The sequence below is a fragment of the Scyliorhinus torazame genome, chromosome 5, assembly GCF_047496885.1.
Source record: "Scyliorhinus torazame isolate Kashiwa2021f chromosome 5, sScyTor2.1, whole genome shotgun sequence".
NCBI classification, from domain to species: domain Eukaryota; kingdom Metazoa; phylum Chordata; class Chondrichthyes; order Carcharhiniformes; family Scyliorhinidae; genus Scyliorhinus; species Scyliorhinus torazame.
Genome location: NC_092711.1, coordinates 163,931,163 through 164,075,341, shown reverse-complemented (window position 1 = coordinate 164,075,341; position 144,179 = coordinate 163,931,163). Strand labels below are relative to the sequence as shown.

Genomic DNA, 144,179 nt, shown 5'->3' with positions numbered 1-144,179 from the left:
TCCTCACCCCCAAAGAACCTGCTCATCCTTGTCCTGGTCATGTGTGCCCTGTGCAGCACCTTAAACTGTATGAGGCTGAGCCTCGCGCATGAAGAGGAAGAGTTAACCCCCCCCCCCCCCAGGGCATCTGTCCACGTCCCCTCTTCGATCTCCTTTCCCAACTCCTCCTCCCACTTAGCTTTCAACTCCACCACCGAGGCCTCCTCCTCCTCCTGCATCACCTGGTCGGTTTCCGAGATCTTCCCCACTCCCAGCCCCCCCCCTCAAGAGCACCATGTCCTGTACTGTGTGTGGCAGTAGCCGTGGGAATTCCCCCACCTGCCATCTGGCAAACACCCGTACCTGAACGTGTTCCCCGGGGGAAGCCCGTACTTCTCCTCCAGCTCACCCAAGCTCGCGAACTTCCCGTCCACAAACAGGTCCCCCAATTTTCGTATGCCTGCCCTGTGCAACCCCGAAAACCCTCCACCTGTTCTTCCTGGGGCGAACCGGTGGTTCCCCCGTAATGGGGTCCACGCCGAGGCCCTAACTTCCCCCCATGCCGCCTCCACTGCCCCCAAATTTTGAGGGCCGCCGCCACCACCGGGCTCGTGGTATACCTCCTTGGAGGGAGCGGCAGTGGCGCCATTGCCAGCGCCCCTAGACTCGTACCCACACAGGACGCCGTCTCCAGCCTCTTCCATGCAGCCCCCTCCCCTCCATCACCCACTTGCGCACCATTGTCGCATTGGCGGCCCAGTAGTACACAACTGACAATTCTAGTTGTCACAGAAAATCCTTCTTCCTCTCAAACTATAAATGTCTGACCCCCACCCATGCTCTCCTCACTATTGATATAAACACTAATTTATCCTTCTGTCCTCCTGCTTTTCCCCAAGTCTCCTCCCGTGAAGATGCTGACTCTCGGGTTCAGTTTCACTCTCACCTATTGCCCTCCCCAGGTGCTAAGGGCGAACATCACAATCAATTCCCATGACTACCAACATGTACTTTGTGTCAGAGTGAGGTCACTGCCCCTCCTCCACTTTTCATCCCAGTCCCACGAGTTTGGACAGTGTAGGCCGTAGCTCCCACAATCCCCCGCGCTGGGGAAACCGCTCTATCCGCCGCATGGGCAGGTGATCAGGTACTGCGCATGTCCAAGGGTGAGGGAAAGCTGCACATGTGTGGAGGAAAGCCCGCCCCTGACCTTCCTGCTGAGGTGTTGACCAATGGGAAAGTGGGAGGACCGGAAGGACTCTGGTCCTCCAGTCAATCAGAAGGCAGACGTTGTGTTAATGAAGATTGACCATGTCATAGACTGAAACCTCTTCCTGTCTCCAACATCTGTGAGTAAAACACTTTGTTTTCTCCCCCTTTCCATTTCTTTTCTCATTCTGACCTTCAATTGGTCACTTGCAGCAACTGAAGGGAAAGGAAGTGAATCCAGGGAGGGTGCAGACTCTGGAAAGGTTGGCCCAGGTCTCTCTCTCTCTCAAAGACATTGACATCCTTTGCTCCCTCAGCTTGACACATTTATTTGTTTGGCTAAAAGGGTGGTTTCTTTCCTAATGTTAACAATTAAAAGGGTTGGTTTCCCCAGAGTTCTCCCTGTGTCTATGCGGGTTTCCTGCAGGTGCTCCGGTTTCCTCCCACAAGTCCCGAAAGACGTATGTCTGGTAATTTGGACATTCTGAATTTTCCTTCTGTGTACCCGAACAACATGGTAGCATAGTGGTTGGCACATTTGCTTCACAGCTCCAGGGTCCCAGGTTCGATTCCCGGCTTGGGTCACTGTCTGTGCGGAGTCTGCACGTTCTCCCCGTGTATGCATGGGTTTTCTCCGGGTGCTCCGGTTTCCTCCCACAGTCCAAAGATGTGCAAGTTAGGTGGATTGGTAATGCTAAATTGTCCTTAGTGTCCAAAATTGCCCTTAGTGTTGGGTGGGGTTACTGGGTTATGGGGCTAGGGTGGAGGTGTGGCCTTGGGTAGGGTGCTCTTTCCAAGAGCCGGTGCAGACTCGATGGGCCGAATGGCCTCCTTCTGCACTGTAAATTCTATAACAGGCGCCGGAATGTGGCGACTCAGGGCTTTTCACAATAATTTCTTTGCAGTGTTAATGTAAGCCTACTTGTGACAATAAAGATTATTATTATTATTATTATTAGAGTTGGCTAAAATTTAAAGGAACAGTAAATAAATGTCGGACAGAGATATGTCTAGTGTTTTTACATGGTACAGATTAGATATATTATTATGAAAACAAATTACTGTGGATGCTGGAATCTTAAACAAAAGCAGAAAATACTGGACAATCTCAGAAGGTCTGACAGCATCTGTGGAGAGAAAAGGGAACTAATGTTTCGAGTCTGGATGACGCTTTGTGACAGTTAGAGAGAACTGGGAATGGGGTCAGATTTGTACTGTAGTGGGGGAGGGGTGGAATGGAGCGGTGGGGCTGGATAGGGGCCAGCAATAGGTGGAGATACAGACAAAGATGTCGAGAACAGAAGATAAAAGGAATGCAAATGGTGGTAATTAAGGCTAAGAAGGGTGCTGATAGTGGAACATAAAAAGGTTAGATTGTGTGAATGGCAGAATAAAGGTGAGCAGTGTGTAAAGGGCAACTTGAAATAGTTGGAATGGGGGGAAGGGAGGAGAATAATGGGGAGGGAAAAAACGATCAATGGAAGAAATGAAAATAAATTGATAGATAAAAATGGGGTAAAGGTGGTGGAGAGTCTGAGGTTGTTGAACTCCATGTTAAGTCCAGAAGGGTGTAACATGCCTAATCGGAAGATGAGGTGCTGTTCCTCCAGTTTGCGCTGGGCTTCACCTGAACATTGCAGCAGGCCAAGGACGGACATGTGGACTGAGAGCAGGGCGGTGAGTTGAAATGGCAAGCGGCAGGAAGGTCTGGGAACTGCTTGCGGATGGACCGGAGGTGTTCTGCAAAGCCTGGAAAAATATATTCATTTTGCTTCGGTTTGCACCCCTCTATCACCTCCACATGGTCTGTCTCCAACACTTCCCTTTCCTTCCTTGACCTTTCTATTTCACTTTCTGAGATAGACTGTGCACTAATATCCATTACAAACCTACCGACTCCCACAGCTACGTCGACTCCAGCACTTCACATCCCACATCCTGTAAGGGCTCCATCCCATTCTCTCAGTACCTTCACCTCCGTCGCATCTGTTCCGATGATGCCACTTTCCAAAACGGTGCTGCTGACATGTCTTCATTCTTCCTTAACCGTGGCTTCCCACCCACTGTGGTCGACGGGGCTCTCAACCGTGTCCGACACATCTCCCACACCTCTGCCCTCCCCCTCACTCCTCTCTCCCAGAACCAGGATAGAATTCCCACTGTCCTCTGTAGCCACTTATAATGGCCAACTCCCAAATCAAAATGGCGAATGGCAGAGGCTGATGGGAATGTCAGCCAACAAGACACAAACGAGCAGCTGCAGGTTGGCTGTGTATTTACCTCTGGAAAGGCCAGACAAGATCGATACCAGCAACCATCAGCATAACAAAACACCAGCCACCTGCATACTAATGAGCAATCCCCGGGAACAATAAGCAACACTTAGACACACAAAGCAAAACCAGACTCTTTGGCGCCAGCAGGAGCCTACACAAAAGGAGGTGAACGACCACCTGAAGACCGCCCATCGATCAGGGAACCGCTCCAGCATTGGAGAAAATCGAACCAAGCGATTGGGACAAAGTCCAATCACTTGGGACCAGGTACAGGGTCCACCCCGAAAGGCAGGAAGCCCCTGAGGACTATAAGAATTGAGCCCCAAGTTCAAGTCTCTCTCTTCTCCACCGCTTCTCCAGCTCTTCACTCTTCAGCAGCTGGTCGAAACTGTAAGTCTTAATTCAACGCTCGCTACGAGATAGGCGCTCCTAGCTACCAATCTGTATCAACTTCAAATCCCGCAGGCTCAGAACCCGAACGAAAGGCCATTTGTTTCCCTGACCTGGTGGGCCAGTTCCAAGTTAAGTATTGGCCTGTTAGTTTTAGAAGTAGCTTAAACATAGAATTTATGCATGAGTAGTGATTACTGTGTATAATGACTGTGCTTTGATTTAAATCTTACTAATCGGTGTATTGGATTATTGATCATTACTCGGACTTGAACCACGTGGCGGTATCATAAAGATACCTGGCGACTCAGGAGCAAAGGTAATAAAACAGAGCAATTGAACTAAGGCAAAATTAGCAACATTATTTGGCGACTTCCTGATGGGACCCGATCTAGAAGTGGAAAACCACTCCGAGAGAACCCAAGAATTTGAATTAGAGATCCAATTGGAAACAGAAAACCACAAGTGTTCAAGCAGTTCTGATCAATACTCATAATTCGGAAGTATGTGTATGCATGCGTAACTAACAGGGCGATAAGTTAAAACTGATAGATTTTTTGTTGAAACAAAACTGTCGGAAGTTTGTATATCGGAAAGTAGCGAAAGCCGTACCCGTATTTACAGTACCGCCTTAATACCCCTGTCCCAAATTTGAAGAGCAGCATTCGGATTAATACCCCTGTCCCAAATTTGAAGAGCAGCATTTGGATAGGAAAGATGGCAATGCAGGCAATGCAACGCCTCATGAACCCAGAGGAATTTGCGGTCGCAGCGACCAGCAGCAGTAGAGTGGGACAATGTCCCATTTGGGAGGAAGAGATCAGGAAAATCTCAAAGGGAAAGGATGGCCCCTTTGGAATGAATTCTGTGACAACGAGGAATCAGGTCCCGGGAGTATAGGACATTCTTGGTGGAAGAACCTGAGTGAGATCCACAAAAGGAGCTTAGGGAAAGCTCGCAAGCCGATGGCAATTGTGTCCTGCTTGGCACAATTGCGAGGCACAGAGGAGGTTGTTAGGACGCTCCGGAAATAAGTTGAGGGCATACATCGAATGAGTAAGGTCGATGTAAGCAAAGTAGAAAAGGAGAATTTAGAATTGAGAAGGAAGTTGGCAGCAAAAGATGGAGAGGTGGAGGATGCCAATCGGGCACACCAGTCTTGTCTGGCGCACTTAAGCAGCTTCCAGTCTCAATATCAAAACGCCTATCAGGACACGCAACGTGCAGTCCTGGTACGTGAAGAAACAGAAAAGCAGGCAGAAGCGTCGCAGAGACATTGCAGCGATCTAAAGGCAGCATTAAGAGCACTCCATGCTGCCACCACAGAACAAAGACAAAGCACGCTTGATCACGCAAAGTGCCGGAAGCAGATTGCAGAGCTGCAATCGCTGCTTTCAGTTCAGAATGACTTCCAGGAAACCTTTGGAGCGAAATTAGATCAGGAAGACGGCCCTGATTGGGAAGAATTGAATGAAACAGCACAGAGATATGTTCAGGGTACATGTGCGCATGGAAAGCCACAAAAGAGGAAAGCGCCTCAACCCCCCACAGAGCAGATAGTTCAGGCTCCAATGAACCCAGTCACCACCCACCGCACAGCCACATCGGATGATGTGGAATTTCTATACTCCACCCCCTTAACAGTGACCCAATTACGGGACGCATGCAATAAGATCAAACCGTTCCTCCCCACCTCAGACCGCCACCATTTCTTTGCCACAGTTAAGCATCAGGCGACCATGTACGGCCTGGATGAGCGAGAGCATGTCAAGCTCACAGTTTTAAGTTTAGACCCTTCAGTAGCAGCAGCCTTTCCCGACCCTCAGAATGTAGGCGGAGGCACCCTTGCAGAAATGCATACCGCAATCCTGGATGCGATCGGGTATAACCGGGGTGACCCCGTAGACGGCCTCAACAAATGTAGGCAAAAGAAATCCGAGCACCCCACAGCGTTCGCTGGACGCCTGTGGATTCACTTTTGCAGCAGTCTTTGGAGACTTAGACCGCGCCCATTTGTCCCCAGACAACATGGCCAAATGGACCCGCGCCCTTATCTCCCATGCCACAGAAACAGGACAGAAAGCTTGCACGAGTTATGATCCCTCAGAGGAGGCCCATAACGAGAAGTGGGTAGTGAAGAGATTGTCCCGCGCTTGGGAGCAATCTGTTCAAAGTAAACCCGCAGTTAAGAATAGCGTGGAAAAGCAGGCCGGCACAGATATGCAGGCAGTAAACACCCACCAGAACCCCGCATGGGTGAATGAGGGAAAGAACAGCCCCCCACCCAAGTCACAGGAGTGTTACAACTGTGAACAGTTGGGACACTTCGCAAGAGAGTGCAATGCCCCTAAAAAGCCACAGAGAGCCCAGCAGACGGGCACTCTGAGTAAGAAAAAGACAGAGTCCATTCATAGCGTTAGCGCCCGTTCAGATCCGACAGTCCTGACCGGAACGGACTGACGGCGTTCGGGCTCCCCCAGTTGGGTCTGCGACACCCTTGGGATAGGTCAGGATGACTGGTAGTTTCAGCGAAAATTCGGGGACAGCCCATCGAGTTTCTCTGGGACACAGGAGGGTCCCGCACCACAATAAATTCCTCCACCATGTTTCAAAAGACACGTGGCCCACGACAGCCATTATCACCCTCAGCGGCTTTACAGGCCACTCACAGCAGGGACACATCACAGCTCCTGTACCCATTCAAATCGGCAACATCACCACCAAGCACCCCGTGGTTTTAGTTGACCTGCCCCACACAGCAGAACACATTCTGGGAATCGATTTCATGAATTCCCATAATCTTTCATTTGATCCAGTCAACCAGTGTGTCTGGAAGATGGCAAAATCTGCAAGAGCCCCCGCAACACTCAACATAGGAGAGTACGCGAACAAAATTAGCGCAGTAGGTGAATTTTGGTTCAACCTGACCACGCTTGGTACAGACAAGCAGGTTAGGGCAGTTCTGCAAAAGAACAGGGCAGCATTCGCGACCCACAAGCACGACTGTGGACGGATGACTGGCTCCGTACAAATACCAGGACCTGACCCTAGACCCCCAAAACAATACGGATTTCCCCAAGAGGCAGAGGGAGAAATCTCCAAGGTAATAGAAAGCTTTTTAGAGCAGGGCGTACTTAGATCAGTAGCCTCCACTAATAATGCCCCGATTTGGCCAGTGAGAAAGCCCAATGGATCATGGCGACTAACCATCGATTACCGGGAACGCAACAAAGTCACCCCCGCAGCAGCCCCCACAGTAGCAACAAGTCCCGAGACTATGCTCAAGCAGGGACTCCATTCCCGATTCTTTACGGTTTTGGATGTCAGTAATGGATCCTGGTCCATTCCATTGGCAAAGGCGTGCCAGTACAAATTTGCCTTCACTTTTAAAAATCAGCAGTACACGTGGACATGCCTGCCACAAGGATTCCACAACTCCCCCTCCATTTTCCACCGACAGCTGGCAAATGGTTTAGCCAAATTCTCTCGCCCCGAATGTCTCGTTCAGTACGTAGACGACCTACTACTGCAGACAGACACCAAGGAAGAGCACATTGAGCTTCTGTCCGAACTCCTGGAACTATTACACTCAATCGGTTGTAAAGTCAACCCCAAAAAGGCCCAGATTTTGGAAGAAAAAGTGATATATTTGGGAACAATTATCACACACGGTAAACGCGAGTCGAGCATAAAAGGATTGACTCGATTGCTAAATTGCCCCTTCCCCAGAACTTTTCAGCTCTCCGGTCGTTTTTAGGACTGGTTGGCTACTGCTGAAACCACATTGACGGATTCGCCAGCAAGGCAGCGCCCCTCTCAGACCTCCTAAAGAAGGGAGCCCCCTGGGAATGGCTTCCGCAGCATACGGATGCTGTGGATTCTTTAAAACAGGCACTCATAGCAGCCCCCGCACTACAAGTTCCAGACCTGCTTTCCCCTTACGCTATAGAGGTAGCAACCACAGACCGCACCCTTTCGGCCGTGCTCCTCCAGGAACGGCACGACCAGTTAAGGCCCGTAGCTTACGCCTCCAGAATTTTAGATGCTGTGGAGCAGGGATTTTCAGCCTGTGAGAGGCACCTGTTCGCAGTATTTTGGGCAGTGCAGTATTTTTCATATATTACCGGACTGAACCCCATTACAATTCTCACCGAACACGCCCCCACCCAACTTTTACTGGACGGACGACTCAAGGACGGTATAGTAAGCCAGATCAGAGCAGCTAGATGGACCCTTCTCTTGCAGGGACGGGACATCACTGTTAAAAGGACAAAGACGCACACCTTTTTAGCCGACAATTACAATACCCCGGAACCCCCCATGACTGTGAGATTATCTCTCCACACCACAACACAGGCCCCTTTATCGCTAAAACACCCCCCAGAAAGATAGGTAGTTCAACCCAGAGCCCCCAGCACACAGACACGTGTGAGCCCATAAAGATCTATGTGGATGGATCTTCCACAGTCTTGGATGGGAAGCGCATAACAGGTTGCGGTATGTATGTCGAGGACGCGCCCTCAAGGAAATATCAATAAAACTACCAGGCCACGTAGGCGCGCAGGCAGCAGAACTTGCGGCCATTGCATATATAGTGGATCACCCAGATTCCTTCCCCAGCCCAGCAGACATATACTCAGACAGCCTCTATGTCTGCAACAGCCTCACGGAATTCCTGCCCCTGTGGAAAGCAAGAGGATTTCTTTCCGCAGATGGAAACCCCCTCCCCTCAGCCCCATTGCTCCGTCACATCTTGGAGAGAGCCCAGAACAGGATTTTTGGGATAGTCAAGGTTCGTAGCCCCCCCCCCCCCCCCCCCTGGAAATGTGAAAGCCAACGCACTGGCTAAGGCAGGTTCCAGGCATGGATATATTTGGAGCCCCCCCCCCCCCCCGAAAGCGCACCAGTGAGTGCAGTTCAGGTCTCACAGATAAAGATTGAGGATCTAGTGGAGGCCCAGAAGCAGGACAGCAATCTCAGGGCGATTGTAAAAGGAAAATATCCAGCTCCCTATGAGAGGTTCAAAAATGCACTGACCACACATGACGGTGTGGTGTTAAAAGACACCCTTTATGTGGTTCCTGAACAGGTCAGGAATCAACTGATTTGTTTGTTCCATGACGGTCATGGACATCAGGGAATCGATCCCACTACAGCCCATCTCAAGCAGCTTTGTTGGTGGCCGAATTTAAAGGATGATGTAAATCACTACATCGAGAATTGTCTTATCTGCGCCCAGAGTAATCCGGACAGATGTGCCAAAAAGGCTCAACTCAGCCACACCCGACCCGTTAATGGCCCCTGGACTAACCTCCAGATTGATTTTATAGGACCATTGCCCCCTTGCAGGAATGGCTATAAATATGTACATGTGGTCATAGACAGATTTACGAAATGGGTGGAACCATTCCCAGCCCGCACAAACACTGCAAAAACCACAGCTAAGATTTTGACCCACTACATCTTTACAAGATGGGGACTCCCCCGCAGCATTGAATCCGACCAAGGCTCCCATTTTACGGGACGTGTCATGCAGAACGTCCTCACGATATTTGGCATCACCCAAAAATTCCACATAGCATACCACCCACAGTCGAGTGGTATCGTGGAGTGCATGAATCGGACCCTAAAATCCACCCTCAAAAAAATGGTCCAGCAATACAACACCACTTGGGACTCAGTCCTCCCTTTTGCGCTGATGTTTTTGCATAATACAATTTCTACTTCCACAGGTTACACCCTACACACCCTCATGACCGGATGCCCCATGAAAGGCACAGAATATTTATTAGGTTTAGACTTGACCAGCCCCGAAGTGACGGCCCTCACACACAAGAAAGCAGTACAGCAATTAGTTGAAAATGTTAAAACGGCTCAGCTAGCAGCCACAGTAAAATTGGGCACCAGAAAGAAACAGAGCAAGGCTTGTTTCGACAAGACAGTGCATGCGACTGAGTACAGTATAGGACAGCAAGTTATGCTCTCTGTATATAACCCCAGCACATTCCTGTCACCAAAATACTCTGGTCCGTAGTCCATTGCGGACAAAGTGAGCCCTTCCGTTTACAAAATAAAGTACCCCAACGGTAAGACTGCGTGGTTCCATATAAACCAGCTGAAGGCATATGGAACACAGTCTAACCCCGCACACCATGTCATGCTCGACGCAGCACACCACACCCCGCCCACAGCCAACATAACCCTACCATCCCCCAACACGTCCAGCCCGGCCACGGACTCAACGTTGACTCCACCCCCGAAATATACACTCCGCCCCGGAACGCCCACCGACTGCTGCAGCAGAGACAGCGAATGTGACTCGGACGATAGCCACAGCACGCCTCCCTACTATCCCCATGCAACAGGACCCACACCCAGCGATTCCGACTACGATCTGAGTGATCCCTTCATGATCACTTTCCTAAACAAACCCCACCACCGACCACTGAACCACACTGACGACCCCGATTCTGTCCCCACACAACTAGACACCAACTATTGGCACCGAGATAACTCGTTCCGACTCGTCCGCAACGACGAGAGCGACCCCACCTCACACCATGCAGCCCTTTCAGCCCTAATCCACTCCAGAGTTTGGCACCCGGGAGAAGAGGACGACCTTGGGTCTGACTCCCAAACCGAGAACCCCTTTGCGACCCTGTTCGCAGCTGAGAACTGAGGTGTCCAGATGATGTTTAAAAGGAACCACTTGGGAGAAGTGGTGTCCTTTCTGATGGAACCTGCCACATGTTTTATGTTGTTTGTAAGTTTGTTACATGTTGTTTGTCAGACAGGAAAAAAAAATTCTCGGTCCTACGCCTTTTCAGCCGAAACCTCTGAGGACTTCCCCACAGAGACTCACTATTGCCAGACACTAGTTCAGCGGAACTAGCTTGTCTGCTGAGACTTGTCAAGGTACAATACGCCCGTTCATAACTGCCCTTCTGGTTCGAAGGATAGAACCACTACGGCAGCCCCACCACGATGACTACATTTTTGCCCATTCTTGTCGGTTGCTCAGGCAGTGGAGAAACGGCTTGAGACCCGCCCTGCCTGGAAACCCCCCGCTGGTCAACTACGCTCAGGTAGGAGAGATACGGCATTGGTAGCCATCCTACCCGGGGACTCCATCCAAATCGTACCCGTCGCGGCCCATACGCACCTCATTTTGGCACTTTCAATTCAAAAAGTTTTGGTTTGTTTCCGGTAACCCTTAGGTTGCCAACCACATGCTATTTACATCCTGAAACATTTGGATGGTAAATTGCACAGTCTGTGAGACGGCTCGCACTGGTTCATTATTTGGAAGTGTGTCCTGTCCTAAAATTCGATTTTTGGGGGGAGAAAAAAAATGAGAGAGTCACACATAGTGACCAATTATAAAGGGAGTAATTGGCACTAAAGGACAGACAGACTATCGTACGAGATGTTGAACCAAGATAGTTACAGACACTATGCTTGTTTCCACAGAACCCCAAAAGCTCCAGAACCGGAGAAGAAAAGAAAAGGAAAGAGAAGAGCCATGGGGACTTCCTTCACATGGATCATCATCTTTATGGACATTTGGTTGCGCGTGAATGCGAACCCCATGACTTCAAGCCCCCCCCGCCATTAATGTTTCGCTTCCCCGCAGTACCCAGAGCCCAGTCACCAGCGACACCACATCATCTTGGTGTGCCAGGTTTATAACCTGGTACTCCCTGTCCTATGTACTAGAAACCTTACTGGTATTAGCGATACTCTGCTGCCTCGTGCAGACTATGCGCCTAAGCAAATGGAGAAGGAGAGCCTACCGCGCTCGAATATAGGATCAGATCCCCTATTTTAGGATACGACCAGAACCCCGACCCCCGCGATCTATAATAAAGAGCATTCACTTGTGTTTTATTGTAAATAAAGAAATGTAAAGAACTGTTCATGAGCAAATTGTACGATCCTGAGCTTGACTGCCAAGCCAGGAAAACTGTGTATAAACTGCTATGATTTTGTTGTATGGTTGAGGAAGTTAGGATAATGAAATGTTTAAGTGAGTGTAGTGTATTAAGAACAGTTAGAGGTTCCCAGTTTATTGTTTTGTAATACATGTCCCTGTTTGACATAGCGCCCTTAGAATTGTCAGATAAAAGTTTTTTGCATAGCTATGGTCAATGCAGAGGCCATGAAGGAAGTGCCCCCCCCCCCCCCCCCCCCCCCAGGTCAGGGAATGGAAAGCAACATAGTTATGTGATCCTTCACGCTTCGCGTTAGGATCACGAGGGAATGTAGGCACTTTAAATGGCCGACTCCCGATTCAAAATAGCGAACGGCAAAGGCTAATGGGAAAGTCAGCCAACAAGACAAAAATGAGCAGCTGCAGGTTGGCTGTGTATTTACCTCTGGAAAGGCCAGACAAGATCGATACCAGCAACCATCAGCATAACAAAACAACAGCCATCTGCATACTAATGAGCAATCCCCGGGAACAATAACCAACATTTAGACACGCAAAGCAAAACCAGACTCTTCGGCGCCAGCAGAAGCCTACACAAAAGGAGGTGAATGACCACCTGAAGACCGCCCATCGATCAGGGAACCGCTCCAGCATTGGAGAAAATCAAACAAAGCGATTGGGACAAAGTCTAATCACTTGGGACCAGGTACAGGGTCCGCCCCGAAAGGCGGGAAGCCCCCGAGGCCTATAAGAATTGAGCCCCAAGTTCAAGTCTCTCTCTTCTCCACCACTTCTCCAGCTCTTCACTCTTCAGCAGCTGGTCGAAACTGTAAGTCTTACTTCAACGCTCGCTACGAGATAGGCGCTCCTAGCTACCAATCTGTATCAACTTCGAATCCCGCAGGCTCAGAACCCGAACGAAAGGCCATTTGTTTCCCTGACCTGGTGGGCCAGTTCCAAGTTAAGTATAGGCCTGTTAGTTGTAGAAGTAGCTTAAACATAGAATTTGTGCATGAGTAGCGATTACTGTGTATAATGACTGTGCTTTGATATAAATCTTACTAATCGGTGTATTGGATTATTGATCATTACTCGGACTTGAACCACGTGGCGGTATCAGAAAGATACCTGGCGACTCAAGAGCAAAGGTAATAAAACAGAGCAATTGAACTAAGGCAAAATTAGCACCACCTCACTTTTCACCCCGCCAGCCTCCGCATTGAAGAAATCATCCTCCGCCAGTTCTGCCAACTCCAGCGTGATTCCACCACCAAACACAGCTTCCCCTCTTCCCCCGTCAGCATTTGGAATTCTCCACCCCAGAGGACTGTGGAACCTCAGTCGTCAAGTACTTTCAAGACCGAGATTGCTAACGTTTCAAGGGAGTGAAGTTATCGAGGGATATGGGGGATAGTGTTGGAAAATGGTGCTGAGGTAGATCGGCCAATGCTCTCATTGAATGGTTGAGCAGGTTCGAATGGCCAACTGCAGCTCCAATTTGTTATGGTCCCTGTGTCCAGGACAGGAAGCAGTGAGCAGGGATCTGTCAATCAGCCTGAATCAGCACCTTCAGGAGAATTGGGAGGTTGAATATTAGATACAGTGAATGGAGGGAGAGTGTGTGGGATGGAGATTTACAGATGTTGCAGAATGCAAGAGAAAAGAAAGTTCCAGAGAAACTAGAATTGTTTGTTCTGAATTTCTATCCTGTACTTAGTAATGCCTTTTGTAAATTGTTTTAACAGGAGATTCGAAGAGGACAAATTACAGACAGAAACCTAATACATGTCGTCTGGATCTGACAGTCCCTCAATTCCTTGGGACCTGAATATCATTGGCCTTCGAATCTAAAGGAAAAATGTTTGCCTCATCTGTCAACTGCAAAAGATTTTAAACATCATTGAAACATTTTTTTAAGATAAAGATAGATAGTTTTTTGAAGAATAAAGGGATTAAGGGTTATGCTGTTCGGGCAGGAAAGTGGAGCTGAGTCCACCAAAGATCAGCCATGATCTCATTGAATGGTGGAGCAGGCTCCAGGGGCCAGATGGCCGACTACTGCTCCTAGTTCTTATGTTCTTATCATTGAGACTGGAAAAGCACCGAGACACACACACCCGAGTGAGAGTGTTCCAGAGCACTGACTGTGGAAAGAGCTTTAACCAGTTACACAGCCTGAAAAAACATCACACCATTCACAGCGGGGAGAGACTGTACACGTGTTCTGTGTGTGGACGAAGTCTCAACTGATTGGCCGAACTGGACAGACACGAGGAGACCCAAAACATGGAGAAACCATGGACATGTGAGGACTGTGGGAAGGGATTCACAGCACCGTCTGTGCTGGAAATTCATCGACGCAGTCACACTGGGGAAAGGCCATTCACCTGCTCTCAGTGTGGAAAAGGATTCACTCAATTCTCTGACCTGCAGAGACACCAGCGAGTTCACACTGGGGAGAGGCCGTTCACCTGCTCTCAGTGTGGGAAGGGATTCACTCAGTTATCCCACTTGCGGAGCCACCAGCGAGTTCACACTGGGGAGAGGTCATTCACCTGCTCTCAGTGTGGGAATGGATTCAAACATTCATCCGCCCTGCAGAAACATCTGCAAGTTCACACTGGGGAGAGGCCGTTCATCTGCTCTCGGTGTGGGAAGGGATTCACTCAGTTATCCATCCTGCAGACACACCAGCGAGTTCACACTGGGGAGAGGCCGTTCACCTGCTCTCAGTGTGGGAAGGGATTCACTCAGTTATCCCACCTGCGGAGCCACCAGCAAGTTCACACTGGGGAGAGGCCGTTCATCTGCTCTCAGTGTGGGAAGGGATTCACTCAGTTATCCAGCCTGCGGACACACCAGAGAGTTCACACTGGGGAGAGGCCGTTCACCTGCTCTGAGTAGGTGAGATATTCAGTGATCCATCCCAACTATGGAAACACCGCCGAGTTCTCACTGGGGAGAGGCCGTTCATCTGCTCTCAGTGTGGGAGAGGTTTTGTGTTTCATCGCACATGCTCACACACCAAGTTCACAAATGATTACAGGGGTTGGATTCCGCTGTTCTGCTCTCAATTGCATCCAGGACTACATTTTGTTAATTCTGTCAGTTGATCAATAGGGATGGGTGGAGGGTTACTTCCTGCTGGACTGGTTGGTCTCACAAATTTGTCTTCAGTGGACTGATGATCATTGAGCCATGTTGTGAATTCCTGGCTTCAACTTTCACGAGGATCACAGAGCGAAAGGGTGTTTGGTGGTGTAGCCATCTGGGATGGCCACTTACAAAGAAACATGGACATTTGCAAAGCCTCAAGGGAAATATGGCCAATGTAAGATTCAGGCAGGCTCAGAGCCTAAATATATATTTGTAAGCAGAACCAGACAGGATCGAAACCCCCAGCCGATTTGCATGCTAATGACTCATTTCCCTAAGACAAAGGAACTGGTACTCGGGTATCCGATACAATTCCAGACACATCGGTGCCACTCCCTTTACTCAGGAAGCATAAACAGCCAAGGTCAATGACCGCTCAGGACCCGCCCAGCCATCAAAGCACCCGCCCCTTTATTGGCTCAGATCGAAAGCAGTGATCGAGGACTGCCGGATTATTGAGTCTAAACCTAAGGACCACCCAAAAGAGCGTGAAACCTCCCAAGGATAAAGAGAGACACTGCCATGTGTTCGGTCTCTTTTGGACCTGACGCTTTGGCAATGTCTGACTCCATCTGCAGCACCACGACCAGAAGCACGGTCAAGTTCAACACTCGCTACCAGATGAATGAGCCTAGCTGAACCACAGTTCCTTTTCCAGACCCAGCAGATCCAGATTCGAACAAAGGCCACTGTTCCTCTGACCTAAGCCGGGTGCCAGAAGTTAAGTACAGGTTGTCATAGTGATAGGTGTAATTTAGCTCTTAGTTTTTATGTTGCATGTGTAAGTTAATCTTGTGTATAAATAAAGTATTATTGTTCTTGAACTAACTAACTGGTTGTTTGGGGCTTTGATCGATATCCGGTTGAACCTTGTGGCGGTATCATTTGATGCCTGGCGACTCTGAAAGCATTTCCTATTCATATCGAGATTAAGAAGGGCAACCTTATTAGCTGCCATATTTACAGCAAGTAAATACAGCATCAGTGGTTGGAAGATATTTAGTTCCCATTTCTGTTTGGAACCTCTGAAAGCATGCCACGTTGCCATGAAGATGGGCTATGGTGGTTACATGGTTCCTTTGTTTAATTATCCACGTGTTTTTCACAAAGGAAACTGGCGAGGTTTGAAAGACAAGTTGTCTGTGGTAGATTGGGACATTTCAACAATAGGTATGACAATAGACAGGCAATCCACTAACTTTTAAGGTATTATTACATGTTGGCTTCAAATGTACTCTCCTTTAAGGAACAAACAGCCACAGGAAAAGTGATGCAACTGTGGCTAACGAGAAAATTTAAGGATTCCATTAGATCAAACGAAGAGGCTTAAAAGAGGCCAAAATAGCCATACGCCTGTGGATTGGGAATTGATTTTAAATTCAGCAAATGAGGACCAAGAAACTGATAAAGAGAATATGGGATCAAACTGGCGAGAAACATAAAAAACGACTGGAAACGCTCCAATAGGAATGTGAAAAGGAAAAGATTAGCAAAGACCAATGTGGGTCCATTCCAGACAGAGACAGGAGAGTTTATAATGGGGAATAAGGAAATGACAGAGAAACTAAACAATGTGTGTCTGTCTTCACGGAGGAAGATACAGAAATCGTCCCAAAAACACGAGAACACCAAGGGGACTAGTGAGCAAGAGGAACTGGGTGTGGTCAGTTAATCCTTGTTCCACTTGTCTTCTTCAATATTCTCTTGGCTGCCTGGGAGTGGCAGTGGTCACTTGATCGACTAGGGCAGGAGTAACTGTGTTTATTGGGTCGGGCGGAGGTTCTGATGGGTGGTGGAGTGAGTTTCCCTCCCTGTGTTGTCCCCTATGGAGGCCCCTGGTCTGCTCCTCCTCTGGTCCTCCACAGCCTGGTATGGCAACTGCTCGGGGCAAGACCATTAGAAACTACAGAGAGTCGTGAACACAGCCCAGTCCATCACGCGAACCCGCCTCCCATCCATTGACTCTGTCTACACCTCCCGCTGCCTTGGGAAAGCGGGCAGCATAATCAAAGACCTCTCCCACCCGGGTTATTCTCTCTTCCAACCTCTTCTATCGGGCAGTGAGATACAAAAGTCTGAGAACACGCACTGACAGATAAAAAACAGCTTCTTCCCCACTGTCACCAGACTCCTGAATAACTCTCTTATGGACTGAACTGATCTCTTCACACACCTTCTCCACTGAGTAGTACTGCGCTCCGTATGCTTCACCCGATGTCTGTGTCTATGTATTTACATTGTGTATTTATCTATGTCCTATGTTTTTTTCATGTATGGAACGATTTGTATGGACTGTACGCAGAACAATACTTTTCACTGTACCTCGGTGCACGTAACAATAAAACAAATCAATCAAATCATCAATCAATCCTCTCGGTATAGGTTCCACTGGGAGGTAGTAACCTGTGGGTTGGAGGGTTTGAGTTGTGGATCATTGATGTGTGAGCCCTCATTGGGTCTGAGGGTGAGGCTGAGGGGGGGGATAGGCACCCTGCTCCAAGTGGGATTATATAGTGACTTCCTGAATGCCCTCCTTGTTGAAGCAGGGTCTCCCGTGGGGAGACAGTGTTTTGACGCCAATGAGGCTACGCAGCTCTGCCCCGAGTATCCTTTTTGTGACGGTGCACGGTGCAATGTTCTTTGATTGGGCAGATGTTGAATCTTTATATTGTCGTGTGAATAAAGAACATTAGACTTTGTTTCATAAACATAGTTATTTATTACTAACACTACACTAACTAATTACTAAAATGTCTAAGATTAATACAGTTGGAAATAATGGTCTAACACTAACTTACACTAAGATACTACAGAGCTACTCTAATATGTGACTGCTGCAAACTCCTTACCAACACCTCCTGGAACATATGGTGTGTCCGGGTCATGTGTCTGCATACTCACACCACCTGATGGTCGGATGTTGGAACTACAACAGTTATACATATATTATTATTTACGTACAGATAATATAGATGACAATCTACTTATCACATATGGTGCTGGTTCTTGTCTGGCATCCTTTGGCCAATCCTGGTGTTCCTCTCTTTTGGAGTTACTTTTCCTTGAGGAGGTAGCGTGCTGATGTAGGCCCCGATTTGGTATATTGTATCTCGGGGGTTTCCTTTGCCGTGAGCGGGGATTGAGGATCGCACCCCTCCCGAGGTGCCGAGTTGTTGGGTGTCTTGACGAATTTTCCTCTCCTTGTGGGTGGAATCTCCTTGGTGGAGGACGGTGAATCTTCTTGTGTGCGCTGCCCTCGGGTGTGGTGAGAGAGGAGTGAGGTTGGGTGAGTCCTGCACAGTGTGGCTATCCTTGCTTTCCTGACTCCTGTGTACGAGGGTGTACAGGGCCGGGCCAGGTCTTGTACTGTGGTCACTTTCCTGTTGCCCTCTTTTGCTTGGGAGGTTCCTTCTTGGCCGGGGTGTCCTGAGAGGCTGAGTGAGGTTTCAAATGAGCTTGTTGTGAGGGGCGTACGTCAGGGGTCCGTGTGCTCAGGGCTGTATCTTGGTCCCTGTTATCCTGAGATCCTCTGCTTTTGGTAGTACTTTTTAAAAATCCTGTTATTGTTAATCTCTTGGAAGCTGCAGCGATTAGAATTTGAACCAATTGTGTGAATATTTGCTGGTCTTCTCTGTGTACTCTGTGTAATTGTGAGAGTTTGGCTCAAGAGGAATAGAGCTTGATGGGAAATGGAATGTCAAATAGAGCTTGGTGTAAACTGGAGCTTTGTGACTGTGTACGTGACTTTCGAGATGAATCACTTCTGCTTTTGCACTAGACAGTTTGCAATAACAGGATGCAGTTGGGAATGGGTTCCTCATTCTAAAGATAATTATAATTTAGCTGAGAGCAACAGAATGTCACAAGTGAGGCCTCCCAATTTTGGGAACCAAAGGGGCTGTCCCTGATGCTGTATATAACCTGCTGTATAATGTTTGAAGACTGACTGAGTGCTGTAGCTGTTACTGATATAGCATCTTGGTCCCGGCAGTGAAATAAGGTATACGTTGAAGTGACTTGGTGTTCGATTGATCATTTCATCCGGACTGACAATAGCGAATCCTCATTTGGTGGCAGCGGTGGGATCTCAAGAAGCCTCGCCGGAGACAGACGGCGTAACTGACTGATCATGCCTGGACGCCGAGGAGGAATTGGGCCCCCAAATGTGAGTACCCTTATTACCACTTTGGTTTCCCCCTCCGCTGTACCGAGCGCAACCAGGTCCTGCTGTCTGTTTCTGAAGAGACTCTTAGGAGATCCAGGTTAGTCCGGCGAACCTGTTACAGGAAGGCTTGGAGTCCCGTAAGAGGTTAGAGTCCTCTTCGAATTCTGGGTTGGAAACCCGTGCGCGAGGGTAGGAGACCCTCGGCCCAAAAGAGATACGTAGGGAATGATGATCCTTCTGGTTGCTTGATACCTTCGCGATAAAAGGTTGGCATTAAAACAAATGATTGTCAACCCGTGTCTTGACTTGTTCGACACTCCGGGTTGACTATTGGCTACAGCGGAGAATGGATAACTCCGTCTAAGTTATAGTACTTCTCACCAGGTGCGGATGACGCCTTAAGCTTCACAATAAACAGGGTTTGACCGTTGCGTGCCCTGTCGGAACACTCAAACAATTTGACTAAGCCTCCTGATTGGGTAACGGGGCAGGATAACCCTGTTTAAATTCTTGATTGAATAAGTGATTTAGGATCGCTATCAAAATTAAGTAGGTAACCACAAGGATAGGAGACAATGGGTAATACCCTGGATAGTACCTCTGATAGTGGAAGCGCGCTTCAGGTTCTTTGCGAGCAGTATCCGGAACATTCCAAACAATTACGACAGCTCTCCGGAGAATTACATAAGATCTTAGGAAAAGGACAATGGCCCCTCGGAGGACCAAAGGATTTACCCACTGTTCTCGAGGCACAACAACTTATTTGGCAGCATAACCGTAGTTCCAAGGCAAAAAAAATTGATTGTCCTATGGCGAGAGTACTGCCAAAAATTAAAAGACGCGTCTCTGCTGGCAAGCGAATGCTCTAAAATTGGGAATAGAGTTGATGGAGGGTGGGATTGTTAAGACCGCTGAGGTCTTAAAGAAGGAGTGTGCCCACAAGAAACGGGCCCGATCTCCTAGGTCTAAACCACCACAACCCAATCCGTGCGGACAAATGGCCGGCCTTGCCTTAACCGAGGGAGACGACGAGAGCGATTTAGAAAATTGGCCAGTGGGAAGGAGGCAGCCGACTGCACCCCTGCCTCAGCCATCGCCTCCACCATACTATGCCCCTGTGGCAATGGGACCGGTCCCTGTCTCGATTGTTCCTGTTGCCGTAATACCGGTCCCCGTTCCACAGTCCCCGCCCATGGCCCCCGTAACAATGGCAGGCCTTAATGCTCCCTAAACAAATAGCCGTGATAAAATGCGCAGCCCACACAACTGGTAAAGGTTTGGTGGACGTGGGCAACCGGCAGGCGGACCACCAAGCCAAAGAGGCCTCTTGACTAAAAGACGTGGTGGTGCCCAAAATGATGAGTCAGACTAAAAACTGGAAAAGTCAGTCTCCCTCTGAAAATTCAATGCCGACCATCACTGACGTCATTCAATTACAGGAGGACGCTCCTGCTTGTGTAAAACGATTGTGGGAAGAATTGGGATGTTGTTATGATCCTGTAAACAAATTGTGGGTCACCCCGGAAGGGCAAACCTGTATGCCCGACGCATTAGCAGCCTGGGTCACTGAGTGTGTTCACTTTGCAACTCATTGTGGTGCACGTGCAACAGGTGACTTGCTGCTCAAAACATGGTGGCATCCGAGACTGCAAGGTATAGCGCAAAATATTAGCAGCCGTTGCCTGGTATGCCAGCAGTATAACCCTGGAAAAGCAATACCCTGTGAAATGGGTAAAACCCCGCTACCAGAAGGTCCCTTTGAGACCCTCCAGATGGACTACATTGAGTTGGAAAGATGTCAATGTTATAAGCATGTGTTAGTCATCGTTGATGTATTTAGTAAATGGATAGAGGCCTACCCCACCGTGGACAACAAAGCCACCACGGTGGTGAAGGTCTTGATGCGGGAAATTGTTCCCAGGTTTGGGATCCCGTATCGGCTAAGTTCAGACAATGGCCCCCATTTTGTGGGACAGATTAACAAAGAATTTTGTGCTCAGCTGGGCATAAAACAACAGTTGCACTGTGCATATAGGCCACAAGCAGCAGGAATGGTAGAGCGCGCCAACCAGACATTGAAAACCAAACTAGCCAAATTACAGGCTGAGACAGGTGCTACTTGGCTCAAGCTATTGCCCATTGCCCTTTTCAAATTCGCGCTACACCAGCTGGAAAAACTCGATTAAGCCCTGCTGAGATATTGTACGGAAGGCCTTTTCACACTCCCTGGGGTCAAGACAAGCCAAAAGATGTAAACTTTCACCACATGACCACGGAAATGGCCAATTACGTTAAAACTCTGACAAAGGTTTTAAAAGGTCTCCACTCGTGGGTCTGAGCGGCCCGTGGGGAAGTACCCCCCCTTGCCAGTACTGTCACTATTAACCGCGGCGAGTACGTTATGATCCGGAACTGGGTTCGGAAAGGGCTGGAGCCATGATGGGAGGGACCGTTTCAGGTTCTCCTGACCACCCCCACGGCCGTGAAAGTGGAAGGCCGGAATGCTTGGATTCATATTCATCATTGTAAGAGTGTAAAAATGTCGTAGGAATTAAAACTCTTTGTCTTAAGTTCTAGGGGAACGATAAAGTTGAACTACAGTCATGAATATCGTTCTTGTCGCCCTGACCTTGGTTGGCCTCATAATCCTGAAAGGGGAAACTAGACGAAAAGTCTGTGAGCCCCAGAGGAGGAGCCCTCACCATCTTTGCCAAGGGGACACCCTGCATTGTGCCAGTCGGGTCCTGCAAAGGAGATCATGGGCCATGATGCCCGTTGATCGATGTTCGGCTCAGTTCCTGCGCCAGGGTCAAAACTGGCCCTTGGATACGACACATCACCTATCCTGCGACCAACATGCCTGCAAATGAGATTATGAATGCAGGCACAAAGACAGAACAATGCCGTTACAATGTGAAATGAAATGAAAATGAAATGAAATGAAAATCGCTTATTGTCACAAGTAGGCTTCAAATGAAGTTACTGTGAAACGCCCCTAGTCGCCACATTCCGGCGCCTGTTCAGGAAGGCTGGTACGGGAATTGAACCGTGCTGCTGGCCTGCCTTGGTCTGCTTTCAAAGCCAGCGATTTAGCCCTGTGCTAAACCAGCCCCTAAATCAGTGACTTGCAGAAGCAACCATCCCGGGCTAAACGAGAATTGCATGTGAACACTTATTTGTATATGTCATATGTGTACGCAAAGGATATGAATGTTTCTGGTTGCTGGGTATGTACACATATCCCGACCCATGCTAAGGGAGGGATCCCCTCAGACTTGTTCCCCTTCACCTGTCAGAAACCGTAGAATGGTATATTTACCAGAATGGTACTCGTCAATCCCCGAGGACAATAAGAATCGCAACTGTGGTAAGACACCCAGACGGCGGGGCAGCTTCTAGTTTATCGTTTCTCCCCATATCCCCAAGACCTTGGAAAGAGGGGGGCTATCCAATGAATACCTTTGAGATGTGGTACCAACCAAGTTATGACCGATCCCACCAGCCTCCGTTTCTTACCCTCACTAATACCACCAACATGGGAAGACCACTGGGAATAATATGTTTAGTAAGGAATGTGGTTAAAGGGATATTCGTAGATGCGAGTCAATGTGAGCACAGATTTGTAGTGGCCAACATATCCAAGGTCTATCCCGTATATACGTCTCCTCAGTTTTATGGGTGTACACTGGACGTCCCATACGCTAACGGGACAGGTACCTTCAAGTACTCCCTGATGGCTGAAGGGTTTGACGTGGACAAACTCACTTCATACAATGGGACGTACTTTATTTGTTGCCACAAGGCATATCCCTGGCTGCCAGAGAATTGGACGGGATCCTGTTATCTGGGGTATGTAGTCCCCTTTATACACCACCTCGCCAATTTAGGCAACCATTACCAAATGATGAAGTGAGAAAAGAGAGCAATAACTGAAACGCAGCGATACTTTGGGATCCTGCTTCCCCCTATCGGGGTAGCTCTTGCAATAAAGGAAATAAGGAAGATAGCAAAAATCCTGGAAGAGGTAGCAAACGACACCACTGAAGCATTGACTGAGATAAATAATGAAATGGTGGCAATAAGAACCGTAGCCCTACAAAACCGAATGGCCCTCGATTACCTCCTTGAAAACAAAGGTGGGACATGTGCCGTGATCGGTTAGGAATGTTGCACTTACATCCCCGATAGTTCGGAGAACATCACCCACCTCGTGGATTATATCCGCAAAAAGGTTAAGAAACTGCATGAAAAATCAAGAGATGGGTGGTTAGATTGGTTGTTTGACGGATCATGGGGGTCTTACCTGGTGCATGGATTAATAATCCTGGTAGTTGTAATACTTGTAATAATCATGCTTAGCTTCCTAATGAAATGCTTGTGTAAAAGTGTCGGTGCAGCAGTAATTTCCCAACAGTTAGTACAGCAACATGAAGTGAGCCTCGAATAGCTAATGGATGTGAAAAAAGGTGCAGAGGTACGTAGGAAAATGATAGAAGTGCAGATAGAATGGGAGAGAATGAGACAAGTGGCTATGGATTAGAAGAAGTTATCATGAAATGATAAAAGGGGGGAATGAGAGTTTGGCTCAAGAGGAATAGAGCTTGATGGGAAATGGAATGTCAAATAGAGCTTGGTGTTGACTGGAGCTTTGTAACTGTGTACGTGACTTTCGAGATGAATCACTTCTGCTTTTGCACTAGAGAGTTTGCAATAACAGGATGCAGTTGGGAAAGAGTTGGGAAAGGTTCCTGCAAAGGTATAGACAGGTCTTGTACCCAAGAAGGGGAGATATGGATGTGTTATTGATGCCTCTGGTATGACTGGAGCTGGGGGAGATGTGTTCTGACACCCGCCTGAACCTGGCACGGTGATCTTATCCTGGATTCTGGTGGGCGATGCGAGCACTCGCTACGTGGGAAGGTGTGCACCGTTTCACCATGTTTTCATGGCATTTTTCTTCTTCTCCCTTGTTCTCCAGGATATCCATTGGTACACACGGTTGCACCAAGCTTAATGATTATACTGATCCATCTGTATTGTCGTCCTCCTGTCCTCTCCTGTACTTCTGTACTGCTGAGACATTTCTGCTGTGCTGCACCAATCCTGAGCTTTTGTTGGATATTAGCGAAGACTAAGGCAGTATTAGGATTATTGAAAGACTTGACGGAGTTGTCGGATTCAATTTTCAGGGTCACAGGATAAAGTGACATAATTTACTGTAAGGTGAGATGGGAGCCAGGTCCCACCTCACCTTACCCGTCTCCAAGACCCTCTGGTGATCTTTCAAGTTGTGGAAGGGAATGATTACAGGCCTGGGATGAAAACTATCCCTCGGCCTCAAAGACAGAATCCGATGCCCTTTCTAATTTGAAACGCCAAGGCTTCACATCCCGCTTGAGAAAACGTGGCAGCCGGTCCTCGAAGAACCGAACGGGGGCCTTACCCTCCACACCTTCTGGCAGGCCGACGACTCGGATGTTCTTTCTCTGACCCTCGGTTCTCCAAGTTCTCCAGGAGTCCACCACGCCACTCAGCCAGTTTTCCAAGGATTGAATTCTTGCCTCCGCCAAGGCTCAATGTTCAGGATTCTCTCCTCCGGATCATTGAGCCTCTTCATGGTGTTTTACAGCTCGGCCTCATGAGCTCACAGATATTGAGTCAGCTCACTCTGCCTCTGGTCAATAACACGGATAATGTCGCTGACATAGATCGACCAATGATCCCACAGAATAAACGAGCAGGCTCGATGGGCCCAATAGCCAACTGCAGCTCCTATTTGTAATGGTCTCTGTGATCAGGACAGGAAGCAGTGAGCATGGATCTGTCAATCAGCCTGAATCAGCACCTTCAGGAGAATTGGGAGGGTGAATATTAGATACAGCAGAGTGAGAATGGAGGGAGTGTGTGGGATGGAGATTTACAGCGTTTGGGGAATGAGTGGAAAGAATGTTCCAGAGGAACTAGAATTGTCTGTTCTGAATTTCTATCCTGTACTGACAGTGATGTATTTTGTAAATTGTTTTTACAGGATATTAGAAGAGGAGGAATTACAGACCGAAATCTCAAACTTCACATCTCAATCTAACTGAGTCTTTCAATTCCTTGGAACTGAGTATCACCGGACTTTGAATCTAGAAGGAGAAATGTTTGTCTTTTCTGTCAGCTTCAAAACATTTTAAACATCAGTGTGACTGGAAAAGCACCGAGACACACACACCCGAGTGAGAGTGTTCCAGAGCACTGACTGTGGAAAGAGCTTTAACCAGTTACACAGCCTGAAAAAACATCACACCATTCACAGCGGACAGAGACCGTACACGTGTTCTGTGTTAGAACGAGGCTTCAACTGATCGTCAAACCTGGAGAGACACGAGGACACCCAAACAAAAATGGAGAAACCGTGGAAATGTGGGGACTGTGGGAAGGGATTCAGAGTCCCATCTCAGCTGGATGTTCATCGACGCAGCCACACTGGGGAGAGGCCGTTCACCTGCTCTGTGTGTAGGAAGGGATTCACTCAATTATGCACCCTGCAGACACACCAGCGAGTTCACACTGGGGAGAGGCCGTTCACCTGCTCTGTGTGTGGGAAGGGATTCACTGTGTTATGCACCCTGCAGACACACCAGCGAGTTCACACTGGGGAGAGGCCGTTCACCTGCTCTGTGTGTGGGAAGGGATTCACTCAATTATACACCCTGCAGACACACCAGCGAGTTCACACTGGGGAGAGGCCGTTCAGCTGCTCTCAGTGTGAGAAGGAATTTGCTCAGTTATCCAACCTGAGGAAACATCTGCGAGTTCACACTGGGGCAAGGCCGTTCACCTGCTCTCAGTGTGGGAAGGGATTTGCTCAGTTATCCAACCTGCGGAAACATAAGCGAGTTCACACTGGGGAGAGGCCGTTCAGCTGCTCTCAGTGTGCGAAGGAATTTGCTCAGTTATCCAACCTGCGGACACATCAGCGAGTTCACACTGGGGAGAAGCCGTTCAGCTGCTCTCAGTGTGAGAAGGAATTCACTCAGTTATCCAGCCTGCAGTCACACCAGCGAGTTCACGCTGAGTAGAGACCGTTCACCTGCTCCCAGTCTGGGAAGGGAATCCATGATTCATGGCGCCTGCTGAGACACCAAGTTCACAAGTGATTACAAGGGGTTGGATTTTGCTGTTATTGTTTCTGCTTCAATTACATCCAGGACGGCATTTTGTTCATTCTGACAGTTCATCAATGGGGAAGGTCGGAGGGTTTTGTTCTGCTGGACTGGCGGTAAATGAGCAATACTGTACACAGTGCTCCAGATGTGGTCTCACCAATGTCCTGTATAACTGAAGCATAACCTCCCGACTTTTGTATTCAATTCCCCCACAATAAACAATAACATTCTATTAGCTTTCCTAATTACTTGCTGTACCTGTATACTCGCCTTTTGTGATTCATGCTCTTGGACAACCAGATCCCTCTGAGTCTCAGAACCATGTGAGCTCTCCTGTGTTTCTAACAGACCCACATATTCAACCAATACATCACATATCTCTGCCTTCCTAGCTTTAGCTGGCACCTCTAATTTCATTCACCTGCCAATTTACCAGCTTGCCGTTTTGAAACCCTTTTCAAGAAACCAAAGACAGGTCATCCGCCTGAAAAAACTCTCAGCAGCCTCCAGAGCCGTCCTTATACCACTACAAACCTGGTGTGACTTTTTAATTTATACTGTAACCCAATCATCGCCCTCTGCCATTCCAAAGATCAGGGACCTGAGCCCCCAAGTTATATTGCAACCCCCGGCCTGGTGTGTGGCCAGTTCTCGCCCCGGAGGACTTCCGGTGGTGGCAAGAAGGAGTAAGTCGCACATTTGGTGGCTCCCGCTCTGGTCGGACTTTTGGACCTTTTCCCCCTATTTTTTAACGGAGTTGAATTGTAGAACGGATGTTAGTGGCAATTCTCTACTGAATTCCCATTTCGGTGCATGGAGAAAAGGACTAGAAGTGTTCGTAAGGGCAGAATCAAAAAGACAGAGAAGACTTGGGCTGAAGCTGCAACAGGAGACAACATGGCGGAGGGGCGAACCTCTGGCTTGTCGACCCAGCAGTCTGTGGAGCAGCTGATGCAAGTCATTCAGGAGGGCTTTGCGACACAGAAACGGGATTGCTTGGACCCAATAAAAGCATCGATTGAGTGGGTGGAGCTCAGATTGGACACCCAGGATCGGGCGATCCAGAAGGTGGAGAAGGCGCTGGCTGAGCAGGAGAAGCATCAAACTGCGGTGGAACTGGAGGTGGGGATGCTGAGGGACCAGCAAAAGAAGCTTCTGGAGAAGGTGGAGGACCTAGAGAATAGGTCCCGCTGGCAGAACCTAAGAATTGTCGGGCTCCCGGAGGGGTCCGAAGGAACGGCGCTGGGGCATACGTCGCAGGCATGTTTGAGAAGCTGCTGGGGGATGGGGCATTCTCCCGGCCCTTGGAGGTGGATAGGGCTCACAGAGCACTCGCGAGCAAGCCGCGGATGGGAGGCCCCCCCCAAAGGTTATGGTGGTGAGATTCCACAGATACTCAGATAAGGAGCGTATTCTGCAGTGGGCCAAGCAGATACGGAGCTGTAAATCGGACAATAGCATCCTGCGGGTTTACCAAGACCTGAGAGTGGAGGAGGGCAGGCTTCAATCAGATCAGGGCAATCCTTTTCAAGAAAAAGGTGAAGTTTGGACTGTTATACCCAGTCCGTCTCTGGGTCACGCATGAGGATCAACACTTTTACTTCGAGTCACCTGAGGACGCGTTGGACTTTCCAAGAAAGAAAGGGCTGGCGAAGGACTGAGAACTTTTGAACTTGGCTGCAATGTTCATGTTTTTGTTTCTCTGTTTTTGTAAAAAGTTTCTCGTTCTCCGTTTTATGGAAGATGGGTTTGAGGTGCCGTTTGCATTGATTTGGAACCAGGAGTAGAGCTGAGTGAGTTAAGGTTTTCATTTGCACTGTTGGGGGATGGAGGTGTGCTTGTTTTGATCTTGGTGTTTTTTCTGTTGGGCAATTATGTGGGGATTGTTTGATGCTGGAGTTTGTTTGTATGGGCGGGGGGTGGGGGGGGGGGGGGCGGGGGGGGGGAAGGAGAGAGAACAATAGGTGGAAGACTATCTGCCGCTGGGGATGGGGGCCACCAAGCTACCAAGCTAGCTGGGTAGGGCTGGCTCTCGGAAGTGCAGTGGGGGGTGTGCATATGTTTGGTTTAGGAAAGGGGTTGGGTTACAGGGTGTTGTTGCTGGGGAGGGGGGGGGGGTGGTGAATGTTCTGCTGACGAGGGAGGGACTTGGGCTGAGGGACAGAGAGGAGATCGGGGGCTGCCTGGGGGCGGACCGGTGGAGGCGCGGAACACGGGCTGGAGGTGGGCCTAAAAAAGCGGATGGCTGAGCAGCGGAGGGGGTGGGGTGGGGGGGGGTGCAAATGAGCCCCCCAACTAGGCTGATCACCTGGAATGTTCGAGAGTTAAATGGGCCAGTTAGAAGGGCACGTGTGCTCGCGCAATTTAGGAGATTGAAGGTGGACGTGATAATGTTGCAGGAGACGCACCTTAAGGTAACGGACCAGGTTAGATTGGGGAAAGGCTGGGTCAGCCAGGTGTTTCACTCGGGACTAGATTGAAAGACTAGAGGGGTCGCGATCCTGATCAATAAGCGGGTGGTGTTTGAGGCAGGTAGAACAGTCTCGGACGTGGGAGGTCGGTACATGATGGTCAGTGGGAAGCTAGAGGGGATGTAGGTGGTATTAGTAAATGTGTATGTGCCAAATTGGGACAATGTGGAGTTTATTAGGAGGATGCTGGGAAAGATACCGGACCTGGACTCGCACAGGTTGGTCATGGGAGGGGACTTCAATACAGTTATGGACCCTGGCTTAGACCGGTCAAGCTCAAAAACGGGCAGGGTGCCAGCAATGGCAAAGGAACTAAGTGGGTTCATGGAGCTGATGGGCAGGGTGGATCCATGGAGATTTAGACAGCCGAGGGTGAAGGAGTTCTCCTTCTACTCATACGTGCATAAAGTGTATTCCCGGATTGATTTCTTTATTTTGAGCAGGGTCTTTCTGGCTGGGGCAGTGGACACGGGGTATTTGGCGATTACAATCTCAGACCATGCACCGTACTGGGTTGACCTGCAGGTTAGCAAAGACAGTAACCAGCGCCCGCACTGGAAGTTAGATGTGGGACTTTTGGCGGATGAAGGGGTCAGCGAGCGGCTGAGGAAATGCATTCAGAACTACTTGCTGGTCAATGACACGGGGGAAACTTCGGCAGAGGTGGTTTGGGAAGCACTGAAGGCGGTGGTAAGGGGGGAGCTGATCTCGATCCGGGCTCATAGGGAGAAGCTTGAGAGGGCAGAGATGGACAGACTGGTAAAGGAGATACTACAGATTGATAAGAGGTATGCGGAGACCCCAGAGGCAGGGCTATTCAGGGAACGACGGAGGTTGCAGGCGGGGTTTAGTTTGCTGACCACAGGGAGGGCGGTGGAGCAGCTGAGAAAGGCGAGGGGGGCGATTTATGAACATGGGGCGAAGGCCAGTAGAATGCTCGCACAGCGGTTTAGGAAGAGGGAGGCAGCTAGGGAAATAGGGAAAGTAAAGGACGGAGATGGGAACCTGGTTGGTGATTCGGTAGGGGTGAATAAGGCGTTCAGAGATTTTTACAGCAGGCTTTACAGATCGGAAACCCCTGAGGGGCCAGAGGGGATGAGGCGCTTCTTGGAGGGGCTGAATTTCCCAATGGTGGAAGTGGAGCGGGTAGAAGGGCTGGGGGCCCCAATTGGGCTGGAAGAGATAGTGGACGGCTTGAAGGCCATGCAGGCGGGTAAGGTCCCGGGTCCAGACGGGTACCCAGCAGAGTTCGATAAAATGTTCTCAGGGATATTGGAGCCAGTGTTGTTACGGATGTTCAAAGAGGCAAGGGAGAGAGGGGTGCTGCGCCCGACGATGTCACAGGCAATGATTTCGCTGATTCTTAAGCGGGACAAGAACCCGGAGCTGTGTGGGTCTGACAGGCTGATCTCCCTGCTGAATGTGGATGCCAAGTTACTGACCAAAATCTTGTCCTCCAGGATTGAGGATTGTGTTCCGGACGTTATTGGGGAGGACCAGAAGGGGTTTGTTAAGGATAAGCAGTTGGTGGCCAATGTAAGAAGGCTGTTAAATGTGATCATGATGTCCCCGGAAGGTAGGGAGGTTGAGGTAGTGGTCGCAATGGATGCAGAAAAGGCTTTTCATGCGGTAGAATGGGATTATCTGCGGGAGCTACTGGGACGGGTTTCGCTCTATGTGGATGATCTTTGATACGTTTCTGACCCAGTAGAGGGCTTGAAGGAAATCATGAAGATTTTCGGGGAATTCGGCCGGTTTTCAGGGTGTAAGCTAAACATCCAACAGAGGGCAGTAGAGCGGTGCTGCTGATTGACTGTTGCAAGGGAAATTTGCATACCTCCATTGTGGTCACCCTAACTTGAAGGTGGTTTGTGGAGGAGCTGTTGTCAAGTGACATTTAAACCCGAAACACTTCTTCAGTGTTTCCCTCCCTACCTCCTCCTCTAATCAAAAAAAACCAACCGCTGTAAAGATCAAGAGGAAGGCACGAGGGCAGGTAGAAGTAGAAAGAAGTTGAACCGTGACATCACAGCCTGCAGGTAAGGGATTGGCTGGTGACTGGTAAGTAGTTTTTCTTTTCTTTTCCCTCAGGTGTTATCGTGCAGGGCGCAGAGGTTGCTGAGTGAGTGCTTGCTGAGAAGGGGAGTGAATAACAGGTAAGCTCTTTCTTTCGTTTTCTTTTTTTAATCTAGATAGGATGGCAGGGAAGGCAGTTCAATGTTCCTCCTGCAGAATGTTTGAGGTGAGGGACGCCGACAGTGTCCCTGCTGATTTCATCTGTGGGAAGTGCACCCATCTCCAGCTCCTCAGAAACCGCGTTAGGGAACTGGAGCTGGATGAACTTCGGATCATTCGGGAGGCAGAGGTGGTCATAGATAGAGGCTTCAGGGATGTAGTTACTCCGAAGAATAAAGATAGATGGGTGACGGTGAGAGGGGCTGGGAGGAAGCAGTCAGTACAGGGATCCCCTGTGGTCGTTCCCCTTAGTAACAAGTATACTGCTTCAGAAACAGGAAAGAAGAGGTCACCCTCGTAGGGGTTTTCTATAGGCCTCCGAAAAGTTCCAGAGGTGTAGACGAAAGGATTGCAAAGATGATTCTGGATAGGAGCGAAAGCAACAGGGTAGTTGTTATGGGGGACTTTAACTTTCCAAATATTGACTGGAAACGCTATAGTTCGAGTACTTCAGATGGGTCCTTTTTTGTCCAATGTGTGCAGGAGGGTTTCCTGACACAGTATGTAGATAGGTCTACGAGAGGCGAGGCCGTATTGGGTTTGGTACTGGGTAATGAACCAGGACAGTTGTTAGATTTGGAGGTAGGTGAGCACTTTGGTGATAGTGACCACAATTCGATTACGTTTACTTTAATGATGGAAAGGGATAGGTATATACCGCAGGGCAAGAGTTATATCTGGGGGAAAGGCAATTATGATGCGATGAGGCAAGACTTGGGATGCATCGGATGGAGAGGAAAACTGCAGGGGATGGGCACAATGGAAATGTGGAACTTGTTCAAGGAACAGCTGCTGCGTGTCCTTGATAAGTATGTACCTGTCAGGCAGGGAGGAAGTGGTCGAGCAAGGGAACCGTGGTTTACTAAGGCAGTCGAAACACTTGTCAAGAGGAAGAAGGAGGCTTATGTAAAGATGAAACATGAAGGTTCAGTTAGGGTGCTCGAGAGTTACAAGTTAGCTAGGAAGGACCTCAAGAGAGAGCTAAGAAGAGCCAGGAGGGGACATGAGACGTCTTTGGCAGGTAGGATCAAGGATAACCCTAAAGCTTTCTATAGATATGTCAGGAATTAAAGAATGACGAGGGTAAGAGTAGGGCCAGTCAAGGACAGCAGTGGGAAGTTGTGCTTGGAGTCAGAGGAGATAGGAGAGGTGCTAAATGAATATTTTTCGTCCGTATTCACACAGGAAAAAGACAATGTTGTCGAGTAGAATACTGAGATTCAGGCTACTAGACTAGAAGGGCTTGAGGTTCATGAGAAGGAGGTGTTAACAATTCTGGAAAGTGTGAAAATAGTTACGTCCCCTGGGCCGGATGGGATTTATCCTAGGATTCTCTGGGAAGCTAGGGAGGAGATTGCTGAGCCAATGGCTTTGATCTTTAAGTCATCTTTGTCTACAGGAATAGTGCCTGAAGACTGGAGGATAGCAAATGTTGTCCCCATGTTCAAGAAGGGGAGTAGAGTAACCCCGGTAACTATAGACCAGTGAGCCTTACTTCTGTTGTGGGCAAAATCCTGGAAGGTTTATAAGAGATAGGGTGTATAATCATCTGGAAAGGAATAATTTGATTAGACATAGTCAACACGGTTTTGTGAAGGGTAGGTCGTGCCTCACAAACCTTATTGCGTTCTTTGAGAAGGTGACCAAACAGGTGGATGAGGGTAAAGCAGTTGATGTGGTGTATATGGATTTCAGTAAAGCGTTTGATAAGGTTCCCCGCGGTAGGCTACTGCAGAAAATACGGAAGCATGGGATTTAGTTTGGATCAGAAATTGGCTAGCTGGAAGAAGACTGGAAGAGATTTACCAGAATGTTGCCTGGTATGGAAGGAAGATCTTATGAGGAAAAGCTGAGGAACTTGAGGCTGTTTTCGTTAGAGAGAAGAAGGTTAAGAGGTGAATTAATTGAGGCATACAAGATGATCAGAGGATTGGATAGGGTGGACAGTGAGAGCCTTTTTCCTCGGATGGTGATGTCTAGCATGAGGGGACATAGCTTTAAATTGAGGGGAGATAGATATAAGACAGATGTCAGAGGTAGGATCTTTACTCAGAGATTAGTAAGGGCGTGGAATGCCCTGCCTGCAACAGTAGTGGACTCGCCAACACTAAGGGCATTCAAATGGTCATTGGATAGACGATAAGGGAATAGTGTAGGTGGGCTTTAGAGTGGTTTCACAGGTCGGCGCAACATCGAGGGGCGAAGGGTCTGTATTGCGCTGTAATGTATGTTCTATGAATAAGACTGAGATGTTTGTGGTTCAGGCGCGGGGACAGGAGGGGCAACTGGGGGAGCTGCCGTTCAGGTAGGTAGGGAGTAGTTTTAGGTACCTGGGCATCCAAGTGGGACAGGAATGGGACCGGCTGCATAACTTGAATCTGGCCCGGCTAGTGGACCAAAGGAAGGACTATTTTCGGAGATGGGAGGCGCTCCCGTTGTCTCTGGTCGGGAGGGTGCAAACGGTGAAAATGACGGTCCTCCCGAGGTTCCTATTTGTATTTCAATGTCTCCCCATTTTTATTCCGCGTTCCTTTTTTAAGCGGGTCAACACGGTGATCTCGGACTTCATCTGGGCGGGCAAGACTCCGCGGGTAAGGAAGGTAATGCTCGAGCGGAGCCAGGGAGAGGGTGGGCTGGCGCTGCCATATTTTAGCAATTATTACTGGGCAGCTAACATAGCCATGATCAGGAAGTGGGTGGTGGGGGAGGGGTCGGCGTGGGTGCGTAAGGAGGCGGCTTCTTGTAAGAGCACCAGTCTGCGTCTCTGCCATTCCCGCTGGCACGGTACTCCACGAGTCCAGTGGTGGTGGCGGCCCTGAGAGTTTGGGGCCAGTGGACGTGGCATGTGGGAGCATCGGTCTGGGCCCCAATTTGTGCTAACCACCGGTTTGCCCCGGGGAGTATGGATGGGGTGTTCCGGGTATGGCGGAGAGCGGGGATTGAGAGGATGGGGAATGTGTTCATAGAGGGGAGTTTCCTGAGTATGAGGGTGCTGGAGGAAAAGTTTGGGCTGGCGAGGGGAAACAAATTCAGGTATCTGTAGGTGCGGGACTTCCTTCATAAACAGGTGTCAACCTTTCCGCTCCTACCGCGGAGAGGGATTCAGGACAGGGTAATTTCCAGAGGGTGGGTAGGGAAGGGGAGCGTTTCAGACATCTATAAGGAGCTTATGGGGTCGGAGGAGATGCAGACCGACGAGCTGAAGCGTAAGTGGGAGGAGGAGCTGGGAGGTGAGATAGAGGATGGTTTATGGGCAGACGCGTTTAGAGTCAACACGTCTGCCACATGTGCCAGGCTCAGCCTGATACAATTTAAGGTTGTGCACCGGGCTCACATGACAGTGGCCCGGATGATCAGATTCTTTTAGGTGGAGGATAGGTGCACCATGTCCACATGTTTTAGACATGTCCAAAGCTTCGGGGATTCTGGCAGGGGTTTGTGAACGTCATGTCCACGGTGTTAAAAACACAGGTGGCGCTAGGTCCAGAGGTGGTGATTTTCGGGTTGTCGGAAGTTCCGGGAATCCAGGAGGAGAGAGAGGCGGATGTTCTGGCCTTTGCTTCCCTGGTAGCCCGGAGACGGATACTTTTGGCATGAGGGGGACCCAGAGCCCCTGAAGTCGGAGACCTGGTTATTGGACATGGCTAGCTTTCTCTGTATGGAGAAAATTAAGTTTGCCTTGAGAGGTTCACTGTTAGGTTTCACTGGGAGGTGGCAACCGTTCGTCGACCTCCTTGCGGAAAATTAAATGTCAGCAGACGGGGGGAGGGGGGGAGAGTAGGTTAAGTTAGACTCAGGGGTCAATGAGGGTGAGACCTGTACAAAAGGTAAACGGTTTTTGCACGATGTTTATGGTTTCATGTATCTTTTCTATTTTGTTGTTTCTACACCAAGAATACCTCAATAAAATGTTTATTAAAAAATAAAATTATTGCTGGACCATTCAAGAGAGATGTTAGGAAGAACTTCTTTACTCAAAGAGTTGTAGAAGTTTGGAACTCTCTCCCACAAACTGCAGTTGAAGTTAGATCAGTTGTTCATTTTAAATGAGATAGTTAGATTTTTGTAAATCAAAGGTATGAAGGAATATGGGCCAAATGCAGGTATATGGAGTTGGGTCACAGATAAGCCATGATCTAATTGAATAGCGGGACAGGTTCCAGGGGCTGAATGGCCTGCTCCAGTTCCTATGTTCCGAAAAGTTGTAAATCTCCATCCCACACACTCTCCCTCCATTCGCTCTCTGCTGTATTTAATATAAACCTCCCAATTTTCCTGAAGGTGCTGATTCAGGCTGTTTGACAGATCCACGCTCACTGCTTTATAATAATAATCTTTATTGTCACAAGTAGGCTTACATTACCATTGTGGAAAAACCCTGCGTCGCCACATTCTGTCGCCTGTTCGGGTACACAGAGGGAAAATTCAGAATGTCCAAATCACTGAGGGGCTGGTTTAGCACAGGGCTAAAGCGCTGGCTTGTAAAACAGAACAAGGCCAGCAGTGCGGGTTCAATTCCCATACCAGCCTCTCCGAACAGGTGCTGGAATGTGGCGACTAGGGGCTTTTCACAGTAACTTCATTTGAAGCCGATTTGTGACAATAAGCGATTTTCATTTCATTTTTCATTTCACGATCAGCACGTCTTTCGGGACTTGTGGGAGGAAACCCACGCAGACACAGGGAGAACGTGCAGACTGCACAGACGGTGACCCAAGCCGGGAATCAAACCTGGGATCCTGGAGCTGTGAAGCAACAGTGCTAATCACTGTGCTTTCATGCGTTTTAACACAGAATAAATAGGAGCTGCATTAGGCCCATCAAGCCTGCTCAACCATTCGATGAGATAATTGGCCCCTCTACCTCAGCACCAGTTTCCCCAGTATTGTAACCCTACAGGAGGCCAAGGAATCTGCAACCTCCGATTCCCTCAGGCCTCACCCGAGTACAATCTACCTGGATGAGGTGGGCAGAGCGACCCCCTTAACCCAGGGACATAAACACCTCGGCCCAAGTGTGGGTCGGAGACAGGAGACCCTTCAGGCGACCGCCGGGCCAAGCACATTGGAACCAACCAGGGGCTCGGTCCAAAAGCCTGGTCCCACTGTCTGTGCGGCATCTGCACGTTCTCCCCGTGTCAAGCTGAGGGAGCAAAGGATGTCAATGTCTTTCAGAGAGAGAGAGAGATCTGGGCCAAGCTTTCCAGAGTCTGCACCCTCCCTGGATTCACCTCCTTTCCCTTCAGTTGCTGCAAGTGACCAATTGAAGGTCAGAATGAGAAAAGAAATGGAAAGGGGGACAAAAGAAAGTGTTTTACTCCCAGATGTTGGAGACAGGAGGAATGTTCAGTCTGTGTGAAGCTCAATAGCATTTACACAAAGCCCGCGTGCTGATTAGCTGGAGGACCAGCGACCTTCCGGTCCTCCAACTCTTCACATTGGCCATTACGTCACAGGAGGGGGGGCTCCACCGCACATGCGCAGTCCCGGGCCGGGGGAGGGGAAGGTCACTGACTGGGGTTGTCCTCCCGTCAGACCCGCAGCACCTACCGGCGACACCGAGCAGTGAGTCCCGAGGCTCTCGGCAGCTTGACCAGGCTGCACGGAAAGAGCTGAAGCGGCTCCCTGTCGGAAGGGAAGCCGCGCACCTCCCGCCAGACACCCGCAAATGTCAATATTTTTATACTTTTCACCATTTTTCAAACAATGAAAGCAGCAGAAAAACTGGCGGGAAATGGGCCCCGAGAACAAGAGATATTGCCGCAGAAATACAACCAGACATTGGGAATTCATTCAGAACAGGATATCTGAGGGAGCACAGCCTCCAGGTGAAATGTCAGCAATTCAACACCCAGTCAACATGTTCACATAGTGAGTGGGGAAAGAGGGTTAGATTCTATAAAAACAGGAGGATAACAATGCAGGTCACACACCCCAAAGTATTGGCAAACTGACTAACAACATAGTCAACTTGAAATGGATAAATTGAATTCGCTCATGGAAAGCCCAGGAGGAGCAAGCCAATGAAATTGAAACATCTGAATTTGAGGTTGGGATCTCGTACGTTACAGAATGTGGGTGGGGGGGGGGTTTAAAAAACATAAGACCGAATCAGCGCACATGGCGGCACGGTCGCCCTGGTTAGCGCTTTGCTTCACAGCTCCAGGGTCCCATGTCAAGGGATATCCAGGGTTGGATAAGGAATTAAAGGTGAGTCTTATCACAGATACCGAGGACTCAAAGCAGAAGTCCTAGAGGAACAGATAAAGTGCAAAGGATTACTTAAGAAAGGAATTAGGAGAGCAAAGAGGGAGCATGGAAAAGCACTGTCAGGTAAAATACAGGAAAATCCAACAATGTTTTATAAGTGTATTTGGAGCAGCAGGTTGACCAGGGTAAGAGTAGGGACCAATGTGGCAATGTGTGTATGAAAGTGGAAGACACAGGTGAGGTGTTAAATGAGCACTTTGTTCACTATGGCGAAGGATGATATAGGTATAGAAATCATAGAGGCACATTGTGATTTGCTTGAACAACTTAACATTGAGAGGGAGAAGGTATGAACAGTTTTACCAGGTCTGAAAGTGAATAAATCCCCAGGGCCAGGTGAGATGTATCCCAGGCTGCTGTGGGAGGCAAGGAAGAAGATTGCAGAGGCTCTGAGAATTTTCAAATCTTCTCTGGTCACAGGAGAGGTGTCCGAGGACTGGGAGACAGCTAATGTGGTGACATTATTCAAGAAGGCAAGTAGGGACAAACCAGGAAATTACAAGCCAGTGAGTCTATCTTCACTGCCAGGGAAACTACTGCAATACATTCTGAGGGACAGAATTAATCTCCACTTGGAGAGGCAAAGATTAAACAAGGGAGAGCATGTCTTACAAATTTGATTGAATCTTTTGAAGAGGTGACGAGGTTTGTCGATGTGGTTGATGTAGTCTACATGGACTTTAGTAAGGCTTTTGACAAACTCTCACATGGGAGGCTGATGCAGAAGGTAAGAGCTCAGGGGATTCAGGGCAATTTGGCAAACTGGATCCAAAACTGGCTTAGTGGTCGGAGGCAGAGGGTGATGTTTGAAAGTTGTTTTTGTGCCTGGAAGCCTGTGTCCAGCGGTGTTCTGCAGGGATCAGTGCTGGGTCACTTGTTGTTTGTTGTATACATTAATGATCTGGATGTGAACGTAGGAGGTATGATTAGTAAGTTCACAGATGACACAAAAAATGGTGTGGTAAATAGTAAGGAACAAGGCCTTAGATTACAGGACAATATAGATGGGCTGGTTAGATGGGCAGAAGAGGGGGCAGCAGGATGGTGCAGTGGTTAGCACTGCCACCTCCCGGCGCCGAGGGCACAGGTTCAATCCCGGCCCGGGTCACTGTTGGTGTGGAGTTTACACATTCTCCCCATGTCTGCTTGGGTCTCACCCCCACAACCCAAAAGATGTGCAGGGTAGGTGGATTGGCCACGCTAAATCGCCCCCTAATTGGAAAAAAGTAATTGGATGCTCAAAATTTATTTGAAAAAAAGATGGGCAGAAGAGTGACAAATGGAATTTAAACAAGAAAAGTGTGATGTTGTGCATTTTGGTAGGACTAACGAGGCAAAGGAATATACAATGAATGGTCGGACCCTATGAAGTACAGAAGAGCAAAGTGACTTGGTGTGCATATCCACAGATCTCTGAAGGCAGCAGGGCAGGTGGATAAGCTGGTTAAGAAGGCCAATGGGATTCTTGCCTTTATTAACAGAGGCATTGAATATCAGAGCAGGGAGGTTATGCTGGAGCTGTATAAAATGCTGGTTTAAACCCCAGCTGGTCAATAACTAGGGGCACAGATTTAAAGAAATGGGCAGGACGTTTAGAGGAGATGTGAGGAAAAGCTTTTCCCCCAGAGGTTTGTTGAAATCTGGAACTCACTGCCTGAAAGGGTGGGAGAGGTGGGAACCCTCCCTATCCACCCGGATTCCTCCCTAACTACTGCATCCCACAGCGTGGTGGCTGGGATGTCCTCCATATCGTTCTACTCGACATAGCAGCTGTAACCCACTCACTCACCCCCTCATCCGCCAATAGCCCCACATCCAACCTCCACTGCAACTGTTGCCCCTCCCCCATCCTCAAATCCACCCAATGCAGCGCGTGGTCGAAAAACACAATGGCCGAGTACTCCGAGTCGGGATCCTCTCTAACACCCACCTCACAAAGGCCACAGTGTCCCAAATTCGGGGCATAAACATTCACCATGACCATTGGCATTCCCTCCAGCTTCCCACTGACCATCCCAGAGCTACCCCCACCCTCCGGATCGGCCACAATGCACCCCCACCTCAAAAGCCACTCTCTTATTAACCAACACTGCCACCCCTCGTCTTCGTGTCTAACCCCGAGTGGAACCCCTGCCCCACCCATTCGTCTGATCCCCAAACTTCAGCTGCATCTGCTGCAAGAGCACAACGTCCGCCTTCAGGTTCCTCCAATGACCAAAAACACGCGATCGTTTAACCGGCCCATTCAACCCTCGCATGTTCCACATGACCAGCCTGGTCAGGGAGGGGGGCCCCGCTCCCTTCCCCTGCCGATCAGCCAGATCCCCTTTTAAGCCAGCCCCCAGCATGCACCCCTCCAGGCCCGCCCTTGGATGTTCACCGTCATCTCTCCCTTTACCACACCAACCACACCCACGTCAGCACCTCCCCCGCTTTCGCACTCTCACAACCAAACAAAGAACTAACCCAATATCTCCCCCCCCCCCCCCCCCAATGCCTTCCATCCAGCAACCCCCCACTTCACTCCCATTAACTAGCCTGCCCAGCTCGCATGGCGGTCCCTGCCCAAGGCCTCTGACTTCTTCTCACCCTTCCAGTCCACCCCTTCCCCCAACCCTGCCAACCAGCAACAAACAAAGAGAAACAAAAGGCACACTCCCCATCACCGCTCGGGGAATAACCCAGAGATTATAACCCTTGGGACCTGTTCTTTAATTTTGTTCCTAGTTCCTGATATTCCCAAACAGATCCTCTTTCCGAGTCTTGCTGATGTTGTTTGTCCCAATTTGGACCACAACACCTGGATCCTCCCCCTCCCTCTCCAATATCCTTTCAAGCCGGTTTGAGATGCCCTTCACCCTGGCACCAGGCAGGCAACATACCATGTGGGACTCTCGGTCCTTATTCCAAAGGATGTTATCAGTTCCCCTAATTATAGAATCCCCGACAACTACCACTTCCATCGCCCCCCCCCCCCCTTCCACTTGAATGGCCTCCTGTACCAGGGTGCAGTGGTCAGCTAGCTCATCCTTCCTACAGTCACTGCTCCGATACCCTGCCCCTCCGAGTCCGCTCCCTGGAGACTTGGCCGCGAATCCCCGAGGTACGGTTGTTATACTTACTGCTCCAATACTCCATTCCTCCTTGGAGACGAGGTATTGGGGAATAGGTATTGGAGACGTGGTATTGGGGAATGAGAGAGGAAAGAATGTTATTCTGAAACTAGAATTGTTTGTTCTGAATTTCTATCCGATACTGAGTTGACTTTGTAAACTCCTTTTAAGGATATTACAAGAGGAGGAATTACAGACAGAAATCTCAATCGTCACTTCTCGATCTGAAAGAGCCACTTGATTTGTTAGGATCTGAATATCATCGACCTTTGAATCCAGAAGAATTAATGTTTACCCGATCTGTCGCCATCGAATCATTTAAACCATCAGTGTGACTGGAAAAGCACCGAGACACACACACCCGAGTGAGTGTGTTCCAGAGCACTAACTGTGGAAAGAGCTTTAACTAGTTACAGAGCCTGAAAAAACATTGTACCATTCACAGCGGGGAGAGACCATACACGTGTTCTGTGTGTGGACGAGGCTTCAACTGATTGTCCAACCTGGAGAGACACGAGGAGACCCAAAACATGGAGAAACCGTGGAAATGTGGAGATTGTGGGAAGGGATTCAGAGTCCCATCTCAGCTGGAAGCTCATCGGCGCAGTCACACTGGGGAGAGGCCATTCACCTGCTCTGTGTGTGAGAAGGGATTCAGTCGGTTATCTGACCTGAGGAAACATCAGCAAATTCACACTGGGGAGAGGCCGTTCACCTGTTCTCAGTGTGGGAAAGGATTCAGTAGGTTATCTGACCTGCGGATACATCAGCGAGTTCACACTGGGGAGAGGCCGTTCAACTGCTGTCAGTGTGGGAAGGGATTCAGTCGGTTATATGCCCTGCGGGTACATCAGCGAGTTCACACTGGGGAGAGGCCGTTCACCTGCACTCAGTGTGGGAAGGGATTCACTCAAATCTCCAGTCTGATGTCACACCAGCGAATTCACACTGGGGAGAAGCTGTTCATCTGCTTACAGTGTGGGAAGAGATTTAGACAGTTATCCAGCCTGAAGTCACATCAGCGAGGTCACACTGGGGAGAGGCTATTCACCTGTTCTCAGTGTGGGAAAGGATTTGCTCGGTTAGCCCACCTGCAGACACACCAGCGAGTTCACACTGGGGAGAAGCCATTCAGCTGCTCCCAGTGTGGGACGCGATTCCCTCATTTATCTAGTCTGAAGACACACCATCGAGATCACACTGGGGAGAGACCATTCACCTGCTCTCAGTGTGGGAAGGGATTCACTCGGTTATCTAACCTGAAGACACACCAGCGGGTTCATACTGGGGAGAAGCCGTTCACCTGCTCCCAGTGCGAGAAGGGATTCAGTGATTCATCCACCCTGCGGAAACACCAGCGAGTTCACACTGGGGAGAGGCCGTTCACCTGCTCTCGGTGTGGGAAGGGATTCACTCAGTCATCCAACCTGCAGTGTCACCAGCGAATTCATACTGGGTAGAGGCCATTCACCTCCTCTCAATGTGGGAAGGGAAAGCATGATTCATTGCATCTGTTGAGACACCAATAAATTGACCAGTGATTACAGGAGTTGGATTCTGCTGTTATTGTTTCTGCTCTCAGTTACATCCAGGACTGCATTTCATTCATTCTGTCAGTTGCTCAATCGGGAGGGTCGGAGGGTTTCATTCTGCTGGACTGGCCGGTCTCACGACTTTGTCTCCAGTGGGCTGATGCTCTTTGAGCCTTGTTGCGAACACCTGGTTTCAAATTTCATCAGGATCACAGAGTAAAAGGATGTTTTGCAAGAGAAGTTATTCAGCTTGCATTCCTGTTTGGATCCCCCAAAACAATGCCACATTGCCATGAAGATGGGCCGTGATGGTTACATGGGTTTTTTTTTTGTTTAATTTATCTGAGTGTTGCTCACAGAAGAACGCCATCAGGGTATGAGGGGCAAGTTGTCTGAGGTGGACTGGGAAACTGATGGGAGACATAGAATAGCCAATATTTAAGGAATGATTACATATTTACCAGGGTCTCTCTCTCTCTCTAGTTTTTTGTGGTATACAGAAGAAGGATCAGTGTGTACGTACAGACACGGTTGTTCTTTCTCTCGCATTATTCACGGTGGTTGTGGTTTCCTGGTTTTCGTTCCCCACTGTTTATTTTTGTTCCGGCTGTTGCCCCAGCGCACCCCCCCCTTTCTCTTTTCCTGCCCCCCCCCTTGTTTCTCATGCTTCTTTTGTTGGGCGTGGTTGGGTTCCATGTCTCCTGCCCCCCTCTCATTCCCTATCCCAACCCCCCCTTCCTTACTGTGTCATGACTGCCTTCTCCTGTTCTTTGTCTTCTAAGCTGTTGGCTAACAGGTCTCGGAACAGTCGGGTGAATGGCTCCCACATTTTGTCGAAGCCCTCTTCCCACCTCGGATGGCAAACTTAATTTTTTACATTTGGAGAGATTCCGATAGGTCGGACAGCCAGTCTGCAGCTTTGGGTGGTGCTGCTGACCGCCAGCCGAGCAGGATTCTCCGGCGAGCGATTAGAGAGGCAAAGGAAAGGGCGACCGCCCTCCTCCCCATGAAGAGATCTGGCTGTTCTGATACCCCGAAGACTGCCACTTTCGGGCATGGCTCCACCCTCATCCCCACCACTTTGGACATTGCCTCGAAGAAGGCTGTCCAATACCCAGCAAGTCTGGGGCAAGACCAGAACATGTGGCCGTGGTTGGCTGGGCCTCCTTGGCACCGTTCACATCTATACTCCACCTCCGGGAAGAAGCTGCTCATTTGGGTTCTGGTTAAGTGGTCTCTGTGTAAAACCATTAGCTGCATTTGGCTTAGTCTTGCGCATGTGGAGGTGGAGTTGACCCTGTGCAGTGCTTCGCACCAGAGTCCCCACCCTATTTCAAACCACAAGTCCTCCTCCCACTTGTGCCGTCTCATCCAGTTGGATGTTGGCCCCCATTAGCAGTCGCCCGTACATGTCACCACAGTTCCCTTTCCCTCAGCTGTCTGTGTCCAGCAGGTCCTCCAGCAGTGACTGTCGTGGTGGTCGTGGATACGTCCATGTTTCCCTTCATAGGAAGTTTTTCAGTTGGAGGTACCTAAGTTCATTACCACCTGTCAGCTGGAATCTTTCAGTCAGTTCTTCGAGCGTTGTTAGCCTGTTGTTGGTGTAAAAGTCCTTAACTGTCAGTGTCTCCCCGTCCTGTCCCCACCTTTTGAAGGAAGAGTCCATGGTCGCCGGTGCGATCCTGTGGTTGTTGCAGATGGGGCTTTATCGAACATCTCAGTTACCCTGAAATGCTGTCGCGGTTGGTTCCATCACTGGAGAGTTGCTGCCACTGGGCTAGTTGAGTATTTATTAGGTGGGGATGGGAGTGCCGCAGTGGCTCAGGCCCAGAGGGAGGTCCCTCTGTAGGAATCCTCCATGAGCACCTATTCAGCTTCTGGCTCCTTTATCCACCCCTTTACCCTCTCTGCGGTTTCTGCCCAGTGGTAATATTGCAGGTTTGGGAGGGCTAGGCCCCCCCATGGATCTCGTTCTCTCTTTGGGATCCTTGTGTTCTTCCCGCCTCACACAAACACCATAATCAGTTTGTCCAGTGAGTGGAAAAAGGCCTTGGGGATGTAAATTGGGATGGATCTAAGCAGGAAGAGGAACCTGGGCAGTACGTTCATTTTGATCGTCTGGACATTATCATCCCCCCCCCCCCCCCCCCCCCACCCCCACCCCCCGCCCGCCAGGGTGAGTGGGAATGTGTTCCATCTCTGCAGGTCCTCCACCAGGCTGGTCAGGTCCCACTTGTGCATCCCAGTCCAGTGATGAGCGATTTGGATCCCCAGGTAGTGGAATTTGTGCCGGGCCTGTTTAAACTGCAGCCACTCCAGCTCTGCTCCTCCCCCTTCCGTGTTCAACGGGAAGATCCCGCTTTTGCTCAGGTTAAGTTTGTCGCCCAAAAAGATTCCAAACTCTTTCAAAAGCACCATTATTCCTCCCATGCTGCTTCGCGGGTCCGAGATGTAGAGGAGGTCATCTGCATAGAGTGAGACTCTGTGCTCTGTGTCTCCTCTCCGGAGCCCTTTCCAGTTCTTTGCTGTCCTAAGCGCGATCGCTAATGGCTCGATCGTTCATGCAAACGGCAGCGGGGACAATGGGCATTCCTGCCTTGTGCCTCTGTACAGTTGGAAATACTTAGAGCTGCTGGTGTTTATCCGAACGCTCGCCGTGGGAGCGTTGCACAGGAGTTTCACCCAGGCGGTGAATCCTGTTCTAAGCCCGAACCGCTCCAGTAACTCGATGAGGTACTTCCATTCGACTGTGTCAAAGGCCTTTTCTGTGTCCAGGGAGATGTTCACCTCAGGTTTTCTCTCCCCAGATGGTGTCATGATCACATTCAGCAGGTGCCTGATGTTCGAGTTCGCTGCTTACCCTTAACAAAGCCCCTCTGGTCTTCTGATACACCTCTGGTAGGCAGTTCTGCAGCCTTTAGGCTGGGATCTTGGCCAGTAATTTTGTGTCTACATTTAGCAGCGAGATGGATCTGTAGGAACTGCATTCTTTTGGGTCTTTGTCTTTCTTGGGTATCAGCGAGATTGAGGCTGGTGCTGGTGTAGGCGGCAGGGTGCCCCTTGCCAGTGAATCTGTGAACATCTCCGGCTGCTGCAGGGCCAGAGCTGTCGCAAATCTTTTGTAGAAGTCCGCCGGGAAACCGTCCGGTCCCGGTGTCTTCCCCGCCTCCATGGAGCTAATATTCTCATGATCTCTCCCAGTTCTAACGGTGCTTCCAGGCCCCGTCTCCTATCCTGCCCCACAATGGGCACGTCCAGTCCATCGAGGAACTGCTTCATCCTCAAGTCACCTGCTGGGGACTCGGAGGTGTACAGGCCCCAGTAGAAGGTCTCGAATGCCTTGTTGACCTTTACCGACTCCGCTACTAATTTGCCTCCGCTGTCCCTAATCTGGGCTATTTCCCTCATTGCTGCCGCTTTCTCAGCTGGTGAGCCAGCAGGCGGCTGGCCTTCTCCGTGTTCATACAGGGTCCCCTGTGCACTGCTTTCCTCGTGGAGATCAGGTCAAAGACCATCCGTAGCTTTTTCCTCTCTGCCAGGAGCTCTACAATCAGGGCCCCGGAGTATCGCCGGTCTACCTCCAGTTTGGAGGCGACTAGCTGTTGCCTAGCCACCCCTATTTCTTCATTTGTTGTAAGCTATAATTTCGCCCCTGACCACAGCCTCCACATTCTGATTATTAGTCATATATTTGCCGATGGCCTGTGAAATGTTTTTGCAGAAAGCCTTATTGGCCAGGAGGGCCATGTCCAACCTCCTTGGGGGAGGTGGTCGGAGATTAGCAGGAATGGTAGGTCTGTCCCACCCAGCCCTTCCTTACCCACAGTCAGTCCTTCTCCCTCAGGTGTGTCCCTTGGAGGAAGACTATGTCGGCTTTCAAACTTTTCACATGGGCGAAGACTCTGGATTTTTCCACTGGGCCATTGAATCCTCTGACGTTCCAGGTGATTGTCCTGGTGGGGGGTTTCTCTCCCCCCGTTACTGCGGGATCAATACTTACCTGGTGGATGCGCCCTGCAGTCCGGGGTTTCCCTTTGTTTGGGGGTCGTTCAAGATGGCCGCGGTCACTGTTCTCCCCATGAGGTCGGGCCCCTGCGCTCCGGGGTTTCCCTTTGTCCAGGGGACACCGAACATGGCCGCCAACTGTGAGTTCTCCACGTGGGTGAGCCCCTGAACTCTGGGGTTTCCCTTTGTTCAGGGACCCTCCAAAGTGGTTGCTTGCAGAGCCATTTTGTTCCAAGTCCCCACGTGTGACCTAATGTAGCCGGTCTAATGCCCTAAATCTTTACCTGTCTCTCCCTTGTGGTTACTTCCCCTGATTGTCCTCCAATTCACGATGTCTGGCCCCCCCTCACCAGGCGCTTTCCCCCTTGCAGGAGACGCACCACAGACTCTTTCCTGCACGCTTCCCGGTGCTAACTACCTCTTTAGTGTGGCCCCCTTTCCCGTGGTGAGTTATGCATCCTCTGTCGCCCGATCCCTGGGCTCCCTGTCCGCCATTCCCCACAGCTTCTCTCTGCTGCCCTCGTTCATGCCCCCCTCTCTTTCCTCCTTGGTCCCTAGAACGAGGCAGTACTCTCCCGCACCACGTGGCCGATGTGGTGATGGTTCACAGTTGGCTGTACAGAATGTAACAAATAAACACTAAGCATTAAGAGTGTCTTTCTATGGGCTCTCCATCGCTGTCCCTGCTGTCGCTTCTCCAGTCCATTCTCCGCGACGAACTTGTCCGCGTCCGCAGGGACCGTGAAGAAGTCTTTCTGCCTTGGGACGTGACCCAGAGCTTGGCTGGGTCCAGCATCCCAAACCTCACACTGTTTTTGTACAATGCGGCCTTTACTGTGTTAAATTCAGCCCGACACTTGGCCAGGTCAGCCCCAATGTCCTGATAAATCCAAATCCGGTGGCCTTCCCAGCTGCAGTTTGTGGACTGCCTGGCCCAGCGCAGGATTCTTTCCCAGTCCTGGTACCGGTGCATCTTGCCGATTATCGCCCTAGGCTGTTCCCCGATTTTGGGCTTTGGTCGGTGCGACCGGTGCACTGTGTTGATTTCTGGTGGGTTGGGGAAGCTGTCCCTTCCCAGCAGGTTACCCAGCAATTGGGCCACAAAGTCTGTGGGGTTCCTACCTTCAATCCCCTCCGGAAGGCCCACGATTCGTAGGTTTTGCCACCCGTTCTTCTGGTCCTTGATTTCCCCTTTTAAATTCCCCAGAGTCGCGACCAACCTTACCACCTCCTTTTCCAGGGCAATGATCCGGTCGCCCTGATCTGATGCAGCCCTTTCCAGCTCCTTGATATTTCCCCCTGGACTTCCAGGTGCCTTTCCGCCTTGTCCAGGTCCACCTGCATGGTCGCCATCGCTTTGGCAACCATACTCTTCACCACAGCTTGGATGTCCAGTTTAGTTTCCTCCCAATGTTGTCTCATTTCTGTTGAGAGAAACATCCTCCACCCATCCCCTGGTGTGTGGAGTGGGGGGGGGCTTCTCGTGTGGCAGGCCGGTCCCTCTCGCTCTGGCGAAGCCTGCGTTTCACTGCCTCGTGTGTCAGCCGGTTCGGTCGTTTGCTTGTCCAGGCTTTTTCCACTCCTGGTTTCCACTTGTCCTCTGGATTGGCTGCTGTTTGGTATTATTCTCTCTCTGCCGTGTTGTGGAACTGGTGTGGGGGTGTTTTTTGGTGTTCGCATTTTTCGGTCAAAAAGAGCCTATTTTTCAGGTTCGTGGGAGGAGAGCCACCTGATGTGGGACTTCTCAGCACATCCCCATCACTGGAAGTCCAGCTCTCTCTCTCTCTCTCTCTCTCTCTCTCTCTCTCTCAAAGGGGAGAGCAGCCCACAGGCCTCTCAGACTCTGGTGACTTTCACTTCACATTTATACAACAAATATAGATTCCTTTAAGAAACAAAAATCCAACAGGAAAAGTGAGGAAACCGTGGCTAACATTTGATCAAAGGAAGAGGCTCATAATGTGGCCAATATAGTAGCAGGTCTGAGAATTGGGAACTTGTTTTGGAATTCAGCAAAGGAGGACCAAGAAACTGATCATGGAAAATAGAATATGAGAGCAAACTGGGGAGAACTGGAAAAGCTCCTAAAGGAATGTGAAAAGGAAACGATTAGCAAAGACCAATGTGGGTCTATTCCAGGCAGAGACAGGAGAGTTTATAATGGGTATAGGGACTCTTATTTTTCTCTTTGAATAAGAATCGGTAGTCCAGTTGGTGGAGGTGTCAGAAATACGACTTTGTTGTTAGTGACTCATTGGTATATTCTTGAATAAGAGGCTTTGTCCTTCTGTCCATGAACAGCAGCTAAACTGTATGTTTTTTTTACACCATCATTGCTCTCATTACCCATCACATAGATTCCACTTTTAATTCCCTCCCGCTTTGTTCCACTATCGCCCATCCTGTTCTTGGCTCTTCATTCACTCCGCCGGATCCCATCGAGAAACAGGGTCCCAATGGCCTCCTTTAATTGCTCTTCTCCTACCCTACTCACTTCCTCAATTCCAATCTTTTCCCCCTCTCCTTACCTTTTCTCCCCTTTGCTTCCCCCCTACATCTGTCACACTTTACCCTCTGATTTTAGTTTCTCTGCTGTTTGGCCTTTCACATCTTTTATTCTCGCTGGGGACTGCCATTAGCACTCTTTTCCCTTGGTTTCTGTGGCTATGACTCATCTTTCATTCCCTCACCCCACAGTATAAATATCTCCCACTTTCTAAGCCTTTTAGCTTTGACAAAGGGTAATCTGAAACATTTGAAACGTTCGCTCTTTTTTCTCCCTACAGATGCTGCCAGACCTGCTGAGATTTTCCAGCATTTTCTCTTTTGGTTTCAGATTCCAGCATCTGCAGTAATTTGCTTTTAATACTCTTAAGATTTCTGCCATTTACTGCATATTTCCCATCTGTATTTGACCTTCCAAAATGCATTACCTCACATTTGTCCGGATTAAACTCCATCTGCCATCTCTCCGCCCAAGTCTCCAACCAATCTATATCCTGCTGTATTCTCTGATGGTCCTCATCGCTATCCGCAATTCCACCAACCTTTGTGTCATCCGTAAACTTACCATCAAACCAGTTACATTTTCCTCCAAATCATTTATATCTATTACAACGGTCCCAGCACTGATCCCTGCGGAACGCCATGGCCCTCCATTCAGAAAAGCACCCTTCCACAGCTACCTTCTGTCTTCTATGACCGAGCCAGTTCTGTATCTATCTTGCTAGCTCACCTCTGATCCTGTGCAACTTCACCTTCTATACCAATCTGCCATGAGGGACCTTGTCAAAGGCCTTACTGAAGTCCATGTAGACAACATCCACTGCCCTACAGTCATCAATCATCTCCGTCACTTCCTCAAAAAACTCAATCAATTTACTGAGACACGACCTCCCCTTCACAAAACAATATTGCCTCTCACTAATACATCCACTCATTTCCAAGTGGGAGTAAATCCTGTCTCAAAGAATCCTCTCCAATAATCCTGCCACTGACATAAGGCTCACTGGCCTTTAAATACCTGGATTATTCTTGCTGCCCTTCTTAAACCAAGGGACAACATTGGCTATTCTCCAATCCTCTGGGACCTCTCCTGTAGCCAGTGAGGATACAAAGATTTCTCTCAAGGCCCCGGCAATTTCCTCCCTTGCCTCTCTCAGTATTCTGGGGTATATCCCAACAGGCCCTGGGGACTTGTCTACCTTAATGTCTTTCAAGACCCCCAATACCTTCTTTTTGATCTCAACATGACCCAAACTATTTACACACCCTTCCCCAGACTCATCATCCACCAAGCCCTTCTATGGTGAATACTGACACAAAGTACTCATTTAATACCTTACCCATTTCCTCTAGCTCCACGTATAGATTCCCACCCCTGTCCCTGAGTGGGCCAACCTCTCCCTGGCTACCCTCTTGCTCTTTATATATGTATAAAAAGCCTTGGGATTTTCCTTAATCCTGCTGGCGAATGACTTTTTGTGACCCTCTTTAGCCCTCCTGACTCCTTGCTTAAGTTTCTTTCTATTTTCCTTGTATTCCACGCTTGCTTTGTGTGTTCCCAGCCTCCTACCTTTGACAAATGCTTCCTTTCTCTTTTTGACTAGGCTCACAATATCTCTCGTTATCCAAGGTTCCCAAAACTTTCCATACTCATCCTTCCTCCTTTCCAGGAACATGCCGGTCCTGAATTCCTATCACCTTACACTTGAAAGCCTCCCAAAAGCCAGATGTTGATTTGCCCTCAAACACCTGCCCCCATCTAAATCCTTCAGTACCTGCCTAATGTTGTGGGAATTAGCCTTCCCCCAATTTAGCACATTCACCTGAAGACTACACTTATCTTTATACATCAGTACCTTCAAGCTTACTGAATTGTGGTCACTGTTCCCAAACTGCTCCCCTACTGAAACGTCGATCAGCTGGCTGGGCTCACTCCCAAATACCAGGTCCAGTACGCCCCCTTCCCTAGCTGGACTATCAACATACTGTTTCAAACATTGGTGCTCCTTACAAACTCTGCCTCATCCATGCCCCCAGCACTAAGTAAGTCCCAGTCAATATAAGGGAAGTTAAAATCACCCACAACAACCCTGCTACTTTTACACCTTGCCAAAATCTGTTGACATATCTGTTCCTCTCTCTCCCGCTGGCTGTTGGGAGGCCTATACTAAACCCCCAACATTGTGAAGCCACCATTCCTATTCCTGAGCTCGATCCATATTGTCTCGTTGTATGAGCCCTCTGAGGTGTCCTCCCGCAATACGGCTCTGATATTCTCCTTATGCAGTAGTGCAACTCCCCCACCTCTTTTACATCCCTCTATATCCCGCCTGAAATCCTGCCAATCCTGTTTTTCCCTTAACCAAGTCTCTGTAATGGCAATAACATCATAGTTCCAAGTACTAATCCAAGCTCTAAGTTCATCTGCTTTACCTGTTACTCTTCTTGCATTGAAACAAATGCACTTCAGTCCACCAGACCCGCTTTGATCAGCAACCACACCCTGCCTGCTCTGCCTCTGATTCTCTTCCCTGGTACAAAGCAATCAGTCTCTCACATCTCACCTCTTGATTCTTAGTACATTGAGGTGCCTGGCAGGGGTCTATACAATACATTTCTATACAGTCCCCTCTAACTTTATATTTCACAATAGAGCGATAGGGGTTGTTGGGGGCACTGTATTTTCTGCTCCGTCATTTTAAAATACACTGTCATCTTGCCTGGGAGGAAGGGTCCTCTGTCCCAGCTTTCCCTATTACCTGTAATTCCCTTGATCCTGGGTTCCCCAACTGATATAGGGCCGAGGTATTTCAGAACTGCAGGTAATTGGTAAAAGCTGCCCCGCAGGACGTATAAAGTCCCATTGGTACATACATCCTGGGTCTCGTCATAATAAAAACCTATACCGCTCCTTCCCCTTATGTCTCTTATTGCAATTATAGTGGCCCAACGCACCCACGTGACATTAGTATACATGTGATCATTGGTTTTCGTGTCAGTGATGTCCGGCTCCTTCTGTGTCCATGGTGAGGAGGTCGATGTCAGTGGTTGAAACCAGATATGGGATGGGGCCCCAAAGCGCGCTAGCAATACAATTCTGGAGGTATAAAGAGACGCCTTCCGGTTCTCAGTTAGTATTATATCATTTGTATCATTTCCAATCCTCCTCTTCTTTGTCCTTTTGGTTCCGTTGTCCCATAACCTGGGCTGCACTCGTGGCCCACTTACAAATCCAGATGATTCCTTTCACAAATGCAGCGGCTGCAAAAGCCACGTCTACCCCCAGTTCCGTGGGTTCGTTGACCTATCGGAGGGTCTCTCAATGTTTGTGATTATGGGACTAATTGGGGTATGATTTTTAACTGTCTCCAGTGGGTTTTTCATCTATTAGGACACGTTTGTCCAGTGACTATTAATTCATAGGGTTCCTCCCATCAAACCCCTAGTCCCTTTTTACCTGTCATGTCTTTGACTATTACCCTGTCCCCTGGCATGGGTAGTTTAGGGGTTTCCTCTCCAGTCAGTTTGGTCCAGTCTCTATGCTGTTGCTGTGTGATTACTTGACCTTTCAGGACCAGCAGGCGGTCTACCAGATCTTTCATACATTGGAGCACAGTTCCTGTGTTTATCTGAAGTTCCACCCCTCCGGTTATCACCTCCTCCAGGAGGTGCATTGCTCTTCCTGTCATTAACTCAAAAGGGGTTAATCCTGTTCCCCGGGCTGGGGTGGCTCTTTGACACAACAATATTGCGGGCAAGGCCCGTACCCAATTATTCCCTTCCTTCAGCATGGCTTTGGCTAGGCTGTTTTTTAAGCTTCTGTTCATCCGCTCTACCATTCCCGAACTCTGAGGATGGTCTGGGATGTGGAATCTCTGCTCGATTTCCAAAACTTTACAGGCCTCCTCCATGGCTTTTCCCGTGAAGTGGGTCCCTTGGTCAGAATCCAGTTGGAGGGGCACCCTCCCACCTTGGTATTATTTTGTTAGCCAATATCAAAGCCATGGTGCCAGCGGTGGCGTCCTTATACAGGAATGCTTCCACCCACCGGTGAATTGACGTAGAACCAGCAAACAATATGTTTTACCCTGTATTCCAGGCAAGGGTCCAGGAAAATCTAGTTGCAGGTTTTCCCAGGGTCGTTTGGGCCGGGGCTGACTTTCCATTTTGATCGTGCAGGGACGGCCTGGTTCCACCAGGGTGCACTATATTCATCGTTGGCAGTATTTGGCCACATCCCTGACCATGAAGTGTGTGATCAACCCCACATACTTCCTTGCTCCATCCAGATAAGGAAAGTGAGTTATATTCATAGACTCTATCTCACTGTGTTTTCCACCAGAACCATTGACCTGCACATCTTCTATTTGTTTATTCCATTCATGGGATGTGGGCATCGCTGGCTGGGCCGCTTTTGTTGCCCATCCCTAATTGCCCTTGAACTGAGGGGCTGCAGCTAAGAGTCAACTGCATTGCTGTGGGTCTGAAGTCTCAAGTAGGCCAGACCAGGTCAGCATGGCAGATTTCCTTCTCTAAGACATCAGTGAACCAGATGGGTTTTTACAACAATCGGCAATGCTTTCATGGTCATCAACTTAAATTCCAAATTTTTTGAGACTTCAAATTTCACCATCTGCTGAACCTGAATTCCTATTGCATTACCCTGGGTCTCTGGATTATTAGTCCGGCTTTTGATTTCCCAGATGTGTCTTGTGAGAGATGAAGTCATTCTAGCCGATAAGCATGAGCTGTTATCAAGTTATATTTTGTTTTCCGTAAGTCCTGTACTTTCCCACTAACTTGCAGATAAAACAGCCTGGCCAGCTGCAACTGGACTGTGTATAAATGTGTGTTATTGTAACTGCTCCTTCAGATACTTTGGTTCACTGAAGCATTCCCCTGCGTGCTTGTAATAAAGATTCCCAAACTTCTTTAAAAAAGATTTAGAGTAGCTGATTGTGGTGGGGGGGGGGGGGGGGCGACTGGAACCTGGTGCAGGAGCCAAGGTTGGACAGATCACGGCCGCGCTCGCTGGTCCCATCAGGGGGGGGCGAAGGCGCTGGCTGGGCTAATGGTGGAAATGGGAGGGGTGGTTCCTTGGAGGTTCCTGCACCCAAGGGAACGGGAGTATTCGTTTTTCTCAGCGGTCCGTAAGGTATACTCGCGGATCAACTTTTTTGTGGTGGGGAAGGCTTTGCTGGCTGGAGTCAAGGAGTCGGAATACTCTGCAATTGCAGTGTCAGATCACGCTCCACATTGGGTGGATATGGTGCTAGAGAAGGGGGCAGCGCAGAGACCCGGGTGGAAACTGGATGTGGGGCTTTTGGGGAACCAAGTATTCTGTGAGAAAATTGAAAACGTAATTAAGGAATATGTAGGTTTCAATTGTACGGGTGAGGTGTCGAAGGCAGTCGTCTGGGAGGCTCCAAAGGCGGTGGTGAGAGGTGAGGTAATTTTGTTTGAGGCTAGGGTGGATAAGGAAGAGAGGTTGGAGCGGCAGAGGGTAATAGATGAGATGTTGGAGGTAGATAGGAGGTATGCAGAGGATGGGGACCCGGCGAAGCTGGAAAAGAGGAAGGAACTACAGGCGAGCTTCGACCGACTGTCCACCAGGAAGGCGGTGCGCCAACTGAGACGAGCAAGGGGTGCAGTTTATGAACATGGAGATAAGGCGTATGTTAGCAGGTCAGCTCCGGAGGGAGGCAGCGGCAAGGGAAATTCTTCAGGTGAAGGATAGAGCAGGGAAGTTGGTGGTGGCCCCAGTGCTGATTAACAAGGTTTTTGAGGAGTTTTATGAGAGGTTGTACAAGTCAGAGCCACTCGGAGGAGACCGTGAGATGCAGGAATTTCTTGATGGTTGGAGTACCCGAGGCTAGGGGAGGGGGACAGGGCTACATTAGAAGGAGCAATAGTGGAGCAGGAGATAAAGGATGCGATTGGGAGGATGCGGTCGGGGAAGGTGGCAGGGCCGGATGGGTTTCCGGTGGAATATTATAAAAAATTTAAAGATAGGTTGGCACCCCTGATGATGGGGATGTTTGAGGAGGCGATAGGGAAGGGGGTGTTGCCGCAAACCTTGGGGCAGGCATCGATTTCCCTGTTACTAAAGAAAGATAAGGATCCGACGGAGTGTGGGTCGTATCGGCCCATATCACTTCTGAATGTGGACGTAAAAGTGTTGGCGAAGGTACTGGCGGGTAGGCTGGAGGAGTGCCTTCCGAAGGTAATAGGGGAGGATCAGACGGGGTTCGTGAAAGGGAGGCAGCTGTTTTCGAACATTAGGAGGGTTTTGAACGTTGTTATGGCACTGGTGGAAAGAAAGGAAACAGAGGTAGTTGTGGCATTGGATGCCGAGAAGGCGTTTGATCGGGTAGAATGGGGGTACCTGATGGCAGTGCTGGAGCGGTTTGGGATTGGACCCAGGTTTGTGAACTGGGTAAAGCTATTATATAAGGATCCAAAGGCGAGTGTCCGCACAAATAATATCAGTTTGAGATATTTCTCTCTCCACCGTGGGACGAGACAGGGATGTCCTATGTCCCCCCCTGCTGTTTGCACTTGCGATTGAGCCGCTGGCCATCGCATTGAGAAGTTCGGGAGCATGGAAAGGAATAGTGCGGGTGGGGGTGGGGTGGGGGATAGAGCATAGGGTGTCCTTATATGCCGATGACTTGCTGCTGTATGTGTCGGAGCCGAGTGCGTCGATAGGAGGAATATTGGAGCTACTGCGGGTATTTGGGTCTTTCTCGGGGTACAAGTTGAACCTGGACAAGAGTGAGTACTTTGTGGTGTCTCGGCCGGGGGTGGGGGCAGGGGTGGGGGGGTTGCCATTCCGTAGAGCAGGGACTCATTTTAGGTATCTGGGGGTGCAGGTTGCCCGGGAGTGGGGGAGGCTTCGCAGGTACAACATCACTAGTTTGGTGAGGAGAGTGAAAGCCGATCTGGCAAGGTGGGATGGCCTTCCTCTGTCACTGGCAGGTCGGGTACAGGCGATTAAAATGAATGTGTTGCCGCGATTCCTGTTTATTTTTCAATGCCTACCGATTTTCCTGCCAAAGTCTTTTTTCAGGGAGATTGAGGGAGGGATTACCTCATTCATATGGGGAGGGAAGGTGGCCAGAGTGAGAAAGGTGCTGCTACAGAGGGGAAGGCAGGCAGGGGGTTTGGGTCTCCCGAACTTGTTGTACTACTACTGGGCGGCGAATGTGGAGAAAGTGCGGAGCTGGGTCAGAGGGGTGGATTCTCAGTGGGTCAGAATGGAGGAGAGTTTGTGCAGGGGGTCGGGGCTGAAGGCACTTGCAACAGCGCCGCTCCCAATAGATCCTGGGAAATATTCAGGGAGTCCGGTAATAATAGCTTCATTGAAAATCTGGAGGCAGTTTCGCCAACACTTCGGGTTGGGTTTAGGGTCAAGGGAAATGCCGATTCGGGGGAACCACAGATTTGAGCCAGGGAGGTGGGATGGAAGTTTTCAGAAATGGGAAGAGAAGGGGATTAAGACGCTAAAAGATTTGTTTCTTCGGGATCGATTTGCAGGATTGAGGGAGCTGGAAGCGAAGTATGGGCTAGAGCAGGGAGAAGTGTTTAGGTACATGCAGGTTCGGGATTTTGCCAGGAAGGAGATACAGAGCTTCCCAGAGGAACCGGCCTCCACATTGCTGGAGGAGGTGTTGACGACAAGGGGACTGGAGAAGGGGGCAGTGTCAGCGGTGTACGGAGCTATTCTGGAAGAGGATAAGGCACCACTGGAAGGGATCAAAGCAAAGTGGGAGGAAGAGCTGGGAGAGGTTATAGAGGAGGGGGCCTGGTGTGAGGTGCTCCGGAGAGTGAATGCCTCCACCTCGTGTGAGGTTGGGGCTGATACTGCTGAAGGTGGTATATAGAGCACACCTCACGAGGGCGAGGATGAGCTGATTTTTTGAAGGAGTAGAGGATGTGTGTGAGCGTTGCGGGGGGGGGGGGGGGGGGGGGGGGGGCGCGAATCACGTTCATATGTTTTGGTCCTGTCCAAAGCTAGGGGAGTACTGGAAGGAGGTGTTTAGGGTAATTTCCAAGGTGGTGCGTGTGAAACTGGACCCGGGTCCCCAGGAGGCCATATTCGGGGTGTCGGACCAGCCAGGGTTGGAAACGGGAGAGGAGGCAGATATCATAGCCTTCGCCTCGTTGATCGCCCGAAGGCGGATCCTGCTGGGATGGAGAGCAGCCTCTCCACCCAGTGCCCTGGCGTGGCGGGGGGGACCTGTTGGAATACTTGACCCTTGAGAAGGTTAAGTTCGAACTGAGGGGAAACTCGGAGGGGTTCTACAAGTCATGGGGACTATTTATTATGCACTTTCAAGAACTGGATAACATCGAACATTAGTTGGGGTGGGGGAAGGGGGGCTGTGTAGATTAAGGGTGACTATGGGTAATCCCTGATTCCTTTGTGTCATTTGTTTATGTAAACATGTGGGCTGAGGTTTGGGGGTTGGTGGGCGGATGGGATCGTTGTTATTATGGGGATTGACATATCTTGTTGATTATTGTTTATTGTTGATGGGTATAAATGTGGGAGAAAATGTGAAAAAGGAGGAGAATTTAAAAAAAAAAAAATTTTTTTAAAGAAAAGATTTAGAGTGCCCAATTCATTTTTTCCAGTTAAGGGGCAATTTAGCGTGGCCAATCCACCTACCCTGCACATCTTTGGGTTGTGGGGGAGAAACCCACGCAAACTTGGGAAGAATGTGCAAACTCCACACGGACAGTGACCCAGAGCCGTATCGAACCTGGGACCTCGACGCCGTGAGGCAGCAGTGCTAATCACTGCGCCACCGTGCTGCCCAAGATTCCCAAACTTTAACCAACTCTGGACCCCGAGTGACATTTGTCCCACAACAATCTGGTGCCAGGAACAGGATCCACTGACGGCTCTGATTAAAGGAAAGCCCCCGTGGACAGCAGATACCGGGGTGAGTTTTATACCACCCGGATTTAGTTCAGTCTGACTGACCACTGGGGCCTCCTGGAATCTCAGGGATCTGCTCTGGTTTGTTTCTTTGGCGTCCATTTGATGTAATTTCAATGACTGGAACATTCCAGACAGAGAATTGTTGGTTTTATACCAAGGATGTGTTTGGGGGCGATGTTGAAGTCCCCGTGATCGAGAGGGTTTTGTTGCTGCTGACAAATTAAGGCTTAAAGCTATATGGGAGGCTAACCAGAAAGAGTTAGGCAGGTGGAGAGAGTTTGGCGTGTTCAGAGATCCCAAGTAAGGGGTCATTTAGCATTATTGCCTCGATGGATCTGCACAGAAAAGCTCCAAATTGTGTGATCAATGCAGGAATTTCAGAAATATTGTGTTATATATATTTGGTGCATTAAGGGTTAAAAGTCTTGGTTAGTGTGTGACTGCTGTAGTCATGTTTATAAAAATCCTGGTTTGTAAAGCAGCTCGGCATTTTTGAGAGAGGTGCAATTAAGGCATCGTAAAATCTTGGGAAATGTACTTTTTTATATAAAGAAGGTTCTCTGGTGAATAAATAATTGGATAAATTGTGTTTAAACTTGAATAATCAGGTCTTGATATCCGGGAAGTGGCATAAGGGTATTGTAACTAATGGGAGGTGTGAGGGTACCAGATATCTAGCAGGCCAGCAGTGTTTTCGTTTTTTGGCTGGAAAGTGAGCTGAGAAACATTTTCTGAAGAATACAGCCAGCAATTGTGCATTATTCTGACTGTACTCCAGTTTCTTCAAAAGATCTCGATCCAATATTAAGCAAGTATGCTTGGTCTGCTAACTGTATTTAAACGTGGATTTTGACCAGAGATGGGTTTGTTTGAGTTCAGATAAAGATAGCAGTTAAGGGTTATTTTTTCATTGTATTGTTAAGCATTGTTTAATGGGTAATTGTAAGCTATTTTCTTTGTGATGCAAAAATTAGTAATAGTGTGTTCGTAATAAAGTTTGTTTTAATATCGCTACGTGTGTGTGAAATCAATCACGCCTGGAGCGAAGTATCCTTTCCTCGCAGTCTTACAAATTGAATAAAATATTGGGGTTTCTGTCCGGTATCCCAGCAACTGTTGTGGTCTGGTCCAGGATCATAATACCGAATGGAACTTATCAGGCCAAGACTAGGTTAGCGGCTCAGGGATTTGAAGAAACCCTTCGGAGATAAAGAGGTCAGAGTGGACTCGCCCACAGCGGAAAAGGTCATTTAAATGTTTTATCATTCCTTTTAACAACTTTTTCTTGTGAATGTAAATCAATAGATTAAAAAGCTCCTTTTCTGCCAAGGATCACCTCCAGAGGGCAGTTTTTTGTAACTTCCTAAGATCTTCCTCCGAAGATCAGAGGCTGAATGCCCTTGACTGCTGAAGTGTTCCCCGACTGGAAGGGAACATTCCTGCCTGGCGATTGTCGTATGATGTCCGTTCATCTGTTGTTGCAGCGTCAGCATGGTCTCGGCGATGTACCACGCTTCGGGACATTCTTTCCTGCAGCGTATGAGGTAGACAACGTTGGCTGAGTTGCATGGTGGGTGGTGTTCTAACGTGTAATAATGGTACCCATGTTGATGATCTGGCCAAGCAGGAATGTTCACTTCCAGTCGGGGAACATTTCAGCACTCAAGGGCATTCAGCCTCTGATCTTCGGATAAGCATTCTCCAAGGCAGCCTTCAGGACGCGCGACAACGCAGAATCGCCAAGTAGAAACATATAGCCAAGTCCCGCACACGTGTACAGCCTCAACCGGGACCTTGGATTTGTGTTGCATTACATTCACCCCCCACTCTCTGGCCTGGGCTTGCGAAATCCTACCAACTGTCCTGGCTTGAGACAATTCACACCTCTTTAACCTGTGATTATCCCTCTCTCCAGTTGCTCAGTCTGGACCTGTAAACTTAATTACCTGCAAAGACTCGCATTCAAAGTATTGGCTTGCATCTTTGACTTTGTCTATGTATATGTTTCTGGAACCCACCTCTTCATTCACCTGAGGAAGGAGCAGTGCTCCGAAAGCTAGTGATTCGAAACAAACCTGTTGGACTTTAACCTGGTGTTCTAAGACTTCTTACTGTGCTCACCCCAGTCCAATGCCGGCATCTCCACATCATAAGAAGGTGCCAGATGTAGAATGAAGACTTTGGAAGTTAAATAAGTTTGTCTCTGTTTTGAACAATGTTTCAGAGTGTATGGCACTTCTCAGTTAGATCAGTTTTGTTCAAGTTGGATTGTCTCCACCTGAAGGCAGGAGCTGCCGTGCTTTATTGGTACCATGGCAGGAAACTCTCGGGCATCTTTATAATGCATGTTGATGACTGCCTATGTGATGGTGCTAGTGAGTTCCAAAACAATGTTACTGACAGCAGCAGAACAACATTTAAGATTTGGAGTCGGGCTTCTGGGACCTTGAAGTAAATTGGATTGGAAATCGGGCAGTGTGTGGTCTGACATCACTTTACATCAACAATCTCCCGGAGACAGTATGAACCCTGTCACAGTCAATGGGGCCGGGGCCTCACAGAAAGATGAAGATGTTTCCAAAGCTGGGACTGAGCAGCTGCAAAGTTGAATTGACAAATTGGATTGGTTGGGAACACAGACAAGGCTGGATACAAGTGTTGATGTCTTCGAGCTGAGTTCTGTAATGAAACGTCCAAAGGTCGAGGACATTTAACGGGCGAACAGAACATTAAAAAATACAAGGTGGTTGGGTGAGCTGAAGAATATAAAATGGATTGTTTTTCGTGATGCCTTTCACTGGCAGGAGCCTGTCTCAGTGTCTGGACACTGAGTGATGTTTAAACATCTCTTTTAGCAGAACAGACAAACATTTCTCCTTCTAAATTCAAAGGCCATGATATTCAGCTCCCATGAAGTGGCTGACAGTCTGGTCTTGGCCTAATGTTTGACTTGCGATTTCTGACTGTAAATCCTCCCCTTCTAATATTCTGGAAAAGGAGTTTACAAAGGTTATCACTGACAGTATAGGATAGAAATTCAGAACAGATCATTCTAGCTTCTCTGGAACATTGTTTCCTCTCTCATTCCCCAAAAGGTGTAAATCTCCGTCCCGCACATCTCTCCATTCTCATGTTATTAGTTAGTAATTTCCTGCTTCTGGACTGTAGTAGAAAGATTCAACAACGCTCGTTAAGGCAAAATAACAAGGCTTTATTTACGAAGACTGCATGCAGTAATGGCTGAAACATGAGGTCAGAGAGCAGTTTGTACCACTGCTGATTCCTTCCCAAGTCCACGCTTTCACAGAGAATCAGCTCAGTATTTATACATTATCAAGGGTGCGTGACTACAGCTTAGTCAGGAATTCAATCTGAAGTAGAAACGGAAGCAATGTCATAAACCTGCTGATCTTCTCGGACTCTTTGTCTCATCCCTCATACCATTATCTTGTCCTTTGATAGAACATTAAAAGGTCGGCGAAGACTCATTCATTCCTTATCTTGTCTTATTCATACCGCCCTAGGTTATGACGGGTTAGCCTTATCAGAAATACCAGAGGTCAGGCATTTTGGATTAGCTAGATTAGCATTCCTTACAAAGGGCTCTGGTACATTGAAGTGGCTAGGTCAGCTTTTCTTACATTGTACTGAATAGTTGACCAGTTTTCCCATCATGCCATTACTTAATTCGTACAACATCACATTCCCTCCTTTTGTCATATCATGACAACTAGTTAAATAGGGATTTCCATGACTCGATTGAAAATGCATTTACACAAGCAACCAAGCAATCCTATCCCTAGTAGCATTAGTAGTAGTAGCATGAAGGCCTTAAAGATCCAATCAAATAATCCATAACCCAACCATCCTAGCCAACCCGGCGGGTTATAGTCATGAAATTCACTGCCAATCTCTTGAATTTGATCAGTTTGTCTCTTAATATGGTCGGCCAGGTTAGTGATATTTTCAGAGCCATCTGGAATATAAGTACAGCACTCCTGACCGACAATAGCGCACGTTCCTTCCTGCGAGGCTAACAGATAATCCAAAGCCAGTCGATTTTGTAATGCCACGGTCCAGACAGCCACCAGCTCAGCTGAGACCTCGGCCAGTGCCTGTCCAGTTTCCCAGGCTTCTGCTGCCGTTATGTTCGCCAGTTGTTCCAATGCTGTGGCCATGTGGATCAGTTTGTTGGCTGCCTTGCCCATTCCATACAATGGAAAGGCCATCATAAAGAACTGTTCCATTTTAGTGATAGTCCTTTTGGCTCGCGAGGGGGAGTGCTTAAGGGAGGGTAGGTGACGCATTTGGGGTACGACATATCCCAGAAAGCAGGATCCTGTCCAATCAGTAGGGAGCCACGGATATGCTTTAGTGCCGCATATTAAATATGTTCCATTATAGGCCGTAAAATCATCAGCTAACGTCATCCAGGGGATTGGGGAGGTTTGGCCTCATGAGCTGTTAGAGGTTATATTCCATACCCTGGACCAATCACAGTTAAACATGCCCTTGTTGGATATGCCTGGTACCGGTCCTTGCCAGTCAACTGTAAGGCTGCACCTACTTTGCCCCATCAACTTTCCTTTCCCTGATTTATTAAAACACATGGAACCTTGAACATTATTTGAGTGGATGGTGAGGGAGGGTGGAGTCCAGGCATGATTATAAGCGGGCTGATATGAAGCCGAAAATTTAGTCATGTCATAGCCAGCAGATCTCCATATTTCCATATCTCCCCTGGTCCCTTTTTGATTTTGTCGTAAAATCCATTCAACTGTCTCTGCGATATGGAAAGGGGATGGATTGGAGAGGTATTCCTTCCCTCGAATGGACGGGGATGTGGGTACAAACCCAACACTTGCTTACATTCAATTTTTCAGCATAAAGATATGACATATATAAATAGGTATTGGAATGCAGTTCCCGGGTAGTTCGTTTTTTTTTTACTACCGAGTGGCTAAATAGTCCAGAGAGTCCAAAAATTATAATGAAGATCTTCATCCTGTGTTCACGTCTGGGTTGGAGACTATCTCCTTGCAATCGGATAGATGTATCCAACTTGAACGTCCTTCAAGCTTGACAGAAGTCGGTGTAGTCAGTAGTACTAGGAAAGGTCCGCTCCAGCGTTGTCCTAGTTTCTTTCTGTCCCAATTCTTTACCAATATGTAGTCTCCGGCTTCGACCACTGGATATCGAGGGACGGCTGTCCCTGCTGGCACTGGGAGATGTGCCTGTTTCACCTGTGAGTGGAAAAACTTCAGAGCTTCAAATAGTTCTGCATCTGTTCCCCCATCACATGGAGGTCTATTCCCCCATCACATGGAGGTCTATTCCCTCCAGGGGTTTTTCATGGGCATCCCAGGGAGTCCTCATTGGCCGACCATAGACTATCTCTGCAGCTGACAGTCCGGTCCGCGAATGTGGAGTCACTCGCATGTGAAACAGTGCCAAGGATAATACCTTTAGCCAATTTAACCCAGTTTCTTCAGTTAATTTAGATAATTTTTCTTTTAAAGTCCCGTTGGCTCTTTCCACAATTCCTGCTGCCTGCGGGTGATACGCGCAGTGCAGTTGCTGTTTAATTACGAGTGCTTTGAGTACCGTCACCTGCTAGTTTCCTCCGTCAGGGATGAGGGGTCGTAGCAACGATCCGAGAAAGAGAGACCAAGGTGAATCTTACCCTGTGCCGGAGTCCGTCTCTTCCCTCCGGGTCGTGGCTCGATCACTTCTTCAGTTCCCCACGGTATTCACTCAGGATATTCGTAGCTGCTCGCTTGCGCCAAATGTTATTAGTTAGTAATGTCCTGCTTCTGGACTGTAGTAGACAGATTCAACAACGCTCGTTAAGGCAAAATAACAAGGCTTTATTTACAAAAAGACTGCATGCAGTAATGGCTGAAACTTGAGGTCAGAGAGCAGTTAGTACCACTGCTGATTCCTTCCCAAGTCCACGCTTTCAGAGAATCACCTCGGTATTTACACATTATCAAGATTGCATGACTACAGCTTAGTCAGGAATTCAACCTAAAGTAGAAACGGAAGCAATGTCATAAACCTGCTGACCTGTTGATCTTCTCGGACTCTTTGTCTCATCCTCATACCATTATCTTGTCCTTTGATAGAACATTAAAAGGTTGGAGAAGACTCATCCATTCCTTATCTTGTCTTATTCATACCGCCCTGGGTTATGACGGGTTAGCCTTATCAGAAATTCCAGAGGTCAGGCATTTTGGAATAGCTAAATTAGCATTCCTTACAAAGGGCTCTGGTACATTGAAGTGGCTAGGTCAGCTTTTCTTACATTGTACTGAATAGTTGACCAGTTTTCCCATTATGCCATTACTTAATTCGTACAACATCACACTCACTCTGCTGTATCTAGTATTCACCCTCCCAGTTATTCTGAAGGTGCTGATTCAGGCTGATTGACAGATCCATGCTCACTGCTTCCTGTCCTGGTTTGAATTGGATTGGATTGGATTTGTTTATTGTCACGTGTACCGAGGTACAGTGAAAAGTATTTTTCTGCGAGCTGCTCAACAGATCATTAAGTACATGAGAAGAAAAGGGAATAAAAGAAAATACATAATAGGGCAGCACAACATGTATCCTGGACAGAGAAACCTGAAAATCTTCCTGCAGACTGCTAGTCTAAATACATATAGATATCTGTATATTTATTGAGCGAAAGATACGTTTAATAGTCACAGTTACTTGAACAGAGATACAAGGATGATGTGAGGAAGAGCTTTATTCAACAGTGAGTAGTCATGACCGGGAACTCGCTGCCTACGAGGATGATAGAAGTGGAGACAATCAACAATTTCCAAATTTAAATTCTTGGACTTTTGAAGGAAATAAACTTACAGGAGAACGGGGATAGAGAGGGGGATGGGACAGACTGGATTGTTCTACAGAGAGTCTGGACTCGAGTTATTGAATGGACTCCCCCTGTGCTGTAAGGACTCTATGACTGGAGATATATAACGTAGCTACAGTACTATATTACAAGAGTAGAAATAGTAAAAATTTACTTCATTACAGAATCTTGAATAACATATGTTATACCACAGTATTAAACATTTAATCTCTATTATACAATAGCACTCAAAATATTTCTGTCCTATGTTAGTTTATAGTCCCCATAAATGTCAGCCAACTCCTGGGAAACCGCTGCTTTATTTGTGGACATTAGGAAAAAGACCGTCCTTTTACCCAAATAAATGTGTCGAGAGGGCGTGAAGGATGTCAGAATGGGCGGCACGTTAGCACCGTGTTTAGCACTGATGCTTCACAGCTCCAGGGTCCCAGGTTTGATTCCAGGCTTGGGTCACTGGCTGTGTGGAGTCTGCACATTCTCTCCACGTCTGCGTGGGTTTCCTCCGGGCGCTCCGGTTTCCTCCCACAGTCCAAAGATGTGCAGGTTAGGTGGATTGGCCGTGCTAAATTGCCCTTAGCATCCAAAAAGGTTAGGTGGGGTTACTGGGATGGGGTGGAGGTGTGGGCTTCAGTAAGGTGCTCTTTCCAAGGGTTGATTAGACTTGATGAGCTGAATGGCCGCCTTCCGCACTGTAAATTCTATAAATGAACACGGTTGATCCTGGATGTGATTAACAGCAACACCGACAGCAGAATCTGACCCCGTGTAATCATCTGTGAACTCTTTGGTGTGACTGCTGGTGGGATAACTGAGAGAATCCCTTCCCACACACAGAGCAGGTGAATGGCCTCTCCTTGGTGTGAACTCGCTGGTGCCTCTGCAGGTTTGATGAATGAGTGAATCCCTTGCCACAGTCAGAGCAGGTGAACGGTCTCTCCCCAGTGTGAACCCGCTGGTGTGTCATGAAGTGGATTGAATGGTTGAAGCCCTTCCCACACACACTGCAGGTGAACGGTCTTTCCCCGGTGTGAACTGTCTGGTGCGTCTGCAGGGTTGATAATCGAGTGAATCCCTTCCCACACACAGAGCAGGTGAATGGCCTCTCCCCAGTGTGAATCCGCTGGTGTTGCAGCAGGCTGGATGACTGAATAAAATTTTTCCCACACACAGAGCATCTGAACGGCTTCTCACCTGTGTGACGTCGCTGATGAATCAGCAGGGTAGATGACTGAGTGAATCTCTTCCCACATTGAGAGCAGTTGAATGGTCTCTCCCCAGTGTGAATTCGCTGGTGTGCCCGCAGATCTGGTGACTGAGTAAATTGCTTCCCACACTCAGTGCAGGTGAATGGCTTCTCCCCTGTGTGAACTCGCTGATGTCTCTGCAGATTGGGTAAGTGAGAGAATCCCTTCCCACACACAGTGCAGGTGAACGGCCTCTCCCCAGTGTGAACTCGCTGGTGTGTCTGCAGATTGAGTAACTGAATGAATTCCTTCCCACACTCAGAGCAGGTGAATGGCCTCTCCCCAGTGTGAACTCGCTGGTGTCTCTGCAGATGGGATAACTGAGTGAAGCCCTTCCCACACTCCGTGCACGTGAATGGCCTCTCCCCAGTGTGAACTCGCTGGTGCGTCTGCAGATTGGGTAACTGAGTGAATCCCTTCCCACACTCCGTGCAGGTGAATGGCCTCTCCCCGGTGTGAACTCGCTGGTGTGTCTGGAGTTTGAATGAATCACTGAATCCCTTCCCACATTCAGTGCAGGTGAAGGGCATTTCCCCGGTCTGTCCATGTTGATCAGTTTCCACTTCAGACAGGCATCCAAATTTATTCCCAAAATTCCCGTGTTCCCACAGATTCTGCATGATAAAGGTGTCCCTTGTGTGTCCCCAGATTCAACAGTATGTTGAAAATTCACTTACATAGAACACAGGTACGGTCTCTCCCCACTGTAAATGGTGCAATGTTTTTTCAGGCTGTGTAACTGTGTAACAACAGTCTGTGCTGTGGAACACTCTCACTCGCTGTGTGTGTGTTTTCCAGTCACGCAGATGATTAAAATCTTTTGAAGCCGTCAGAACAGAGAAACGTTTTCTCCTTCTAAATTTAAAAGCTGATGATATTCTGATCTCAGCGAATGGAGCGACTCCACCAGATCTTGATGTGACGTTTGGTTTGAGATTTCAGTATGTAGATCCTAACCTTCTGATATCCTGTAAAAGGTGTTTACAAAAGACATCACTGTCAGCCCAGGACAGAAATTCAGAACAGACAATTCTAGTTTCTCTGGAACATTCTTTCCTCTCTCATTCCCCAAAAGCTGTAAATCTCCATCCCACACACTCTCCCTCCATTCCCACTCTGCTGTATCTAATATTCACCCTCCCAATTCTCCTGAGGGGCTGATTCATGAGGGATCCAGGCTCACTGCTTCTTGTTGAAGAGGTGAAAATCTTCATCCAAGCGTCTATTGATTCGATAAAGGGGGGGGGTCTAATAATAATCTTTATTAGTGTCACAAGTTGGCTTACATTAACACTGCAATGGCATTGCTGTGAAAATCAACCAGTCGCCACACTCCGGCGCCAGTTCGGGTACATCGAGGGAGAATTTAGAATGTCCAATTCACATAACAAGCGCGTGTTTTGGGAATTATGGGAGGAAACCGAGGCAACCAGAGGAAACCCACGCAGACACTGGGAGAACTTGCAAACTCTGCACAGTGACCCAAGCTGGGAATTGAACCCGGGCCCTAGCACTGTGAAGCAACAGTGCTAACCACTGTGCTACCGTGCCACCCTGAGGAAGGGTTTAATTTTGGTAGCGAGTGGTTAAGAGTTTTCTGCCTATGATGGAGGTGGAAGTGGAGACGAATATTGATTTTAAAATAAAATTGGACCAGTATTTGAAGGAAATTAACTTGCAGGGGAACGAGCAAATAGAGGGGGGATGGAACTGACTAGTTTGTTGTAAAGAGAGTCGATATGGACTCGAGTTACTGAATGGATTTCTTCTGTGCTGTAATGACTCCATGACTGGAAATATATAACATAGCTACAGCACTATATTATACAACTAGAAATAATAAGAAATGTACTTTATTGCAGAACTATAAATAGTATATCTATTATGTACCATATAACACTAAACATATCTCTGGCCTATATTAATTTATTGTCCCCTTAAATGTCAGCCATCTCCTGGGGAAAGCAGCCCTTTAATTGTGAACATTAGGAAAGAGACCATCCTTTTAGCCAGACAAATAAATGTGTCAAGCTGAGGGAGCAAAGGATGTCAATGTCTTTAATGGAGAGAGAGACCTGGGCCAAGCTTTGCAGAGTCTGCACCCTCCCTGGATTCACTTCCTTTCCCTTCAGTTGCTGCAAGTGACCAATTGAAGGTGAGAATGAGAAAAGAAATGGAAAGGGGGAAGCATTGATTTCCTCCTAGATGTTGTACAGAGGAGAAAGTTTTAGATCTTTTAGTTTGTTAACAATTCTACAATACAACAGGACAACGCTGAATACAGAACAATCAGCAAGAAAACAAGGCCAGCGACTCCCCAGCGGTAGCCCCACATCAGTGGAAACGTGTGTGGGGTAAATCATGGGTGTGGAAGCAGTACATGCATGTCAGCAAGAGCAGGCGTGTGTGAAGGAGTATCTGAGTGAATGCTGCATGTGCCGGTCTGTGAGAGTGTGTGGGAGAGAATGAGCAGCACCGACCATCAGGAAAGGACACACCGACACCGAGAGAGACCCCTCCCCTCCCCGGAGGGGCACAGTTCAGCCCCAAAAGGCGGTTCCATTGCCCAAGAGACCAAGGCAGAGGACAGGGTAAACACACAAAACACAATAGTCACGATGCAAAAACACATCAGCTGCACCAAAGACAAAAAGCTCTAAACAATCAATAAAACGAAGCCGCCAGCAGCCGAGCCCGCGCGTGCGCACTCTCCCCCCCCCCCCCCCCCCGCCCCCCCCCCCCGCACATTCTTCCACATCCGCGGAAAGGCCCCAAACACATCTCCGGGTTCCAGTGCGCGTGCCCGGCGCGCGGGCACCGGATCCCCGCCCCCACCAATTGTTCCCTCTCCCGCCACACCTCCTCGAGACAAGGTTTCCAGGCAACCGGCTCCGGCCAGAGCGAGAAGCCGCTCGGTGATCACACTCTCGGCCCGGGACTGCGCATGTCCAAGGGAGCGGGGAGACTGCGCGTGTGCGGGGTAGAGCCCGCCTCCTGACCTTCCAGCTGACATATTGACCAATGGGTCGAATTGGAGGACCGGAAGGACTTTGTCCACCAGCCAATCAGAGCGCGTGTTTGTGTGAATGACGATTGAGCTTTGCACGGACTGAAATCGACTCTTGTCTGCAACATCTGTGAGTAAAACACTTTCTTTTCTCCCCCTTTCCATTTATTTTCTCGTTCTGACCTTCAGTTGGTCACTTGCAGCAACTGAAGGGAAAGGAAGTGAATCCAGGGAGGTTGCAGACTCTGCAAAGCTTGGCCCAGGTCTCGCTCTCCCTTAAAGACATTGACACCCTTTGCTCCCTCAGCTTGACACATTTATTTGTTTGGCTAAAAGGATCGTCTCTTTCCCAATGTTCACAATTAAAGGGCTGGTTTCCCCAGGAGATGGCTGACATTTAGGGGACACTAAAAATATCAGACAGAGATATGTCGAGTGTTGTTATATGGTACAGATTAGACATATTATTTATGGTTCTGTAATAAAGCACATTGATTATTATTTCAAGCTTGTAATCTAGTACAGTAGCTATGTTATATATTTACAGTCATCTTTTTCCTCAGAAGGTTGTTAGTCTCTGGATTTCTCTTTCACAGGGCCCAGTGGAGTCTGGGGTCATTGAATATATTTGAGGATGAGTTGGACAGATTTATATTTGATGAGGGAGTCAAGGATTATGGGGAACCGGCAGGAACATGGGGAGAAAGCTGAGATGAGTCTCAGTCATCAGGTATTTTCAAGACAAAGGTTGATGGGTTTCTAGATATTGAATATATCAAGGGATATGGGGGAATAGTGTGGGAAAATGGTGCTGATGTAGATCACCCAATGATATGATTGAATGGTCGAGCAGGCTGGATGGGCCATAAGCTTACTCTTTATTATGATCTCTGTGTCCAGGACAGGAAGCAATGATCATGGGTCTGTCAATCAGCCTGAAACAGCACTTTCAAGAGAATTGGGAGGGTGAATATTAGATGCAGCAGTGTGAGAATAGAGGGAGAGTGTGTGGGATGGAGATTTACAGCTTTTGGGGAATGAGCGAGGAAAGAATATTCCATGGAAAATAGAATTATCTGTTCTGAATTTCTCCCTGTTAAGACAGGTGATATTTTTTGAAAATTGTTTTTATAGGATATTAGAAGAGGAGAAATTACAGATAAATCTCAAACATCACGTCTAGATCTGACAGAGTCACTTGGATTCCTTGGGACCTGAATATTATCGGCTTTTGAATCTACACAGAACAATGTTTGTCTGTTCTGGCTGCTTCAGAAGATTTTGAACATTTGTGTGACTGGAAAAGCACCGAGACACATACACCCAAGTGAGCGTGTTCGAGAGCAGTGACTGTGGGATGACCTTTAACCAGTTACACAGCCTGATAGAATATTGCAACATTCACGGTGAGGAGAGACCGTGCTTGTGTTCTGTGTGGACGGGCTTCAACTAATTGTTTGACCTGGAGAGACACGAGAAGACGATGAACATGGAAAAACTGTGGAAATGTTGGGATTGTGGGAAGGGATACAGATACCCATCTACGCTGGAAATTCATCGACGCATTCACACTGGGGAGAGGCCGTTCACCTGCTCTGTGTGTGGGAAGGGATTCACTTGCTTATCCCAGCTGCAGAGACACCAGCGAGCTCACACTGGGGAGATGCCATTCACCTGTTCTCAGTGTGGGAAGAGATTCAGTCATTCATCCACCCTGCGGGCACACCAGCGAATTCACACTGAGGAATGGCCGTTCACCTGCTCTCAGTGTGGGAAGGGATTCGCTCAGTTATCTAACCTCAATTCACACCAGCGAGTTCACACTGGGGAGAGGCCATTCACCTGCAATCAGTGTGGGAAGAGATTCACTGAGTTATCCAGCCTGAAGTCACACCAGCGAGTTCACACTGGGGAGAGGCCATTCACCTGCTCTGAGTGTGGGAAGGGATTTACTCAATTATCGACCCTGCAGACACACAAGCGAGTTCACACTGGGGAGAGGCCATTCACCTGCTTTCAGTGTGGGAAGGGATTCACTCATTTATCCAACCTGAAGTCACACTATCGAGTTCACACTGGGGAGAAGCCATTCACCTGCGCTCAGTGTGAGAAGGTATTTACTCATTTATCCAGCCTGAAGTCACACCAACAACTTCACACTGGTGAGAGGCCATTCACCTGCTCTGTGTGTGAAGATGTTCAAGGAGTTATCCAACCTATTGGTCCACCAGTGAGTTCACACCAGGGAGAGGCCATTCACCTACTCTGATAAGGGAAAGGCATTCAATGATCCATCCCGCCTACGGAGACATCAGTGAGTTCACACTGGGAAGAGGCCATTCACCTGCTTTCACATGAGGGAGAAAGGAATAGAAGGATATGCTGATGGGGGAGATGAAGAAGGGTGGGCAGAGCCTCATGTGGAGCATAAATACTGACAGATACCAATTGAGCCGACTGGCCTGACCCTGTGCTGTAGACTCAATGGAACAGAGACAAATGTATTTATTTTAGATCTACCTGTAGTGGGAGGAAAAACACCATAAAGTAAATGTCCTTCAGCAGCTTTTAAGAATATAGGACATACAGTGCAGAAGGAGGCCATTCGACCCATCGAGTCTGCACCGACCCACTTAAGCCCTCACATCCACCCTATCCCCATAACCCAATAACCCCTCCTAACCTTTTTTGGTCACTAAGGGCAATTTATCATGGCCAATCCACCTAACCGGCACATCTTTGGACTGTGGGAGGAAACCGGAGCACCCGGAGGAAACCGACACGCAGACACGGGGAGAACGTGCCGACTCCACACAGACAGTGACCCAGCAGGGAATTAAACTAGGGACCCTGGTGCTGTGAAGCCACAGTGCTAATCACTTGTACTTTGTGGATCATTTCAGTGGAAATGTGCTCTCCCAGGCTCAAAGAGCATCAGCCCACTGGAAGCAGTCGTGAGATTGGCCAGAATATACCCATTGTATAGAACCTTGGTTAGACCGCAGCTGGAGTACTGTGTGCAGTTTTACTCCCCTTACCTTAGAAAAGGTATTATTGCCACAGAGGGAGTGCAATAAAGGTTCACCAGACTTGTATCTAGCTTCCCCTTCAATGTATTCACGTTGTTTACCTCAACCACTCGCTGTGGTGGCGAGTTCCACATTCTCACCACTCGCTGGGTAAAGAGGTTTCTCAGCAAATCCCTATTGGATTATTGAACCCCTTTCTCATCTTAAAGACTTCCATCGGGTCACCCTTCAGTCTTCTCTTTTCTAGAGAAAAGCAGCCCCAGCCTTTCCTGTGGGTTAATGTTCTCAGTTCTGATATTATTCCTGGGCAGCACGGTACCACAGTGGTTAGCACTGCTGCCTCTCAGCACCAGCGACCCAGGAGGTTCAATTCCGGCCTTGGATAACTGTCCGTGTGAGTTTTCACTTTCTCCCTGTATCTGTGTGGCGGATGTGCAGGTTAGGTGGATTGGCCATGCTAAATTCCTCCTTAGCGTCCAAAGATGTTTAGGTTGACGGGTTATTGGGATGGGACAAGTGAGTGTGCTTGGGTGGTGTACTCTTTCAGCGGGCTGGTACATAATGTGAGGGGCTGAATGGCCTCCTGCACTATAGGGATTCTATAAATCTTAGTTGCACCTTCTCCAGTGCCTCTATTTCCTTTTTCCAAATGGAGATCACAAATGTTGACAGTGCTCCCAGTGTAGTCTAACCGTTGTCTAAACAAGTTGAACATAACCTCCCTGTTTTTCAATTCTATCCCTCTCGAATGGAACCCTCTGTATGGGCCCCACAGTTTAGGAAAGATGTGAAGTTCTCAGAGAGGGTGCAGAGGAGGTTTATGAGAATGTCACCAGGGATGAAGGACTTCAGTTAGTTGGAGAGACTGGAGCAGCTGAATTTGTTCTTTTTCAGACATAGTCATTAGTACCCAGAAGGAGGACATTCAGCCCATCGAATGATATGGGAAATAAAGTGTGAATGTGATTAAAGTAAGTTATATTCATGAAAGCTCTCTGTCTCTCTCACACACTTTTCCCCACCAGATCCATTGGCCTACACATCTGTTGTTTCATTCATGGGATGTGGGCATTGCTGGCTGGGCTGCATTTGTTGCCCGTCCCTAATTGCCCTTGAACTGAGTGGCTGCAGTTAAGAGGCAGCCACATTGCTGTGGGTCTGAAGTCACAAATAGGCCAGACCACGTCAGCATGGCAGATTTCCTTCTCCAAAGGACATCAGTGAACCAGATTTTTTTTCCAACCATCAACAATTCCTTCATGGTCATCAATGACTTTAATTCCAGATATAAATGAATGCAAAATTCACCATCTGCCGAACCTGGATCCCTATTGTATTCCCGTGGGTCCTTAGATTATTAGTCTAGCTATTGTTTTCCTAGATCTGTTTTGTGAGAGATGAATATAGATCACTATAGCCGATAATTCTGAGCTGTTTTCGAGTTGTTTCCTTGACATCCTGTACTTTCCCACTAATTTGCAGAAACAACAGCCTGACCAGCAGCAACTGTACTGTGTATAAACGTGTGTTATTGCAACTACTCCTTGAGATGCTTCGGTTCGCCGAAGCATTCCCTGCATGTTTGTAATAAAGATTCCCAAACTTTTACCAACTCTGGACTCCGAGTGACATTTGTCCCACAACAACCTGGTGTCAGGAACAGGATCCACTGACGGATCCTGATTTAACAGTAAGAATTCTTACAACACCAGAGTAAAGTCCAACGGTTTGGTTTGAATCGCAAAACAAACCTGTTGGACTTTAACCTGGTGTTGTAAGACTTCCTGCTGTGCCCACCACAGTCCAATGCCGGCATCTCCACATCATGGCTCTGATTAAAGGAAGGTCCCCGTGGACAGCAGACACTGGGGTGTTGTTTGTTTTATACCACCCGTGTTTAGTTCAGTCTGACTGACAACTGGGGCCTCCTCGGAACCTCAGGGATCTGCTTCTGGTCTGTTTCTGTGACATCCACTCGATGTAATTTCAATAACTGTAACATTTCAGACAGGAATTGTCGGTTTTACACCAAGGATATGTTTGGGGGCGATGCTGAAGTCCCCGTAACCGAGAGGGTTTTGTAGCTGCCAAAATATGAGGGGATAAAGCCGTAAGGGAGGTGAAAAAAAAAGAGTTAGGCAGTTGGACAGAGTTTGGCATGTGTTCCGAGGTCCCAGATAGGGGTCAGCCAGCATCATCACATCGATGGATCTGCACAGAAAAGCTCCAATCAGGCGGAACTTACAAGTCCATGGTGAGGTTAGTGTCTCGGGGATTTGAAGGACCCTTGGAAGATAAAGAGGTCAGAGTGGACTCCCCCACAGCAGGAAAGGTAATTTTGAAATTCCTTTGGTCCTCTTCACAACATTTTCTCGGGAATATAATTCAAGAAACATAAAAGCTGCGTTTGTGCTGGGGGTCACCTCCCGAGGGCAGTGTTTCTGCAACCTCCTAAGAAGGTGCCAGATGTAGAAGGAAGACTTTGGAAGTTAAATAAGTTTGTCTATTTTTTCAGAGTATATGGTACTTTTCATTTGGATCAGTTTTGTTCAAGTCGGGTTGTCTCCACCAGAAGGCAGAAGCTGCCGTGCTTTATTGGTAACATGGTAGGAAACTCTCGGGCATCTTTATGATGCATGTTGATGACTGTCTATGTGGTGGTACGAGTGAGTTCCAAAACAATGATACTGACAGGATCTGAACAACATTTAAGGTTGGAATCAGGCTTCTGGGACCTTTAAATAAATTGGATTGGAAAGCGAGCAGTGTGGGTCTGATGTGACTTTACATCAACAATTTCACAGAGACAGTATGAACCCTGTCACAGTCAATGGGGCTGGGGTCTCAGAGAAAGTGGAACATAGGAATTGGGCAGCAGTAGTCAATTCAGCCCTTCGACCCTGTTCTGCCATTCAATCAGATCTTGGCTGATCTCTTCCTGATCTAAAATCTACCTCCCCACATGTTGGCCATATCCCTTTAACCGTTTTTGAAATCAAAATATATCTCTCTTTCTTGAAAACATTTAATTACTGAATTTTGCAAATTCACCGCCGTCTGCAATAAGTAGTTCTTCCTCATCTCAGTTCTAAATCTACCGCCTCTCAACTTATATCCGTGACCTCTTGTTCCCCACAAGGGGGAACATTTGGTCTATGTTTACCTTATCAATCCCATTTAGTATTTTATACAACTCGATCAGATCCCTCTCATCCTTCTAAACTCCAGCAAGTATAAGCCCAAACTGTTTCCTCACGTCAAACCGTTCATCCCCGGAATCAATCTGGTGAACCTCCTCTGAACTGCCTACAATACCACCACATCCTCCCTCAAATAAGGAGGCCCAAACTGGACACAGTATTCCAGATGTGATCTCACCAACACCCAGACAATTACAACAACACTGCTCTACTTTTATACTCCAGTCCTTTTGCAATAAACGCTAACATTCCATTTGCCTTTTTAATTACATGCTGAACCTGCACTTTCTTGTTGAATACAATCTGATCACACAGAGGGGTGTCTGATAATAGCGAAAAATTACAGAGCTGCGCTTTGAGCCTGAGATCTCTTATGAAACTGTCAAGTGTTTCACATGCCTTTTGGACTCTTTTTCGGAATATATAGCACTCAAACATTTCATTAATCTGCAATTCACAGTGTCTGTTGAACTTTTCTGTGACTATTATATTTTTTCTTATCAACTTCACTCTTGAAGTGGAATGAGTTATACAATTCTAACGCTTGTGGTCCAACCATGGTTAAGCACAGCGCAATCTTTCACTGATCACTGCCCGCTTCGAGGTCTGAGGCTGAGAGGTACAATTTAAACTGTGGTTTGAAATTCCTCCAGTTTACATCTACTTTACCCAATGTTCTGAACTGCTTTGGAGCCTGCAAACCCTCCATGAAGCTTCGACTGGGCTCTTCTGTTCAAAATGACTGGCTTCCATGAGGGTGTTGCAATTAGTCTGGATGAGATTTTTTTTTGACCTTCGCAAGTATTTTGGTGGGGGGAGATTGTTTTCTTTTCCTCTCTAAATCTAACTATTCTATCTTAGGATCCACACCTGGTACCATGTGATGTTCTCTGTTGTGTACGTGGTGTTGAACAAAGAACATCAAGCTAAGTAAACAAACAAAGCTGATTTATTTACACTACATAAATAAGATACGAACAAGTTCCAAGGTAAAAGTTATTAAATGAAACAATATCTCTAACTACTGATCTCTCAACTATGCAACTAATCTCTCATGCCGAAACATCTTCTCCCAGAATCCCAGGAGTCACCTTATATTTATTTGACTGCTCCTTATCTCCATCTGGTGGTGAGAAGTATTAACATAAAATTGTTAACCCTTTGTCATCTTTACAATTTTCATATTGTTACAGATCCCTCTGCCCAGATGCATCTTGAATCTGCTTTCCATTTAAATAATAATTTGCCTTTATTATTTTTGGCCAAAATGGATAACCTCACACTTATCTACATTAAACTCCATTTGCCAAATTTTAGCCCAATCTCCTATCCTACCTATATCCATCTGTAAAATCTTTACCTCCTCTTCACTGCCTGCATTCGCACCACTTTTAGATGTTTCCAAAGCTGGGACTGAGCAGCTGCAAAGTCGAAGCCAATTGGATTGGCTGGGCACACAGACAAGGCCGGACACAAGTTTTGATGTCATCGAGCTGAGTTCTGTAATGAAACGTCCAAAGGTCGAGGACATTTAACGGTTGAACAAAACGTTAAAAAATACAAGATGGAGAAATGTGAGCTGAAATTTCCATCTTTGGGTGAGCTAAAGAGTATAAAATAGATTGTTTGCAGTGATGCCTCTCACTCGCATGAGACTGTCTCAGTGTCTGGACAGTGAGTGATGTTTAAAAATCAAACAACATTTTTCCTTCTAGATTCAAAGGTCGATGATATTCAGCTCCCATGAATCGTGTGACTCTGTCAGATCTTGATGTGATGTTTGGTGTGAAATTTCTGTCTGTAAATCCTCCCCTTCAACCCTGTAAAAGGAGTTTACAAAAGCCATCGCTGTTAGTGCAGGATACCCAAATGGAGTGCGAAATTCGATCCTGTTGTAAGATCTGGGTTTGGCTCCAATCTCAATTGTAACACTCAAATCAATTACATGTCAGAATGTGTTGCGATCGTTATCTAAATGGAACCTGCTGCTCCTGACTAGTTACAGACCATTCCGGGTACAAGAATGTTGTCACAGAATTCATTAAGTTGATTGTAATAAAATCACAATACTTAACATCGTCAGTGGATCAGTCTGTTTACTCTGGGTCACCAGCTCTCGAGTTCCGAGTGACTGTGGGCTGTCACTTGTTCTTTTTTCTAAAATACATTTAGAATACCCAATTAATTTTTCCAATGAAAAGCAATTTAGCGTGGCCAATCCACCTACCCTGCACATCTTTTGGGTTGTGGGGGTGAAACCCAGAGTGACCCAGAGCTGGGATTGAATCTGGGACTTTGGCACTGTGCTAACCACTGCGCCACCATGTTGCTGCTATCTCTTGTCCTGTTGACCGATGTCTAACTTCTTACTTCATGTTGTGTTGTGCACCGAGCTCCAGAGAATTGTAGCTCATTAACCTTTTCTAGAAACCAGCTCGATGCATGGTCGGTAGTATCCTGAACTTCAGATTGGCCCAAACAGCACATGATCAGTCGCTGATTGATTAAATGATGCAACATCAATGTCTGATTGGTCTCTGAAGGTTGTTGGTCACCTTGCTGATGTTGTTTCCCATTTACCCAGTCACCTTGCTGTTGTCACTTCCCATTAACTACTAAATAGTTACCCAGGACCTCAGTCACTTGTGGTAACATCCTTTTTTTATTGCTGTCTCTTGCTGTTTTATTACGTTTCTAGCTTTTGCACTAAGATAGCAAGGCAGCACAGGTAATTTGTGTGTCTACGTACTTGTAATAAGAGGATATGTGGTGTCAATTCCTCATGATTGATGTCCGTCAGGCTCATCGTCCTAATACATCTCAGATGTTATGTGTAACTTAGTGACTGCTGATGCCTGAAGCAAGTTACTTAACTACAAATAGCTGTAAGTACACGAGATACACAAACTTAAACTAACACAGCAACTACTACAGAACATAGAAAATAAATCCATAAAGGTGATTGGTGTACTAAAGTTCAAGTAGCAAGATACACATTACAAAACAGCATTATCTATTAATAAATGACGTGTTCATAAGAAATACAAATCACAGAAACTGCATAACGACAACATCATTACAGAAACATTACAAAACCCAAATTAATGCAGATAATCTGTGTATACTTTGAAGGAAAGTGATTATTTTGCTTTAAGTTAAAAAGCGAATACAGTTGACGACACATAATTTCTCCAGCATTGGCACGCACAATTAATCTACAAGAAACATCACATACAACAGAGATTCTCATTCTGCATTAGTCCTGTGGTAAAACCATAAAACGTAACCCTACTTTGGGCTAAGACAATATGGTACAAGTCACTTGTCAAGGAGGAGTGCACCTGAATACAGAAACTCACAGAGTGCGATACTGTATTGAGTGAATTGATTCATACACTTTGATTCTGTGATAACCGAACATAACTAAACCAAAACTATTAAAATGACTAAACAGTGACTTCCCTTGAATATTATGATCACTGTTACCCAGATGCTCCATCACCATGTTTATTGATGAATCCTGTCTCACTGCACACTGAGGTCTCGGATAGACTGCTTCCTGGTTGGCTCCAGAAGGAACAGCTCTAAGAAATTCTCCCCCAAAAACTTTATCAACCCAACATATTTTTGCCAATCTGATTATCCCAGTCTACTTTTTTTTTCTTTATAAATTTAGAGTACCCAATTCATTTTTTCCAATTAAGGGGCAATTTAGCGTGGCCAATCCACCTACCCTGCACATCTTTGGGTTGTGGGAGTGAAACCCACGCAAACACGGGGAGAATGTGCAAACTGCACACGGACAGTGACCCAGAGCTGGGATCGAACCTGAGACCTCGGCGCCATGAGGCAGCAGTGCTAACCACTGCGCCACCATTCAGCCCATCCCAATCTACTTTGATTAAAGCCACCCATGATTATTGTGGCACATTAATTACAAGCCTTATTTATCACTCCTTGTTCATTCTACCTGCAGTATAACTACTGTTAGGAGGCCCGTTAACTACTCCCAAAAAATACATCGTACATTTACTATTTGTTAGTTTGACTGAAATTGATTGCTCATCCTCATCTTTCAGGCTAAGGTGATCACTCAGTACTGACAAAATGTTATTCTTAATTGACAGGAGTGATCGCTTCAACTTTTCCTAGCTTCCTGCCATTCCGACAATACCCTTCAACATTTAGATTCCCGCCTTTGTCAACTTTTGACCAAGTCTCTGAAATGTCTATCAGGACGCACATTTATCTCTTTCCACACTGATAATTCATCCCTTTGTTACAAATGCTGCGCATATTTCCAGTCCATTTTCAGGAGTTCAACAATCCAACCAGGATATGATGAGAAACCTCTTTACCCAGCGAGTGGTGTCAATGTGGAACTCGATACCACAGAGAGTGGTTGAGGTGAACAGCATGACTACATTGAAGGGGAAGCTAGACACAAACATGCGGGAGAAAGGAATAGAAGGATATGCTGATGGGGGAGATGAAGAGGGCTGGGTGGAGGCTCATGTGGAGCATTAATACTGACAGAGACCAATTGAATCATCTGGCCTGGTCCTGCAGACTCAATGGCACAGAGACAAATGTATTTATTTTAGATCTACTTGTAGTGGGGGTAAACACTATTTACTATCCAGGATCAAAGAAATGTACTTCATCAGATTTTTAAAATAATAATAATCTTTATTGTCACAAGAAGGCTCATATAAACACTGCAATGAAGTTACTGTGAAAAGCCCCTAGTCGCCACATTCCGGCACCTGCTCGGGTACACCGAGGGAGAATTAAGAATGTCCAATTCATCTAACAAGCACATCTTTCGGGACTTGAGAGAGGAAACCGGAACATCCGGAGGAAACCCACGCAGACACCGGGAGAACATGCAGACTCCACACAGACAGTGACCCAAGCCAGGAATCGAACCTGGGACCCTGGAGCTGTGAAGCAACTGTGCTACACACTGTGCTAACGTGCTCCCCTTGTAGATCATTTCAGTGGAAATGTGCTCTCCCAGGCTCAAAAAGCATCAGCCCACTGGAAGGAAAGTCGTGAAACCGACCAGAATAAACCCATTGTATAGAACCTTGGTTAGACCCCAGCTGGAGGACTGTGTGCAGATTTACTCCCCTTACCTCAGGGAAGGTATTATTGCCACAGAGGGAGGGTAATAAAAGTTCACCAGACTTGTTCAGGGAATGGCGGGACTGTCCTATGAAGAGAGATTGGGGAAACTGGGCCTGTATTCTCTGGAGTTTCAAACTGAGAGGGGATTTCATTGAAACCTACAAAATACTTAAAGGAATAGACAGGGTGGGTGCAGGTGAGATGGTTCCCCTAGTTGGAGAATCTGGAACCGGGGGACACAGTTTCAAAATAAGGGGGAAGTCATTTAAGATCGGTCTCGGAGGAGACATTTCTTTACTCAGAGGGTTATGAATCTTTGGAATTCTCTACCCCAGAGGGCTGTGGAAGCTCAGTCATGGTGTGTTTAAAGCAGAGACTGACAGATTTCTAAATAACAATAACACAAAGGGATATGGGGATAGTGTGGGGGAAAAGGCATTGAAGTGGATGATCAGCCGTGGTTGTATTGAATGGTGGAGCAGGCTCAACGGGCTGAATGGCCAAGTCCTGCTCCTATGTTCCAAAATTACAAAGATAGGCAGGAATGTAAATTGTGAAGAGGACATAAGGAGGCTGCCAAGTAACATAGATCAGTTAAATGAGTGGGAAAATGTTAGTGGGAATGAATCCGAAAGAATCACTCGACACTCGGGTCTGCACCAATCGTCAGTTTATTGAGGTTACACCGGCAGGGAACGAGTCACAGAGCGATACAGATACATCTCCGCCGAACAAATAAAATCAGCGATCTTTATACCATTTCAAACAGTTACTCCGCCCATCTCGGCTGGACTCAATCCAATCATAGTGATTATAGATTACAGATATTGACCTTTAGAACCAATGAAATTGGATATTGGGCAGCAAGGACCTGTGTGATCATATCATGGACACTTGGGGGGGGGGGGGGGGGGGGTGGAGAGTTACTCATGGTCTTATGACATCTTCCAGACCCCCTTATCAACCACCCCTGGGTCTTTTTCTTTCATTAAAAAAAATAAAATTAGAGTACCCACTTCTTTTTTCCAATTAAGGGGCAATTTAGTCTGGCCAATCCACCTACCCTGCACAACTTTGGGTTGTGGGGGTGAGACCCATACATACGGGGAGAATGTGCAAACTCCACACGGACAGTGACCCAAGGACGGGATCGAAGCTGGGACCTTGGTGCCGTGAGATAGCAGTGCTAACCACTGTGCCACATGGACAGATTTCTGATTTTCTCTCCTTGATTTAAGGTACTGGTCTGTGGTTCCCCATTTTCTCTCTCCCTCCTTAAATATTGGGGTTACATTTACCACCTTCCAATCTGCAGGAACCACTCCAGAATCTATAGAATTTAGAAAGATGACCACCAATGTATCCACTATCTCTACAGCCGCCTCTTTCAACACTCTGGGATGTAGAGCAGCAGCTTTTGGAGATTTATTAACTTTCAATACCATTCATTTCTCCAGTACTACTTTTTTACTAATACTAATATCTTTTAGTCCCTCGTGCTCACTAGTCCCTTAGTTCTCTCGTGTTTTGGGGACAATTTCTGTCTCCATGAAGACAGACACATTGTTTAGATTCTTTGCCATTTCCTTATTCCCCCTTGTAAACTCTCCTGTCTCTGCCTGGAATGGACCCACATTGGTCTTCGCTAATCTTTTTCTTTTCACATACTGATCGAGAATATTCATTGATTTTTATGTTTCTCGCCAGTTTGCTCTCACATTCTATTTTCTCTTTTATCAGTTTCTTGGTCCTTTGCTGAATTCTAAAACATGTTCCCAATCCTCAGGCTCACTACTATTTTGGCCACTTTATGAGTCTCTTCCATGGATCTAAACTTTCCTTGTTAGCCATGGTTGCACCACTTTTCCTGTTGACAGTTTTGTTCCTCAAAGCAATCTAATTTAATGTCAATAGGTAATAATTCCTGAAATGCTGGCGATTGCATATCTGCCATTGTATCTTTTATTGTCATTTCCTAGTCTACCATAGACAACATGCCCCTCAGCTTGACAGTTTTCTTCTGTGAGAAACACCCAGATAAAATAATCAAAAGAACCACGTGACCACCATTGTCCATCTCTATGGCAACAAGCATAATTTAGGGGGTTCCAAACAGAAATGTGATCTAAATATATTCTTACACCCTTTCACTCTGTGATCCTTGTGAAATTTGAAGCCAAGTATTTGCCACAAGGCTCAAGAGCATCAGCCCACTGGAGGCAAAGTCGTGAGACCGGCCAGTCCAGCAGAACGAAACCCTCCGACCCTCCCCATTGACCAACCTTGAACACAATGCAATCTGTGGTGTAATTGAGAACAGAAACAATAACAGCAGAATCCAACCCCTGTAATCAATTGTGAACTTGTTGGTGTCTCAGCAGGTGTGATGAAACATAGAATCCCTTCCCACATTGAGTGCAGGTGAACGGCCTCTCCCCAGTGTGAACTCGCTGGTGAGTCTGCAGGTTGGATGAATCACTGAATCCCTTCCCACACTGAGAGCAGATGAATGGCCTCGCCCCAGTGTGAACTTGCTGGTGTCTCAATAGGTGGGATGAATCACTGAATCCTTTCCCACACTAAGAGCAGGTGAACGGCTTCTCCCCAGTGTGAATTCGCCGGTGTTTCTGCAGGTTGGATAATTGAGTAAATCCCTTCCCACACTGAGAGCAGGTGAATGGCCTATCCCCAGTGTGAATTCGCTGGTGTCTCAATAGGTGGGATGAATCAGTGAATCCCTTCCCACACTGAGAGCAAGTAAATGGCTTTGCCCCAGTGTGAACCCGCTCGTGAATCTGCAGGTGAGATAACTGAGAGAATCCATTCCCACATTGAGAGCAGGTGAATGGTCTCTCCCCAGTGTGAACTCGCTGATGTTTCTGCAGAGTGGATGAACGACTGAATCCCTTCTCACAGTGAGAGCAGGTGAACAGTTTCTCTCCAGTGTGAACCCGCTGATGTGTCTTCAGGCTGGATCACTCAGTGAATCCCATCCCACACACAGAGCAGGTGAACAGCCTCTCCCCAGTGTGACTGCGTCGATGAGCTTCCAGCTCTGATGGGAATCTGTATCCCTTCCCACAGTCCCCACATTTCCACGGTTTTTCCATGTTTTGGGTCTCCTCGTGTCTCTCCAGGTTGGACAATCAGTTGAAGCCTCGTCCACACACAGAACACGTGTACGGTCTCTCCCCGCTGTGAATGGTGTGATGTTTCTCCAGGCTGTGTAACTGGTTAAAGCTCTTTCCACAGTCAGTGCTCTGGAACACTCTCACTCGGGTGTGTGTGTGTCTCCAGTCACACTGATGTTTAAAAGCTTTGAAGCTGACAGATCGGACAAACATTTCTCCTTCTAGATTTAAATTCTGATGAAATTCAGGTCTCAAGGAAGCGAATGACTCTGTCAGATTGAGACATACATTTGAGATTTCTGTCTGTAATTCCTCCTCTTCTAATATCCTGTAAAAACAATTTACAAAATACATCACTGTCAGTACAGGATAGAAATTCAGAACAGACAATTAAATTCCAGTTTTCTGCAACATTTCTCCTTTCTCATTCCCTAAAAGCTGTAAATCTCCATCCCACACACTCTCCCTCCATTCTCACTCTGCTGTATCTAATATTCACCCTCCCAATTCTCCTGAAGGTGCTGATTCAGGCTGATTGACAGATCCATGCTCACTGCTTCCTGTCCTGGGCATAGAGGTCATATCAAATAGGAGCTGCAGTCGGCCATTTGGGCCTGTTCAACCATTCAACGAGATCATTGGCCGATCTATCTCAGCACCATTTTCCCAAACTATCCCCCACATCCCTCGATATCTTTAATATCTAGAAACCTATCAATCTCTGTCTTGAAAATAATTGATGACGGAGGCTCCACGGTCTCTGGGGTAGAGAATTCCAAAGGTTCACCACATCCTCGAGTGAAGAAATCCCTCCTCATCTCAGCTTTCTCCTCATTTTCCTGCCTGTTCCCCATAACCCTCGACTCTCTCGTCAATCAGAAATCTGTCCCGGGGGGAGAGTATCCCGTAATACGGCCATGGGAGTAGCTGCTATTCCACAGGTTCTAGTGTCACTCGCCTATAATCCATCATTTATCCTGATTGCCCGGCACTCATCTACCTAATCCTTGAATTAATATTTGTTGTCATGTCCCTGGAACGTTTCGGGATTACGTTTGGTAAGATTATGCTGAAAAGCATCAAGGAATCCGTTGATAAAAGAGTGCAGGCGGATTCAGTGGGGGTGGAGCCACCTTTTCAACATGGGGCCTGACCCTCAGGAGGACCCTCGACCCCGCGCTCTCCGGGACTCTCTCGGAGGCGGTAAAAATGATGACTGCCGATATTCTCCGTGTTACTGACCAGAGGCTGAGTGTGCTGACTCAATAGCTGTGAGCTCATGAGGCCGAGCTGCAAAACACCATGAAGAGGCTCGATGATCCGGAGGAGAGAATCTTGAACGTTGAGCAAGATGCCTCCTCGGCATCTCCTCAATTCTTGGAAAACCGGCCGAGTGCTGTGGTGGACTCCTGGAAGACTTGGAGAACTGAGGGTCAGAGAAAGAACATCCGAGTCGTCGGCCTGCCGGAATAGGTGTAGAGGGTAAGGTTCCCGTTAGGTTCTGGATCCTGTCTTTGACGCCGAGGGATAGTTTCCAACCCAGACCTGTAATCATTCATTTCCACAACTTGAAAGATCACCAGTCGGTCCTGGAGACAGGTAAGGTGAGGTGGGACCTGGCTCCATGAGGGAGTGAGGATTTCCTTCTTCCAGGACTTTCCGGCAGCCACACAAACGAAGCATCGGGGCTTTCAGAAAGTATTTCCCAAGGTGCCACATCAAAGGTCACTGCACAACAAAGGAGCTCATGGTGTAGACTAGAGGCCAACATATAGAGGATTGGTTAGCTCACAGGAAGCAGAGAGTGGGTATAAATGGGTCATGTTTGGGTTGGTAAGATGTGACAAGTGGAATGTCACAAGGATCAGTGCTGGGCCCTCAACTATTTACAATCTATATTAATGAGTTGGATGGGGTTAAATTTGCTGATGACACAAAGAGGGATTGGAAATTAATTTGCCAAGTGCTCTTCAAGAGAATGCAAAGTGCAACAAATAGATTAAGTGAGTGGGAGCAAATTGACAGATGGAGTATAACTTGGGAAAATGTGAACGTGTCCACTTTGGCAGGAAGGATTAAATAAAACATTATTTAAATGGAGAGAGATTACAGAACTCTGAGGTACAGAGGGATCTGGGTGTCCTGGTACAGGAATCACAAGTTAGTTTGCCGTGTTACGACACCCTGGGATAGTGCGCGGTCAATTCCAGCCCCACGTGCCCCGGAGTCACAGCACAAGCGAATTAACCAATAATTCTTATAAAAATACCCTATGTCTTTGGCCCTTGGCTGCCCAATAATCAGTCACCATTGTTGCAAATGTAAATACGATTACTGTTTATTTATAACAAGAACAATAATAAAATATGCAGCAAACACAACTGATTAACTATAAGCCAATTCCTAATTCCCACTTTAACCTGCCCCCAGCCTCTATATATACACACACATAGACAGACAAACACAGAGGGGTGGAAAGGGATAAAATCAAAAGTGAAATAAATTATTTTTTTCAGATGATGGTTTTTAGTGCACTTTTCTTCACAGCAAACCTGCAGATTAAAGTCTTTAGTTTACAGCCTGTACTGATCTCTGTAGATTAATTTGTTCAGGTGCTCTGTAGTTTAGAAATGCAGTACTCACACTTTTCTGGAGAGGCACCTCATCTCTGTTCAAACTTTTCTTGCAGTTTGTGGTTTGTATTTGGGTCTCCATGGTTTCAGGAATACAGCACCCACAGGCTATCTGGGAAGAGAGATAGCACTCACAGCTGCCTTCTGGAGAGAGAGTTAGTCAGTTCTGCCTCGTGTTGCTAGAATCAAACTGCAAGCTTGGGACTCTGAAAAACATCCCAGTGTGATAGGATCCAATCACCGCCTGTTACCTCGGAGCACAGCCTTTTGGGCCAATTCATTGGCCACCAGCGAATCAATCAAACCGAGTCCCAACCCCAATTCTTACACTGGTGCCTAAAGGTCTGCAGCTCCAGTTTAAACCAGCACAGACTCCTGGATTCTTCTGCTTGAATTAAAGATACAGGCTGCTTGCCTTAAAATGACTTGTCCATTAATCATCCATGGACCAAAAATGTAACGGCAAAAATAAAAGAAAGGGGAAATAAGGTTATGAAAAGGAAGGGCCCTTACAGCCGGTACAGCAAGTGATGAGGAAGGTGAATGGAATATTGTTGTTTATTGCAAAGGGACTGGAATATAAAAGTTGGGATGTTTTGCTGCAGTTGTACAGGGCCTTGGTGACGCCATGGGCTGGATTCTCCACTGGCGAGATTCTCTGTTGCGCCGGCAGCGCACCCACGCCCGGGGATTTCCAGACGACGAGCTGGCAACAATGGGAAACCCCATTGGTCACTGTTGGTGGGGGCGCCTCAGGATGGAGAATCCCGCCCCATATTTAGAGCACTGTGTACAGTTTGGGTCTCCTTATTCACAAATGAGATAATTGCATTAGAAGCAGTTCAGAGGAGGTTGACTCCCAGATTCTGGAATGAGGGGGTTATCCTCTGAGGAAAGGTTTGACAGGTTGGGCCTGTATCCATTGCAGTTGAGAAGAATGAGAGATGATCGTATTGAAGCACATGAGATCATGAGTGGAATTGACAGAGAGAATGCGGAGAGGATGTTCCCCCTTGTGGCAGAGACTAGAAATAGGGGAGACCCGGTTAAAATCTGAAATGTCCGAGCAGCCCCTCAGTTCAAGGGTAATAAATTCTGGTCCAGCGACTCCCACATCCTATTAAGAATTTACAAGACTCTCCACAAATCCTCACTCAATTTCACTCCATTATTGTCCAGTTCTGGCTCCGCCTGGGGTAACATCTACTCGATAATTTCTTCTTGTGCGGTGAGTTCTAGGTTACTGGTGCATAAGGATAGATGCTTCAAACAACAGATCAAACATGGATGTGAAAGATTTTCCAACTCCCTCTCTACCCCACGGCCAAATTGTGGACAGTTCTTACTCAGTATTATTTCTCCCAAGCCCTTCATTGTCCCATTATCGCTTTAATTTCACTCCCACTTTGACCATGTCCAGTGTGTTTAATTCTATCCGGATTGTTTTAAAGTCAGTTTCTCTCTGGAGTGTGTGTCAATGTCTTGATGATGTCACAATGGTGTCTCAATCCCCTGGCCACATTAACCATTTCATCTCCTGCTGTGTCTCCAGTAGTTGTGTGTTTGGGACCCGGTCTTCAGTCCATTTCACCATGAATTTAGGCTTGTTATTTTTCACATGTAACAAATCACATCTGCACACCCACACCGGTATCCCAAAATCATGTCACATATTCTTAACTCTCAGATGCGCTGAAGATCAAAGTGAGTGTCTGTCTGTCTTATCTCCCCTGTTATGGTGCTGATATTTCATGTCGTGGCCGGGCTTTCAAATGTGGATTTCTTTAAAACAAAATTCATGGGCCAGGATGTAAATATTTCCAGGAGAAAGTGATCAATTTATTCATCCCATCTAAACATTCCAGACTTTAACTGGAACACAGGTGGAGACCAGATTGATATAGGTTTGCCTTTCAGTAGTCAATGGTCAGACGCCCTGTACCATTTGCCAAACTGGACTATTTGACGAACTGCGTGTTTTAATTAACATCCCTCTTTCCTCCAGTTGCTCTACTGTGGGTAAAATCGCTTCGGTTGAGGACGGGTTGATGGGTATTGTTTGGTACACGGTGGAACATTACCAGTGAATGATGCTGGTTCCATCTGTAATTGGCCACAATCATTCTTATCTTTTGCCACATTGGATGTTCATAAAGCTGATCTTTCCTGATGGTTCTGATTGACCATGTTACTTTCCCATTTTCAAAGCTTAAGGGAGAATTCAATTAGAATAAAATATCCAGACCCAGAATAGCCTGGTCCACTGGGCCTATCCAGACTGAAGATATCAGAGAGAGAGGGAGCGAGAGCGAGATGACTGGTGGTTTAATCTGAGGGTCACCACACCTCAGGCGAGGGGCAATGTTGAGAAGGTGGACCCTTCATGGATAACCTCAGCCAGTACGACAGTTGCACCCCAGCTATTGGAGTCACTCCGCATCATGAACCAGCCATCCAGCCAACTGAGCTAACTGACCCCCCCCCCCCCCACACCCCCCGTAGATGAATAATAATGCCTTAAAATATTAGCTATTGCCTGTCTCCCACCATACCATTTAATGCAGTTTCCCAGTCTACCTCAGACAACTTGCCCCTCATACCCTGATTGGATGTTCACCCAGATAAATTAAACAAAAACATGGAACCACCAATGCCCATCTTCATGGTAATGTGGCAGGATTTAGAGGGATCCAAACAGAAATGCAAACTGAATATCTTCTCACTTCCAAACACCCCTTCACTCTGTGATCCTTGTGAAATTTGAACCAAGGTAGTCGCAACAAGGCTCAAAGAGCGTCAGCCCTCTGAAGGCAAAGCCATGGGACTGCCAAGTCGAGCAGAACAAAACCCTCCGACCCTCCCCAGTGACCAACTGACAGAATGAACAAAATGCAGTCCCGGATGTAACCGAGAGCAGAAACAATAACAGCAATAGCCCCTGTAATCACTTTGAACTTGTTGGTGTCTCGGCAGGTACAAGGAAACACCACATTCCCTCCCACATTGAGTGCAGGTGAATGCTCACTCCCCGGGGTGAACTCACTGGTCTGTCTGCAGGCGGGATGGAACACTAATTGCCTTCCCTTACTCAGAGAACGTGATTGCCTTCTCTCCACTATGAACCCGCAGATGTATCCGCAGGTTGGATGAATCACTGAATCCCTTCCCACACTGGGAGCAGGTGAATGGTCTTTCCCCAGTGTGAATTCGCTGGTGATTCTGTAGGCTGGATAACTGAGTGAATCGATTCCCACACTGAGAGCAGGTGAATGGCCTCTCCCCAGTATGAACTCGCTGGTGTGTCCGCAGGTTGGAGAACTGAGTGAATCCCTTCCCACACTGGGAGCAGATGAAAGGTCTCTCCCCAGAGTGAACTTGCTGGTGACTCTGCAGGTGGGATAACTGAGTGAAACCCTTCCCACACAGAGAGCAGGTGAACGGCCTCTCCCCAGCGTGAACTCGCTGATGTGTCCGCAAGTTGGATGATTTACTGAATCCCTTCCCACACTGGGAGCAGATGAACGGTCTCTCCCCAGAGTGAACTCGCTGGTGACTCTGCAGGTTGGATAACTGAGTGAATCCCTTCCTGCACAGAGAGCAGGTGAATGGCCTCTCCCCAGTGTGAACTCGCTGATGTGCCTGCAAATTGGGTAACTGAGTGAATCCTTTCCCACACTGAGAGCAGGTGAATGGCCACCCCCCAGTGTGAATTTGCTGGTGTGTCTTAAGGCTGGAGAACAGAGTGAATCCCTTCTCACACACAGGGCAGGTGAATGGCCTCTCCCCAGTATGAATTCGTCGATGAGTCTCCAGCTGAGATGGGAATCTGTATCCTTTCCCACAGTCCCCACATTTCCACGGTTTCTCCATGTTTTGGGTCTCCTCGTGTCTCTCCAGGTTGGACAATCAGTTGAAGCCTCGTCCACTCCACACAGAACACGTGTACGGTCTCTCCCCACTGTGAATGGTGTGATGTCTTTTTCAGGCTGTGTAACTGGTTAAAGCTCTTTCCACAGTCAGTGCTCTGGAACACTCTCACTCGGGTGTGTGTGTCTCGGTGCTTTTCCAGTCACACTGATGTTTAACATCTTTTCATGCCGACAGATTGGGCAAACATTTCTCCTTCTAGATTCAAGGGCCGATGATATTCAGGTCCCAAGGTGACTCTGTAAGACCAAGACGTGACAATTGAGATTTCTGTCTGTAATTCCTCCTCTTGTAATATCTGTAAAAGGAGTTTACATAAGTCAACACTCAGTACAGGATAGAAATTCAGAACAGAGAATTCTAGTTTCTATGGAACATTCCTACCTCTCATTCCCCAATACCTGTCTCCAATACCTATTCCCCAGACCTACTCTCCAGGGAGCGGATTCGGAGGGATGGAGTTTCGGAGCTGTGAGGACAAAAACCTTACCTCAGGGATTCACTGCCGAGTCTCCAGGGAGTGGACTCGGAGGGGCAGGGTATCGGAGCAGTGACTGTAGGAAGGATGAGCTGGCTAACCACTGCACCCTGGTACAGGAGGCCATCCAAGAGGGGGGAAGAAGTGGTAGTTGTCGGGGATTCTATAATTACGGGAACTGAGAACATCCTTTGGAAGCAGGACCGAGAGTCCCACATGGTATGTTGCCTGCCCGGTGCCAGGGTGAGGGGCATCTCTAACCGGCTTGAAAGGATATTGGAGAGGGAGGGGAGGATCCAGTTGTTGGGGTCCACGTTGGGACAAACAACATCAGCAAGACTCGGAAAGAGGACCTGTTTGGGGAATATCAGGAACTAGGAACAAAATTAAAGAACAGGTCCTCAAGGCTTATAATCTCTGGATTATTTGCCGAGCCACGTGTAATTTGGTGTAGGAATGAGGAAAATTAGGGAAGTAAAGACGTGGCTAAAGGAGTGGTGCGGGAACGAGGGGTTCCATTTCATGGAGCACTGGCATCAGTATTGGGACAGGAGGGATCTGTACCGTTGGGACGGTCTCCACCTGAACCGATCTGGAACCAGTGTCCACGTGGAAAGGATAAATAGGGAGGTCAGAACGACTTTAAACTAATAAATGGAGGGGGAGGGGAAGGCCTCAGGAGAACTCAATACAGTTCCAAAAACAAGTATCAGGACGGTCTGGACTGGGTACAAAATATACCGGTTATAAAGTTTACAGGAGGGACAGAGAATATGGCAGAGGGGGTGAAGTAGCCTTACTGATTAGAAATACTATCACCTTAATGGTGAAGGAGGATAATGAGGGGGAAGTATCCAGCGGAGACCATGGGCTGGATTCTCCGTCGTCGGGATCCTCTGCTTCACCAGCAGTGCACTCACGCCCGCGGACTTCCCGACGACATGGGGGTGCCCACAATGGGAAACCCCATTGGCCGACGGGATGGAGAATCCCGCCCCATATGGGTGGAACTGAGGAACAAAAAAATCTAAAACTGTAATGGGTGTTGTGTATCGACCCCCTGGTGGCAGTTCTGAGGCGCTAGATTGTATAAAGGCAGAAATTAGGCAAGTGTGTAGCAAAGGCAGAGTAGTATTAATGGGGGATTATAACTGACACAGATTGGGAGAGGCAGACAAGCAACTGTCAGAAAGGGAGTGAATTTCTGGAATGTGTCCGAGATAGTTTCCTGCTGCAATATGTTCCAGATGTAACAAGGCGACAGGCAATATTAGATTTAATTATGAGTAATGAGCCCAATTTAATGAGTAGCCTAACTGTGCATGAACATTTATCAAATAGTGATCACAACATGATTGAATTCAGTGTAGTGTTTTAAAGTGAAAAGCAAGTTACAGACAGTAGAGTTTTAGGCTTGGGTAAGGCTGACGTTAACGGGATGAGACAGAGACTGTCCTCGGTAAACTGGGGAGATCTGTTAATGGGTCAAACAACTGAAGATCAGTGGAGAATGTTTAAAGAAACATTTAACAATATACAGAGCAAGTATATACCCCTGAGAGGAAAAGTTTCCACTTCACAAAAAGAAAACAGCCACGGACAAATAAAGAGATTAGGGACAGCTTAAAACTAAAAGAAAGGGCGCACAAATGTACAAGACATAGTACAGATCCGGGTGAATGGGATAGGTACAAGGACCAGCAAAGGGTCATAAAGCAGCTTGTAAGCGCAACTAAAAGGGATTATGAAAGGAAACTTGCAAGCGACATCAATATCAATGAGAAGAAATGTTTAGTTATGTAACGGGAAAGCGGGTGGTGAAGAGCAATGTAGGCCCAGTAAAAGCTGGAAATGGAGATATTGTCAGTGATAATGGGGGAATGGCAGACACGTTGAACAATTACTTTGCCTCAGTATTTACAGTTGAAAAGGAGGATAACTTGCCAGAAGTCCCCAAAAAATTAATAGTCGATAGAGGACAGGTACTTAATACAATTAACATAACTATACCATCACTAACTAGGAAACTAATGGAACTAAAGAGTGACAAATCCCCAGGACCTGACGGTTTCCATCCGAGGGTGTTAAAGGAAGTCGGGGAGCACATTGTAGATGCCCCAACGATAATCGTCCAGAGTTCCCTAGATTCAGGAGTAGTCCCTCTGGATTGGAGAATTGCACTTTTTGAAGTGCGGATACACCAGCGAGTTCACACTGGGGAGAGGCCATTCACCTGCTCTTAGTGTGGGAAGGGATTCATTTTTTAAGATGGGTGAAAGGGGAAAAACAGGGAATTACAGACCACGAACCGAACACGGCATGGTAGCACAATGGTTAGCACTGTTGCTACACAGCACCAGGGACCCAGGTTCGATTCCCGGCTTAGGTCACGGTCTGTGTGGAGTCTGCACGTTCTCCCTGTGTCTGCGTAGGTTTTATCTTGGTCCTCCCACAAGTCCCAAAAGACGTCCTTATAGGTGAATCGGACAGTCTGTCTTCTCCCTCAGTGTTAATGTAAGCCTACTTGTGACACTAATAAAGATTATTATGAAAATCTATGATGGGGAAACTGCTGCAGTGTATAATTAGGGATGGGGTAACTGAACACTTTTAAAAACTTTGTTCGATCAGGGACAGCTTATTTTACTGAATTTTTTGAGGAGGTGACTAGGGTAGAGGACAGGGGAATGTTTATGGATGTCATTTATACGGACTCCCAGAAGGCATTTGATAAAGTCCCACACAAGAGACTGTTGGCTAAGGTGGAAGCCCTCGGAGTTGAGGGCAAATTATTGACACGGTTAGGAAATTGGTTGAGTGGCAGGAGAGTGCAGGGATATGGGTATTTAATACGGGACAATGAAGAGTATAACACCGAGTTGTAGAGAAAACAAAACTTATTTTATTTAACATTAACTATATACACAGCTCCAGTTGCTGAGTTAGGAGAGATTACTCAAATTTGACCTGTTGCACTTTTCAGGATTAAATTCAATTTGCCACTGTTCTGCCATCTAACCAGCCCGTCCATATTATCCTGTAATCTGAGGCGTTCCTCACCATTTCCCACACCCCCAATTTTTGTGTCATCTGCTAACTTATCAGATCTCCAACATTCACATCCAGATCTTGATGTACGCTCCGAACAACATGGACCCCAACACCGATCGCAGTGGAACACCACTGGACACAGGCTTCCAGTCACAAAGACAATCTTTGACCATCACCCTCTGCCTGCTGCCAGGAAGCCAATTTTGGTATCAATTTGCCCTGGATCCCATCTTGACCAGTCCCCCATGTCAGACCTGGTCACAAACCTTACTGAAGTCGATATGGGCTACATGTGGGCGGCACAGTGGGTAGCACTGTTGCTCCATAGTTCCATGATTCCAGGTTCGATTCCCGACTTGGGTCACTGTCTGTGTGGAGTCTGCACGTTCTCTCCGTGTCTGTGTGGGTTTCTTCCGGGTGCTCTGGGTTCCTCCCACAAGTCCCGAAAGACGTGCTTCTTAGGTGAATTGGACATTCTGAATTCTCCCTCCATGTACATACAGGGGCTGGCTGATCACAGGGCTAAAGAGCTGACTTTTAAAGCAGACCAAGGAAGGCCAGCAGCACGGTTCAATTCCCGTACCAGCCTCCCCGAACAGGCGCCGGATTGTGGCGACCAGGGGCTTTTCACAGTAACTTCATTTGAAGCCTACTTGTGACAATAAGCGATTTTCATTTTCATGTACCCAAACAGGCACCGGAATGCGGCGACTGGGGGATTTTCACAGTAACTTCATTGCAGTGTTAATGTAAGCCTACTTGTGACAAAAGATATTATTATCAACTGCACTCCCCTCAACTACACACCTAGTCACCTCCTCGGAAAATGCAAATGAAATAGAATCCACAGAATCCTTCTGCACCGACCCTCCGATAGAGCATGCTACCCAGGTCCACTCCCCCTCTCTATCCCCTTTAACCCACCTACCTTTTGGACACTAAGAGGCAATTGTTCATGGCCAATCCACCTATCCTGCACATCGTTGGACTGTGGGAGGAAACTGGAGCACCCGGAGGAAACCCACGCAGACACGGGGAGAACGAGCAAACACCACACAATGTAGACCATAGATCTCTTCCTTTCCAACCCTCCACCGTCTTCCTTCAAACCAACTTTCTCCTTCTCATTTCCTGCTTTCAGAGACTCAAAACTTAAGAATCAGAGAGTTTTACAGCACAGAAAGATGCCCTTCGGCCCATCGTGAAAATGCTGCCTGTTCAGCCACAGCAGGTCAAAGATGAAAAGAGAGTGCAACAGCTTAGCACTTCATGAAGACACATAGCCATTTGATCTGTCCCTCTCTGCCACCAGCTCAGATATGACACTGCACAAACTTAGCAGCCACGATAGAGTTGGGATCAGCTGTGGTGAAACACTGGAACTGGATCCAGGTCAGGGTGAAATATAGTTTGCTTGCCAGTTCATTGGATGGTGAGGTCAGAGATGGGTTCTGCTATGGGTGGACTCAGATGAGGATTTTAAAGGCACGGATGAGGGTGAACATTGAGATGCTGAGTGGATTGGCAGGCTTGTCAGACAGTCAGTCCCTTCACTGTCAAGCAGCATGTAGAGGTCTGACTCCAAGTCTCCAATTTGGCAGAGGACATTGTGCAGAACGTGCCCTGTCCACAGCCTCTGCTCCATCTCCTTGTTCTGGTGCAGAACCAGAGGCACTGCTATTGCTGCTCAGAAACCTGTTACAGCCTTTGTTTGGGTCGGTCTTTATAAGACATAATCTCCCTTTGACAAAGCCATGCTGACTATCCTTGATTAATTCTTGCCTCAGCAACAGAGATTAATTCTGTCCCTCAGAATATTTATTTCCTGACCACTCATAAGAACATAAGAATTAGGAACAGGAGTAGGCCATCTGGCCCCTCGAGCCTGCTCCGCCATTTAATGAGATCACGGCTGATCTTTGTGGACTCAGCTCCACTCTCTGGCCCGTACACCATATCCCCGAATCCCTTTATTCTTTAGAAAGGCACCTATCTTTTTCTTAAAAACGTTTAAAGAAGGAGCTCAACTGCTTCACTGGGCAAGGAATTCCAGAGATTCACAACCCTTTGGGTGAAGAAGTTCCTCCTACACTCCGTCCTAAATCTACCTCCCCTTATTTTGAGGCTATGCCCCCTAGTTCTGCTTTCCCCGACCAGTGGAAACAACCTGCCCGCATCTATCCTATCTATTCCCTTCATAATTTTATATGTCTCAATAAGATCCCCCCGCATCCTTCTAAATTCCAATGAGTACAGTCCCAGTCTACTCAACCTCTCGTCATAATCTTATCCCCTCAACTCTGGGATCAACCTAGTGAATCTCCTCTGCACTCCCTCCAGTGCCAATATGTCCTTTCTCAGGTAAGGAGACCAAAACTAACACAATACTCCAGATGTGGCCTCACCAACACCCTATACAATTGCAGCATAACCTCACTAGTCTTGAACTCCATCCCTCTAGCAATGAAAGACAAAACTCGATTAGCCTTCTTAATCACCTGTTGCACCTGCACACCAACTTTTTGTGACTCGTGCACCAGCACACCCAGGTCCCTCTGCACAGCAGCATGTTTTAACATCATACCATTTAAATAATAATCCATTCTGCTGTTATCCCTCCCAAAATGGATAGCCTCACACTTGGCAACATTGAATTTGATCTGCCAGACCCTAGCCCATTCACCTAACCTATCCAAATCCTTCTGCAGACTTCAGGTATCCTCTGCACTTTTTGCTTTACCACTCATCTTAGTGTCGTCTGCAAACTTTGACACATTGCACTTGGTCCCCAACTCCAAATCGTCTATGTAAATTGTGAACAACTGCAGGCCCAACACTGATCCTTGAGGGACCCCACTAGTTACAGGTTGCCAACCAGAGAAACACCCATATCCCCACTCTCTGCTTTCTGTTAGTTAACCAATCCTCTACCCATGCTACCACTTTACCCTCAATGCCATGCATCTTTAGTTTATGCAGCAACCTTTTGTGTGGCACCTTGTCAAAAGCTTTCTGGAAATCCAGATATACCACATCCATTGGCTCCCCGTTACCTACTGCACTGGTAACGGCCTCAAAAAATTCTACCAAATTAGTCAGACACGACCTACCCTTTGTGAACCCATGCTGCGTCTGCCCAATGGGACAATTTCCCTCCAGGTGCCCCGCTATTTCCTCCTTAATAATAGATTCTAGCATTTTCCCTCCAACCGAAGTTAGGCTTACCGGCCTATAATTACCCGCTTTCTGCCGACCTCCTTTTTTAAACAGTGGTGTCACGTTTGCTACTTTCCAATCCTCTGGGACCACCCCAGAGTCTAGTGAATTTTGATAAATTATCACTAGTGCGTTTACAATTTCCCTAGCCATCTCTTTTAACACTCTGGGATGCATCCCATCAGGGCCAGGAGACTGGTCTACCTTTAGCCCCATTAGCTTGCCCAATACTGCCTCCTTAGTGATTACAATCATTTCAAGGTCCTCACCTATCATATGCTTATTTCCATCAGTCACTGGCATGTTATTTGTGTCCTCCACTGTGAAGACTGACCCAAAAAACCTGTTCAGCTCCTCAGCCATTTCCCCGTCTCCTATTATTAAATCTCCCTTCTCATCTTCCAAAGGACCAATATTTACCTTAGCCACTCTTTTTTGTCTTATACATTTGTAGAAGCTTTTACTATCTGCTTTTATGTTCTGAGCCAGTTTACTTTCATAGTCTACCTTACTCTTCTTTATGGCTTTTTTAGTAGCTTTCTGTTGTCCCCTAAAAACTTCCCAGTCCACTAGTCTCCCACTAATTTTTGCCACTTTGTATGTTTTTTCCTTCAATTTGATACTCTCCCTCACCTCCTTCGATATCCAAGGTCGATTTTTCCCCTTTCTACCGTCTTTCTTTTTTGTCGGTATGAACCTTTTCTGAACACTGTGAAAGATCGCTCGGAAGGTTCTCCACTGTTCCTCAACTGCTTCACCATGAACTCTTTGCTCCTAGTCTACCTTAGCTAGTTCTTTTCTCATCCCATTGTAATCGCCTTTGTTTAAGCACAAAACACTAGTGTTTGATTTTACCTTGTCATCCTCCAGCTGTATTTCAAATTCCACCATATTGTGGTCGCTCCTTCCAAGAGGATCCTGAACTATGAGATCATTAATCAATCCTGCCTCATTACACAGGACCAGATCTAGGACCGCTTGTTCCCTTGTAGGTTCCATTACATACTGTTCCAGGAAATTATCCCGGGCACATTCTATAAACTCCTCCTCAAGGCTGCCTTTACCAACCTGGTTAAACCAATCGATATGCAGATTAAAATCTCCCAAGATAACCGCTGTACCATTTCTACATGCATCCGTTATTTATTTGCTTATTGCCTGCCCTACCATCCTGTTACTATTTGGTGGCCTATAGACTTCTCCTTTCAGTGACCTTTTCGCCTTACTATTCCTGATTTCCACCAAAATTGATTCAACCTTGCCCTCCATGGCACCAATATCATCCCTTACTATTGCCCGGATGCCATCCTTAAACAACAAAGCTACACCACCGCCCTTACCGTCCATTCTATCCTTTCGTATAGTCTGATACCCTTGGATATTTAACTCCCAGTCGTGACCATCTTTTAACCATGTTTCAGTAATGGCCACTAAATCATAGTCATTCACGATGATTTGCGCCATCAACTCATTTACCTTATTTCGTATACTACGAGCATTCAGGTAAAGTACACTTATGCTGTTTTTTATGTCTTTGTTATGAATCCTAACACCTTGATCAGTAACTTTTCGCAATTTATTTTTCCTCTTACCCTTTCTCCTAATTTTCCTCGTCTTTGAACCCATATCTCTACATAATAACCTGTCACGTAACCTGCTGCCTTGATCTCCATTAACCATTATACTGACATAATGTGGAGATGCCGGCGTTGGACTGGGGTGAGCACAGTACGAAGTCTTACAACACCAGGTTAAAGTCCAACAGGTTTGTTTCGATGTCACTAGCTTTCGGAGCGCTGCTCCTTCCTCAGGTGAATGAAGACCTCTTCATTCACCTGAGGAAGGAGCAGCACTCCGAAAGCTAGTGACATCGAAACAAACCTGTTGGACTTTAACCTGGTGTTGTAAGACTCCATTATACTGTCCATAGCTTTACCCTTCCCTTCCCCCCAACTTGCTAGTTTAAAGTCCTTGTGACCAACCTATTTATCCTATTCGCTAGAACACTGGTCCCAGAATGGTTCAGGTGAAGACCGTCCCAACGGTACAGGTCCCTCCTGCCCCAGTACTGATGCCAATGCCCCATGAAATGGAATCCCTCTTTCCCGCACCACTCCTTTAGCCACGTGTTAACACTCACGTTAAACTCACTGGTCTGTAATCTCCTGGATTTTCCCTACTCTTCTTGAATAATGGAACCACATTATCTGTCCTCCAGTCATCTGGCACCGCTCCTGTGACCAGAGATTTGAAAATTATTCTCAGAGCCTCTGCAATCTCCTCTCTTGCGGCCCACAGCAGCCTGGGAAACATCTCATCTGGGCCTGAGGATTTAAACAAGTCACCATGTGAAGGTGAGAATGAGAACATAAATGTAATGGGGAGAAAAGAAAGTGTTTTACTTACAGGGTTTAGAGGAGGTTTCAGTCTGTGTGAAGCGAGAGGAGCAGCAGGTTTGCTGGGCAGACAGTGAAGGAAACTCCGTGCAGCCAGTGACACAGGCCCCAAATTCTGATTGGATGGAGGATCAGCGCCAATCCAATCCTCCACAAGTTCCTATTGGCCAATGTCACTCATGGAGACAATGAGGGGGCGGACAGGGATTTGACCTCCTTACGCTGAGCTGTTGTCCAATCCGCAATATTTTGTTTCTGTGACCAGGGATGTTGCTCCCAATGGGAGACTGTGTGCTGGGAACGCCCATCTGAGTCATTGTGACGTCCCACGGAGCCCTGCCTGAATCACTGCTCCGCGGAGACGTTTCCGGGTTCCAGTGCGCAGGCCCGGCGGGAGCAGACGAGCCCCGCCCCCAGTCGTTGTTTCCCCACCCCCTGCACATCAGCAGACAAGGTTTCCAGGCAACCGGCTGACGCTTCCGGCCAGAGCGAGAAGCCGCTCGGTGTTCTCCATCTCCACCTGCGCATGTCCAAGGGAGACAGGGAACTGCGCAGCGCAGAGGAGAGCCCACCCTCTGACCTTCCTGCTCAGGTGTTCGCCAATGAGAAACTGGGAGGACCGGAAAGACTCTGGTCCTTAAGCCAATCAGAGCGCGGGTTTTGTGTGAATGACAATTGAGCTTCACACGAACTGAAACTGCCTGCTGTCTCCAACATCTGTGAGTAAAACACTTTCTTTTCTCCCCCTTTCCATTTCTTTTCTCATTCTCACCTTCAATTGGTCACTTGCAACAACTGAAGGGAAAGGAAGTGAATCCAGGGAGGGTGCAGACTCTGCAAAGCTTGGCCCAGGTCTCTCTCTCTTAAAGACATTGACATCCTTTGCTCCCTCAGCTTCACACATTTATTTGTCTGGCTAAAAGGATGGTCTCTTTCCTCACGTTCACAATTAAAGGGCTGGTTTCCCAGAGATGGCTGACCATTAAGGGAACAGCAAATTAATATCAGATCAAGAAATGTCCAGTGTTGTTATATGGTACAGATTAGATACATTATTTATGGTTGTGTAAAGTACATTGATTATTATTTCTAGTTTTGTAATCTGTAGCTACGTTATATAATTCCAGTCATCTCTTCCCTCAGAGTGTTGTTAATCTCTGGAATTATTTTCCCACAGGAACCAGTGGAGTCTGGGTTCATTGAATATATTCAAGGAAATTGGACAGAAATATTTTTTGGAATTTAAAGTGCCCAGTCTTTTTTTTTTCAATTGAGGGCCTCTCTCTCTTGGACATGTGCAGTTCCGGTCATCCGCTCGCCCGTGCGGTGGATAGAGCAGTTTCTTCAGCACGGGGGAATTGTGGGAGCTGCGGCCACCATTACTTCTCCAGAGCCCAGTCTCCAACCTCCTGGGACTGGGATGAAAAGTGAAGGGGTGGACATTGACCCCAACATGACAAGGTACATGTGGCTAGTAATTGATTTTGATTGTGACACCTCCCCCCCACCCCCCTCACCAAAACATCTTTTTTTAAATTTAAAGTACCCAAATAATGTTTTTTCCAATTAAGGGCCAATTTAGTATGGCCAATCCACTTACCCTGCACATCTTTGGGTTGTGGAAATAAGACCCACGCAGACACGGGGATTTTGTGTAAACTCCACACAGATCGAACCTGGGTCCTCGGCGCTGTGAAACTAGATAGATTTCTGATTGATGAGAGAGTTGAGGGTCACGGGGAACAGGTAGGAAAATGGACTGAAAAGTTAAGATGAGGAGTGAATTCTTCACTTGAGGATGTGGTGAAGCTTTGGAATTCTCTACTCCAGAGGACTGTGGAGCCTCAGTCATCAAATATTTTCCAGATTGAGATTGATAGGTTGAGAGATGTTGAAGTCACCAAGGGATATGGGGGATAATGTGGGGAAATGGTGCTGAGCTAAATCGGCGATTGGGCTCAATACAGGGTTGAGCCAAAGTTCAGTGGGTCAAATGGCCGACTGCAGCTCATATTTGTTATGGTCGCTGTGTCCAGGACAGGAAACCGTGAACATGAATCTGTCAATCAGCCTGAATCAGTACCTTCAGGAGAATTGGGTGAATATTAGATACAGCCGAGTGAGAATGGAGGGAGAGTGTGTGGGATGCAGATTTACGGCATGTGGGGAATGAGTGGAAAGAATGTTCCATAGGAACCAGAATTGTCTGTTCTGAGTTTCTATCCTGTACAGACAGTGATAACTTTTGTAAATTGTTTTTACAGGATATTAGAAGAGGAGTAATTACAGACAGAAATCTCAAACATCACCTCTTGATCTGACAGTCACTTGATCCCTTGGAGAACACCCACCCGAGTGAGAATGTTCCAGTGCACTGACTATGGAAAGAGCTTTAATCAGTTACACAGCCTGAAAAAACACCGCACTATTCACAGCGGCGAGGGAAGACTGTACAAATGTTCTCTGTGTGGGTAAGGCTTCAATTGTCTGACCTAGGGAGACACAAGGAGACCCAAAACATGGAGAAACAGTGGAAATGCTGGGACTGTGGGAATGGATTCAAAGCACCATCTGCACTGGAAGCTCATTGGCGCATTCACACTGGGAGGCACCATTCAGCTGCTCTGTGTGGGAAAGGATTCAGTCAGTCATTTACCCTGCAAACACACCAGAGGGTTCACACTGGGGAGAGGCCATTGAACTTTTCACAGTGTGCGAAGGGATTCACTCAATTATCCAGCCTGCAGAGGCACAAGTGGGTTCACACTGGGGAGAGGCCGTTCATCTGCTCTCAGTGTGGGAAGGGATTCTGTGAATCATCCACACTGGGGAGAAGACATTCAGCTGCTCTGAGTGTGGGAAGGGATTCAATCAATTATCTACCTTGACGTCCCACCTGCGAGTTCACACTGGGGAGAGACCGTTCACCTGCTCTCAGTGTGGGAAGGGATTCACTCAATCATCCAGCCTGAAGTCACACCAATGAGTTCACACTGAGGAGAAGTCATTCACCTGCTCTCAGTGTGGGAAGGGATTCAGTGTTTCCTCATACCTGCTGAGACACCAACAAGTTCACAATTGATTCCAGGGGTTGGATTCTGCTGTTATTGTTTCAGCTTCAATTACATCCAGGACTGCATTTTGTTCATTCTGACACTTGGTGAAGAGGGAGGGTTGGAGGGTTTCTTTCTGCTGGACTTGGCAGTCTCATGACTTTGCCTCCAGTGGGCTCCAGTAACAAGAAAAATTAAAGATTCCATTAGGTCAAAGGAAGAGGCTCATTGATAGATTACAGATTTATTGCTTTATTGGTACCTTTAAGAATTGGTGCAGTAAAATTCTTCAATTCAGTTTCTAGAATTGAATAAATTAGGAAGCCTCAGCTGAGAATTTGAAACCAATAAGGGGTTAGACCATTGATAAGAATTTCTTTAAGAATAAAGTTTCATGACTAAAGTTTGTTCTGTTTTCATGCTTTAAGAAATTCTGAACCATCTATTCATTTCCTAATATTTTTTAATGTTTTTGTTTAACTCTCTTTATTATGTTTTGATGTTTTATTTGATGTGCCTTCTTCACTTCCGCCTGGGGTGGGATGTAAACCGCCGTGATGATGGTAGAAGTGAACTCCATGGAAGGTAGTTTGGATGGCACTTCACAGTCGGGTATTCCAGGTCCGGGGAGCAGTAGTTCGCCAGGATCGCCACATCCTAGCAGCAGGAGGAGTTGATGAGAAGACAAATCTCTCCACCCATTCCAGGTTCAGTCCTGGATGTGATTAACAGCAGGAATAACAGCAGAATCTAACCATCATCACTTGTGAACCCTTTGGTGTCTCAGCATGTTGGACGACTGAGTGAATCCCTCCCCACAGTGAGAGGTGAATGGCTTCTTTCCAGTGTGAACTCACTGGTGTCTCCGCAATGTGGATGATGTTTGAAACCTCTTTGTGCAGGGAGAGCAGCTGAACGGTCTCTCCTCAGTGTGAATGCGCTGGTCTGACATCAGTACCCGAGAGCTTTTAAACCCACTCCCATAGTCAGAGCATTTAAAGGGTCTCTCATTGGTGTGAGTGACATTGTGGTTCAGCAAGTGATGACCGAGTGAATCTTTTCCCAGTCGGAGAGGTGAACTATCTCTCCCCGGTGTGGCCTCGCTCGTGTTTCATCAGGTTGGATGAGGTTCTAAAGCTCTTTGTGCAGTGAGAGCAGCTGAACGGTCTCTCCTCAGAGTGAACGCGCTGGTGGGACATCAGTCGGTGAGCTTTTGAAACCCCTCCAGCAGTCAGAGCATTTAAAGGGCCTGCTCTTGGTGTGAGTGACATGGTGTTTCAGCAGGCTGGATAATTGAGTGAAACCCATATCACACACAGTGCAGATGAATGGCCTCTCCCCGGTGTGAACTCGTTCGTGTCTCCGCAGGTTGCCAATGTCAGTGAATCCCTTTTCACACTGAGAGCAGGTGAAAGGCCTCTCGCCAGTGTGAACTCGTTCGTGTCTCCGAAGGATGCCAATGTCAATGAATCCCTTTTCACACTGAGAGCAGGTGAACGGTCTCTCTCCAGTGTGAACCCGTTCGTGTCTCCGCAGGCTGCCAATGTCAGTGAATCCCTTTTCACACTGAGAGCAGGTGAAAGGTCTCTCTCCAGTGTGAATGCGTTCGTGTCTCCACAGGCTGCCACTATCAGTGAATCCCTTTTCACACTGAGAGCAGGTGAAAGGCCTCTCTCCAGTGTGAATGCGTTCGTGTCTCCGCAGGCTGCCACTATCAGTGAATCCCTTTTCACACTGAGAGCAGGTGAAAGGCCTCTCTCCAGTGTGAACTCGTTCATGTCTCCGCAGGTTGCTAATGTCAGTGAATCCCTTTTCACACTGAGAGCAGGTGAAAGGCCTCTCTCCAGTGTGAACACTCTGGTGGCTCTGCAGTCTGGATAACTGAGTGAATCCCTTCCCACAGTCAGAGCAGGTGAACGGCCTCTCCCCAGTGTGAACTCGTTCGTGTCTCCGCAGGCTGCCAATGTCAGTGAATCCCTTTTCACACTGAGAGCAGGTGAAAGGTCTCTCTCCAGTGTGAATGCGTTCGTGTCTCCACAGGCTGCCACTATCAGTGAATCCCTTTTCACACTGAGAGCAGGTGAAAGGCCTCTCTCCAGTGTGAACTCGTTCATGTCTCCGCAGGTTGCTAATGTCAGTGAATCCCTTTTCACACTGAGAGCAGGTGAAAGGCCTCTCTCCAGTGTGAACACTCTGGTGGCTCTGCAGTCTGGATAACTGAGTGAATCCCTTCCCACAGTCAGAGCAGGTGAACGGCCTCTCCACAGTGTGAACTCGTTCGTGTCTCCGCAGGTTGCCAATCTGAGTGAATCTCTTTTCACACTGAGAGCAGGTGAAAGGCCTTTCTCCAGTGTGAACTCTCTGGTGGCTCTGCAGTCTGGATAACTGAGTGAATCCCTTCCCACAGTCAGAGCAGGTGAACGGCTTCTCTCCAGTGTGACTGCATTGATGCCTTTCCAGCCCATACGGGCCTTTGAATCCCTTCCCACAATCCTCACATTTCCATGGTCTCTCCATGGTCCGGGTGATCTCACCGCGTTGGACGATCAGTTGAAGCCTCATCCACACACAGAACACCTATACAGTCTCTCCCTGATGTGAACGGTGTAGTATTTTTTCAGGCTGTGTCATTGGTTAAAGCTCTTTCCACAGTCAGTGCTCTGTAATAGTCTCACACGGGTGTGTGTGTGTGTCTCAGTGCTTTTCCAGACACACTGATGTTTAAAATATCTTGAAGCAGACAGAATAGACAAACATTTCTCCTTCTAGATTCAAAGGCCGATGATCTTCAGTTCCCAAGAATTGAGTGACTCAGTCAGTTCTTGACATGATATTTAGTTTGAGATATCGGCCTGAAACTCCTCTCGTTCTAACTTCCTGCAAACAGAAATAGTAATCGTTGTCAGTGCAGGATAGAAATTCAGAACAGACAATTCTAGATAATATCGAACATTCTTTCCTCTCTCTTTCCCTGAAATGCTCTAAATTTCAATCCCACACACTCTCCCTCCATTCTCACTCTGCTGTATCTAATATTCACCCTCCCAATTCTCCTGAAGGCGCTGATTCAGGCTGATTCACAGATCCGAGCTTCCTGTCCTGGACACAGAGACCTGAAAATCTTCATGCAGGCTGCCAGACAGATATATGTCTATATTACTGGATGAAAAATGTGTGTAATAAACAGACTGTATTCACTTACTTTCCCTCACAATGTTCCTGAAGGTGCTGATCAACAAATCTAAACTCACTAAAACCTGCACAAGAGTAGAGAATCTCCATACAATTACATTTACTGATTAGAGATAGGGAAATTCTGAGGAAGAATTTTATTTAGTCATGGAGTGGTCATGACAGGGAACTCACTGCCCACAAGGGTTGTGGAAGTCCAGTTGATCAATAATTTAAAATAAAATAGGATGGTCACTTGAAGAAAATAAACTTGCAGGGGAACAGGGATATCGAGGGGGAATGGGACTGACTGGATTGCTGTACAGAGAGTCAGCATTGACTTGAGTTCCCAAATGGATTCTGTCAGTGCTGCAATGACTGTATGACTGGAAATATATAATGTAGGTACAGTACTATATTACAAAAATAGAAATAATAATACATGTATTTTATTACAGAACCAATAATATATATAATACATACCACATAACAACACTAGACATATCTCTGTCTGATAGTAAATTTTTAAAAATTAATTTACAGGATGTGGACAATGCTGGTCAGGCCAGCATTTATTGCCCATCCCCAGTTGCCCTTCCGAAGTAGTGGTGAGCTGCCTTCTTGAACTGCTGCAGTCCTTGAGGTGTTGGTACATCCCGTGCTGTTTTTTTAAAATTTGTTTTTTATAAATTTAAAGTACCCAATTCATTTTTTCCAATTGAGGGGCAATTTAGTGAGGCCAATCCACCTACCCTGCACATCTTTGGGTTGTGGGGGTGAAACCCATGCAAACACGGGGAGAGTGTGCAAACTACAGACGGACAGTGACCCAGAGCCTGGATCGAACCTGGGACCTCGGCGCCGTGAGGCAGCAGCGCTAACCACTGCTCCACCATGCTGCCCTACATCCCCTGTGTTGTTAAGGAGGGAGTTCCAAGATGTTGCCCCAGGGACAGTGAAGGAATGGCAATATATTTCCAAGTAAGGGTGGTGTGTAACTTGGAAGTGAACCTCCAGGTGGTGAGGTTCCCAGGTATCTGCTGCTCTTGTCCTTCTAGATGGTAGTGGTTGTGGATTTGGAAGGTGCTGTCTGAGGAACCTTTAGGAGTTACCGCAGTGTATCTTGGAAATGGTATACACGGCTGCTAATATTTGTCGGTGGTGGAAGGTTTGAATGTGGAAGGTTTGATGTTGGTTGTGGCGGGTTTCAGCGATGGGAATGCCACTGAATGTCAAGGGGTGGTGGTTAGATCCTCTCTTGTCGGAAATGGTCATTGCCTTGCACTTGTGTAGCACGAATGTAACTTGCCACTTATCTGCCCAAGTCTGGATATTGTCCAGGTCTTACTAAATTTGGACATGGACTGCTTCATTATCTGAGGAGTTGAGAATGGTGCTAAACATTGTGCAGTCATCCGCAAACATCACCACTTCTCATCTTATGATGGGAGATAATTAATGAAGCAGCTGAAGATGGTTGGGCCTAGGATACTGCCCTGAGGAACTCCTGCAGTGATGTCCTGGAGCTGAGATGATTGACCTCCAATCACCGCAACCATCTTCCTTTGTGCCAGGTATGACTCCAACCAGTGGAGAGTTATCCCCTGAATCCCATTGACTCCAGTTTAGCTGGGGCTCCTTGATGCTATACTCAGTCAAATGCTGCCTTCATGACAAGGGTAGTCACTCTCACCTCACTTCTGGCATTCAGCTCTTACGTCCAAGTTTGAACCAAGGCTGTAATGAGGTCAGGAGCTGAGTGACCCTGGCAGAACCCAAACTGAGCGTCCAGGAGCAGGTTATTGTAGAATAAGTGCCACTTAATAGGACATTTGATGACTCCTTCCATCACTATGCTGATGATGGAGAGTATTCCGACAGGGAAGTAATTGGCTGGGTTGGATTTGGCCTGTTTACTGGCCCCTTTAATGTCAGCCATCTCCTGGAGAAACCAGCCCTTTAATTGTGAACATTGGGAAAGAGACCATCCTTTTAGCCAGACAAATAAATGTGTCAAGCTGAGGGAGGAAAGGATGTCAATGTCTTTAAGAGTGAGAGAGAGAGACCTGGGCCAACCTTTCCAGAGTCTGTACCCTCCCTGGATTCACTTCCTTTCCATTCAGTTGCTGCAAGTTACCAATTGACGGTCAGAATGAGAAAAGAAAGTGTTTTACTCACAGATGTTGGTGACAGGAGTCTGTGTGAAGCTCCAGCTCATTCAGGGTTGGAGGAACAACAGCTTTGTTCGGCAAAAACCTCCATGTCCGGCTTCCGCATTGAGACAATGGGAGAGCTCTGATTGGTGGAGAGGCAGAATCTTTCCGGTCCTCCAGGTCTTCCCATTGGTCAACACCTGAGCGGGCAGGTCAGCGGAAGTAAGCATCCCTGCGCATGCGCCGCGTCCCCTCTCCCTGAGACATGCGCAGTACCGGGTCAGGGGAGGGGAAATCACCGACGGCCGGAACTGTCAGCCGGTTCCCTGGAAACCGTCTCGAGAATGTGTTGGGGGAAGAGGGAACAGAGGATGGGGGCGGGGGATCGCGTGTGCGCGCGCTGGCGTGTGCGCGCTCATGCAATGACGTCACCGCGGAGTGGATTGATTCCTATTGGCTGATTTAGAGGATGAGCCCCTTTGTGATGTCACACTGTTGAGGTTGATCAATGGTTTTCAGACTAAAAGTTCCTCCTCTGGGCAACATCACCCCCACAACCCAAAGATGTGCGGAGTAGGTGGATTGGTCACACTAAATTACCCCTTAATTGAAAAAAAAATAATTGGGTACTCTAAATGTATTTATTTTTTTTAAATTAAAACTTTTGAATTTGCTACCGCTTACCGTAAGACTATGTATGACCTCTCGTTCTGGAATGCCCCACAAGAGGCAGCAGCCGCTCCAAGTCTACTTTATCTTTCCATTTCTTTCCTCATTCTGAGGGGACATTGGTGACTTGCAGCAGCTGAAGAGAAAGGAAGTGAATCCAGTCTGTATGTTGCACACATTTTGAGTTCAGTAACATAGACATATTTCTGTCTGGCAGCCTGCATGGAGATTTTCAGGCCTCTCCAAAACGGGAAGCAGGGATCTGTCAGTCAGCCTGAATCAGCACCTTTAGAGAATTAGGAGGATGAATATTACATACAGCAGACTGAGAATGGAGGGAGAGTGTGTTGGATGGAAACTAGAATTGCCAGATCTCAATTTCCATTTGTAAATTCCTTTTACAGGATATTAGATGAAGATTTGCAGAAAAAAACCTAACGCCACTTCAGGATTTGGAAGAGTCACTTGGTTTATCAGGACCTGAATATCATCAGGAGAACCATCACTGCAAAATACACTTCTGGGGTTAAGGATTGCCAATCAGGCAAAGGAACAGAATGGAAGTAAACACAGGAACGAAGAATCACATTGGGCTGGTTCCAGGAGAATTGAGTGACAACTTCAGCGACAAAACCATGGAGTGTGATTTTTGATTGTCTTAAAAGTAAAAGGGCAACATTCTATTTGTAGTTTAAGGGATACGCTCCCTATAAAAATAGTGTTTAGGCATTGTTGCTTCTAGTTTGTTGCAGTAAAAGTCATAAAACCTGAAGTTTTTGTCTTATGACTCATTATTTGTTCACTGGGTTTAGAATTTATCTTTCAAAATTCCTGATCTTTTCAACCATCTTACACAGTTGGTCTTGAGTCACAAGTTTCAACTTCCCATTTAAGCCTCAGGCAACTTGCTGTCTCTCTGTTGCTCATGTCAATGACAGCCCAGTAACAGAGCTGAAGGCTGGAGATGCTGTGACCGCTTGTCGGAGCTGGAATCAGTAGAAAGAAGAACCATAGTTTCTGGTTGAACTTTGTGTTAGCTGTCCGACCATGATACAATAGCTAACCAGGTAATATGTTGTGATGAGGGTTTAGAAACAGACGCTGGGTAGACAAGTTCATTGAAGCTGTGGACTTGTCAGCGAAACTAGGCGTCCAACAGCCACAGAGACCTCTAATATTGGACACTGGGTTTAATCCTGTTCTGTATTAAACAGACATATTTGATACTGGGTGATTGTGATATAGTTAATCTGACCCTTTATTCATTCAATTCCAAAAGTGAATAACATTGATTCAAGTACAGTGACTACCTTGCCAATCTGTCAATAAAGTGATGTCAGTTAATGCAGATCTGTGTCTGAACTGAATTCCATTACTTATTCATGTTACTGACTCGACTGTCTCTCTCTTCTCTCCCCTCTCTCTCTCCTGCCTCTCAGTCTCTGGTGCTCCTCTCTCTCTCTGGTGTCTCTCACTCCCTCTGCTTCCTCTCTCTCCCTCTGTCTCTCTCAGCTGCCACTCACTCTCTTCGGTGCTTAGGAAGGCAGGTGGGATAGTTTCCTTTGGTAGCCGAGGGCTGAGATTATAAGAACAGGGAGAATGTGCTGGAACTGCATCAACCACCAGTTAGACCACAGCCATATTACAGGAAGAATGTGATCACACGAGAGAGACTGCAGAGGAGATTTATTTATTTATTTATTTAAATTTAGAGTACCCAATTACTTTTTTCCAATTAAGGGGTAATTTATTGTGGCCAATCAACCTACCCTGCACAACCTTGTGTTGTGGGGGCGAAACCCACGTAAACACGGGGAGAATGTGCAAACTCCACACGGACAGTGACCCAGAGTCGGGATCGAACCTGGGGACCTCATGTTGCCAGTTGCAGAGGAGATTTATGATGATGTTACCAGGGATGGAGAATTTTAACTTTGAGGAAATATTGGATGTCCCCAGTGTGAATTCGCCGGTGTATAGTGAGTTGCTCCGATCGCATGAATCTCGTCCCACAGTGAGAGCACCTGAATGGTCTCTCATCAGTGTGAACAAGCTGATGGGATATCAGTTCCCTGGACGTTTTATAGAATTTCCCACAGTTTAGACATTTGAAAGGTCTGTCTTTAATAATAATCATCTCTGTTGTCTCAAGTAAGCTCACATTAACATTGCAATGAAGTGAAAAGCCCCGAGTCGCCACATTCTGCCGTCTGTTCGGGTACACGGAGGGAGAATTCAGAATGTCCAAATTACCCAACAGCTCGTTAGATAGACTCGGTCAGTTCTCACTGGAACAACAGAGGTTGAGAGGCGAGCTGATAGAGGTTTACAAGATTATGAGTGGTATGGACAGAGTGGATAGTCAGGTGCTCTTTCCTAGGGTAGGAGAGTCAAGTACTCGGGGACATGGGTTTAAAGTGTGCGGGGAAAAGTTCAGAACAGATGTGCAAAGCAGGTTTTTTACACGGTGGGAAATATATGGAACATGCTGCCTGGGGAGGTGGTGGGAGCAGGTATGGTAGCGGCATTTAAGGGACATCTAGATAAATATATGAATAGGGTGGGAGTGGAAGGATATGGACTTCAGAAGTGCAGATGGTTTTAGTTTAGGCAGTTATCATGGTCGGCGTAGGCTTGGAGGACCGAAGGGTCTGTTCCTGTGCTGCATTCTATGTTCTTTTTAAATTTAGAGTACCCAATTCATCTTTTCCAATTAAGGGGCAATTTAGCATGTTCAATCCAACTACCCTGCACATCTTTTGCGTTGTGGGGGTGACATCCATGCAAACACAGGGCGAATGTGCAAACTCCACACGGACAGTGACCCAGAGCTGGGATTGAACCTGGGACCTCGGTGCCGTGAGACTGCAGTGCTACCACTGCGCCACCGTGCTGCTCTTGTATTGTTCTATGTTCACCTCTTTCGGGACTCATGGGAGGAAACCGGAGCACCCGGAGGAATCCCACGCAGACACGGGGAGAACATGCAGACTCCGCACAGACAGTGACCCAAGTCGGGAATCGAACCTGGGACCCTGGCGCTATGAAGCAACAGTGCTAACCACTGTGCTACTGTACCACCCCAATATGATCCCACTAGTATTTCAGCAAGGCGGATGACTGCAGGAATCCCTTCCCACAATCAGATGAATGGCCTCTCCCCAGTGTGAATCCGCTGGTGGACAGTGAGTTGAGATGATCGCCTGAACCCAGTCCCACAGCGAGAGAACCTGAACGGTCTCTCATCAGTGTGAATGTGTTGATGGGACATCAGCTCCCAGGAGCCTTCATAACATTTCACATATCTGGGCATTTAAAATGTCTCCCATCAGTGTGAACATGTTGATGGTACATCCGTTTTCCAGAGCTTTTAAAGCACTTCACACAGTGCAGACATTTGAAAGGTATTTTGTCAGTGTGAACTTGCTGGTGTCTCAGCAGGGTGGATCTCTGAGTGAATCCCTTCCCACACTCAGTGCAGGCAGATGGTCTCTCCCCGGTGTGAACTCGCTGCTGTTTCAGTCGCTTGGATGAATCAATTAATCCTTTTCCACACACAAACCAGGTGAACAGGTTCTCCCAGTGTGAACCCGCTGTTGTGTCAGCAAGTTTGATGACCAAGTAGATCCCTTCCCACACACGGAGCAGATGAATGGTCTCTCCCCAGTGTGAGTGCGTCGATGAGTTTCCAGCTCAGACGGTAAACCAAATGCCGCCTCACATTCCCCACATTTCCACGGTTCCGCGCGAGTGTGATTGCGCTTGTGTCTTGACAGGCCAGAAGATTGGCTGAAACCTCGTCCACACACACAACACATCTATGGTTTCTCTCCACTGTGAATGGTGTTTTTTCCTTCCATGTGAATCGATGGAATTCCCTGCCCAGTGAAGCAGTTGAGGCTTCTCCATTAAATGTTTTCAAGATAAAGATAGATAGTTTTTTGAAGAATAAAAGAATAAAGGGTTATGGTGTTCTGGCGGGAAAGTGGAGCTGAGTCGACAATAGATCAGCCATGATCTCATTGAATGGCAGAGCAGGCTCAAAGGTCCAGATGGCCTACTCCTGCTTCCAGTTCTTATGTTCTTATATTATGTTCAAAACCTGCTGATATTCAGTAAGGATAACTTAAGCGACTCCGTCAGATCCTGATGTGATGTTTCCTGAATGCAAACCTTCCCCTTCCAATATCCTGTGAAATCAGTTTAGACAGAAAAAAGGAGTGAGAGAAAATCCAGAAAAACACAATGGTGGATTGTGAAATTGAGCTGAAATCTGGTCATTTGTGAGGCCGGCACTAGGAAAAGGTGACCTTGAAAACTGCTAGATGTTCACAAAAGAACAACTGATTCACTGATGTAGTTCAGGGAAGGGAACCTTCCACAGGTCTGGGCCAGAAACGTTTCAGGCCTCTGTGGGGGGAGGAGAGTGAGAAAAGATTGAGAACAGAGGCGGAGAAGGAGAGGGGATTTATATTTCCAAAATCTGAGATTCAGGCTACTAGACTAGAAGGGCTTGAGGTTCATAAGGAGGAGGTGTTAACAATTCTGGAAAGGGTGAAAATAGATAAGTCCCCTGGGCCAGATGGGATTTATCCTAGGATTCTTTGGGAAGCTAGGGAGGAGATTGCTGAGTCTTTGGCTTTGATCTTTAAGTCACCTTTGTCAATAGGAATAGTGCCAGAAGACTGGAGGATAGCAAATGTTGTCCCCCGCCGGTTGCGGCGATGACTAGCTAAGCCGCACGTTTCGGCGGCTCCAGCTCCAACGGACCTTCAGGCTCTTTTAAGAGCCCCAACGGGAAATTTTCGCGCGACGAAACCCGGTGTGGGGTGAGTGAATAGGGAGTCGTCCCCCCCAACGAAAGAGGAAAATATCGGCGGCGGCGGCTGCAGCGCGAGGAATCCTCAATGAGAGGGACAGAAAGGGAGGAGACACAAGATGGCGGCGGAGAAAGCCCAGGCGGCATGGGGGCCCGAGCAAGATGAATTCTTGAGACGGTGTGTGGAGCTACTAAAGAGGGAGGTGCTGACCCCGATGCTACAGGCAATTGAGGGGCTCAAGGAGGCACAAAGGACCCAGGAGACAGAGCTCCGCGTGGTGGAGCAGAAGGTGACGGATAACGAGGACGAGATCCTGGGCCTGGCGGTCAAAACACAGACGCACGAGGCGCTCCACAAAAAGTGCATTGAAAGGATTGAGGCCCTAGAAAACAGAGCGCGAAGGAAGAACCTTCGGATACTGGGTCTCCCTGACATCCAGGAAAGCGAATGAACAAAGAGACAAAGGGATCTCTGCAAATCAATTCAAATGGTATCAAGTTTCACATACTCGACGCCCATAGGTCATCCTATATCCCTCCTGACCTGTTTGATCTATTCTGATTGGCTCACTTCCAATCCCTTCCTCTGGCCCCTATTACTCAGCATCCTTTTCTCCTGCTTTGGTGGACACACCTCTTCCTGCTTTTCCATGCGGTCTGAAATCCTTTGTCTGTGAACTCACCAGAATTAGACTGGCCTACCTCTACATTACATTAATTAATATCTCTAAAGTAACTATTTTATATCACATTCGTCATTCCCTCCTTTTATCATTCCATGATAACCGAACTACCCAATCCATAGCTACGGTTCCTCATCTAAAAAGATCCGTCGCTGCATTTCCAATTCCTGGCTTAGCCCCCCCTCATCTGCTGCACCCTCATGGATTTTAACAGTTAAGATTTTAGGGGCGTTGATCTGTTCCAGTGCACCCCGCATTCTACCCAACACACATTTAAGGATAGCTAGGCCCACAAAGATGCAGACGATAGCCACCACTAAATACATGGCCATATTTATCAACCAGTCCTTCCAACCTCCAAATCCCCAGTTACCCCAAGAGCCAGGATCCTGCATTCCGTCCAGGTGATCCCGTATATGATCCATAAATTTAGTGATGTTAGCGGTCAAGTCCTGAACTCCCAGGATACACTTGCCCTGCACTATGGCGCATACCCCACCCTCATGGGCCAGAAGATAGTCAAGAGCATACCGGTGCTGCATTGCAAACAACCGTAGCTGAGACAATTCCTTGGTTATTGCCCCGAGGGCTCCCAAGGTTTCATTTCCCAAGATGGTAAGGCCACAAATAAAATAATTCCTATCGCTGACAGCCAAGGAACCCCCCACACCTCCCAGTGTCAAGACGCTCAGAATCCCCCACCCGGCTGAGTGGCCCCGGTTGGGTGCGAGAACCTGAGGTTTTTTCCAGTTCTCGCAAAATTCAGCAGAGACTGCCCGGCGTGCTAACTGATTATGCAGCTGCCACGCCGAAGGGCAGGGGACTGTGGTAGGGACTAGAGTCCCTATAGCAATTTGGCGGGGAAATGGGGGTGACAAAACGTTGGTCGCTGTGCCATTAAATAAAAAGTAGTATCCTTGCTCCGTGTGCAGGCTAGCATCACAATCAGTATATTGGTTGCGTAAGGATCCCCCAGTAGCCCAGTTTATCCAGCTTTGAAATGCCCATTTGGGCCGCCTAGCAATGCGGAAAGCCCTAGTCCCAACAGTGATATGAGAGACATTCGCCCAGCCACAAAGGAGCTGGAGGCCGGCGTTCAATGGAACGCAAGTGGTGTTGTAACAAATACATTGGCCAGACGCCTGAGTGATATGGCACCTCCTGTCCGTACAGGTGGGGAACAGACATGTTATATTCGTTTCCACCTCTACCAGCAAACAGCCGTATCCTTCACTGCGGAAACAATTCTCGTACGACCGGGAATCCCTATTGGGAGTGAAGTGGCTAGGTATGTACGCCCTCCACCGTTGCAGCCTATCATACTGTGAATGGGAATTATCCCGAGGAAGGGGAAGGCAAATAGCCGGTGGTGCTGAACCCGGATCGTAAGGAAGAGTGACTTGCTCAGACAGTGGCTCGGAATGCTGACAATGAACCACCGTTTGGGGAGTGCCCCAAAGCGGTGAAACAGAAAATAACCTAGACACCGCTGCGGGGTTCGGGTAGCAGACAACCCGTCCCTGGCCATACAAGCGGTGGTAAATCTGGTAAAAGAGATTCATACTACCCGGGTTTTCCTCAGTTTGGCCTTTAACTAACTTAAGTGTATCTCCCGGTAACCTACGTTCTAGCTGTACTTCCCTTCTCACACGCCCCGTCCTCTCTCTAGTCCCTCTCTCTTTCTCATAGCCTCTTCCTACGCTTTATTGCACCAATCTTAACACATCCAAAATCAAATTTACATGTATTCCAAAAACAAGGCAATGTCCATATAATATTCCCTTCCCATCGCCGGGACCGGTGCAATTGCTTCATGAGTCCTGCATTCTCCTTAACTTTGACGACCTTCCATGAGTCGATACCATGTCCTCGTATAGGGGGGCAGCGAAGAACATCACCTTTGCATAGGTGATGTATCCTTGTAGATTGGTTGGGGTTACAAACATAGATAATATTCCCCTTTTCCATGTCCATCGCCAGTAACACTCCAAGCGAGGTGAGGCCAAATATCACACAGACGGTGCGTAGCCACCCCATCATGCTCCACACCTGTAAAATAGCACTGGAGAAGGGAGGCAGGTTAATCTGTCCAAGAAAATGAGGCCCGTTATCAGAACTCAACTGAGCTGGTCTACTGTACCGGGGAATGATTTCCCGCATCAAGACTTTAACCACAGTAGCAGCTTTATTATCGATAGTCGGATACGCCTCGACCCATCTGCTGAACACATCCACAATGACCAAAACATATTTATAACATTGACACCTTTCCAACTCAATGTAATCCATTTGGAGCGTCTCAAAGGGACCACTGGGCAACGGGGTTTGCCCCATCCCACAAGGGATACCTTTTCCGGTGTTATATTGCTGACAAATCAAACACCGATTACTGATGCTCTGGGCCAACCCCTGCACCAAGTGTCCAGCAAAAAATCACTAGTCCCTCGAGCCCCACAATGAGTTGCAAAGTGTACACATTCAATGACCCATAAAGCCAGTACATCAGACATACAAGTCTGATGTGCTGGCGTGGTCCATAAAGAGGAAACAGAATCATATGTACAACCTAACCGTTTCCATATTTGTTTATCACTCTCAGGAGCGTCCTCCTGTAACCTTATGACGTCTTGGATGGTTGGCATTGACTTGTCAGAAGCAGACATATTAATAGTAGATCGTTTAGTCTGACTTAACATTTTAGGCACCATCACTTGCTGAATTTGCGTGGCTGTCCGCGCTGCACAATCTGCTCGTTCATTACCAACGTCAACTGGGGTTGTACCATTTGTGTGGGCAGCGCATTTAATAACGGAAATCTGCGCGGGCATAAGGAGGGCCTGCAGTAAGTCATTAACTAAACCCCGGTGGGATATTTGATCACACATAATCATGTCAGGTTGTTCTGACGAAATGTCACTCAAATCGCCCCTTATTGTGGTAGTTTCCTGAATCAAGGCTAAACAGTCGTGGCCAGGTGCGTCTTCATGGACAGGGGGACCACGAAGAAAACAGGCTGGATTGATAGTGGTACAGTGGTTAAATGTCAGACGTGGATTGTTCAAAAGGTATACCTCATACCTATTCTGACGAGCTGCGGTAAGATGCTGAGTCTGCAGTTGCCCCAATAGTGCGATGACCGAGTGGGAGCTATACACCGTAATATCCTGTTGGAGGGTGAGAGCATGTAACGGCTATGCGATGGCATTGATTGAACGTAAATCCTGTACTAATCGGTACTGGTCTGGTTTGGCTGGTTTAGGCATAGCAAGTATGGGGGTGTTACATTCTGATTGGCAAGGGACCACAATACCCTGTTGCAACAGCTCTTGAATTAATTTGTCTATTGACAGAGCAGCTTGGGATTTCAGGGGGTATTGCCGAATGGAAGGTAGCTTTACATGATCCTTAATCATTACCTTTATAGGTGTAACATTTGTCTTTCCCACTTGTGATGGGTATTCCGCCCAGACCTGTGGATTGACATATTCCAACACATCATGTCCCCAGTGATGCTGCAGTCGAGTGTTCGTTGTTTCAGGGACCTCAAAATATTTTATGGTAGTGCCGTCCGGCATGACTTGAAGTGCGTACTTCTGTTGGATCCAAATGATCCACTGCCCTCCTTACCATTTGCCCCAGATCCCTGGCATGGTACTGGTCGTGGACCTGACGTGTAATATGAGGGCTTACCGAAGCTGACTGTGGCCATAAATGTGGTGGTATTGTAACAAAATCGGCTGTACCTTCTTTTCCCGTGACTGTGGCTGTAACCTTGAGTGGCCATTCGGTCCCAATTAATGGCCGGTATTTGTCCTCCAACTCCCTGTTTTGTCCAGTTCTGTCATAGGCCAGGGTAACGTGATGCAGTGAATGTTCAATGTCTAACGTCCACCACTGGGGGTGATAGAAATATAGCACTGTTGTCTCATCCTCCATGATTTAACCGTTACCCCCTCGTCTCCGCACTCTAGCTGTAGCTGGAAGATACACAGTAAATCTCGGGCCAACAAGTTACAGTCCAATCCAGTAGTCACTACAAACTGATGATCTGCAGACTTATTCTCGTAAGTGACTGTCACAGGTTCAGAAATAGGATACTCACACACCTGTCCTTGGAACCCCGACAATTGCTGCGTGTGGTCGGATAGTGGTAGTCGAAGTTCTGATTGCACAGAAGACATGGCTGCTCCAGTGTCGATTACAAATGAGTGATGTTGATCTCCTATCTGCAGAGAGATAATAGGTTCCCTGTCCGATTGGAGAGTCCTTATGACTAAATTAGCTAGTCAATCCTGTGTTGGGAAAGGGTTTTCCTGGAAGAAGTCAGTGTATCTCACCTGTCCTCCCCTTGGTGGGTACCCCCTCCTTTGGGTCGGGTAATCTCCTTCTCCTGCCTGTCTTTTAAAGGGGCATTCCTGTTGCCAGTGATCTGCACGGCCGCAATTATAACATGCATTGCTCCCTCTATATCTGCCCCGTCCTCGTCTCCCAGTAGACCAATGGCCCCTCAGAGGGGGCGGCGGTTGTAAAGCTGTTGATGCATACGGTGGGCCATAAAAAGGAGCTGAGGGTCCCTTTGGGTGGGTTTGGTATCTTCCTAATCGGCAACTGTCTCCGAATCTCACCAGGGGGCACTCTAGCTATTTCCTCTGGTTCTTCGACATCTCTCCCTGTCACTAGAGGGAGTTCTTTCTCTTCAAAATCATCTGTTGCAGCTTCCTTTGTTCTACAAACCTTGCGGTTTCACCTTAGTTTGGAGGGACTTAGGTGGTATACTTAATTGTTTCTGGTGAAGATCAAGCCCTTCTCTCGCTGTCCGAGATCTGGTTCTAGAGCTAACTGGGCTTGCGAAACAGAGCTCCTCTTTCTCTACTGATCGTGAAGATGGTAAATCAGGACCCATACTATCACCCAAAAGGGCTTGAGTTACTGGCATAATTGGAATCTGGGAGCAGTGACTGGATATCAATTATTATACTCTGTTGGTTCTGGAATTAGTGCAGACAATGTTACAGGTGCAGTCGGAACTTTTAGTGAACATTTTCTAAATTATTGAATTAATTATTTTCTGTCAATTCAAGGCCAGCCATTGAACTACGTAGCTCATCTCTTGTTTGACCCGCGTCTTTCCTGTCTCTACTTGCGCGTTTTTTTGGGGTTTTTTTGGCAAAGCGATTGAAAAGGTTCTAACAGTGTTTTTTTTTTAAACTTAAAAATGTTTGAAAATTCAAATTGAATTACTGCAACTTGCAAGCTTAGCTCTGATCTCAACTCAGAACTAAATTTACGATTTGCTTAACACAAACTTGTATAACATTTACAACTTAATTAATTCTTTATCTTAACAATTTTTCTTTTAACAAGTTTTTCTTACATTCACAAAAATGTTGGCACAGTCAACTATCATCTCCAGATTTACACTTTTTAAAATGGTGTCCCCACACACACCCATGACCGGACGCCCCATGAAAGGGACAGAATACTTGTTAGGTTTAGACCTGACCAGCCCCGAAGTAACGGCCCTCACATACGAGAAAGCCGTGGAGCAATTAGTTGCTAATGTTAAAACGGCTCAGCTAGCAGCCGCGGTAAAATTGGGCACCAAGAAGAAACAGAGCAAGGCTTGTTTCGACAAGACAGTGCATGCAACGGAGTACGATATCGGACAGCAAGTGATGCTGTCTGTGTATAACCCCAGCACATTCCTGGCACCAAAATACTCGGGTCCATATTCCATTGCGGACAAAGTAAGCCCATCCGTTTACAAAATAAAGTACCCCAATTGTAAGACTGCGTGGTTTCATATCAACCAGTTAAAGGCTTATGGAGCACAGTCGAACCACGCACACCACGTCATGCTTGACGCAGCAGACCACACCCCGTCCACAGCCAACATAACCCGACCAACCCCCACGACATCCAGCCCAGCCACAGACTCGACCCCCGAAATATACACTCCGCCCCGGAACGCCCACAGACTGCAGCAGCAGAGACAGCGACTGGGACTCGGGCGAGAGCCACAGCACTCCTCCCTACTATCCCCATGCAAACGGACCCACGCCCAGTGACTCCGACTACGATCCAAGCGATCCCATCCTGATCACTTTTCTGAACAAACCCCACCACCGACCACCGAACCACACTGACAACCCCGATTTTGTCCCCACCCAACTAGACACCAATTACTGGAACCGTGACAACACATACCGCCTCGTCCGCAATGACGAGAGCGACCCCAACTCACACCAGGCAGCCCTTTCAGCCCTAATCCACTCCAGAGTTTGGCACCCGGGAGAAGGTGACGACCTCGGGTCTGACTCCCAAACCGCCAACCCCTTTGCGACCCTGTTCGCAACCGAGAACTGAGGTGTCCAGATGACGTTTTAAAGGAACCGCTTGGGAAAAGTGTTGTTCTTTCTGATGGAACCTGCAGAATGTTTTATGTTGTTAGTAAGTTTGTTCAATGTTGTTTGTCCGACAGGAGAATTTTTTTTCCACACGCTTGTTCAGCGGAACTAGCTTATCTGCAGATACTGGTCAAGAGACCACACGCTCGTTCAGAGGAACTAGCTTTTCAGCTGATATTTGTTCGGGTATCAGACGCCCGATTGTAACTGCCCTTCTGGTTCGAACGATAGAACCACTATGGCAGCCCCACCACGATGACTACATTTTTGCCCGTTCTTGTCGGTTGCTCAGGCAGTGGAGAAACGGCGTGAGACCCGCCCTGCCTGGGGACCCCCCCCGCTGGTCAACTACGCTCGGGTAGGAGAGATACGGCATTGGTAGCCGTCCTACCCGGGGACTCCATCCATCTCTTACCCGTCGCGGCCCATACGCACCTCATTTGACATCTTTCATTTCAAAAAGTTTTTTATTTGTTTTAGATAACCTTTAGGTTGCCGCCATATGCTATTTACATCCTGGAACATTTGGATGGTAACTCAGCACTGGTTCATGATTGGGAAGTGTGCCGTGTCCTAAAACTTGTTTTGAAAAAAAAATAAGGGAGTCACACATAGTGACCAATTATAAGGGAATAATTGACACCAAAGGACAGACACACTAGCATCCCATATATTAAACAAAGATAGTTACAGGTACTATGCTTGTTCCTACAGAACTCCAGAAGCTCCAGGATCGGAGAAAATAAAGAGAAGAGAAGAAAGAAAAGGAAAAGAGAACAGCCATGAGGACTTCCTTCATCGTGATCAACACACTACTTTTGGACATTTGGTTGCGCGTGACCGCGAACCCCATGACTTCAAACCTCCCAGCCGTTAATGTTTCACTGCCACGCAGTACCCAGAGCCCAGTCACCAGCGACACTGCATCATCCTGGTGTGCCAGGTTCATAACCTGGTACTCCCTGTCCTATGTGATCGAAGAACTGTTGGCGTTGGCGATACTCTGCTGTGTAGTGCAGACTATGCGCCTACGTAAATGGAGAAGGAGAGCCTACCGCGCTCGAACCCCGGTATATAGGATCAGATCCCCTATGTTCGGTTACGACCAGACCCCCGACCCCCGCGAATGCAATAATAAAGTGCATTCACTTGCGTTTATTGTTGTAATAAATAAAGAAATGTACAAACTTTTTCATAAGCAAAACAATTGTATGATCCTGAGCTTGACTGCCAAGCCAGGAAAGATTATATGGAATGATGTGATTTTGTTGTATGCCTGAGGAAGGTAGGATAATGAAATGTTTAGCGAGTGTAGTGTACTAAGGATAAGTTAGAGGTTCCAAGTTTGTTATTTTGTAATGCATGCCCCTGTCTGACATAGCGCCCTTAGAATTGTTAGTTAAAATTTTTTGTGCATAGCTATGGTCAGAGCAGAGGCCATGTAGGAGGTGTCCCCCCACCCCCCGGTCAGGGAATGGAAAGAAAAAAATGATGTGATCCTTCACGCTTCGCGTTAGGATCACAAGGAGAGAATGTAGCCACTTAAAATGGCTAACTCCCGATTAGAATGGCCAAACCCCGATTTAAAATGGCGAACGGAAGAGGCTGATGGGAAAATCAGCCAACAGGACTCAAACAGACAGCTGCAGGTAAAACAGTGTATTCGCCTCTGGGGAAGCCAGACCGAATCGATACCTGCAACCATCAACATCACAACAACCCAGCCATCTGCATATTAATCAGCCATCCCCAGGAACAATTGCTACAAATTAGCAACACAAAGCCGACCCAGACCTTTCGGCGCCAGCAGGAGCTGACACAAAGGAAGGTAAACATCCACCCCTCGATCAAGGAATCGCTCCAGTATTGGAGAACGTCGAACCAAGTGATTGGGACCAAGTCCAATCACTTGGAACCAGGTACAAGATCTGCCCCAAGAGGCGGGAAGCCCCTGGGGACTATAAGAATAGGGGCCAAGTTCAACTCGACCCTTCGAAACCCTTCTGCAAGATAACGTAAGTTTTACTCCAGCGATCGCTACCAGATAGACACTCCTGACTATCGACCTGTACCAGCTTTTGATTCCCGCAGGCTCAGAACCCATTCAAAAGACCATTCGTTTCCCTGACCTGGTGGGCCATTTCCAAAGTTACGTATTGGCCTGTTAGTTGTAGGAAGTAGTTTAGCAGTAGATTTAATGTATAAGTATTAATTGCTGTATATAATAAATGAGCGTTGATTTAACTCTTACTAAGCGGTGTGTTGGATTATTAATCATTACTCGGACTTGAACCACGTGGCGGTATCAGAAAGATACCTGGCGACTCATGAGCAAAGGTGACAGAATAAGAATAAGTAAACTAAGGCTAAAATGAGCAACAGTAGATAGGCCAACGAGAAGAGAGGCCATATTGGATTTGGTACTGGGTAATGAACCAGGACAGGTGTTAGATTTGGAGGTAAGTGAGCACTTTGGTGATAGTGACCACAATTCGATTACGTTTACTTTAGTGATCAAAAGGGATAGGTATATACCGCAGGGCAAGAGTTATATCTGGTGTAAGGCAATTATGATGCTATGAGGCAAGACTTAGGATGGAGAGGAAAACTGCAGGGGATGGACAATGGAAATGTGGAGCTTGTTCAAGGAACAGCTACTGCGTGTCCTTGATAAGTATGTACCTGTCAGGCAGGGAGGAAGTGGTCGCGCAAGGGAACCGTGGTTTACTAAAGCAGTCGAAACACTTGCCAAGAGGAAGAAGGAGGCTGATGTAAAGATGAGACGTGAAGGTTCAGTTTGGGCGCTCGAGAGTTACAAATTTGCTCGGAAGGACCTAAAGAGAGAGCTAAGAAGAGCCAGGAGGGAACATGAGAAGTCTTTGGCAGGTAGGATCAAGGATAACCCTAAAGCTTTCTATAGATATGTCAGGAATAAAAGAATGACTAGGGTAAGAGTAGGGCCAGTCAAGGACAGTAGTGGGAAGTTGTGCGTGGAGTCCGAGGAGATAGCAGAGGTGCTAAATGAATATTTTTCGTCAGTATTCACACAGGAAAAAGACAATGTTGTCGAGGAGAAATCTGAGATTCAGGCTACTAGACTAGAAGGGCTTGAGGTTCATAAGGAGGAGGTGTTAGCAATTCTGGAAAGTGCGAAAATAGATAAGTCCCCTGGGCCGGATGGGATTTGTCCTAGGATTCTCTGGGGAGCTAGGGAGGAGATTGCTGAGCCTTTGGCTTTGATCTTTAAGTCATCTTTGTCTACAGGAATAGTGCCAGAAGACTGGAGGATAGCAAATTTTGTCCCCTTGTTCAAGAAGGGGAGGAGGGACAACCCTGGTAACTATAGATCAGTGAGCCTTACTTCTGTTGTGGGCAAAATCTTAGAAAGATTTATAAGAGATAGGATGTATATTCATCTGGAAAGGAATAATTTGATTAGAGATAGTCAACACGGTTTTGTGAAGGGTGGGTCGTGCCTCACAAACCTTATTGAGTTCTTTGAGAAGGTGACCAAACAGGTGGCTGAGGGTAAAGCAGTTGATGTGGTGTATCTGGATTTCAGTAAAGTGTTTGATAAGGTTTCCCACGGTAGGCTACTGCAGAAAATACGGAGGCATGGGATTCAGGATGATTTAGCAGTTTGGATCCGAAATTGGCTCGCTGGAAGAAGACAAAGGGTGGTGGTTGATGGGAAATGTTCAGGCTGGAGTCTAGTTACTAGTGGTGAACCACAAGGATCTGTTTTGGGGCCACTGCTGTTTGTCATTTTTATAAATGACCTGGAGGAGGGCGTAGAAGGATGGGTGAGTAAATTTGCAGATGACACTAAAGTCGGTGGAGTTGTGGACAGTGCAGAAGGATGTTACAAGTTACAGAGGGACATAGATAAGCTGCAGTGCTGGGCTGAGAGGTGCAAATGGAGTTTAATGCAGAAAAGTGTGAGGTGATTCATTTTGGAAGGAATAACAGGAAGACAGAGCACTGGGCTATTGGTAAGATTCTTGGCAGTGTGGATGAGCAGAGAGATCTTGGTGTCCATGTACATAGATCCCTGAAAGTTGCCACCCAGGTTGAGAGGGTTGTTAAGAAGGCGTATGGTGTGTTAGCTTTTATTGGTAGAGGTATTGAGTTTCGGAGCCATGAGGTCATGTTGCAGCTGTACAAAACTCTGGTGCGGCCGCATTTGGTGTATTGCGTGCAATTCTGGTCGCCGCATTATAGGAAGGATGTGGAAGCATTGGAAAGGGTGCAGAGGAGATTTACCAGAATGTTGCCTGGTATGGAGGGAAGATCTTATGAGGAAAGGCTGAGGGACTTGAGGCTGTTTTCGTTAGAGAGAAGAAGGTTAAGAGGTGACTTAATTGAGGCATACAAGATGATCAGAGGATTGGATAGGGTGGACAGTGAGAGCCTTTTTCCTCGGATGGTGATGTCTAGCACGAGGGGACATAGCTTTAAATTGAGGGGAGATAGATATAGGACAGATGTCAGAGGGTTCTTTACTCAGTAGTAAGGGCATGGAATGCCCTGCCTGCAACAGTAGTGGACTCGCCAACACTAAGGACATTCAAATGGTCATTGGATAGACATATGGACGATAAGGGAATAGTGTAGATGGGCTTTAGAGTGGTTTCACAGGTCGGCGCAACATCGAGGACCGAAGGGCCTGTACTGCGCTGTAATGTTCCATGTTCTATGAAATTCTTTGGAGAGTCTTTGGACCTGAGAGAGTTGTGGGGACAGAGTCCTTGTGTATATTTCAGGCTGAGATAGATTTTTGATCAGTGAGGGAACCTAGGATTACAGGGAAAGGGCAGGAAAGTGAACGTGAGAAATGTTGGTTTCAGCCATGATCCAATTGTAAGGTGTTGCAGGCTGGAAAGGCCGAATGGCCTACTCCTGTTCCTATTTCCTCTGGTCTTATTCCCACCTACCCCTGATAAACTTTCACCCCCTTGATTTTCAAGAATCTATCCAGCTCTGCCTTAAAAACATTCACAGACTCTGCTTCCACTGCCCTTCGAGGAAGAGAGTTCCAAAGACTCCCAACCCCCTGAGAAAGAAGTTCTCCTCTGCCTTAAATGGACAAGTTATTGCTTTTGAAGTGACTCCAATTTCTAGATTCTCCCACAAGAGAAAACATCCTTTCCACATCCACCCTGTCAAGGCTCCTCAGCATCTTCTACTGTTCAATCACGTCACCTAAACTCCATCGGACACAAGCCCAGCCTGTCCAATCATTCCTCATAAGACCAGCCTCCAATTCCAGTTATGAGTCCAGTAAACCTTCTCTGAACTGCTTCCAACACATTGACACCATTCCTTAAATGAGAGCAATACTGTACACAGTGCTCCAGATGTGGTCTCACCAATGTCCTGTATAACTGAAGCATAACCTCCCTACTTTTGTATTCAATTCCCCTCACAATAAACGATAACATTCTATTAGCTATCCTAATTACTTGCTGTACCTGTATACTCGCCTTTTGTGATTCATGCTCTTAGACACCCAGATCCCTCTGAATCTCAGAGCTCTGCAATCTCTCACCATTTAGGTAATAAGCCTTTTTGTTCTTCCTGACAAAGTGGACAATTACACATTTTCCCACATTATTCTCAATTTGCCAGATTTTGTCCCACTCATTTAACATGTACCTTTTTAACCTCCTTATGTCCTCTTCACAATTTACTTTCCTACCTATCTTTGTATCATTGGAACATAGGAGCAGGAGTTGGCCATTCAGCCCATCGAGCCTGCTCCACCATTCAATACGATCATGGCTGATCATCCACTTCAATGCCTTTTTCCCCACACTATCCCCATATCCCTTTGTGTTATTGGTATTTAGAAATCTGTCAGTCTCTGCTTTAAACACACTCAATGACTGAGCGTCCACAGCCCTCTGGGGTAGAGAATTCCAAAGATTCACAACTTGTAGATTTCTTTTTTAAAATATTTTTTATTCTTCTTTTTCACATTTTCTCCCAAATTTACACCCAACAATAAACAATAATCAGTAACGAATGAAATATCAATCCCCATATCAATAACAACGATCCCATCCTCCCACCAAACCCCAGACATTAGCCCGCATGTTAACACATAACAAATGACAAAAAGGAATCAGGAATCACCCATAGTCACCAATAACACACACAGCCCCCCTCCCCCAACCCTCCCAGCCCCCAACCCCACTGATGTTCGATGTGATCCAATTCTCGAAAGTGCACAATGAATGATGCCCATGAATTGTAGACCCCCTCCATCCTTCCCCTCAGTTCAAATTTGACCTTTGCAAGCGTCAAGAATTCCAGCAGGTCCCCCCCCCCCTTGCCACGCCTGGGTACAGGGTGGAGAGGTTGATCTCCACCCTAACAGAATCCACCTTCGGGCGATCAATGAGGCGAAGGCTACAACATCTGCCTCCGCACCCGTTTCCAACCCCGGCTGGTCCGACACCCGAATATGGCCTCCCGAGGGCCCCGGTCCAGTTTCACTTGCAACAGTTTAGAGATTAGCCTAAACACCTTCCAGTAATCCTCCAGCTTTGGATAAGACCAAACCATATGAACGTGGTTTGCGGGGCCACCCCGCAACGTTCACACACATCTACCCCCTCAAAAAGCTGGCTCATCCTCACCCTTTAAGGTGCGCTCTATACACCACCTTCAGCTGTATCAACCCCAACCTCGCACACAAGGTGGAGGCGTTCACCCTCCGGAACACCTCACACCACAGCCCCTCCTCCATACCCTCACCCAACTCTTCCTCCCACTTTGCCTTGATCCCTTCTAGCGGCGCCTTCTCCTCCTCCAAAATAGCCCCGTAAACCGACAATACTATCCCCTTCTCCAGTCCCCCTGTCGTCAGCACCTCCTCCAGCAATGTGGAAGCCAGCTCTGCTGGGAAGTTCTGAATCTCCTTGCTGGCAAAGTCTCGAACCTGCATGTATCTAAATATTTCCCCCTGCTCCATCCCATACTTCACTCCCAGCTCCTTCGATCCCGTAAAACGACCCCCAAGAAATAAATCTTTTAGTATCCTAATTCCTTTCTCCTCCCATCTCCGAAAATTTCCATCCCACTTCCCTGGCTCAAATCGATGGTTCCCCCGAATCGGCATTTCCATTGACCTTGCCCCCAACCTGAAGTACTGTCGAAACTGTCTCCAAATTCTCAACAAAGCTATTACTACCGGACTCCCTGTGTATCTCTCCAGGGCCGTCGGGAGTGGCGCTGTCGCTAGCGCCTTCAATCCCGACCCCCTACCCAAACTCTCCTCCATTCTGACCCATTGGGAGTCAATCCCTCTGACCCAGCTCCGTACCTTCTCCACATTCAGCACCCAGTAATAATACATCAGGTTCAGAAGACTCAAACCCCCTGCCTGCCTTCCTCTCTGTGGTAGCACCTTTTTAATTCTGGCCACCTTCCCTCCCCATATGAATGAGGTCATCAGGAAAATCGGCAGGCATTGAAAAATAAACAGGAATCGCGGCAGCACATTCATTTTAGCTGCCTGTACCCGACCTGCCAGCGACAGAGGGAGACCATCCCACCTTCCAGATCAGCTTTTACTCTCCCCACCAAATTAGAAATGTTGTACCTACGGAGCCCCCCCCTCCCCCCCCCCACAATCCCGAGCAACCTCCACCCCCAGGTATCTAAAGTGAGTCCCTACCCTACTGAATAACAGCCCTGCCGCCACCCCCGGACGAGACACCACAAAATATTCACTCTTGTCTAGATTTGATTTGTAACCCGAGAAAGACCTAAACACCCGAAGCAGCTCCAGTATTCCCCCTATTGACACACTTGGTTCCGACACATATAACAGCAAGTCATAGCCATATAAAGACACCCTATGCTCTATCCCCCCCCGCACTATCTCTTTCCATACTCCCAAACTTCTTAATGCGATGGCCAATGGCTCAATCGCGAGTGCAAACAGCATGAGTGACATAGGACATCCCTGCCAAGTCCCACGGTGGAGAGGAAAGTATTCTCAGCTGATGTTATTTGTGCGGACACTGGCCCTCGGCTCCTTATATAATAGCTTTACCCAGTCCTTAAATCTGGGTCCAAACTGCCCGCATGTTAACATAAGCAAATAACAAAGGAAATCAGGAATCACCCATGGTCACCATTAACACACACAGTCCCCCTCCCCCCAACCCTCCCCCCCCCAACTAATGTTCGATGTTATACAATTCTTGAAAGTGCATAATGAATAACGCCCATGAATTGTAAAACCACTCTATCCTTCCCCTCAGTTCAAACTTAACCTTCTCAAGAGTCAAGAATTCCAACAGGTCCCCCTGCCACACCAGGGCACAGGGTGGAGAGGTTGCTCTCCAGCCCAACAGGATCCGCCTTCGGGCGATCAATGAGGCGAAGGATACAACATCTGCCTCCGCACCCGTTTCCAACACCGGCCGGTCCGACACCCCGAATATGGCCTCCCGAGGGCCCAGGTCTAGTTTCACGTGCACCACTTTAGAGATTATCCTAAAAACCTCCTACCAGTAATCCTCCAGCTTTGGACAGGACCAAAACATATGAACGTGATATGCTGGGCTACCCCCACAACGTTCACACACATCATCAAAGAGCCAACTCATCCTCGCCCTCGTGAGGTGTGCTCTATATACCACCTTCAGCTGTGTCAGCCCCAACCTTGCGCACAAGGTGGAGGCTTTCACTCTCCGGGGCACCTCACACCAGGACCCCTCCTCCATATCCACTACCAACTCTTCCTCCCACTTTGCTTTGATCCCTTCCAGTGGTGCCTTCTCCTCTTCCAAAATAGCCCCGTAAACTGCCGACACTACCCCCTTCTCCGGTCCCCCTATCCTCAGCACCTCCTCCAACAAGGTGGAGGCCGGCTCCACCGGGAAGCTCTGTATCTCCTTCCTGGAAAAATCTCGAACCTGCATCTATCTAAACATTTCCCCCTGTTGCAGCCCATACTTCACTCCCAGCTCCTTCAATCCTGAAAACTGACCCCCAAGAAACAAATCTTTTAGTGTCTTAATCCCCTTCTGCTCCCATTTCCGAAAATTTACGTCCCACTTCCCTGGTTCAAATTTGTGATTCCCCCGAATCGGCATTTCTCTTGACCCTACCCCCAACCTGAAGTGTTGGCGAAACTGCCTCCAAATTCTCCATGAAGCTATTATTACCGGACTCCCTGAGTATTTCCCTGGGGCCATCTGGAACGGTGCTGTTGTTGGCACCTTCAATCCCGACCCCCTACACAAACTCTCCTCCATTCTGACCCACTGGGAATCAACCCCTCTGACCCAGCTCCGCACCTTCTGCACATTTGCCGCCCAAACCCCGTGCATGCCTTCCCCTCTGTAGCAGCACCTTTCTAACTCTGGCCGCCTTCCCTCCCCATATGAATGAGGTAATCATTCCTTCAATCTCTCTGAAAAATATCTTTGGCAGCAAAATCGGCAGGCATTAGAAAATAAACAGAAATCACGTCAACACATTCATTTTAGCTGCCTATACCCGACCCGCCATTGACAGAGGGAGACCATCCCACCTTGCCAGATCAGCTTTCACTCTCCCCATCAAACTAGAAATGTTGTAGCTACGGAGCCCCTCCCCCACTCCCGGGCAACCTGCACCCCCAGGTAATTTATTTTAATTCAACTATGCTGTTTATCTGTTTTGTAATATTTTGGGCTGTGTGACCTGCATTGGTATCCTTCTGTTTTTATATATTCTTACCCTCTTTCTCCACTCACTATGTTAACCTGTTAACCAGTTGTTCAATTGATCTGGCATTTCATCTCCAGACTCTGGTCGCTCAAATGTACTGCCACAAATTAATTCTGCAATGTGTTGCTTGTACTTATGTGGCAATATCAGTCGTTCTGCTCTGTACCCATTTTCCACCAATTTTTCTGTTACTCTGTTGCATTCATTCATGATTTATAAAATGGTTAAAAAAACGTAACAAAAAAATTCAACTCATCCTTAAATATATTCAGTGACCCCCTAGCCTCCAGTGGTCCCTGTGGAAGAGTAATTCAGAAACTAACAACCCTCTGAGGGAAGAGATGACCGGAAATCTATAACGTGGCTACAGCACAATATTACACAACTGGAAATAATAATAATATACTTTATTACAGAACCATTAACAATATAATTAATATGTACCTTATAACAATAGACATATCTCTGTCCGATATTAATTTACTATCCCCATAAATGTCAGCCATCTCCTGGGGAAACTACCCTTTAATTGTGAATATTGGGAAAGAAACCATCCTTTTAGCCAGACGAATAAATGTGTCAAGCTGAGGGAGCAAAGGATGTCAATGTCTTTGAGAGAGAGAGACCTGGGCCAAGCTTTGCAGAGTCTGCACCCTCCCTGGATTCACTTCCTTTCCCTTCAGTTGCTGCAAGTGACCAATTGAAGGTGAGAATGAGAAAAGAAATGGAAAGGAGAGAAAAGAAAGTGTTTTACTCACAGAGGTTGGGGACAGGAGGAGATTTCACTCTGTGTGAAGCTCAATATCCATTCACGCAATGCCCGCGCTCAACTCTTCCCATTGGTCAATACCTCAGGTGAAAGGGCAGGAGGCGGGCTCAATTCGCAAATGCACAGCTGCCCCTCTCCCCGAGACATGCGCAGTCCCGGACCGGGGGAGGGAGAGATCACCGAACGGCTTCTCCCTCTGGCCGGAGCCGTCAGCCGGTTGCCTGGAAACCTTGTCTCCAGGAGCTGCAGGAGGAGGGGCTCCTGGGCCTGCGCACTGGAACCCGGTGACGACTCCGCGGAATACAGTAATTGCTATTGGCTGATTCAGGCAGGGCACCATTGTGATGTCACAGCGGAAGTGAAGGTGAAACCTCTTCCTGTCTCCAACATCTGTGAGTAAAACACTTTCTCTTCTCCCCCTTTCCATTTCTTTTCTCATTCTCACCTTCAATTGGTCACTTGCAGCAACTGAAGGGAAAGGAAGTGAATCCAGGGAGGGTGCAGACTCTGCAAAGCTTGGCCTGCTGAGTCAACAGGGAGTCCAAAGCCAATTTGCTGCGTTAACCTCCTTCAGCGGTAGCTTACTCGGGGCCTCCATATGATTCTCCTTGGCCTTCGCCAAACAAGCCTCTGGTTATCCTGCACCTTGTATTAGCAGTTTAAGAAATTATCAGCCCCGAGCATAAACTTTACACATCTCCCACAAAATGGAGCGGGAAATACCAGGGGCCGAGTTAAACAAAAGGAAGAACTCAAACTCTTCCTTAAAATGTGTAGTAAATGAAGTACCTCTTATCAGGAGGTATCAAATCTCCACGTTCTTGACCGGAGTGAGCCCTTGAGCAGAACCTCGGGGACAACGAGGAGGGGGGTGGGGGGAAGATCCACAATTACGATGTTTCCTGTGTTGCAGGAGGACACCAGGTGTAGGATTGTCCTCGGAACAAGAAAGTTGTTGATTCTAATATGACATTGATGTGGGGCTGGAAAGAAGGTAAAATCTCTGCTCCTCGGGTGCAAAGTTCTCCAAGCATCCACATAACCACCTCCTCACAAGCCGAGGCCAACACCCCAGCTTACAGCGTGGTGTGTGGTGGGGTTCTGGTAACCAGGAGCTTATCTACCAGAGGATTTAAGTGGCCGTTGAAGTCACCAACCACAAAAGAGTCAGTCGAAGCTGACTACAAAATCCACAGAAACCTTAGTAATGAACTCCGGGGAGTAATTCGAGGATCCATAAACATTCATTATTGAAACAACATCTCCATGCACTGAACCTCTAATGATCACATATCTACCTCCTTTATCCTTGATGCAGATTTCAACCTTTAAAGGTGTGGTGTTGGGTGTTCTGACACACAGATGAGCCAACACGGTTGTATATGGTACAACGCTATTTTATTTAAACTTACTATGTACAGTTTTGTCTTTGCACTCTGCACGTGGGGGTTCCCTGCTTGTGATGTTTTAACAGCTCTTCCTTGTTTCTTTGTCCCCAGACCTACTGACCACCAGGTGTCGTGCTCGTGCTTTTTATGTGGTTGGTGTTCTTGTCTGTGATTGGTTGTGGTGTTGTGTGCTCTGATTTGCCTGTTGGTGTGTCCATCATGATGTGTGTGTTTGAATATCATGACATCCCCCCTTTTTACAAAGATATGTGCCTACGTGGTAATAAATATGATCGTGTCGTGAGTGCATCTAAAAGTGTGTGTGTGTGTCGTGTGCAGCATGTGCATATAACGGAACTATGTACATGGGGCGATGTCGGGTGCGTCACATGAACCAAGTTGTACCATAACATAACATAAATGCGAGCGAGAGAAGAAGGAAAAAAAAAAAACTTGAACAGTTGTCCAGTCAGACGACATCTGGAACGATAAACAACAACAGGTTATCATGTGAAATTGTGCAACTTGTTAAACATATGAACGGTATTATAAGTCCAGTCTAATGGGCTTGCGACGAGTTCGGGTTGATCGCCTCAAGGGTGGATCAAGAACCACCGGCTGCTGTGCAGGCATGGCCATGGGTGGCGATGGAAAGGGCGTGATGTGCGGCAGCTCCACAAAGTCATCCTCGGAAGCCTGTTGCGGATCTGGCGTGTGCGTACTGTGTGGCTGCGAGCGTGGAAGTCGGCGAAGGGCGCGCCGATTGCGGCGACGCACGGAACCATCCGGCATGCGAACCAGGAACGAGCGGGGAGCCACTTGTCGGAGGACTTCGGCCGGTGCTGACCAGCCACCATACGGTTGATGGACGCGTACTTTGTCTCCGGAGGACAGGGGGGGCAGGTCCGTCGCTCGTGTGTCGTACCGACTTTTCTGGCGATCACGCTGCAGTTGCATGTTCCGAAGAACCGTCTCATGGTCTGTTGTTGGTGCCAGGATGGAAGGTACCGTCGTCCTGAGGGAGCGACCCATTAGTAGCTGCGCTGGCGAGAGACCCGTGGATAGCGGGGCCGATCGATAGGCCAGCAAGGCAAGGTTAAAGTCCGATCCGGCAGCAGCCGCCTTGCACAGGAGCCGCTTGGCGATGTGGACACCCTTTTCAGCCTTCCCGTTCGATTGTGGATGCAGAGGGCTGGATGTCACATGAGTGAAACCATATGCTGCGGCAAAGGACGACCATTCACGGCTGGCGAAACAGGGTCCATTGTCTGACATGACAGTCCTTTGAATGCCATAGCGAGCAAATGTTTCCTTGCAGGCCCCAATGACTGCGGACGACGTCAGATCATGGAGAGGCATGACTTCCGGGTAGTTTGAGAAGTAGTCTATAATAACGATGTAATCTCTGCCGAGCGCGTGAAATAGGTCAACACCCACCTTCGCCCAGGGGGACGTCACCATCTCGTGTGGTAGAAGTGTTTCCGGAGGTTGCGCCGGCTGAAACCTCTGACAGGTTGTGCAGTTGAGCACCATGTTGGCTATGTCTTCATTAATACCCGGCCAATATACCGCCTCCCGGGCCCTTCGTCTGCATTTTTCGACGCCCAAGTGGCCTTCGTGTAGTTGATGAAGAATCATCTGGCGCACGCTGTGCGGAATAACGATCCTGTGTGATTTCATAAGGACCCCGTCTATGTTGGTAAGATCATCTCGCACATTATAAAACTGGGGGCACTGCCCTTTGAGCCACCCTTCCGTCATGTGGCGCATCACTCGCTGCAGAAGGGGGTCAGTCGCCGTCTCTGCGCGTATGTGGGCCAGACTAGGATCATCAGCTGGCAGATTTGCTGCTGTCAGAGTTACGTGTGCCTCAATTTGACGCACGAACCCCTCCGCATCTGGTGGTGTGCTCACTGCTCGGGAAAGAGTGTCCGCCACGATGAGCTCCTTCCCCGGAGTGTAGATCAGTTTGAAATCGTACCTCCTGAGTTTAAGTAAGATGCGCTGGAGGCGAGGAGTCATGTCGTTCAGGTCTTTGTTAATGATGTTGACCAGGGGGCGGTGGTCAGTTTCGACCGTAAATCGTGGCAGGCCATACACATAGTCGTGGAACTTGTCCAGTCCAGTTAACAAGCCCAGGCATTCTTTTTCGATTTGCGCGTAGCGCTGTTCGGTAGGGGTCATGGCTCGTGAGGCATATGCAACCGGGGCCCATGACTACGTGCTGTCTTTTTGCAGGAGTACCGCTCCAATACCAGATTGGCTGGCGTCTGTTGAGATCTTTGTAGGGCGAGTCGTGTCAAAGAAGGCCAGCACTGGTGCCGTGACCAGTTTGTGCTTGAGCTCCTCCCATTCCCGCTGATGCGATTGGTGCCAGTTGAATTCTGTCGATTTTTTTACGAGATGGCGCATATTTGTTGTATGAGAAGCCAGGTTGGGAATGAACTTCCCAAGGAAGTTGACCATGCCCAGGAATCTTAAGACAGCCTTCTTGTCAGCCAGTCGTGGCATGGCTGTGATGGCGCTAACCTTGTCTGCATCGGGACGGACCCCTGACCTTGAGATGTGGTCCCCGAGGAATTTCAGCTCCGTCTGGCCGAAGGCACACTTCGCACGGTTGAGACGCAGGCCATTTTGTCGTATGCGGGTGAAGACACGTCGTAGACGATGCATGTGTTCCTGCGGAGTGGTGGACCAAATGATGATATCGTCCACATATACACGTACCCCTTCGATGCCTTCCATCATCTGCTCCATAATGCGGTGGAAAACTTCAGATGCTGAAATGATGCCGAATGGCATCCGGTTGTAGCAGAATCTGCCAAAAGGGGTGTTGAATGTGCATAGTCTTCGGCTGGCCGGGTCCAGTTGGATCTGCCAGAATCCTTTGGACGCATCCAATTTGGTGAATATTTTGGCTCGCGCCATCTCGCTGGTGAGGTCCTCTCGTTTCGGGATGGGATAGTGTTCCCGCATGATGTTGTTATTCAGATCTTTAGGATCTATACATATACGGAGCTCGCCAGAGGGCTTCTTTACACAGACCATGGAGCTGACCCATGGCGTGGGCTCCGTGACCCTGGATAGGACCCCTTGGTCCTGAAGAATCTGCAGTTGTGCCTTGAGGCGGTCTTTGAGTGGCGCAGGAACCCTGCGAGGTGCGTGAACGACAGGGATGGCGTCCGGTCTGAGTCGAATCTTGTACGTGTATGGCAATGTCCCCATGCCTTCAAAAACCTCCTGGTTGTGAGCAAGGAGGGAATGGAGATTTGCGTGGAACTCAGCATCCGGGAAGTCGGATATCTCATCTGGAGAGAGAGACATAATGCGCTGTACCAGGTGAAGGACCTTACACGCCTGTGCGCCCAGTAACGAGTCCTTTGATGAGCCGACAACTTCGAAGGGGAGTGTGGCCGTGTACATCTTGTGGGTCACCTGTAGCTGGCAAGATCCTATGGACGGGATGACGTTCCCGTTATAGTCAACCATCTTGAGCCGGGATGGCGTGATGGGTGGTTTGACCTTCATGGCCTGGACTGCAGAATATGCAATCAGGTTGGCGGATGCGCCGGTGTCCAGACGGAAGGCGACGCGCGATCGGTTGACCGTCAGGGTGGCACACCACTCATCGGCTGGATTGATGGCATTGACCTTGTTGACATCGATGACGGAAACGCGGAAGGCATCCTGGTCATCTGCATCACTTAACTGGAAGTCTTGATGCGTGGGCTGGACGGTCCTGACTTGTCTGCGAGATTGTCGAGGATGCGCCGGATCCATGGGTTGAGCCGAACGACAGTGGGCTGCGTAGTGGCCCATCTTGCCACATCTGAGGCACTGTCGGTTTTTTGCAGGACATTGCCCTTTTAAATGTAGAGCTCCACAATTGCCGCACGTCATGACGTCACGGCGTTCGTTGCGCCACTGCGCATGCGCAGTGCGATCTTGCGGTGGGCGCGCCTGCGCAGTGCGTCCCTCGTTGTGGCCGTTATTTTTGGCGCGCACCTGCGCGGGAGACCGCGAAAAGCGCGGGAAGCGGCCGCTGTCGTCCGGGCCGTGGGTCGGGAAGTAATCGACGGCCTGGATGCGTTCGACGTCGTGGGCGGCCTGCCTTGCCGATTCGACGGCTGGGGACCCCCTCCGTGCCAACTCAGACGCCTGAAATTGGGCAAAACGGCAGGTAGCATTTTCATGGAGGACACAGGCTTCCACAGCAGACGCTAAGGTGAGGCTTTTTATTTTAAGAAGCTGCTGGCGTAGGCCACTAGAGGCAACGCCAAAAACAATCTGGTCCCTGATCATGGACTCTGTGATGGTGCCGTAACCGCAGGACTGCGCTAGAATCCGGAGGTGCGTCAAGAAGGGTTGAAAAAGCTCCTCCTTACCTTGCAGGCGTTGCTGAAAGAGGTATCTTTCAAAACTTTCATTTACTTCAACTTGAAAGTGCTGGTCCAGCTTGAGGATGACCGTGTCATATTTGGACTGGTTTTCGCCCTCTTCGAACACCAGTGAGTTGAAGACGTCGGTGGCGTGCTGACCTGCGTAGAAGAGGAGCATTGCCATCTTCGTTTCATCCGAGGCACTCTGTTTTTCGGTGGCACGGATGTACAGGTCAAATCGCTGCCTGAAGAGCTTCCAATTGGTACCTAGGTTCCCCGCGACTTGCAACGGCTGCGGTCCGTCGGTGTGGTCCATGTCCAGAATGGCAGGTTAGTAGGCAGGTATCGATCCACTCCTGTACCATGTGGTGTTGGGTGTTCTGACACACAGATGAGCCAACACGGTTGTATATGGTACAACGCTATTTTATTTAAACTTACTATGTACAGTTTTGTCTTTGCACTCTGCACGTGGGGGTTCCCTGCTTGTGATGTTTTAACAGCTCTTCCTTGTTTCTTTGTCCCCAGACCTACTGACCACCAGGTGTCGTGCTCGTGCTTTTTATGTGGTTGGTGTTCTTGTCTGTGATTGGTTGTGGTGTTGTGTGCTCTGATTTGCCTGTTGGTGTGTCCATCATGATGTGTGTGTTTGAATATCATGACAAAAGGGATATTTTTATTAATAAGGATTGCCACACCCTTGTTACTTGATGAAAAGGAGGCAAAAAAACCTGCCCCACCCGATCCTGCCTCAATTTAAAGTGTTCCTCATCACAGAATCCCTACAGTGCAGAAGGAGGCCATTCGGCCCATCAAGTCTGCATCTGCCTTTGAAAGAGCTCTCTCCTTAAGCCCATGCTCCAGCCTATCCCAGTCACCCAGTAACCCTACCAAACCTTTTTGAACACTAAGGGGCAATTTAGCATGGCCAATCCACCTAATCTGCGCATCTTTGGACTGAGAGAAAACCCAGACAGACACTGGGAGAATGTGCAAACTCCCCATAGCCAGTCACCCGAGGCCAGAATTGAACCTGAGACCCTGGAGCGGTGAGGCAGCAGTGCTAACCACCGTGCCACTGTGTCGCCCCAATTGAGGTTAATCGAGATGAGTTTCCTGGAATAAAGCTATGTCGACTTTCTCCTTGAGAAAGGAGACAATCATTTTCCTTCTGATAGTGCGATGGATGCCCTATACATTCCCTGAGAAAATTTGGATTGTATTGGATCCGCTGGTGTCTCAGCAGGCTGGATAACTGAGTGAATCCCTTCTCACACTGAGAGCAGGTGAATGGTCTCCCAGTGTGAATTTGCTGGTGTCTGTGTAGGTTGGATAACTGAGTGAAGCCCTTCTCACACTGAGAGCAGGTGAACGGCTTCTTCCCAGTGTGAATGCGTCGATGAGCTTCTCGCAAAGATGGGTCACTGTATCCCCACAACCGAACATTTCCATGGTTTCTCCATGTTTTAGGTCTGTGGGGGACAGAGATTTACAGCTTTTGGGGAATGAGACAGGAAAGAATGTTCCATAGAAACTAGAATTGTCTGTTCTGAATTTCTATCCTGTACTGACAGTAATGTCTTTTGTAAATTGTTTCTGCAAGATATTAGAAGAGGACGAATTAGACAGAAATCTCGAACGTCACATCTCAATCTGGCAGTCACTCGATTCCTTTGGACCTGAATATCATCAGCCTTTGAATCTAGAAGGAGAAATGTTTGCCCCAAGTGTTGACTTCAAAAGATTTTAAACATCAGTGTGACTGGAAAAGCACCGAGACATACACACCCGAGTGAGAGTGTTCCAGAGCACTGACTGTGGAAAGAGCTTTAACCAGTTACATTGCACCATTCACAGCGGGGAGAGACTACACGTGTTTGTGTGTGGTCAAGGCTTCAATTATCCAATCTGTGGAGACACAAGGAGATCCAAAACATGGAGAAACCGTGGAAATGTTCGGATTGTGGGAAGGGATACAGAGCCCCATGTTTGCTGGAAGCTCATCGACGCATTCACACTGGGGAGAAGCCATTCACCTGCTCTCAGTGTAAGAAGGGATTCACTCAGTTATCCAACCTTCACAGACACCAACGGGTTCATACTGGGGAGAGACCGTTTACCTGCTCTCAATGTGGGAAGGGATTCAAACATTTATCCAGCCTGCACAAACATCAGCGAATTCACACTGGGGAGAAGCCATTCACCTGCTCTCAATGTGGGAACAGATTCAGTGCGTTATCCAGCCTGAAGTCACACGAGCGAGTTCACACTGGGGAGAGGCCGTTCACCTGCTCTCAGTGTGGGAAGGGATTCAGTTGTTCGTCCAACCTGTGGACACACCAGCGAGTTCACACTGGGGAGAGGCCATTCACCTGCTCTCAGTGTGGGAAGGGATTCACTGAGTTATCCCACCTACAGACACACCAGCGACTTCACACTGGGGAGAAGCCATTCACCTGTTCTCAGTGTGGGAAGGGATTCAGACATTCATCCACCCTGCAGAGACATCAGCAAGTTCACACTGGGGGGAAACCGTTCACCTGCTCTCAGTGTGAGAAGGGATTCACTCAATTATCCAGCCTGCAGAGACACCGGCGGATTCACACTGGGGAGAGGCCGTTTACCTGCTCTCAATGTGGGAATGGATGCAGACATTTATTCATCCTGCGGAAACATCAGCGAATTCACACTGGGGAGAGGCCGTTCACCTGCTCTCAATGTGAGAAGTGAATCACTCGATTATCCATCAGAGACACCAGTTGATCTGCTTGTAACTTCAACTTCACATGGGTCATAGAGTCATGCAGCACAGTAAAGGCCTTTCGGCCCATCGAGTCTGCGCCAGTCCAAAACAACCTCTTAACTATTCTAATCCCATTTCCCAGCACTTGGCCTATAGCCTGGGCATCGCAAGTGCCGATCTAAATGCTTCTTAAATGTTATGAGGGTTTCTGCTTCCACCAGCCTTTCAGGCAGTGAGTTCCAAACTCCCACCACCCTCTGGGTAAAAAAGCTTTTCCTCACATCCCCTCTAAACCTCCTGCCTCTTAACCTTAAATCTGTGCCCCCTGGTCACTGATCCCTCCAGGAAAGGGAAAGGTTTTTTCCTGTCTACTCTATTTATGTCTCTCATAATTTTTTACATCTCAGTCATGTCCCCCTCAGTCTCCGCTGCTCCAAGGAAAACAATCCAAGTCTATCCAATCTCTCTTCATAACTAAAACTCTCCAACCCAGGAAACATCCTGGTAAATCTCCTCTGCACCCTTTCCAGTGCTATCCCAACCCTCCTATAATGTGGATTCCAGAACTGCACACAATACTCTAGCTGTGGCCTAACCAATGTTTAATACAGTTCAAGCATAACCTCCCTGCTCTTAAACTCTCTGCCTCAGCTAATAAAGACAAGTATGCCATATGCCTTCTTAACCACTGGATCCTCCTGCTCTGCCACCTTAATGGGCTGGTGTACATGCACATCAAGTCCCTCTGATCCTCGGTGCTTCCCAGGGTCCTGCCGTTTATCATGTATTCCCTTGCCTTGTTTGACCTGCCCAAGTGCATCACTTCACACTTGTAGCATAAAACTTGAAATCCTGTTGTGTGATCCTTAGCTGGAATAATGTGCCCTAGTTGGGAAACTGCCGTGGGCATCACACTGACAGAGAAACAGGAAGGTGCTTGGAGGATGGACTGGGAATTGGAGCGGGTGACCAGGGCTAATGGTTCCGTGACCCCCGGAGTTCAGTACCCCTGTGCCAAAGCGGGGAGTCACAGGAACAGAGGCGCCAAAGAGAAACCATTTGGGTCCAGAACATTGTGAACATCCTTTTACTCTGGTTACTCTTTTACTCTGGTTGTCTTTGATCAACAAGTATTGTTTTTTTAAACCATGTTCTGTTTCATTAATAAACTTGTTTTGTTAAAAATATTTGATTTTTTTTCTGGTCTTTTCAAATTCATTCACTTAAGGGAAAGTGGGTGAGAGGAGTTGGCAGGCTCTTTAACAGAAAGTGAGTCCCTCAAAGGTAATGGATAAAGGAGCCAGAGGGGGAGATGAGATTTTCTTTTGACACATAGTGTTTGAAAATGGGGTTCAGGGAGCCAATCATGATTGACCAATTTATCAAGGTTCTTTGAGGGAATAACAAGGGATGTCAATAAAGGGGTACCTGTAGATGTGGTTTATCTAGATTTCCAGGAGGTATTTCTCAAGGTGCCACATCAAAGGTTACTGCACAAAATAAGAGCTCATGGTATAGGGCAGGAATTTTCAAAGTGGAGATCGCAACCTGCAGGTAGGTCACAGGCGGGTATCGGGAGGGTCACGGAGCCATCAATCGCGGCGTTCCCGATTGCGTTAATTCAGGCGCAACAGCCGCAGCGTCCAGCTTTTAAAAATGGCGGCTGCAAGAGGCTTTAGAAATACGGGCACGCGGAGCCCAGAGAGAAACACCGCCTCCTCCTGACCCAGGAGAAGATTTTTTTAAAAAATTCAATTCAGTCTTCCTGGATTGGTCTTGAACATGCTCAAGGGCTGAGCATGCAGAACTCTCTTTGATAGTGAATTTTAGAGATTAAAAAGTTTCACAATACTTTGAGTTGTAATTCCTCCTCATCTATATCTAAAATAGTCGCATTGTAATTTGCAGACTATATCCCCAGGCTGTAAACCACTTGTGTGAGGAAAACTTACATCCTGCATCTGCTCTGTAGAGTCCTGAGAGAATAATGCCTGTTTCGATGAGGTCATTTCTCATTCTTCGCTACCCTTTACAAGGGCCGGTGCAGACTCGATAGGTCGAATGGCCTCCTTCTGAGCTGTAAATTCAATGAAATCTAGAGTATAGAATATAAGCCCAGGCTCACCTCTCGCATTAAAGGTAAGAAAAAAGGTCGGCCAGCGTGGGTCCCGAAGGATGGTCGGTTAGTAAAAATGGTCCCGGGCAAAAAGGTTTTGAGAAACCCTGGTGTAGGGGTTGACGTTTCAGGATGGATAGAGGATTGGTTGCTGACAGGAAGCAGACAGTAGGTATAAAGGGTCATGTTTGGGGTGGGAAGATGTGACAAGTGGAGTGTCACAAGGATCAGTGCTATTGACAACTATTTACAATCGATAATAATGAGTTGGATGATGGAACCAAATGCATGGCGGCTAATTTATACAAAAATAAAGTTAAAGTACCCAATTCTCTTTTTTTTCCACATAAGGGGCAATTTAGTGTGGCCAGTTCACCTATCCTGCACACCTTTAGGTTGTGGGGGTGAGACTCGCACAATTACGGGGATAATGTGCAAACTCCACATGGACAGTGACCCGGCCTGGATCAAACCTGGGTCCTCAGAGCTGTGAGGCAGCAGTGCTAACCACTGCACCACCATGACGTCCTTGACAGCGAAATTTGCTGATGACACAAAGATAGGTCAGAAAGTAATTTGTGACGTGGACTTAAGGAGTCTGCAAAGGACAACAAATAGGTTAAGTGAATGGACAAAAATGTTAAGGATGGAGCATAATGTGGAAAAATGTGAACGTATCCACTTTGGCAGGAAGGATTAAATAAAACACCATATTATAGAAATGGAGAAAGAGTTCAGAACTCTGAGGTACAGGGGGATCTGGGTGTCCTGATACAGGAATCTCAGTAAATTAGTTTGCAGGTACAGCCAGTGATTGGGAAGCACAATGGAATATTGTTGTTTATTGCAAGGGGACTGGAACATAAAAGTCGGGATGTTTTGCTGCAGTTGTACAGGGCCTTGGTGAGACCATATTTGGAGCACTGCGTACAGTTTGGGTCTCCTTATTTCAGAAATGAGATAGTTGCATTAGAAGCAGTTCATAAGAGGTTGACCCCCAGATTCTGGAATGAGGGGGTTATCCTCAGGTTTGACAGGTTGGGACTGTATCCATTGCAGTTGAGAAGAATGAGAGAGGATCTTATTGAAACACGAGGTCCTGAGTGGAATTGACAGAGAGAATGCTGGGAGGATGTTTCCCCTTGTGGCAGAGACTAGAACTCGGGGATACTGTTTAAAAACCGGGGCTGTGATTCAGTTTTCTGGTGCAGTGCGCCCCGCTGGCTGCGGGATTCTCCGTCTCACCAGCCGGTCAATGGGGTTTCCCATTGTGGGCAGCCCCATGCCGCCAGGAAATCCCCAGCATGGGTGCGCTGCTGGCAAGGCGGAGAATCCAGCCCAAGGGGGTTCCCATTTAAGATGCTGATGAGGATATTTGTTCTCCTAAGGGCCCTGGTACTGTGGATCTCTCTTCCCAAGAGAGTGGAGGGGCAGGGGCAGTGAATAGGTTTTAAGGCTGAGTTTGATAAATTCTTGATTGACGAGGGAGTGAAAGGGTGAAGGAAGAAAAGTGGAGTTGGGACCACAATCAGATCAGCCCTGATCTTATTGAATGGTGGAGCAGGCTTGAGGGGCCGAATGGCCCACTTCTCCTAATTTGTATGTATCGACCCTTAACACCCGCTTCCCCAAACTCTGAAATGATTCACAGTGATAACCCTTATTGGTGACAGTGGTTAGATGTTATTCAGTATAAATAAGAGCTGACACATGCTAATGTCTGAGCAGTAGTATCAAAGTGCAGCAGCATTCCCATTACACTCTGGGTGGAAGCACCATCTCCAGGTTAATGCTCCCTGTTCTGCCCCAGATGCCATGGTCCCAGCCAGTGGAATATGTAAAACCTCAACAAATCTCTGTGCTCGGGGAATCCCTTCTTATACTTTATTACATCACAAAGTCTATGGAGACAGATTTAACCCAATCATTGCTGAGCTAACATTTGAACGGACCAATTATAAAGCCTGTCATTGAACCGTCTGTACCCGCCCAAACCACGTCAAACTCGCAAACAATTGTCTTCCCCACGCTCCGTCCCCGGTACGGGGAGTCAGCATTCCCATGCCAAGCAGTGAAAACATGATGGCCTTGATACCCAGGTGTTGTCTAGGATTCCAGGCACTCTTGTTTTCTCTGTTCTCTGGGAGCTGTTTATCTCCCTGTTCCCACAGAGCAAGTCGTCTGTTCTCAGCTCTGCTCGATTTCTGCTGCAGTTTGGTCCCTTTTACACAGTTCAGATCAATAAAACATTTGGTCAGTGAAGACCCAAACCACAATTTCCCATCCTGTCACCTGTCAACCATCCTTACCCAGAGCGTAATCACAACAGGAATAAAAACAGGAGAAGTGTAACAATCAAATTCAAAATAATTCCCAGCCAGTCATTGAATTTAATTGAATGTTCACTAATGAGCAAGAAAACCTGAAGTAGGGCTTCCCCCAGGGTTTTTCCAGCCCACACCTCGAGCGGGAGGGAAACTCTCTCCGACCCCTCACTCAATTTCACTTTGTGGGGCTGGGGGAGAGAATAGAGCAGTGGGACCGACTGGTTGGCTCTACAGAAATTTGGCATTGACTCGATGGGCCAAATGGCCTCCTTCTCTGTCCTTATGGCTCTGATCTAAAGAGAAAATTTCAGCCTCTATAGTCTTTCCAATTCACTGAAGTCCCTCATCCCTGGTGCCATTCTCGTCAATCTTCCCTGCAATCTCTCTGAGAACTTCACATCTTTCCTGCGATGTGGGGCCCATATATAGGGTTCCATTCTGGAGGGAGAGAATTGAAAAGCAGGGTTATGTTGTTTAGAACCAGGGTTAGATTACACTGGGAGCACTGACAACATTTATGATTTCCATTCAGAAAAAGGAAATCGAGGCACTGGAGAAGGTGTAACAAAGATTCACAAGAATAATAGCAGAACTGAGAGCATTTCACCCTCAGGAAAAGCTGGGGCTTTTCCCTAGAATAGAGAAGACTGAAGGGTGACCTGATGGTAGTTTGAAGTTTGCAAAGCAACAGGGGAACATTGGACTTCGGAGCAGGAGTAGGCCATTCGGCCCCTCAAGCCTGCTGCACCATTCAATAAGATTGTGGCTGATCTGACTGTGGTCTTGGCTCCACCTTCCTGTCTGCTCCCACCCCCATAACCCTGGACTCGTCTGTCAACAATCTGTGGAACTCAGCCCTGAGTAGATTCAGTGAGCCAATGATCCACTGCTGTCTGGGAAGAGAATTCCACTCTCATCACCCTCTTGAGGCACAAAATAAAAATCATCATCTCTGTCTTTAACGGGAAACCTCTTATTCTTAAAATCTGCCTCTGAGTTCCCTTGTCCCCCACAAGGGGAAACATCTTCTGGGTATCCACCTTGTCCAGTCCCCTCAGAATATTCCATGTTTCAATAAGATCACCTCCCATTCTTCCAAACTCCAGTGGGAT

At 47.7% G+C, this 144,179-nt stretch overlaps 2 protein-coding genes and 1 long non-coding RNA gene across 4 annotated transcripts; all 3 read right to left on the bottom strand.

Annotated features, from left to right (window-relative positions):
- Positions 1 to 60,526: 60,526 nt before the first annotated feature.
- Positions 60,527 to 99,335, bottom strand: LOC140420408 (uncharacterized). Its single transcript, XM_072504426.1, is given in 5 exon segments — positions 60,527 to 62,579; positions 63,020 to 65,936; positions 82,193 to 82,699; positions 88,717 to 89,818; positions 98,672 to 99,335. Coding segments are annotated over 3 exon segments (2,202 nt in total). The 5' UTR covers positions 89,464 to 89,818; positions 98,672 to 99,335; the 3' UTR covers positions 60,527 to 62,579; positions 63,020 to 64,988.
- Positions 99,336 to 101,036: 1,701 nt separating this feature from the next.
- LOC140420388 (uncharacterized) lies at positions 101,037 to 108,103 on the bottom strand. 2 transcript variants are annotated; one of them, XM_072504393.1, is made up of 2 exons: positions 107,723 to 108,103; positions 101,037 to 104,591 (listed from the first exon to the last, which is right to left on the bottom strand). In XM_072504393.1, the coding sequence occupies exon 2, from the start codon at positions 104,274 to 104,276 to the stop codon at positions 102,888 to 102,890; it is 1,389 nt and encodes a 462-aa protein (XP_072360494.1). In that variant the 5' UTR covers positions 104,277 to 104,591; positions 107,723 to 108,103; the 3' UTR covers positions 101,037 to 102,887. The 2 variants fall into 2 exon arrangements, with proteins under 2 accessions (XP_072360494.1, XP_072360493.1); XM_072504392.1 differs by lacking the exon at positions 107,723 to 108,103 and adding an exon at positions 107,064 to 107,221.
- Positions 108,104 to 108,931: 828 nt separating this feature from the next.
- Positions 108,932 to 130,357, bottom strand: LOC140420415 (uncharacterized). Its single transcript, XR_011946355.1, has 3 exons — positions 130,104 to 130,357; positions 114,952 to 115,271; positions 108,932 to 111,897 (listed from the first exon to the last, which is right to left on the bottom strand). It is a non-coding gene; the product is annotated as an uncharacterized lncRNA (long non-coding RNA).
- Positions 130,358 to 144,179: the final 13,822 nt, after the last annotated feature.

Excerpts from the sequence above, each read along its gene's own strand:
- LOC140420388 (XM_072504393.1), bottom strand. The coding sequence starts at position 104,276 with ATGAGGCTTCAACTGATCGTCCAACGCGGTGAGATCACCCGGACCATG.